The 144,179-nt window shown below is 32.4% G+C and overlaps 2 protein-coding genes and 1 long non-coding RNA gene across 7 annotated transcripts; 1 reads left to right on the top strand and 2 right to left on the bottom strand.

The window, feature by feature from the left end:
- The first annotated feature begins 1,896 nt into the window (after nt 1-1,896).
- LOC143064659 (protein fem-1 homolog C-like) lies at nt 1,897-20,676 on the top strand. The gene is made up of 5 exons (XM_076237641.1): nt 1,897-2,003; nt 6,390-6,487; nt 9,895-9,973; nt 10,978-11,115; nt 18,456-20,676. Exons 2-5 carry the CDS (start codon nt 6,390-6,392, stop codon nt 20,280-20,282), a joined length of 2,142 nt encoding a protein of 713 aa, XP_076093756.1. The 5' UTR covers nt 1,897-2,003; the 3' UTR covers nt 20,283-20,676.
- Nucleotides 20,677-36,168: 15,492 nt separating this feature from the next.
- Nucleotides 36,169-132,570, bottom strand: LOC143064657 (uncharacterized). 5 transcript variants are annotated; one of them, XM_076237636.1, is made up of 8 exons: nt 132,522-132,570; nt 129,100-129,211; nt 127,332-127,448; nt 106,784-106,897; nt 88,958-89,063; nt 82,043-82,128; nt 56,505-56,630; nt 36,169-49,763 (listed from the first exon to the last, which is right to left on the bottom strand). In XM_076237636.1, exon 8 carries the CDS (start codon nt 49,731-49,733, stop codon nt 44,970-44,972), a length of 4,764 nt encoding a protein of 1,587 aa, XP_076093751.1. In that variant the 5' UTR covers nt 49,734-49,763; nt 56,505-56,630; nt 82,043-82,128; nt 88,958-89,063; nt 106,784-106,897; nt 127,332-127,448; nt 129,100-129,211; nt 132,522-132,570; the 3' UTR covers nt 36,169-44,969. The 5 variants fall into 5 exon arrangements, with proteins under 5 accessions (XP_076093751.1, XP_076093752.1, XP_076093754.1 ...); XM_076237637.1 differs by having other exon boundaries at nt 132,388-132,523; XM_076237639.1 differs by lacking the exon at nt 56,505-56,630.
- Nucleotides 113,527-115,119, bottom strand: LOC143064654 (uncharacterized). The gene is made up of 2 exons (XR_012975299.1): nt 114,684-115,119; nt 113,527-114,237 (listed from the first exon to the last, which is right to left on the bottom strand). It is a non-coding gene; the product is annotated as an uncharacterized LOC143064654 (long non-coding RNA).
- Nucleotides 132,571-144,179: the final 11,609 nt, after the last annotated feature.

Here is a 144,179-nt window from a genome sequence, read left to right as displayed (position 1 = left end):
GGGGAATATATCTAACACTTAATAGACACGACCTACCTGAATGTTGTCTGTAATTTTAGATAAAAAAACCAGCTGAAAATAAACCAATTAGGAAACACACGCAACACTAAATTAATATGAACGTGATATTGCGTGCAGAAAATAAAATCAAACTTAAGCAAACAAAAGAAATATTAATAATTCTATCTATACTGTCTAACTTTTAACGTATCAAATACCATGTACGTATTTGACAGAGTGTCATTTAGAAAGCTTGATCACGTTCTTGTTTGTTTACAGCTAGGCTTTCAACATTGATTTCAATTGATTCAACGTTATGGTTAAACTATACATATATTTTTGTTTGTTTACTAAAAACTATGTTTCAGACAACGATTTAAAGACACGAACTTGAACACCTGGTCATTCAGTACTCTATGTTACACAATTTTACATTACGTTTTACTAGTACCAGTGGACTCAGCCTGGTTTTATTTATATTCACCATCTATATTTATGCATGTCAAAAACATCGACAATTATGAAGCCATCAGAGCTCTGACCATCATACCAAAGGGGCATTACTGCATGGTGTGTGATTCCTGTCCTCCATATTATGTTTCAAGATTTGGAGATACAAAAATTTCCTGCAATAGAAACATGTCCAAAATTGTACAATCCGTTATATATACTTTCTTGGTGTTCCTACTCTCGCTATAAACAAGGAGACGTGGATAGGCCCATATAGCAAATTATTATTAAGGCCAAAATTGGAAAACATAGTGCTGTATGAACTCGAACAGAGTTCTTATGGGTGACACTGATCGAACAACAAAGCTGGCGTCTGATGTTGACTATAACTGTTGTACCGATAAAGTCTGATGTAGTGAATTGAAAGAATAGAAATATTCTTTATATACACTTAACTTAATTTAGTTAGAGCATTGTTTTAAATAGGAATGATCTTAAAACAGAATGGATCGAAACTACAAACTTCAAACATTATAAACTGTTTTTTTGAACAGGAATAATGTGTTAAGTTAAATTTTAAAAAAAGTAGAACGTTCACATTTAGCACAATTCAGATGTGAAATCATGATTGCCTTTGGCTATAGAAACTGGACGTTATATATCGATGAAAGACCAACAGAAAATCTCGGTAAATTTTGCGTTGACGATGTGACCGAATCTGAGACTCAATTTTTATTGGACTGTTTATTCTATAGTGGATGGTATCCGCAACATTTGTTTGATGAGTTGGAACTGGAAAGTTCACAATCGGGAACCGAAATCATCTCTTTTGTTGTAAAGTTTTTGTTTTCAACTGACCCTCATTGTCAATTCAAGATATGAGGCAGACTTATACTGACTCAATTGTTGTTTCCTTTATCTCAAGTTAGATGTGATAGGTTCGTTCTACAAAGTCACAATGTTTTGAATTATTTAGTGAGAGAACATCATCTATAATCTATATAGCGGAAAGAAACAAAGTTAAAAGATACTGCTAACTTCTTTTTCTTTCTTCCAAAGATGTTCTTAGAACTTCTTATATGAAGTCAGACTCGATACAAACATGACTATAAATATCAGCAGATAACGCTCACCTGCAATTGGATTTTTCTAGGTCTGTTTGATTTCATATTGTAGGGTTAAAAAACGTATCTTTGTCGTCGTTTTTAACTATTTGCATAACAATAATATTCAGTTTGTTTTTATCAAGGTTTTGTGTACTGATAACATTATCAATATTTATAACTATTAAACAGTATTCAAAGATATAATTACGAATTTTGGTAACGTTTATTTAAACAGGTTAGTGACGCATCTGCAATATACTCCGACAGGAATGTACACAGTGTGAACTTTACCCTATATCATCACAGCCCTGGTGGTGCTCCAAATAATGCTGGAGAAATTTAACATTATATACATATACTGCTGCTGGTCTCTCTCCCCTGACCTTGATAAGTACCAAAATGCTGCATGTTTACAGTTTCTGATACAAAGCAGCAGCATTGTTTGAAGTATGATTTTACTACAGCGAAACATTAACCTATATCTGTTTCAACTTTTTGATCAACTTTTCTACTATGCAGCAACATAAAGTAGCGAATGGGGATAAATCATAGACACATAATACAATCTCTGACTGTAAACATTGGCCATGGTACAGCAAGGATTTGCTACTATACAAATCCTTGATATAAGCGTATTAGCCTGTTTACCTATTTATTTTGCTTATCTTAGTTCGGTGATAGTTTGTCATATACGAATTCCCGCGAAAATAAAGACCCAATCCGATTTCCTTTCAGTCATGAAATCGTCAAATCCATGGTGAATGGGAGGCAACTCATCTCATTATAGATACATGTATAGGTAAAACCATAGTGAACTATTTAAATGTACATTTGACAGAAGAATATAGATATACCTTAAATGAGTGACTGTCCCACAGACAAGGTGTCATTTGGGTTTGTAGAAAAGATAACAGCTTTTTTAACGGAAAAGGGTAAAAAGCATTATTATATTTGACACAACTTTTCTTAAGAGGTGTCCACTTATTTTTTACTAATAAAGAAGACAAAAGTCCATGAATATTACAATATTCATGGATAGGTTTTGACTATATAAATTGTTAACACAATATACCACATAGATGCTGAGTTGTTGGGGAAAAGTGTCTTCAAATAAAACAAATATGAAAAGAAAAAAAACCTCAAGCACAGCTTGAAGATGATTTGGAATGTTTATGGTGATACACAGCTTAGATTTGTGTTTTTCAAACTGTATTTATACACTTGTCCATTTATATGTTGATAGTTTTTATTAGTTTGTTAGTTCTTTTTCCATCACCGTGTATCATCGTACAGCGGATATAGGTACTAACCAAGCGGACGTGAGCGATTTTGATCTTACACGGTAACGAAAAATCTTCTTTTTGTTCACATAATATCAATGTGTACTTCAATCTAAACATGATTGCTGTTTTAAGAAATGATTTGGTCGTAGGTTGATGATTAGAGATGTCTCATTATTTTCCCAAAACAAGAGGGATTACTAAAAGCATGTGCAAATACTTGTAAAAAAGTTGGCTCTCGTCTCATCCGATATAATTCTATATTCATTGCAACTCTTTTTCTGATAGAAGGTCAATGTGTTTGTGTAATAAGTATAGCTGTTTCAATAATTGGCATTGAAATCTTTCATACATATGTTATTATTCGATATTTTCTCCCTAAAGACGCGTTGTGTACGGTGTTTAGCTGACCACGTAAATCCTTATGTACGGTGCATAGTTAAGTTGTTGTACACCGTACACAAAAACTTTATTTTCATACTCGTTTATTACCCAAACAGTTTCAGGAAATGAGTAATCACAGGTATGTTTATGATTGGTAACTATTACTGTTGTCCTGTATTAGGTTTCTTTCAGATAAAACATGTAAATGTCTCAACAACTGTATCGACATTGAAAGTGGGTGTTGACTTTCACAACTACTTGCGCATGAACAAGTTAATTGTTCTTATTTGAATATCAAAGTTGTTTTATGAATTGGAAAACATCGATGCCAAAATTATTTGGGAGCAGGAATTTCAAATGTTGAGAAATGTACATTGAATATTGATAAAGCAAAACAAAGATCTTCGTTACCTTGTAAGGTCAAAATCGATCATGCCCGCTTGGTTAGTACCTATATCCGGTGTACTGATGATACACGGTGTCCATAGGAGTTTGAATGTCCAATTAGTAGCTTCTGTCTCAGTGTTACACAGGTGTTCCTAGAACAGAGGAAATAACGTCAGCTGAGCATGTGCAAAAGCATATAGGACAGGGATCTGTAATGGTCTACAATTTGGATATTTTCTCAAAAATTGGTGTTTTCTGTGGAAAAAAGATGGTTTCAAAGACAAATGTAGAAATGAAAACACTACATTTATACATTATATCACAAATATTTCTGACTTTGTATGGTTTCAGAGGAGTTGCAACTCAATGAAATAAGTCTCTTGAACTCTGTTCCTTTAGCTGTATAGATGTGCCCTTTTGTACTAAAAAAGTGGTTTTTTTTACAAAAATAATAGTATTCATCACTTGAAATGTACCCCTTGTAAAAGGAATAGGCATTACATTGAAGGGTTACCCCTCATTTGCAGGGTTGTTCTCAACCTGTTACCTGTATATAATCTCCCCCAAAGCTGAACATGATGAGATGCAATGTATAGAATTATAGAAAATTTCATTTGAATCAATGCATATAGCATTCATAGAAGTTATATTTAGATTAATCTATTTAGTGGAGACATGTCTAGCATGTCTAGGAATATATTATTTTTGGAAGAAAAAAATATGTTGAAAACAACAATGACAGAGTAGGCTGGGTTGTAGGTTTGCTTTCATTGTATTTCAAGTAATCCTTTTATTTAGCTTCTTCCTCCTCAGAGCAATCAGTTCTTTGATATTCAATGTCCGATAAAAGCATATCAACTTTTAGAGGCAAAGTCGATAGGTTTTTAAACGTTTTCATTGACTTTAAAATATTACTCTGTTCATTTTATCAAAAGTTCCAGCCAAGAATTTCCATATTTCTGATGAATTAATGTTAATGAAGCTTCTTATTTATTTACTTATACATTTTGTAAATTGTCTAGCAACAAAATATTGACCAGGTTCCGGCCGTCCGTTCGTTCTGCTTCAGGTTAAAGTATTTTTGTCAGGGTAATTTTTGATGAAGTTGAAGTCCAATCAACTTAAAACTTAGTACACATGTTCCCTATGATATGATCTTTCTAATTTAATGCCAAATGAGAGTTTTTACTCCCATTTCACTGTGCATGGACTGTAGAATTTATGGAAAATTACCTCGTTAGCACTCTCATGGGTACAAGGCTTGCCAGATTTTTATGAAACTTATACTATAGATTAATATCAGCAGTGTCTTGGACAAGTTTTATTATGGTGGGTGATAGATTTAAAAAAAAAAAAGAGTTATGCCCTTGGAAATATCAAATTTATGGAAAATGGCTAGTAAAAAAAACATTTTGTCCCCATGCACACCCTTTTTATTTATAAATTGTATTAAAGAACAACAAAAAAATGTGTATATATTGCCTTTAACCTATAATAGTAGAGGGGCATTATGTTTTCTGGTCTGTGTGTTCATTCATCCGTCTGTCCCTCTTCGGGTTAAAGTTTTTGGCAAAGGTAGTTTTTGATGAAGTTGAGGTCCAATCGACTTGAAACTTAGTACACATGTTCCCTATGATATGATATTTCTGATTTAAATGCCAAATTAGATTTTGACCCCAATTTCACGTTCCACTGAACATAGAAAATGAAAGTGCAAATTTTAGGTTAAAGTTTTTGGTCAATATAAAAAAGAAGATGTGATATAATTGCCAATGAGACAACTCTCCACAAGAGACCAAAATGACACAGAAATTAACAACTATAGGTCAGCATATGGCCTTCATCAATGAGCAAAGCCCATATCGCATAGTCAGCTATAAAAGGCTCCGAAATGACAATTTTAAATAATTCAAACGAGTAAACGAACGGCCTTATTTATATAAAAAATGGACAAAAAACAAATATGGATGTGGCCAGGTACTTGAACATCCCAACAACAAAAAGACACTAGGTACAGATCTGAGAGTACTCGCAATTAACTGACAGCTTGTTCAAAGCCACTAACAACTAATAAAAAAATCATGCATATAGCTAGCTGTCAAAATCATGTTCTCCGATTTGACTCAAATTCTTATATTTGATTTATAACATATACTCAAACACATATCCAAATTAAAACAAGTCTGAAATAAACAGTTAACTTTGCATATACTCTAAAATAAAAATTTGAATTTTGTGTGTAATTTAGTCTAGACCCTATCTAATTAACTATTGAGATGATCTCCGAAAACTGCTGATGGTGATCATAACTCAATATTAACATACAAAAATGTAAACATCAATATAAATAGATAGTAGCCTAATGCAATTGGATTAATCTATGTCTGTTTGATTTCATGTGATAGGTTAACAAAATAAGTTAATTATCATTTTTACCTGTATTTTAATGAGTTTTTGTGGATCGAAGATTTACCTTTGTTTCACTTTCAATGTTGACATTCTGTTTCTTTTGATAAGACTTTTGTTTAAATGAATATTTTAATACATTTTTGAAGAAATTTGAAATATTGTTCCTATTTCATCTATTAGGGAGCTACCATTTGATTTTTGTATGCAGGAACAAAATTTCTTCATAGCCCCCAATAAAATTCAAATGGTAGATCCCTGAGGGAACTTGTGTAGTAAATGGTTATGACAATTTTACAGCATAGCTTTAGAAAGTAAAAGTTTGTAACATTAAGAGATTGGAATCTAATGTCATATTTGTTTTACTTATTTTCAGATGTATCAGGTGGTTGGTCTTGTGACTGCAGTAGAAAATGGAGTAGATGTAAGACAACAACCATTGTTCGATGATCAGAAAGAATATGCAGTTGGAGGGTTTGTTATTTGTACTACAGTATTTACTTTGAGTTAGAGATGTGTTCTATATACAACTAATGAGATGTGGTATGATTGCAAATGGGACAACTATCCAGAGACCAAACATTCACTTACGTGTTGGCACCTATATATAGATCACTGAACAGCCTTCAATAATAGTTGAAATAACCTAACATGTGAGAGTGATGTAACAGTATAACATAAGAAAACACTTTAAAAATCAGTTGAAAAAGGTTTAACTCATGAGAGGGATACAAATAGAAATACATCTGACAAAAGCACAGACAGGTCATGGACAGGTACTTATACATCCCCATAACAAAAAGACATGCTGAGCATACTTGCAGTTACTGACAGCTAGTTCAAAGCCAATATCAATTCATAAAAAGTTTCACGCATCTAAGACTAAAATATCAATACACTGTACAAGTCTATACAATGTGAACTATGTCTAACTTTGTACAAGCCTTTATGAATTGATAAGGGAAATACTTCTTACACTGTACAAGTCTTTACAACATGAAGTGGTGAGGGAAATACATCTTACAATGTACAAGTCTCTAAAGGTTAACCTGGAAAGGGGAATTCATCTAACAATGTGCAAGTCGCTACTTGAACTGGTGAGGGAAAATATTCAACACTTGACAAATCCCTTTAAAATGAACCGGTAAAGGCAATATATCTTACACTGAAAAGTCTTAAAACAGCATGAAGTGGTAAAGAAATATATCTTAAAATGCACAAGTCTATAAAAAATGAACTGGTAAGGAAAATACATCATGCAATGTACAAGTCTATCAAAAAATGAATTGGTAAGGGAAATACATGTTACGCTGTACAAAGTCTTTAAAGCATAACATGAAAAGGGGAATTTACCTAACAATGTCACTACTAGAACTGGTAAGGGAAAATATTCAACACTGGACAAATCTTTTAACATGAACTGGTGCAGGAAATACCCCCAACACTGTACAAGTCCCACAGTAAGACATAGTAAAGGAAAACATTTACTATGTTTTAAGTCTTCTTATGATGAAATGATAATTAAAATTTAAGTCTCTATAAAATGAACTGAATACATCTAACTGTGTACAAATCATGACAACATGAACTGGGATCAGGAATATATTTAGCATTGCATAAATCTGTTCAACATTAATTGATTTGGAATATACATCTTACACTGTACTAGTCTATGAAGGGAAATATATTTAACACTATACATCTGTTCAATATGAATTGGTTTAGGAAAAATAAATTATACTGTTCTAGTCTTGCCAACATTAACTATGAAGAGAATTATATTTAACACTACATCATGCAATCAAAAGGGAAATACATCTTACTCTGTATATGTGTCTATGATATGAACTGGTAATGGAAATACATATTACACTGTACAAGACCATAAATTATGAATTAGTAAGCGAAATACATCTTACTCTGTACAAGTTCATGGAACATGAGCTAGCATGGGTAACAGCATCCCTCCCCTTAAATCAGAGGAAATCCTTCATACAGAATCAAAGGACACGGCAAACATTTTAAATTCACAATTTCAAAAAGCTTTTTCATCAACAGAAGATGTAACAGAAAAAGAATTCAAAGACAAGTGTAAGATGACAGGAACTTATCCAACTATGCCTGAAATAAATATCACAGAAAATGGAGTAACCAAACTACTGAACAACTTAAACGTACACAAAGCTGCGGGACCAGATAATATAACACCTAGAATTTTGAAAGACTGTCCTCTGAGATATCACCCATCCTAACTCTGATATTTAAAGAGTAGTATAATACCGGGGAAGTACCACAAATATGAAGATCAGCAAATGTATGTCCATTTGTAAGAAAGGTAAAAAAATTGAAGCAGTGAATTATAGACTTGTGTCACTGATTTGCATTGCCTGGAAACTAATGGAACACATTGTCACTAGCAACATCATGGCTCAGGCTGACAAAAACAACATCTTAAATCCCTTACAACATGGTTTCTGTAAAGGACTGTCCTGCGACACCCAGCTAGTTGAATTCATAGATGACGTCTCCAAAAACCTTGATCAAGGTCAACAAACAGATTGTTTAATTATGCATTTCAGCAAAGCATTCGACAAAGTGTCCCACAGCCTACTAACACACAAACTTGACCATTATGGTATAAAAGGGAAGACCAACATTTGGATCCAAAATTTTCTTAGAGACCGGAAAAAAGCTGTAGTTGTAGAAGGAGAATAATCAGGATACATAGATGGAAAATCTGGGGTGCCACAAGGTTCAGTATGAGGCCCCAGCTTGTTCCTATATTATATCAACGACATGCCTAAAAACATCAAATCAACTGTAAGATTATTTGCAAATGACACCATTGCATATCTTACTATAACATCAGATGTCGATGGACTCCACCTTCAAGACGACCTTAATAAACTGGCATTATAGGAACAAACCTTGAAAATGAGTTTCCACCCTGAAAAATGTAATGTGCTTACCATCACTAAAAAGAGAGATCCAACCATAAACAAATATGTACTACATGGCCATTAACTTCAACATGTGACAGTAGCCAAATATCTAGGTGTTTCTATAACGTCAGATATGAAGTGGAGTGGACACATTACAACCATCTGCAAGAAAGCAAACAACACTATGATCTTCCTCAAAAGAAACCTGAATATTCGAAATCCAACATTAAAAGAAAGAGCATATAATGCACTAGTTCGGCCGATCGTGGAATATGCCTGTACAACTTGGGATCCCTATTTGAAGGAGGATATTCATCTGATTGAGATGGTTCAGCAAAGGGCTGCAAGACATGTTGAAAACAGATACCACAACACCTCATCTGTCACAGACGTGCTAGAAAAATTAGAATGGGCATCACTCCAAGAATGAAGGAAAAAAATCAAGATTAGTATTATTATACAAAACTGTAAATGGACTAGTCAAAGTAGATGCCTCTGATAGACTAATTAAACCAACAAGACTTAGTCGAAACATGCATAGCGGTTCCTTCCAAATACCATCGTGCAGCACAGATGCTCGGAGGGAATCATTCTATCTAAGGACTATACGAGACTGGAATGCCCTACCCACTAATTCTGTCATGACTGAGAGTCTTGAATCTTTCAAGTCTCAATTAACTGATCTATATCAATTTGTTTTTACTAGCACATTATTTTTCCTTGTAAATTAGTGTATGCGCAAATCGTAGTTTGACCAGACTTGGCAGAATAATCAGAAATGATGGCGGCCACCAAACGACAGAAGCAGAAACTGCATCTTACACTGTACAAATTGATACAACATGAGCTGTTAAAGAACATAAATAGAACACTGTACAAGTCTATACACCATGCAAGTTATATTTAGTTTATATATTATTAGCTTTTGAATATTTACAGATGTAATGATTGTTATATAAAGATAGAACATGCTGTTCCGAATGAATTGGCCAGAATATGCGTAGATGAAAAAGATAATGTGAGTAACTATTTTGAAATAATTCGACTGTGCATTGTTGTTTTATAACTGCAACTTTTGTGGTTATATCATTGATGTTGTTGTCTCACTCAATTGCTTTTCAAGGGACATAGAAATACCAGGCGTCCATCCATCGGTGTGTCCATCAGGTTTACATCAGCAATGTCTAAGACAAGTTCGAAAAATCAGTGCAGATTAATTATTTTTAAAAGAGTTATGCCCTTTGGAAATATAAATTATACTTTACACAGAAGGGAGGTTACATTTGTAGGATCTGTTCCTCAGTAACTATACAGGATGGGTCAACAATATTTACTTTCAAGACATTTATTTTTAGTAAATGCACATGGGAGAATTTATGAATTTATGCACAATAGATTGGAAATAATTTTAATGTGACTTTATGGCATATACTTGTACATAAACATGTGCACTCAATGAATTACATTTTTAAAATCAGTATCAGAGTTAACTTGAGCTCGAGAGTTTTTGTAAAACAAATATTATAATTTCACTCCTCTGACAACATACATCAATGGATGTTGTCAAGATGTTGTTCATGTTGATGTTGCGTGAAAAAGATTGAGATTCTGTATAAAACCATATAATTCCTTTCATATTTTAAAGTTTTACCATTAAAAAGTCCATTGTCAATATAATAGAGGAAAAACTAATCAAAGAATTAAAAGATCTAAAAATATACAACTTGTGATTGACAACTTCGCAAACTTTTTATGGGAGATTTTGGGATTTGGAATTTTTTAATGTAATAACCTAACACCTCAAAACAGTCATTCAAATAAGTTAAAAGGATATTTAGGTACATACATACTCATTCAAACAATATTGTAATAAATTAAAAACTTGTATTTTCTCTTTGGCTTAAAATCCAAGATGAATATTTTGAAAAGTTGGCAGACACAAACTGTTTTTTTGGTCACTTGTTTAACATTTTTCTATACTTTGATTATTGGAAGAAGTTTAAACTCTTCATTTTTTTGCAGATTTCTATTATTCCACTGTTATCTTCCCATCAACTTACAGTGAATTTTGAGACTGTGGATGGTCTTGTATCTTTAGAAGACAATGATATCTTTACTGTTGCTGGTCAAATGTTCAGAATAACAACCAAAGCTGGACTGGTAAGATTGTGAATGACTATTGTAGATCAAATTCTGTCAAAGAATTTCTTTTAATTTGATTGATGTAGTTTCTGGAATTTTTAAGGGCAGGTTAAATATAAGGTTTAAAAAAGAGTTATCAAAGAGTTTTTAATTTATATATACATGCAATAAAGAAAATATTTATCTATATAGGTTAATAATTTTGTATGACTATGAAGATGGCACTTTGATTATTAGATGATGAACAAGCTAGAAGAACACACGTCCATTACTTAGAATAGAAAATCTTGAAAATATACCAAATGTTGATGAAATTATACATTTATGTCCGAATCTAGCCATCAACTTTGATATAATTTTTTTTAACAAGCTAGTAACTAGAACCAGAAGAGGCGTATTGTACAAATTTTTATTGGTTTGGCATGAAATCTAATCCGTAGTCAGTGAAGCAACACATCCCGCCTTGCAAAGGTGTATTTTTCGGCAGGTGTTGCAGGGGCCATAAAAGACTACTGAAAATTTTGGGATAAATGGTGCAAAATCCTGCATTCTGGAGCCAGTTTCACATAAAAAAAAATTGACTTAAAGATTGATCATAAGTATATTGAACTGTTCATAACTTACAATTAATCATAGTTGTAAGTATTTTTGTGAAACCAACTCCTGACACATAAATTTCTATCCCTAAAACACTAATTTTATTAACAAGATTTTGACTTATGACACTTTTTTTTTAATCAAAATCTAAATGTAGAAAAAAGGCAACAATCCAACTGAATATTTTAGTTAAAATTAATACTTTCACATTGTGAGGGACACCTTGCTAGGTGTCTTGGCATGCTCCTCCTTGGAAATTTTTAGAAAAAAAAATGTGTGTTATACAAAATACCTGGAAATTAAGAAACTAATCTTAGACTATCAAATTTGCATATTAAGCTTAGTCAGGGGGTAAAATGAACTATGATCAGAACAATGGACAGATTATAAAAATTCCTTGTACATTTATTCAATGAATTGATTATTCTCATAGAATATTTTTTAGAACATAAATTAATAATATGAAAATGTTTTGTTTTATATATAAGTAAAATAATATTTTATCTATGCACACGTACAGAAAATTTTTGTTTACACATACGAAAGAATATCTCAAAAATGTTTGCTATCTCCCATTTAAAGTTATCAGTCCTTGCTCTCTCTTAAGGACCCATAACAACTCTACATGGGAAACTCTCTCTCAAGGACCCATAACAACTCTACATGGGAAACTCTCTCTCAAGGACCCATAACAACTCTACATGGGAAACTCTCTCTCAAGGACCGATAACAACTCTACATGGGAAACTCTCTCTCAAGGACCGATAACACCTCTACATGGGAAACTCTCTCTCAAGGACCGATAACAACTCTACATGGGAAACTCTCTCTCAAGGACCAATAACAACTCTACATGGGAAATTGAACGTTTTATGGAAAAGTATGAATGCCTACTCAAATCCAATCTATTAGAAAAATCGAATTATTACACAAGAGTGTCCACCATGCACTTGCACTGCACTATTATTAATATAGTAGAATAGAATGATATAAAAATGGATGAAAATTATATATACATGTAACTTTTATATACAAATATTAATTTTGTATATTACAACAAACCAGAGTAAACTGATTTGTATCACTAAGATATAATAGTTATTACGGTGAGGTTAAATTCCCTGTCGTTTATTTATCATCCACACACAAACTTGTCACAGATTTTTTTTTTATATCTGTTCATTATCCTCACTTTCAGGTACAGAGATATGATTTTTATGCCCCTGCCGTAGTGGAGGGGGCATTAAGTTTTACCCTTTTCCGTCTGTACATAAGTATTACGTCTGTCCGTACATCCCAAAATTGATTTCCGTTCTCTAACTTGAGTTTACTTCAACCAAATGATATGAAACATAGAAACAATGCTCATTACTACAAAACACAGATCAAGTTTGAATTTTGGTGGCATGACATAAACTGTTATAAAGGTTATGCCCCTTTATAAATGTTAAATTGCAAAGTTTTTAGTTTCCGTTCTTTAACTTATTAAAGTTTCCGCTACCAAAGTTATGAAACTTATACACAATGCTTATTACTGCAAAACACAGATAAAATTTGAATTTTGCTAGCGTCACTTTAAACGTTATAAAGTTATGGCCCTTTAAAATTGATAAATTGCAAAATTTTTAGTTTCTGTTCTTTAACTTAAGTTTTCCTCAACCAAATGTTTTGAAACTTATACACACTGCTTATTATCACAAAATACAGTTCAAATTTGAATTTTGGTAGTGTACCTAGAACAATTTTAGAGTTATGCCCCTTTATAAATGGAAAATTATAAAAAAATAGTTTCCGTTCTCTACCTTACGTTTGCCTCAACCAAATGCTGTGAAACTTATACAAATGTGTATTACCATAAAACAAAGATCAAGAGTGAATTTTGGTGGCATCACATTCACTGTTGTTGAGTCATACCCCTTTTCAAATGAACAAATGCTGAATTTTTTGTTTCCGTTCTTTAATTTAAACCTCAACCAGATGTTATAAAACTTATCCACAATGCTTATTATCACAAAATACAGATCAAGTTTGAATTTTGGTGGTGTCACTTCAACCGTTCCAGAGTTATGCTCCTTTACAAATGGAAAAAAAAAGGAATCTAGTGTGTGTTCTAAAAATAAAAATTGGTATAATTTTTAAAACTGATTTTAAAATTGGAGTTATCTTCTGTTGTCCATAATTGTAGTGGATTCAACTACAATTATGGACAAAGGAAGGAAACTCCAATTTAAATTTTTTTTTAACCAACTACAATTATGGACAAAGGAAGATAACTTCAATTTAAAACATTGAATTAACAATTACATCAACTTCAACCAATCCTTTATACAATGCAATGTGCACTGAAAAAATTGTAACGATCTTTACCCATCGATGCTTACAAGCACTTTGATTTATGTTCTTCAGTTATGTCCCTTTATAACCTTATATGATATTTTGTTTTCATTCTCTTAACTTAAGTTTGTCTCAACTAAATTTATTGAAATGTATATATGATGCTTTTTACCTCTTAACTCAGTTTAAGTTCAAGTTTTGGAAGCGTCCCTTTATTATGTTATATGCTAGCGGGGGCATCATCTGTGTCCTAGTGGACACATTCCACATTTATTTTTTTCTGAGACAAGTGCTTGTGACCATTCAAAAGAACTTGAGGTCATCTGATGTTTAGTACTTCAGTACTTTCATCTATACTATTAAACGAGAAGACCTCATTTTGTGTGTCGCTTCTCTTCCTTCCACAATAAATCAATCATCATGCCTCTGTGTCCTATAGGTAACATGCATAGTCGCATTTGTCATCCATTTTTATGATTATTCAGATTGAGTTATTTTGGGAGAAAAATGACAAAAAAGGAGTCCGGATACGATTCCGTCATCAGACTGACTTTTAGTCATAGATAAGACTTCCAGTTTGAAACATGCACAAATACAATCAATCGTATGATAGATTACAAAAAATGAAAAATAAATATAAAGCCAATCAGAGCGTTCTCCATATCATGGTGTTTAGTTCGCAAGAATCACAACTATTATACCTCCTTATAGAGGACAATTATTTTTCGCGTTTACCTACATGTAAACTACGATTATACTACTTTAATATATAGAGTCTGACTCTCTGTATTCTGTCTACTGTTTTCTTTGAAATGTTTACTATTTAAGGGGTCATATTAAAATAAGTAAAACATATGACACATTTACAACCAATCGTATGATAGATAACAAAAATGAAAAATAAATAAGCCGTTCAGAGCGTTGTCCATATCATGGTGTTAAGATAGCAAGAATCACAACATTTATACCTCCTTAGAGAGGACAATTATTTTTCGCGTTTATCTACATGTAAACTACGATTATACTACTTTAATATATAAAGACTCTCTGTATTCTGTCAGGGACTTTCTTTGTTAGTATAGAAAGTCCCTGATTCTGTCTACTGTTTTCTTTGAAATGTTTACTATTTAAGGGGTCATATTAAAATAAGTAAAACATGCTCAACTTCATCTAAAACTACCTCGACCAAAAACTTTAACCTGAAGCGGGACAGACGGACGGACCGACGACTGACTAGAAAACATAATGCTCATAAATGGGGCATAAAAAGTTATTGTTGAAAGGGAAAATAGTGATTTGGCAAAAATGAAAGTAAGCAAGAGATTAGAGGGAGGCAGGATCTTTTTCGGGGCATTGGGATCGGGTGTTTTTAAGCTCGGGATTTGGGGATTGATCCTCACGGGATCCGGGAATGTATTTTTCGATTTCAGGATTTCGGGATATGAATTTCTTTAAATTCTGCATCTCGGGATTTCGGGATCAGGACCCCTCCGACCACCCCTCAAATCAGCCTTTGTCGGTCTTAGTCATTTATTCAAGATTCATATCCTACCATTGGCATGTTAATAAGGCTCTCAAAAGAAAAAGCACTGATGGATTGTCCTTGAAGCATATTTTATTAGACTAATAATTGTCTATATTTAAGCAGTTACATTTATTTGATGTTTGAAACGGTGCAAATTTTTAATTTGATTTGACTTTTACCAAAAGAAGCATTGTAGCAAAGGAGAAGAATAATTGTGGTCTGAGGCCAGAAACATGAAAATAATTGAATTAAACAGAAAGGAAACAAATATCGGACTTTGTAAAAAGGGAGAGGGCTTTTGATACCTTTTATGAAATTCTCCATACATAATATCTTTTACAAAAAAATCATCCTACAACAGTTCACAAGCTGTATATGCCCGCGATTTTGCGGGTGTGTTCTAGTTATATTTAATTGTGAAAATAAATAATTAGTCCCTTAAGCTTGTTTTACTGAAAACGAAAAAACATGCTTCAACAGTCAGAAAAGTTTTCTTTATAATTTACCCAAAAAACAAATCCGAAACAAATCAAACTGGCCCCCACCAGATTATCAAATGGTCATCCCCTAAGGGGGTACACTCATTGTACAAGAATAATTTTCTAAATCTTTTCTGGTCTTTTTTGGAAAGAAGAGTTTCATTTTTTTGTCTCTCACTAGCTTGTTTAAAATTTTACATCTGCAGTGCAGCCATTTCAATTTTTTGCTGATAGTTTGAAATTCTTCAATATTCATTTTGTAAGGAATATGAAAAAGTGTTTGCCTTCAATGAAAAGGAACGATCATTAATGCTTCAGTGTACATGTTACCTCAATCAATTTGTATGCTGCAATGCAGGTCAAGGCCCTGGTATTGGTCTTATTTTTGTCAAGGGTGGACTTTAGGATAGTGATCCAGTGGCAGCAGGGGCATTACCTTACTACTAAAAAGCTAAATATTTTGGAAGGTATAATACCTGGACCCTTCTTACTCTGTATATAGATGCCTTAAGGATGTATTCTTCCGACATTTCAGTCTCGTTAAAATCTTGTGCTGGAATTATTCCCAAAACATGTGATACAAGTGGAAAATATCAATGAATTTCTGAAATGTTATAATCAAACTTAACTCTGTGAAAAAATTGTGTGAATACAATAAACAATTTTTGAGTAATTAATTTTTCAAATTTTTGTTGTTTCTTGGCTGTGCAGGATGTTTCCACAACGGAAATAAAGATAGAAAACTGCATAAATTTTGTATTTTTTCATCGTTTTGTGAAAACAGTACATATTATGACGTAATTGTGACGCCATCAGATAAAAATCTTTATGTTTTTCATTTATATTTCTTGACCTGATGCATTTCTAAACATTATGTGCCAATTTGAAATGGTTTTCAAACATTTTATTTTCTTGGGCAAAAACTAGACCTTAATGCCCCTACTCCTTTACAAAATTGACAGCAAATTTGACACAAAAAAGCATCAAAATATGATAAAACTTTTTTATATGAACACCTACCTATAGTTTTTATATGACGGCAAAAGTTTTTGCTGTCGTATATTGGTTATCACGTTGTCTGCGTCCTCGTCCGAAGACGGATGGTTTCCGGATAATAACTTTAGTATAAGTAAATAGAAATAAATAAAATTTTAACACAATGTTTATAACCACAAAAGGAAGTTTGAGATTGATTTTGGGGCTTATGGTCCCTAAGGTTTAGGAATAAGGGACCCAAAGGGGCCCATAACAAGCATTTATCTAGTGTCAAGACAATAAGTTGTGTATAAGTATTTCAATTGTTCTGAAATTGTACCACAATGTTTAATACCATAAGTAGAAGGTTGGGATATATTTTAAGGGTTATGGGGCAAACAGTCTAGGAATAAAGGGCCATAAAGGGGCCAAAAACAAGCATTTTTGTAGTTTCAAGACAATAAATTGGAGTTATCTTTCTTTGTCCAGAATGGTTGTTGAATCACCTAAAACCAATGCTTCATGAAATCTTCTTTGAAAATTGGAGTTATCTTTCTTTGTCCAGAATAATAGTTGAATCAACTTAAATCAATGCTATATACAATATACAATGCAATATTCACTTTTACAACCAACTGATAAATTAAAGCAATCTTTACCATTCAGTAATTACAAGCACTTTGATTACCATTCTAGGGTTATGCCCCTTTACAAGTGGAAAAATTAATGAATGTTTTCGTTTCTGTTCTCTTAACTTAAAGTCATATGAAACCTCAAATAAAAAAAAATATGCATATGTTTTTTTTAAAACTAAATGGATAGTTTCCTTTATACAACTTATGTACATATACTTTTTTCTGAGGAAAATTCTTTAATTTGTCCACATTTAGAAGAAGTTTACTTATTTTTAATTGCTTGCTGCCAGGAAGCAATTCGCCGACATATTTTCCTTATGCATAGTGACCTAAGCATGACCCTCCTCGTAAAAATCCGGTGATAGCAATACGCATGAATCTGTCATTAAAATAAACAATTACCTGATTGTATATGTTAAACACGTGCTAAATACCCATGCTTTTTGTTGATTATTTACTATAAGGTGACAATCGGTAAACTTCGGCTTCAAAACACGGCATTTAATGAGTAGCCATATTTGTTAAATCATAACAGACAGAGAGAAAAAAAATTGACGATTATACGATATATTTGCGTAAAAAATGATAAAATCGTGCACAGAGGACTTAGTTTATGATATATACATGCATTGGTTCAAGAATTGAATAAACATTATTTTTCACCAGTCACTCATTTTTTATGACTTTAAGTTTGTCTCAACTAAATTTAATGAAATGTGTATATAATGCTTATTACCTCTAAACTCAGTTTATGTTCAATTTTTTGCAGCTTCACTTTTTTTAAAACTTAATTAAAAGTTGTCTCTTTTCCAGGCCAGTGGAGACCCATCTGAGGAAGCATACATTGCACTGAAAAGTGTTATCAAAAATATATTCACCCAAAAGTATAAGCTGAAGGATGCCCTGGTTTGTTTCAAAGGAGCCTTCAAAAAATGTCAGGATGACCACAAAGAAAAACTGATGAAATTAACATTTGATGAAAAATCGTTACTGACCTTGGCCTGTACAGAAGGTGACCTTGAACTTATTACTTATCTTATAGGTGATTGTAACTGGGATGTAAATTATTGTGAAGGTATCCAGTATCCTCCTTTACATTCAGCCATTTTGAATAAACATGTGGATATTGTATCCTACTTACTTGCATTTGGTGCTGACACGAATCTCATCGATTCCATGGGTTACAAGCCCCTGAATTATGCCTACAGATGTACAGATACCAGAGCATTGGAATTTACAAAAATGTTAGTGTCAGATGGTGCAGACATAAATTGTACCACTATTGCTGGTAAAGGTCAAACACTAGAATGGGGACCAGTCAGTGAGAATAGAAAGATTAAGTTTAAAGATGAAGAAGTTATTGAGATAGTTGGGGATTCTGACAATCTATACATTGGACAAGATGAACATCCACTGATCTTCTGTGCATTGGTTGATGAGTTTGAGATATTCAGTTATTTTATTGAAAGGTCTGGAATTCCCAACGACATCTTATGTAATGCACTTGATGTATATGGTGCAACATTGGCACTCAATTCTAGATTTGAACAATCTTTAACTTTCTTTAGAGCAGCTACAGATATGAGATATGGGAATCCTGATAATCAGTTGGAAAAAGAAAATGTCAGGGAACAGAGACCGGTCTTTAATAATATGAGTGAGATGACGTGCCTTGAGGACTTTAACAATTTAGAGAATAACCCAAGTTCTATTCCTATGATGACTCAAGCAGTGTTAATTTATGAAAGGGTTCTACCTTCATATACTGAACAATATCTGGATGGATTGTTAACTCTAACAAACAAATGTGTTGATGAGGGCCATTATGAAATGGCAATAGGTCTCCATGTTGAATTACAGAGAGCATACTGTAATGCCGCTAAGGAAAGGATATCTGTTTTAAAATATGAAGATTGTGGAACTAGTATTGCAAACATGTTGACATTACTGAACAATCCCCGTTGGACACCATCATTTGAAGATAAAATGTTAGTTTGTGAGCAGTCATACCAAGCCATTTTGTCAAACACTCAATTTAATGAAACCTACAACCCTTTCACAGATAAGGTTATCTTTGCATGCTGCTTTGCATCAATGCGCTATATAATGAGATTTCTACAAGATCAAAACATTGAACACAAAATAGTTTTTTACCAGTTCGTGAAGAAATTAGTGAAGAGTGATTTTAGAGATGAAGATGGTAATTCTATGCTCAATAAAGCCTTAGAGCTTCAAGAATTTAGCTTTAGTGATGAATGTAGCGTGTTGAACAGTTTTGATAATTCTGACATCATAAAGTTATTGTTTCAGTATAATATAGATGTAAATAGCACTTCTTATGAAGGGAATACAGCTCTTCATTCTTATATGCATTTCATAAATAGATCAGAAATGAATGATGAAGATAGAGATATGATTAGACTGTTGGTGAAGCATGGCAGCCATCTTGATTCACAAAACAAGAAAGGAGAAACAGTTTTAGATCTGCTTCGTGTTGGAAATCATGATTTGTATGATTTAGAATTATTACCCTTGCAGTGTATGGCCGCTTCAGTGGTAGCAGAATATGATCTGTTGGTTGGGAATGAATACCCTGAGGCAATTGTTTCAATTGTCAAACAACATGAGATACCATCTTAGTTGATGGAGTAGTGAAATAAAAATTAACTGTTAGAGGTGTAATACCACCAAATTATAGTATCTGATTGTATATGAGTGGTGGGAAAAAATATTCCATTGAATTTGGCAGTTGTAAGAAATTAATCCTACATTTCATTGCAGTCAAAAATTACCAAGTCATAAACAAATATCTTGGGTGTTTCAAAGCACAATTATTTTTTCAATATATTATTTTAGAGACTTGAGGTTACATAGTTACTTAAGCTTGTACAGAAAAAAAGAAGGTGAAATTTGATAACCGGTAGTTAACCTCAAGTGAAGGTTATCTTCTAAATATGCAATGAAGTGTATTTTGAAATGTTTTCTGTACATGGTACATTTTTGTACTGGACATGATAAACTTTACTCATGCAAAGTATTTTTTAATTTCTTCTTTCGTTACAGCTATCCATCAACGTACTGATGTTTACTTTCCAGGGCATGCCTGGTTAATGTTTCCAAAAAAAATTGATATGAAAAAGACTTTTTTTTCTTTCTTTCAAAACATAGATTTACAAATTATTTCTTGTTTAATGTTGGTTTTTGGTCACATATTTTCGTACTTCAATTTTTACAAATTTTCTTTGTTTTTAGTAAATTCAATTTTTATTAAGTTTTTAATATTACATTATTTATTTTTATTTTTTATTTGAAACAAAGATAAATTTTCAAAAGGGCAAATTTAACAAATTTAGACTATTAGGGGAAAATCAATGGTGGTTGTAATACCGTATTACACCTTTTTTGACAGAAATACTCTAATTGTCAACAACATTTAAACACCATCCTAGTGGACAAATATCAACTGTTAGATTGGCAGAACTGCTCCATTGTCACATAAAATCAGATGCTATCTTAGTGGACATAGTACATGTATGCCCAAAATGTTGCTTTTTTACTTTTTCAATATTTTTGCAAAAGCAGCATCCTTACTTTTTCTCTGACAGGTTTTTTTCTAATATCTATTTGTGTTTGTGGTATTTATTTCAGTTGTTTTCATCATTTGTGGCTCTGAACACATAGAAAAGTGGATAAAAACATAAAAAGAGTGTAAAATGTGCTGTTTTAATAGTCTCAGTCTAACGGTCTGTATGAAGCAAGTAAAATGTGAAGTTCTATGCACTTTAAATTATATTCCTGTAAATAGATTGCACTGAATCTATATCAAAAGCACTTATTACTGGTTGTTTAACCTTGTCTGTTTCAGAGACTACCTTTATTTTCTTCTGTTGAATGGCTTGTGGTTAAAATATTGGCTTTTTCAGGCTGAAATTTCATGCAGGTTTTAAACAGTAAAGTGAATAAACTTTGCATCAAACCATACTGTCTACATATATAGTTGAAAGCAGGTCTTTTTACATCCAGGCTTCATATTTGATCATATCTCAGCAAGGATTTGAGCCAGAGGCGGATTTAGGGGGGGGGGTGGGGGCAGGGGGCCTGGGTCCCCCCTTTTCTGTAAAAATATTGGTTGATTATTTAGGGAATCACTGAAGCATAACTGGAGCAGGCCCCTTCTTAGGCAGTCAGTGGACCCCCACTTATGAAAAATTCTGTATCCGCCACTGTGAGCAAAAACAAGCATATTTCCATCTCCCATTTCATTTATATGCAATTTAATATGGAAATATGGGGAATGGCCTAAATTGACAACTTGTTATTTTAAGCTTGACATTGCTTAAGACCATGTCATACTCATGTGTTATGATATTTGAAAGTTGTATTTACATGAAAAGAACATTTATAATATGAAGAAGGTTTTGGTTTAACTTAACAACTTCAGAAAGTTGTTGTAAGTGGAAAATATTACATTTCATATAATTTGCCTCGATTCATTTGAATTTTAACCTCTATTTTTAGCACAGGCTCATATGCAATTAACCTTTGGTCAATTCTTTATAAGTCTGCTACATTTAGTATGTTATCTATTACTTTAAATAGGTAATATCTTATACATTGAGGCATTAAAAAGTGCAATTTGTTGTTTTTGGGGATTTTTGAAGCCAAAATTTGAAAGTTAAATTATTCTATTTCAACGTCACATTTTCTTATATATATCATATGGTTTTGAAACTTTGTTAACTGTCTCATGATACACTAAGCTTAAATCATGCCCACTTTTATTGGAATTGGTCAAGTTTTTGACCCCTAATAGGCCCAAGACCACAATTAATGATCCCGCTTTTCGTTGTCCACGAATATAGTTCCCTTTAATTATAGTGTATTTTTTCTTCATTTTTTTTCTTTCCCTTTCTCATACATTTCTATTTACAGAAGTTGTCAAAGTTTAAATTCAAAATTTGCTGAAATGTACCTCTTAGGCCCGAGACCACAATTAATTTCTCTATCAGTTTTTATACGACCGCAAAAATTTTAATTTCTGGTCGTATATTGCTATCACGTTGGCGTCGTCGTCGTCGTAGTCGTCATCATTGTCATCGTCGTCGTCGTCGTCGTCGTCGTCTGAATACTTTTAGTTTTCGCACTCTAGGGGCCAAAAAGAGCCCAAATAAGCATTTTCTTGGTTTTCGCACTATAACTTTAGTTTAAGTGAATAGAAATCTATGAAATTTTGACACAAGGTTTATGACCACAAAAGGAAGGTTGGGATTGATTTTGAGAGTTTTGGTTCCAACAGTTTAGGAATTAAGGGCCAAAAAAGGGCTCAAATAAGCATTATTCTTGGTTTTCGCACAATAACTTTAGTATAAGTAAATAGAAATCAATGAAATTTTAACACAAGGTTTATGACCACTAAAGGAAGGTTGGGATTGATTTTTGGAGTTGAGGTCACAACAGTTTATGAATTAGGGGCCAAAAAGGGGCCCAAATAAGCATTATTTTTGGTTTTTTCACCATAACTTTAGTATAAGTAAATAGAATTCTATGAAATTTAAACACAAGGTTTATGACCATAAAAGGAAGGTTGGGTTTGATTTTGGGAGTTTTGGTCCTAACAGTTTAGGAATTAGGGGCCCAAAGGGTCCAAAATTGAATTTTGTGTGATTTCATCAAAAATTGAATAATTGGGGTTCTTTGATATGACGAATCTAACTATGTATGTAGATTCTTAATTTTTGGTCCCGTTTTCAAATTGGTCTACATTAAGGTCCAAAGGGTCCAAAATTAAACTTAGTTTGATTTTGACAAAAATTGAATCCTTGGGGTTCTTTGATATGCTGAATCTAAAAATGTACTTAGATTTTTAATTATTGGCCTAGTTATCAAGTTGGTCCAAATTGGGGTCCAAAATTAAACTTTGTTTGATTTCATCAAAAATTGAATAAATGGGTTCTTTGATATGCCAAATCTAACTGTGTATGTAGATTCTTAATTTTTGGTCCAGTTTTCAAATTGGTCTACATTAAGGTCCAAAGGGTCCAAAATTAAACTAAGTTTGATTTTAACAAAAATTAAATTCTTGGGCTTATTTGATATGCTTTATCTAAATATGTACTTTGATTTTTGATTATGGGCCCAGTTTTCAAGTTGGTCCAAATCAGGATTCCATATCAAGTATTGTGCAATAGCAAGAAATTTTCAATTGCACAGTATTGCATAATAGCAAGAAATATCTAATTGCACAATATTGTGCAATAGCAATTAATTTTCAATTGGAGTTATCTTTCTTTGTATAGAATAGTAGTTGATAATATATGTTGGAAATTTGCCAGACATGACTATGATGTCATTTTCTATTTTTATTTGCCAATAACTTTAGTATAAGTAAATAGAAATCTATGAAATTTAAACACAAGGTTTATGACCATAAAAGGAAGGTTGGGTTTGATTTTGGGAGTTTTGGTCCTAACAGTTTAGGAATAAGGGGCCCAAAGGGTCCAAAATTGAATTTTGTGTGATTTCATCAAAAATTGAATAATTGGGGTTCTTTGATATGACGAATCTAACTATGTATGTAGATTCTTAATTTTTGGTCCCGTTTTCAAATTGGTCTACATTAAGGTCCAAAGGGTCCAAAATTAAACTTAGTTTGATTTTGACAAAAATTGAATCCTTGGGGTTCTTTGATATGCTGAATCTAAAAATGTACTTAGATTTTTAATTATTGGCCTAGTTATCAAGTTGGTCCAAATTGGGGTCCAAAATTAAACTTTGTTTGATTTCATCAAAAATTGAATAAATGGGTTCTTTGATATGCCAAATCTAACTGTGTATGTAGATTCTTAATTTTTGGTCCAGTTTTCAAATTGGTCTACATTAAGGTCCAAAGGGTCCAAAATTAAACTAAGTTTGATTTTAACAAAAATTAAATTCTTGGGCTTATTTGATATGCTTTATCTAAATATGTACTTTGATTTTTGATTATGGGCCCAGTTTTCAAGTTGGTCCAAATCAGGATTCCATATCAAGTATTGTGCAATAGCAAGAAATTTTCAATTGCACAGTATTGCATAATAGCAAGAAATATCTAATTGCACAATATTGTGCAATAGCAATTAATTTTCAATTGGAGTTATCTTTCTTTGTATAGAATAGTAGTTGATAATATATGTTGGAAATTTGCCAGACATGACTATGATGTCATTTTCTATTTTTATTTGCCAATAACTTTAGTATAAGTAAATAGAAATCTATGAAATTTAAACACAAGGTTTATGACCATAAAAGGAAGGTTGGGTTTGATTTTGGGAGTTTTGGTCCTAACAGTTTAGGAATAAGGGGCCCAAAGGGTCCAAAATTGAATTTTGTGTGATTTCATCAAAAATTGAATAATTGGGGTTCTTTGATATGACGAATCTAACTATGTATGTAGATTCTTAATTTTTGGTCCCGTTTTCAAATTGGTCTACATTAAGGTCCAAAGGGTCCAAAATTAAACTTAGTTTGATTTTGACAAAAATTGAATCCTTGGGGTTCTTTGATATGCTGAATCTAAAAATGTACTTAGATTTTTAATTATTGGCCTAGTTATCAAGTTGGTCCAAATTGGGGTCCAAAATTAAACTTTGTTTGATTTCATCAAAAATTGAATAAATGGGTTCTTTGATATGCCAAATCTAACTGTGTATGTAGATTCTTAATTTTTGGTCCAGTTTTCAAATTGGTCTACATTAAGGTCCAAAGGGTCCAAAATTAAACTAAGTTTGATTTTAACAAAAATTAAATTCTTGGGCTTATTTGATATGCTTTATCTAAATATGTACTTTGATTTTTGTCGAGCCTGCAACTTTTGTTGCAGAAAGCTCGACATAGGGATAGTGATCCGGCGGCGGCGGCGGCGGCGGCTACGGCGGCGGTGTTAGCTAACTTCTTAAAAGCTTTATATTTTAGAAGGTGGAAGAACTGGATGCTTCATACTTTGTATATAGATGCCTCATGTTACGAAGTTTCCGTCAGTCACATGTCCAATGTCCTTGACCTCATTTTCATGGTTCAGTGACCACTTGAAAAAAAAGTTCAAATTTTTTGTAATGTTGAATTCTCTCTTATTATAAGTAATAGGATAACTATATTTGATATGTGCGTACCTTGCAAGGTCCTCATGTCTGTCAGACAGTTTTCACTTGACCTCGACCTCATTTCATGGATCAGTGAATAAGGTTAAGTTTTGGTGGTCAAGTCCATATCTCAGATACTATAAGCAATAGGGCTAATATATTCGGTGTATGGAAGGACTGTAAGGTGTACATGTCCAACTGGCAGGTGTCATCTGACCTTGACCTCATTTTCATGGTTCAGTGGTTATAGTTAGATTTTTGTGTTTTGGTCTGTTATTCTCATACTATATGCAATAGGTCTACTATATTTGTTGCATGGAATGATTGTAAGGTGTACATGTCTAGCGGGCAGATGTCATGTGACCTTGACCTCATTTTCATGGTTCAGTGGTCAAAGTTAAGTTTTTGAGTTTTGGTCTTTTTATCTAATACTATATGCCATAGGTCAACTATATTTGGTGTATGGAAATATTTTATGATCTTTATGTCAGTCGCGCAGGTTTTATTTGACCGTGACCTCATTTTCACGGTTCATTGCACAGTGTTAAGTTTTTGTGTTTTGGTCTATTTTTCTTAAACAATAAGTAATAGGTCAACTATATATGTTGTATAGAAGCATTGTTAGCTGTACATGTCTGCCTGGCATGGTTCATCTGACCTTGACCTCATTTTCAAGGTTCATTGGTCTTTGTTTAGTTATCTTGGTTAATGTTAAGTTTATGGTACAGTTGTTATAAAGCTTAGCTTTATACTTAGGACTATCAACATAATATCAATGATTAGTATAGAAGGCGAGACATTTCAGCGTGTGCACTCTTGTTGATTATGGGCCCAGTTTTCAAGTTGGTCCAAATCAGGATTCCATATCAAGTATTGTGCAATAGCAAGAAATTTTCAATTGCACAGTATTGCATAATAGCAAGAAATATCTAATTGCACAATATTGTGCAATAGCAATTAATTTTCAATTGGAGTTATCTTTCTTTGTATAGAATAGTAGTTGATAATATATGTTGGAAATTTGCCAGACATGACTATGATGTCATTTTCTATTTTTATTTGCCAATAACTTTAGTATAAGTAAATAGAAATCTATGAAATTTAAACACAAGGTTTATGACCATAAAAGGAAGGTTGGGTTTGATTTTGGGAGTTTTGGTCCTAACAGTTTAGGAATAAGGGTCCAAAATTGAATTTTGTGTGATTTCATCAAAAATTGAATAATTGGGGTTCTTTGATATGACGAATCTAACTATGTATGTAGATTCTTAATTTTTGGTCCCGTTTTCAAATTGGTCTACATTAAGGTCCAAAGGGTCCCAAATTAAACTTAGTTTGATTTTGACAAAAATTGAATCCTTGGGGTTCTTTGATATGCTGAATCTAAAAATGTACTTAGATTTTTAATTATTGGCCTAGTTATCAAGTTGGTCCAAATTGGGGTCCAAAATTAAACTTTGTTTGATTTCATCAAAAATTGAATAAATGGGTTCTTTGATATGCCAAATCTAACTGTGTATGTAGATTCTTAATTTTTGGTCCAGTTTTCAAATTGGTCTACATTAAGGTCCAAAGGGTCCAAAATTAAACTAAGTTTGATTTTAACAAAAATTAAATTCTTGGGCTTATTTGATATGTTTTATCTAAATATGTACTTTGATTTTTGATTATGGGCCCAGTTTTCAAGTTGGTCCAAATCAGGATTCCATATCAAGTATTGTGCAATAGCAAGAAATTTTCAATTGCACAGTATTGCATAATAGCAAGAAATATCTAATTGCACAATATTGTGCAATAGCAATTAATTTTCAATTGGAGTTATCTTTCTTTGTATAGAATAGTAGTTGATAATATATGTTGGAAATTTGCCAGACATGACTATGATGTCATTTTCTATTTTTATTTGCCAATAACTTTATGTAAATAACTTCATTGGAAATTTGCCAATATAAAATGTTGCTGATGAAGCTTTTTTTCCTTATCTTATCTAAAATGTTTTTAGATAATGTATGTTGGACATTTGCCAGACATGACTATGATGTCATTTTCTATTTTTATTTGCCAATAACTTTATGTAAATAACTTCATTGGAAATTTGCCAATATAAAATGTTGCTGATGAAGTTTTTTTTATTGTTTTATACAATAAACAATGTATATTCACTTTTACTACCAACCAATCTTTACCATTCAGTGATAACAAGCACTTTATTTTACATTTTAATATTTTATGATGTATTTAAAAGAGTAGTTATTGTTGCAAACTCCATTAGAAATTTGAATTGATATCAGTTTTGGAAAAAGGGAAACGGGGATGTGAAAAAAAAGGGGGGGGGGGGGGGTTTAAATTTTTCTCATTTCAGATTTCATAAATAAAAAGAAAATTTCTTCAAACATTTTTTTGAGAGGATTAATATTCAACAGCATAGTGAATTGCTCAAAGGCAAAAAAAAAACTTTTAAGTTCATTAGACCACATTCATTCTGTGTCAGAACCTATGCTGTGTCAACTATTTAATTTTAGATTTAAAAAGTTTGAAGAAATCTTTAATTGATTTGTAAAATCTTGACATTTGTTTTGTGTAAAAAAAAACCATGTAATGTCAAAAATTTGATCACAATCCAAATTCAGAGCTGTATCACGCTTGAATGTTTTGTCCATACTTGCCCCAACTGTTCAGGGTTCGACCTCTGCGGTCGTATAAAGCTGCGCCCTGCGGAGCACCTGGTTTATAATGTTTTGTCGCATTGAAAAAAAATCCCCTATATTTTTTGTCTTTAAATATTTTGTGTGTGAAATGTACAGTACAAGTTCAAAAATGTATCCAATTTTCAGAAATTTTTGACCAATACACATCCATACCCCTATAGGCAAGTCAAGAGATGTTCTGAAAAGTTAATTTGTCATACTATATGAGAAGAAATTATTTCCACTTTTATTTGAACAAAACTTTGTAAAAAATCACTTTTCAGCTTATACACATCTAATGAAACAAATATGAACTGTTGGAAATGCTGCAAAACAATTGCTTCAATCTTCCAACAAAACGACACCACTTTAGATTATGATACAGTTATAGAGGAACTAGTGAAAAGGTTTTTAGTTTTTGTTTTATTTCATATTAATATTCCACAAAAGATTGTGGCAGTAAGTGGTGTAAAATAAGAATACATAAGGGTTTTAAATATTTGATTTTGAACCTTTTTTCTCTGTCAATAATAAAATATCAAAATAATACTTAAAAACACAGAAATTACTTTATACAATTGATAATTCTAAATCACTTAGAATTTACTGGTGAAATAGCTGTTGATATTGCAGAACAATTTTTAATGTAACATTATAACAAAAACTGAGCTAATCTGAATTTTAACTGAAATTCTGTATGACCTCAATTAAAAAAGTGCAAGTAACATTGAGTTTTACTAATGTCTGTATGGCCATATGTCCTGAAATTGATTCACTTTAAATAACTTATGTTAACCTCTCCAAACATATATGAAATTTGAAAATATGGGCTATCAAAGATATAAGAAGATATGGTATGATTTCCAAGACAACTGTCTACAAGAATTCAAATCATGTAGATTTAAGCAATTATAGATCACCTGACATCTTTCAACAAATAAGAAATAAAACTATACTGCATATGCATAGTCAGCTATTAAAGCACCAACGAGAAAATGTGAAACAATTCAAATGAGATAAAAATTATACTTCTAGGATACAAATCCTTGGTGTAACAGAACAGCATAATAAACGTTTCAAATGGCTCCACTCAGTAGATCAGTACAGAGCAAAAAAACAACCAACATAATGAATACAAAGCACCAATAAAAGAATACAATTACTGAAAGCTAGTTCAAAGCAAATAACAACTTATAAAATTAAAAACCAATTGTTCAGAGAACAATTGTAGGTCTTTCCACTAGAAAAGATCTTTTTTGATATTGAAATATTAAAAATCAGTTTAAAATGTTAGTTCCTATGGCTGTATGATGTATTTATATGAATTTAAAGCAAAGGTCAAAATCTAGAACGTCATATTAACCTATGACCTTGACCTCAATTTCAAGTTCACAAACCAAGGACCTTAAATCAAAAGACCCAAGGTCTTTAATATGTTTGGTTTATTAGTAATATCACTTTACGCGTAATTCTAAATGTAAGATGGGCAAAAACTCCTATTTATTGTCTGCGCACCCTTTCAATCAAAATATACAAGTAAGGACATGTCGCAACTAACAATTTATGAAAAATTATTTGTCGATATGTCATAAGGTATTTGAAAATAAATGAAAATAAGCCAAAATCAAAATTTAGAATATGACCTTGACCTTTGACCTTGACCTCATTTTTATTATTTTCGACCAAGGACCCCAAATCTAAAGACCCTATGTCTTTATCACTTATGGTTTACCATTTAGAAATGCATATCACTTAATTTAAGGGAAAAGGGGGGAATAACTCTCATATGGAGTCTCCGTAAAGCTTCGGTCCAAATGAATATCCTAATCCTGAAGATGTAACGAGCAATTTGGTAAAATAAATTTGTCGTAATCTTTAACGGTTGCGAAGGAGTAGTGGCCACAAGAAAAACAGTGTTTGGGGAGATAACTCTTACAACGTAAAGTATTTTGTTACACAGTTGTAAATTTTTAAAGCATATAAACTATACGATACCATCTTTCAAATATCTAAGCGACATCTTTTGAAACATCAATAATACGCAAGAAAAAAAATTAGGCGGAAGAAAAAAAAAAAAAAAAATAATAATAATAATAATAATCAGAACAAATTCAATAGGTCTTTCCACGGAAAGGTGGAAAGACCTAATAAATAAGTTATTTTAAAACATTAAGATTCAACAGCAAAACTGATCTGCAGCAGCAAGACATGAATCTGTCAACAAGGAAGAAATTGTCAGTTAACTTCTTATAGTTGTTGCTCTTGAATAATGATTTTTACACAATTTTGAGGTAAAGATTGCATGAAATTGGATCAAAATGTCTCAATCTTCAAGGGTGATCACTACTTTTGAGGTACACAAAATACAGTGAATTTATCCTACCCATGAACATTTCCAGAAATTTATCAATGAAATATAAGCTCAGATATTCAAGTTACAAAATGATGATATACTTGTCCAGAAAATTACATACATGTGCAAAGTGTAGGAATCTCATTGAAGATCTGATAAAAAAAATATCAATGATGTCATTGTTAAAGGAATCTAAGATTGGAGTTATCTTCCTTTGTCCATAATTGTAGTTTAATTGATTGCAATGCAATGTTTAATTTTACTTCCGACTGATAAATTAAAGCAATCTTTATCCTTCAGTGCCTACAAGCACTTTGATTTTTTAGATATGGGTGAAACAATGATAGATTGAGGCAATGTCAACAAAAAAAGGATCAGCAATTTAAACAACACAAATAGAGTCTACAATGTTAGAAACAGTCAATGATCAATGTAAATGAGGTCAAGGTCAGATGAACCCTGCCAGACATACATACACACCTTTAAATCACAACATACACAAAATATAGTTACCCTATTGCTTATATTGCCTAAAATTGAACCTTGGATCAAGGTTAGATGAACCCTGCCAGGCAACATGTACACCATGCAATCATTCAAATGCCAAATATAGTTTAAAAATTTCTTACAGAATCTGAAAAAAACCCAGACATAACTATGAAATCTTACCAGTGACAAATAAAACAAAAATTGAACATGAGTTCAAGGTCAGATGGACCCTACCAGACATGCCTGCACACCTTACAATCATTCCATACTCAATATATAGTTGACATATTGTATCCAATTAACAGTAAACCAGATGCTCTGCAGGGCGCAGCTTTATATGACTGCAGAGGTTGAACCCTGAACAATTGGGGCAAGTACGGACACAACATTCAAGCTGGATTCAGCTCTAAATTTGGATTGTAATTAAATAGTTGACACAGCATAGGTTTCTGACACAGAATGAATGTGGTCTAATGAACTTAAAAAATTTTTTTTTTGCCTTTGAGCAATTCATTATGCTGTTGAATATTAATCCTCTCAAAAAATGTTTGAAGAAATTTTCTTTTTATTTATGAAATCTGAAATTTTCAAAGAATATTTCATAAAAACTGTGCAATTGAAGATTTCTTGCTATTGTGCAATACTGTGCAATTGAAAATTTCTTGCTATTGTACAATACTCTGCAATTGAAGATTTCTTGCTATTGCGCAATACTGTGCAATTGAAAATTTCTTGCTATTGCACAATACTTAATATAATAATGTTGGACCCGATTTGGATCAACTTGAAAACTGGGCCAATAATCAAAAATCTAAGTACATGTTTAGATTCAGCATATCAAAGAACCCCAAGAATTCAATTTTTGTTAAAATCAAGCGAAGTTTAATTTTGGAACCTTTGAACCTTAATGTAGACCAATTTGAAAACAGGACCAAAAATTAAGAATCTGAATACACGGTTAGATTTGGCATATCAAAGAACCCCATTAATTTATTTTTTGATGAAATCAAACTAAGTTTAATTTTGGACCCTTTTGGCCCCTAATTCGTTGGGACCAAAACTCCCAAAATCAATCCAAACCTTCCTTTTGTGGTCATAAACCTTGTGTTAAAATTTCATAGATTTCTATAAACTAATACTAAAGTTATTTTGCAAAAACCGGGAAAAATGCTTATTTGGGACCAGTTTTTTGCCCCTAATTCCTAAACTGTTGGGACTTAAACTTGAACTCCCAAAATCAATCCCAACCTTCCTTTTGTGGTCATAGACCTTATGTTAAAATTTCATAGATTTCTGTTTACTTATACTAAAGTTGTTGTGCGAAAACCAAGAAAAATGCTTATTTGGGCCCTTTTTGGCCCCTAATTCCTAAACTGTTGGGACCAAAACACCCAAAATTAATCCCAACCTTCCTTCCTACTAAAGTTAGAGTGCGAAAACCAAATGTCTTCGGGCAACAACGATGACGGACAACGACGCCAATGTGATACCAATATATGACCAAAAAATTTTCAATTTTTGTGGTCGTATAAAAACATGAACTAACAAGAGGCTCTCAAGAGCCTGAATCGCTCACCTGGTAAACAAAGCCTTATTGAACATATTGAACCATGCCAGGCAAACATGTACAGCTAACAATTCTTCAATATTACAAATATATATGACTTACTGTTTATAAATAAAGAAAATGAGACCAAAACACAAACACTTAAAACTTAGCAATGGACTGTGAAAATGAGGTCAAGTTCAAATAAAACCTTCGTAACCAACATAGATCATAAAATATTTTCATACACCAAATATAGTTGACCTAATGCATAAAGTATTAAAAAAATAGACCAAAACTAAAAAAGTTAACTTTGACCACTGAATTATGAAAATGAGGTCAAGGTTAGATGACACCTGTCAGCTAGACATGTACACCTTACAATCATTCTATACACCAATTTTAGTAGACCTATTGCATATAGTATAAGAAAAACAGACCAAAACACAAAAACTTAACTATAACCACTGAACCATGAAAATGAGGTCAAGGTGAGATGACACCTGCCAGTTGGATATGATCATTTTTGCTGTTTACAGTTTATCTTTATCTATAATGATATTCAAGATAATGACCAAAAACTGCAAAATTTCCTTAAAATTACCAATTAAGTGGCAGCAACCCAACAATGGTTTGTTTGATTCGTCTGAAAATTTCAGGGCTGATAGATCTTGACCTAATGAACATTTTTACCCCATGTCAGATTTGCCCTAAATGCTTTCGTTTTTGAGATATAAGCCAAAAACTGCATTTGACCCCTATGTTCTATTTAAAGTAAGGGCGGCCATGTTTTTTGACGGATCAAAAATCGAAGCACACACTTTGTGCAGGATAATCTAAGGAACTATCATGCTAAGTTTCATCCAAATCCATTCAGTAGTTTCAGAGGAGAAGATTTTTTAAAGTTGGCAAATATGATGAACAAATTGTGAAAAATTGTCATTAAAGGACATTTACCCCTTAAGGGGTCAATTGACAATTTTGGTCATATTAACCTATTTGTAGATCTTACTTTGCTGATCATTTTTGCTGTTTACAGTTTATCTTTATCTATAATGATATTCAAGATAATGACCAAAAACTGCAAAATTTCCTTAAAATTACCAATTAAGTGGCAGCAACCCAACAATGGTTTGTTTGATTCGTCTGAAAATTTCAGGGCTGATAGATCTTGACCTTATGAACATTTTTACCCTATGTCAGATTTGCTCTAAATGCTTTCGTTTTTGAGATATAAGCCAAAAACTGCATTTGACCCCTATGTTCTATTTTAAGTAACGGCGGCCATGTTTTTTGACGGATCAAAAATCGAAGCACACACTTTGTGCAGGATAATCTAAGGAACAATCATTTTAAGTTTCATTCAAATCTATTCAGTAGTTTCAGAGGAGAAGATGTTTGAAAAATTGTTAACGACGACAGACGACGACGACAACGGACGCCAAGTGATGAGAAAAGCTCACATGGCCTTTTAGGCCAGGTGAGCTAAAAATTGGCCAATTAACAATGAAAATTAGGTTGAAGTCGCATTCAACCTGGTGATCCATGAATAAGGATGATGTCAGGTGAACCGCGTCTGACGGACATGAAGATCTTGTTAAGAAAAAATAGACCAAAACAGTATATTCCCTTCTCACAATAGGTGGGTATTATACTTTACAAACAAAAGCATTTTACCAAGCAGTTGACACTTAAACCCATGTACATGAGGTTGAGGATAATGGACATCTGACAGACAGGAACTTTGTAACATGAGGCATCTACATAAAAGGTAAGTAGCATCCCAGTCCTCTTCCTTAAGTTCAAGAGAATAAAGTTTTATTTAAATTTTTAGGTTACATCTATCACAGTCGCTACTACCAGCATTGGATAGTAATCCCTGTCGCATTCCTATGTCATCGCAAGCAAGATATAAAAAAGATTCTTAAGTTGATGACCATCATGTAATCTACATGTTTCTTTGAAGATAAGTCTGTCTTTTAAGATGGTTATATAATCTGATCTTTGTAAAATGATCTCTGAAATATATCAACAGAAAGAAAAAACTAAGATCAATCTGATCAACAGTCTTCATACTTAAACAAAATTGTCTTTCTATAAATGAATGTGTAGTTATACCTGTTGTAATTGTTACAATACAGGTTTTAAGATATTTTATGTAGTGTTCATTCTGTTGGTACACGTCACTGTGAACTGGGAAGGTTTTATGTGTTTTATATAATGGTCATCCTGTTTGTATGTGAACTGGGCAGGTTTTGTGTATTTATATAGTGGTCATCCTGTTGGTATGTGTAATGGGCAGGTTTTGTGTATTTATATAGTGGTCATCCTGTTGGTATGTGTAATGGGCAGGTTTGGTGTGTTTATATTGTGGTCATCCTGTTGGTATGTGAACTGAGCAGGTTTTGTGTATTTATATAGTGGTCATCCTGTTGGTATGTGTAATGGGCAGGTTTTATGTGTTTATATTGTGGTCATCCTGTTGGTATGTGAACTGGGCAGGTTTTGTGTATTTATATAGTGGTCATCCTGTTGGTATGTGTAATGGGCAGGTTTTATGTGTTTATATTGTGGTCATCCTGTTGGTATGTGTAATGGGCAGATTTTATGTGTTTATATTGTGGTCATCCTGTTGGTATGTGAACTGGGCAGGTTTTATGTGTTTTATATAGTTGCCATGCTGTTTGTATTAGAATGGAGCAGATTTTATGTGTTAATATAGTGGTCATCCTGTTGGTATGTGCAATGGGCAGGTTTTGTGTGTTTAATATAGTGGTCATCCTTTTGGTACATGAACTGGGCAGGTTTAAGGTGGTCATCCTGTTGGTATGTTAACTGGGCAGGTTTTATGTGTTTTATATAGTTGCCATGCTGTTTGTATTAGAATGGAGCATATTTTATGTGTTTATATAGTGGTCATCCTGTTGGTATGTGCAATGGGCAGGTTTTATGTGTTAAATATAGTGGTCATCCTTTTGGTACATGAACTGGGCAGGCTTTAGGTGTTTTGTATAGTGGTCATCTGTTGATATGTGAATTTTGAAGGTTCTTGGTGTTTCATATAGTGGTCAACTGGTCATCCTGCTTATAATTTGAAATAGGAAGGTTTTATGTGTTTTATATAGTGGTCATCTTGTTTATATGTAAATTTAGAAGGTTCTTGGTGTTTCATAGAGTGGTGATCCTGTTTCAACTTTTCTGGTCAGTTTGGTTGAAATTGTCTTAAATTTGTCAAAGATTGGTTGTTCCATTGGCAATCCTACCACATCTCCTTTAATATAGTCAAGGAATCATAACTAATGTACGTCCATGATAGTTTGTAACTAAACAAAACTTTTATAATATACAAACAATTTTATTGCATCAAATATCAATTGTCCAACAAGTCAACAGTTTGCCTTTGGCAAGCAAAACAACATACAACAATGTACAATAAAAATTGGCTTTAAGCACTCATAATCATGATTATGATAAATGTGATCATGATGGACGGTTGATCCTATATGAACTAGCATAAGGATCTATGATAAGCACTACTCTATGGATTTCAGAATAACTGTGTATGATTCATCTCAACATATACTTCAAAGCTTGTTAAACAAGCAAAAATAGATTTTTAGCTACTAATACTAAAATTAATTTCAAGAAAATGTTTCAATTATTGAAAATTAATTTGCATGGATGTTCTGCTAGGCAGAATCTGAGTAAATTAAATTTGACTAGTGGATAAACAGTTTCAAATACAAAAACACTCTGCATGTATCAATTCCAATTCGTAAATAAGTAAAACAAGTAATCATTGCATCAATGAAAATGATCTTACCAAGCAGAAGACAGAAAATGTTTTCTACTTTCTGTATTAATTTAACAGCATAAGTAGTGTACACTTATACGTGTACAAATCAAGTAAAAAAGGAGAACTGACTTGATCATGTTTTGAAGTACAAAATGTTTAACTGTTACAGTACTACGTGTAGCTATACCAGTCCAAAAGCATATTTACATGTTATATTAGGAAAAGTTCCAGTTGCTTTAATTCATTTATGAAGGATAACCCAATCACTGGGTAGACCTATGAGGATTGTCTCCCTTGCGGATAACCCAATCACTGGATAGACCTGTGAGGATTGTCTCCCTTGAAGACAACCCAATCACTGGATAGACCTATGAGGATTGTCTCTTCTTGAGACAAAACCATTGTTAAATTAGTGAAATATGTAATAAATTAAAAAAATATTATCTTAATCATCTCAAGAAAAAAGAGCAAATATAATTGACTTAAACAATAATTGAAGAAACAATCAAATCTTTGAATTGTAAGATTAAGCTGTTAAAAAGGCAGTTAAAAAATTAACCTACCAGCCAATGAGTACAGGAAAATAATTTGATAGCACTGAGTGCACTATTTACTCTAAAACCTAATTTGAGTATCTTCTTACTGATTTTTTTTTGTACAACCAAATTACAATAGTCTAACATAAAGAAACAATCTGCTTCAATGTTGTCTTGTCTAACAAGAATGAATAAATCTAAAACACACAACATCATAAAACCATCAAACATCCCAGTTTCTATTCTTCCAGTTTAAACAGTCATATATATGCCATTAATATCCTTTTGGTCCTAATATGAAGTAATGATTAAGCCCATAGATTAAAGTTACTTAAAATTATAATCAGAACTACTTTTTAAAGTTCTTCCACTTAAAACCAGATGCTCCGCAGGGCGCAGCTTTATACGACCGCAGAGGTTGAACCCTGAACGGTTGGGGCAAGTATGGACACAACATTCAAGCGGGATTCAGCTCTAAATTTGGATTGTGATTAAATAGTTGACACAGAATGAATGTGGTCTAATGAACTTAAAATATTTTTTTTGCCTTTGAGCAATTCACTATGCTGTTGAATATTAATCCTCTCAAAAAAATGTTTGAAGAAATTTTCTTTTTATTTATGAAATCTGAAATGAGAAAAATTTAACCCCCCACCCCCATTTGTTTTCACATCCCCCTTTCCCTGTTTCCAAAACTGATCTCAATTCAAATTTCTAATGGAGTTTGCAACAATAACTACTCATTTAAATACATCATAAAATATTAAAATGTAAAATAAAGTGCTTGTTATCACTAAATGGTAAAGATTGTTTTAATTTATCAGTTGGTAGAAAAAGTGAATATACATTGTATATTGTATAAAACAATGATTTAAGTTGATTCAACTACTATTCTGGACAAAGAAAGATAACTCCAATTGAAATATTAATTATATATCTGTATTGTATAAAACAAAGATTTAAGTTGATTCAACTACTATTCTGGACAAAGAAAGATAACTCCAATTGAAATTGCAATTAGATATTTCTTGCTATTGTGCAATACTGAGTAATTGAAAATATTTGCTATTGCACAATACTGTGCAATTGAAGATTTCTTGCTATTGCGCAATACTGTGCAATTGAAAATTTTTTGCTATTGCACAATACTGTGCAATTGAAGATTTCTTGCTATTGGTGAATACTGTGCAATTGAAAATTTCTTGCTATTGCACAAAACTTAATATAATAATTTTGGATCCTGATTTGAACCAACTTGAAAACTGGGCCCATAATCAAAAATCTAAGTACATGTTTAGATTCAGCATATCAAAAAAGCCCAAGAATTCAATTTTTGTTAAAATCAAACTTAATTTTGGACCCTTTGGACTTTAATGTAGACCAATTTGATAATGGGACCAAAAATTAAGTATCTACATACACAGTTAGATTTGGCATATCAAAGAACCCCAATTATTCAATTTTTGATGAAATCAAACAAAGTTTAATTTTGGACCCCGATTTGGTCCAACTTGAAAACTGGGCCAATAATAAAAAATCTGAGTACATTTTTAGATTCAGCATATCAAAGAACCCCAAGGATTCAATTTTTGTTAAAATCAAACTAAGTTTAATTTTGGACCCTTTGGACCTTAATGTAGACCACTTTGAAAATGGGACCAAAAATTAAGAATCTACATACACAGTTAGATTCGGCATATCAAAGAACCCCAATTATTCAATTTTTGATGAAATCAAACAAAGTTCAATTTTGGACCCTTTGGGCCCCTTATTCCTAAACTGTTGGGACCAAAACTCCCAAAATCAAACCCAATCTTCACTTTATGGTCATAAACCTTGTGTTTAAATTTCATAGATTTCTATTTACTTATACTAAAGTTATTGTGCAAAAACAAGAATAATGCTTATTTGGGCCCTTTTTTGGCCCCTTATTCCTAAACTGTAGGAACCAAAACTCCCAAAATCAATCCCAACCTTCCTTTTGTGGTCATAAACCTTGTGTCAAAATTTCATAGATTTCTATTCACTTAAACTAAAGTTATAGTGTGAAAACCAAGAAAATGCTTATTTGGGCCCTTTTTGGCCCCTAATTCCTAAAATGTTGGGACCAAAACTCCCAAAATCAATCCCAACCTTCCTTTTGTGGTCATAAACCTTGTGTTAAAATTTCATTGATTTCTATTCACTTTTACTAAAGTAAGAGTGCGAAAACTAAAAGTATTTGGACGACGACGACACCAACGTGATAGCAATATACGACGAAAAATTAAAATTTTTGCGGTCGTATAAAAATTACAAACATTGATTGGCCTAAAATACATTTACATTAAATGAAACACATACGGCCTAACCCAGTATTTAACAAATTGTTTCACCTCGTGCAAAAGATAAATAGTGCCATAATTTTCAAATTTGAATGTTATGTCATTGCTAAGGCAATATGAAATATAAAGTAAAGAGTAAAGAGGGCCTATATCAGTAACTCTGTAGTAATGTTTGGAACTTGCATGCACACTGTTCAGAATATCAAATCTTAAATAGGCTGTTATTGCCTAGTTCTTTGATAGTTTATACATAGAAAAATTCTATTTTAGAGTAGGATTAGCACTTACTAGTAGTTTTGTTAAATTTAAAGGTTAGCATGAATCATTTCACTTTACTTTACATTTTTCTGAGAAAGTTTGATACTTAAGCTTTACAGAATATGAGAAAAATCTTGAGTTCTCATTGGGTTCAAACCAACCAATGAGGCATAACCTTGTATCTCAGAAGATCTTTAGGGTTTAGAAATTTTGAACATGTTCTCTAAATCATCAATTAATATGGTATTATATGTGGAAATATGTAAATTTTTATTTTAATTGTGACTTTTCAGATTGCAAACTTAAAATTACAACAAAGAAGGTAATTTTGTTTGTTTTTCTTTGGCCTGTTTTGCAGGGCTAAGACAGGGTGAAAAATTGTACAGAAAATCCATAAAATTTAACCTAAAATAATAACACTAATTTTACATACAAATATTTTGATATACCTGAATTGAGCTATTTTACAAGTGATTTTCATCATGCCATTATAAAGTCACAACAATATACATGATTTGGATTTCAGAAACATTGCCTATATGCTCTGACCAAAATGATCATTTGTGAGAAAATGAAAACCGTAACATGACAAAACACTGTTACTGCCAATTTCTTGCAGTATAGCAAATTGTGATTTTAAGGGCTAAATGCATTCATGGACCTATTCCTTGACCAATCAGAATTAAAATTAATTCTAGCAGCAATGATATTTTGGCTGACCAAAGTATTTTTTTCCATAAAGAAACATCCATACATTATTTCTGCAAAGTTTGTATCAATTTAAAAAAGTTTTGATGGAGATGTTGAAAATAAAAAGTCACTAAATGGATGACATAACATTCTATATATACCTCAAAATAACCCTTTGGTTCATATGAGCTAATTACAAGTTATATAAATATATCTATAATCAATGAAATGAGCAATGCTTGTTAGCTTTATCTATTCAATAGCACCAAAAAAATGTACAATACCAAACTATAGTCTTTAAAGGAGCTTGTATTTCTCAGGAGAAATCTATGGTTAATGTCAGGGTCATCAAAGGCTTTTTACAAAATATTACATTCATTAAAAAAAACATGATCAAATTTCACTTCAACCATGTTGGCCCTTTAAATTCAAATAAATGCACAGAAACCCTTTTTAGAACCCCATTACAAATTTAAAGAAAAAAATTGCACGCAAGCAGCCTTTTCTTATCATATAATTGTGGATTTTTGTCCAGGAGTTTCATGATTTTTCTTTTCCTGTTTCTAATCTTTCTAAGAGGATAAAAATTTAGGCAAGGTGATATTTTCTCCATTTTTTTCTCTCTAAATCATTAACTAAGAAAAATAATCTCCTCCAAAAAATTTCCCACTTTACAGAACGTAAAATTAGTAAGTGTTTAGAAACCATCTGATTAATGAAATGCAAGAAGATAATTTTAACTATATATTGTATTGGAAAAAATGACAGTGGTTCCATAGTGCTTAATAAAACAGTATTAAAAAAAAAGCTATAGCAAAAACTTTTTACTCCGGCTTCTTTTAGCTCAGATATGAATATAGCAACAGCAGATACTACTAAAATGTGGTTTTAATCTTGTCTTTATTGTGTATGGTGAAATAGTAGTTAGAAAATATTTATAAATTGAGTTATCTTCCTTGGTCCATAATAGTAGTATTCTTCCACCTTACATGTAAATTGTTATCTGAACAAAATATGACCTGGTATAAATAACACACACATACTTGACATGGATAGGATCGTATTCATGTTCACCTCACTGCACTAAGTATGTTCAGTCTACTCCCAAAAAATTATTTTAGGAGGGTGGCTGAAATTAAGCTTAACAGTAAGTGACCAGGATTCAATTGAACTTTAATGCAACCTTTACCATAATATCCTTATTTAACTAAATACCAAGTAAGAACAACTGGGACACACCAGACTCTTCAAAAACTAGTTTCTACTTTTCATTACAAGCAAGCAACAATAACCAGGACACAAACTGGTTGGCAAGAAGTTAGTATAATGATCACTAGTCACGTGAACAAACTTTACTGTTCCAAAAAATTAATTGGTAGATAAAAATCCTACTTGGCATGTTGGTCTAGTATGACCTTAAAATGCTATTGATCTGAATATATATTTACAATATTCCACTCCAGACATTAACCATCAATTAAAACAAAGAAAAGATTTTTGAGTTAACTATTTGAAAACTAAAGTTTAAGCAATAATAATGCAAAAAATAGACCTGATAAAAAAGCCTTTGAGCAATGAATTTAATTGGGCAAACTGTATTTTGTTTTTTGCACTGCAAGTAACCTACATATGTATGTAAGACACATGTTTCACCTACATGAATATGTACATAGAGAAATAGGTAATTATTGATCTAGTTAAGGTTTATTTCCATATTTGATTAACTTAATGAACCTGACAACATGCACATATGTTTCATATCTTCAAACATTCCACAAAAAGAAATATTTCAGTTTGGAAACTGCAGGAGTTGGTCGGATAAAGTAATTAAGTATGCCCCATCAATGAAAGCTCAAATTGTTATACAATTTTTCACCATTCATTCTGTAAGAAATTAATCACCGTCTACATCCTTATAAAGTGCTTATCATTGGTATAAATATATTTATTCTATGAAATAACACCTCAACACTGTCTTCCAACAGCATTATTCAACAAGAATGTGTCCACAGTACACGGATGCCCCACTCGCACTATCATTTTCTATGTTTAAAGGACTGTGAAATTGGAATAAATTCTCTAATTTGGCATTAAAATTAGAATGATCTTATCAAAGGGAACATGTATACTAAGTTTCAAGTTGATTGGACTTCTACTTTATCAAAAACTACCTTGACCAAAAACTTTAACCTGAAATTTGCACTATCATTTTCTATGTTCAGTGAACCGTAAAATTGGGGTCAAAACTCTAATTTGGCATTTAAATTAGAAAGATCATATCATAGGGCACATGTATACTAAGTTTCAAGTTGATTGGACTTCAACTTCATCAAAAACTACCTTGACCAAAAACTTTAACCTGAAGCCAAAAACTTTAACCTGAAATTTGCACTATCATTTTCTATGTTCAGTGAACCGTAAAATTGGGGTCAAAACTCTAATTTGGCATTTAAATTAGAAAGATCATATCATAGGGCACATGTATACTAAGTTTCAAGTTGATTGGACTTCAACTTCATCAAAAACTACCTTGACCAAAAACTTTAACCTGAAGCCAAAAACTTTAACCTGAAATTTGCACTATCATTTTCTATGTTCAGTGAACCGTAAAATTGGGGTCAAAACTCTAATTTGGCATTTAAATTAGAAAGATCATATCATAGGGCACATGTATACTAAGTTTCAAGTTGATTGGACTTCAACTTCATCAAAAACTACCTTGACCAAAAACTTTAACCTGAAGCGGGACAGACGGACGGACGGACGGACGGACGAACGAACGGACGCACAGACCAGAAAACATAATGCCCCTCTACTATCGTAGGTGGGGCATAAAAAGGGGTGGAGAATTAAAACCTTTTTCAGGGACAATTTTATTTTTCGAAAAAAAATTCGTTTAATCCTACAACTTGCCAGTTTCTAATAAAGTTTTAAGGATTAACACAAACTTACCTACATAAAAGCTTCACATCAAATAATAAAAATCTTGAAATTAAAAAAAACAAAGCATAAAAGTATAAAATATACATGTAATTAGGAGCCACAGATAATAATTTAGTCCATGGCCTAAAATGTAGGCATAAAATTGAAGTTCTTTCACTTCAAATACATTTCCCAGAACTATGAAATAATCACAATTAGTATGAAGACATTAACAACTTTCAAACATAACAAATGGTACAGGCTAATCTAAACACTCATATTTTTCGTTGTACAAAATATCACCTTGAGTACATACATCTAATGTAAGCCTATGTACAAATTATGCATTGATTCATTCAAATAGATAACAGTACATGGTAAAAAATTATTGTTATGAAACACAACAAACTTTCACATTTAAAAAGACAATTGTTGATTTAATATGTTGTCCTGAATCTAATGCATTCTGTTGTTACTATCTAGAATTCTAGACAATATAAATTCAAATTTTTCTAATGTTATTTTTTAGCATCTCACATTTTGGATAGAAAATATAACATAACCGTTCTTTGAATTTTAAAATAAACATTGATTTATCTTCTAAATTAAACATGCACTGCATGTAAATTTTGAAATTTCTGTCTGCAATTATTATTGAGATTGTTGACAATGCCTGAATTGGCAAAAACGTGAGTTTTGATAATTATAATTTCAGTTCATTTTGCATATGAATAATGTTATCAAAATTTAAATGCATTTATAATTCTTTTGTAACATATCCAGATGCAATTTTCACAATAATACATACATCTAAAATTTCAGAATTTACAGTAGTTTTTGTTTATCAAAGTAAACATTAAGCACCAAAATATTATCTAAAATCTATATAAATCTGATTTCCTATTGGCACTTTAAATTAACAATCAACTGACTGAGGTACAACATGGACAACAGCAGTCTTAATTGAAATGAGCAAATGAACTTAATTCCAAAGATTCACTAATTTACCTTCAATTGTTAACTCCCTTCCAATATTTGACTTTCCTCTCAGAAATAAAACCGACAAGAGCCTGTAGCATTCATATTGTATCTCAGTGGCAGATCCAGAGGGTTGGAACCCCCATTTTTTTTTTTGAGGATCAATGCATTTGAATGGGGACCTATGGTTTGACCATTCCCCTGTATCTATATTAACAATAGACGACAGATGTCAAGTGATGGCAATAGCTTAACATTGGCTCTGTAGACAGAGCGAGTAAAAGAAATTTTAATATTCATAAAGTATTTTTTTATAATTTATCTTTGAAAAATTTCAATATGTTCAAGCTTTTCAATGTTAAGTTTGAAAAGAAATTCTTTTATTAAAATGTATATCTTTTTACAAATCAATTTTAAAACTGACCATTTGACCATATATTATAGGTCTTCAAAATTCTTAGAATCAATTATTAGAAGCCTTATGTATTGGATTCATTGGCCATTTTGAAATATATGTATAAAAATTGAGAAAAAAAGGTTGACAATATCTGATATTAAAATGTTTGCCATTTATATAACAAATGACTTCATTAACATGTATGACACAATAATTATCAATATCAAAACGTCTTCAATTCTTTGCTGGTTTTCTTCCAACTTGACTGCGAGTTACTCGGTCCCATACAAATGGCAATTGGTGCCTAGCTTCAGTCTTACCAGAACATTTACCTACTTTTGAATCATCCATACCATCCATATTTAAACAAGATATATTAGATTCTTGATCCGATTCTGATTTAGTATCTGGCTGTTCTGAATCACAGCTATTTGTTGACAATACACTAGGACTTCTTGTATTCCCAGGACTTTTATCCTTTCTAAATACTTTTGGTTCAATAACATCATTATTTAAACTTGTTATAAATTTTCGTTTTGAACCAAACTTTTTATGAAGGTAAAGAGTATCACTATCACTATCATCTATTTTCTGTGTCGCTGAATCACAACTGTTCTGGTGTGAAATCTCCATTTTAATATCCAAATTAGAATCTGATTCATTTGACTGTTTATCAGATTGTGATTGTACATTTGGAGTAAGAGGTCCCGTCTGGCTATCAACAACAGATAATGTTTTCTTTATCATGTCTGAACTGCTGTCAGGACTAGCTGTAATGACCATTGAGTCGGCTGCACTTTTAGTAACACTTGTTGAAGATATTATCTCCTCTTGTTTACTTTCAAATTGCCCTTTCTGAAAATCTCCAATAAGCCTTTTTTTCATAGAAACTTCATTTATATCCTTGGTTTCTATATGACTTTTTATATGATTTTGATATGCAGCTTCATCTAAAAACTTATCGCTGCATGTTAAACAAGAATAAATTGTTAATTCAGGATGTATTGAATTCATGTGCTCCTTTAAAAAGTCCGAGGAGGCAAACGGTATATTACATTCTTTACACACATTTGAGATGTCCCCCCTAGAATCATTCTTACTTTTGATATCTTCTCCAGAATTCATATTCTGTTGTTCAGAAGTAAAACTAGGATCAAATGGATTGTTTATTTTTGGATGTCCATGTTGTCTGCAGTGGCGCTTGTATGCACCAAAATCGTTCAATTGAAAAGTCTGCCCACATTCATGGCATTCAAGATATTTCCTGTTTCCCCCATCAGACTCCATTTTCTGGATATCACATGCACCATCTGACGACATATATTCCATGTTTTCTTCTTTTACAATAGCTACAGTTTCTGTATGACTTTGCTCTTCCTGATTGACTGGGACTCTCATGGTCTTAGTATGACTGAGAGCCCTGGGATTTTCAGCAACACTGATTTTGTTTTCATCCACAGAACTCGTAGACAAAGTATTTGGGTGCTGTGCAACCAATATGGCTTGTTGGTTTGGTGATGGTGAAAGCAAAGCAGTTTTTGCAGTTTTGGTTTCAGATATTGTTTGAACAATTGTATGCTCAGCTCGTGGTTCAAATCCATGTTGGTTTCTGAAATGTTTTCTGAATCCATATGGACTACCATAAGTTTGACCACATAAACGACAAATCAAATACAAGATATCTGTCGGGGAATGACTGCCAAGAATATTTTGTATTGGTTCATGCCTGGAAACATTTGGTCCTTTTTTCGGATCTTGCGGTAGATGAACTGACTGATTTATTGGACTTTGAACTTTAATGCAATTGTCAGCTGATATCATTTCATCATTTAGACTTGATGTCTGAGGTGACATAGTTACTTGTACACGAGAATTTGGTCTATATGTAGTACCATCATTTTGACCTTGTAAAGACTGTTGTACTGGCATCTGACTGTAACTACGACTACCCGTACCACATTCAGATGGTCTGAGCATGTTTCCTGTTCTGTTTTGAGCTTCATAATTAGGATATGCAACCTGAGTTTGTGAAGAGTATTGTGAACTAACAGCTTGTTTATGTGGATGAGAACCAGAGTTCTCCTCAAATACACCCTTCTCAAACTGTCCTTTAACAAGATACTCAAAACCAGAATAACATTTACTTGCTGGTCGAGTTACTGGGACTTCTTTCGGTTTAGTTTTGACTTTACATGTTAAGTCTAAGGGCTGCAAGTCTTGATCAACATTAGAATCTTCTCTATTTACTGAGAAGTCTAATGCATGCTCATGACGGGGCTGTCTATTTACTTTTTCTTCAGAACGACTTTGAATCCTTGGCGGTATTTCTACTGCTTCAGGCTGCCTATATTTAGTTTCTGGTCGAACTGCTGCATGTGGCGGAGTCTGAAATACAGTTCTATTAGGGTGAAATTCACGAACAGATGGAATTGGGGGAGATGATGGAAAAAGCTGTGGTGGTTTCTGGGATTGCTGTTTAAAGTAATGTTGGGGTGGCACTGGACCCAGAGCCATAGCAGATGAAACTGATGGATTTCTATTATGTCCTTCTACATTATACTGAGGAGATCGATGCATTGGACCTGCCATTCTAGGAGCTACCTGACTTATTTGAGCATTTCTCATTGGTGTGTCCACATAACCTGCACCATTATTTCTATTATTCATTGGAGAATAACCTGGATGCGTTTGTCTAACATGATGCATGTTTGATGTTGGTGGGTAAATTTGATTATGATCAGAATGTGTTGGATAATGTTGTGGTGATGGCATCATTACCCTTGGCATTTGCTGAGTACTCTCATTTGAATATGGAACGTGAGGCGATGGTGACATCTGTGGATGATTGGATGGATACGGCAGTTGTCGTGGTGAAGATTGTTGGTATGGTTGACCTGGAGACATTTGGTGCTTGGAATGAAGTTCATTTGAGTGAAAATTTTGTGAACCACTGACTACTGGTCGTGTCGAGAAATGTTGAGGATAGTTTCGATTCATATGTTGTTGAGCATTAGGTGAAATCTGCTGGTTGCCTGTCTGGTAATTTGTTCGACTATCAGGTGAATTGGTAAGATAGCCTGGAACAGCTTGTGGATAAGGCTGCTGAAATCCCCTATTACTTATTGGTTTCTGCGAAGTCTGTGGTCCATTGCTGTATCTTGAAGGTGGATATCCAGGAGAAACAGGATATCGTGCTGACTGGTAACCAGGGGATGGCACATTTTGTTTAGGTGATAAATTTGAAGGCATTACATGTTCTCTTGGTGAATGTCCATGCCATGAATTTGGACTATGATTGTAATATGGAGATACAGGTGATTGATCTAATGGTGATCTGGAATAACTTCCTCCTGGTGACATTGCACTTTTAAATGATCCACGACTATTTCCATCAAATGTATCTATTCTAGGGGGCTGAAGATAACGACTTTGATCTCTGTTGACATCAGGATATATATCCGACACTTTTATCAATTTAGGAGGACCCAAATGTTCTAAATCATAAGCCTCTAAAGATTTATGACATTTCATTTCTATACTTGCCTCTTGAGCACTAAAACTATGACTTCTGTCCCTGTAATGCCTTACAGGTTCACCTACTAAGCTTTGACTACGTTCCCTATGTATTGTCCGTAGATCATTTTCTTTATGTTGGAAACGTTCATCTGGTTGTTTAGATGGTGTTCGATCCTGTACTCTTACTTCTTCATTGTCCCTCTTTGAGGAATTTTGAAAACTCTTTTCTAGAACCTTTTCTATATGATCCTTTAAATAAACTACTTTACTTTTATTGATTGACATATCATCTGGTGGTTTTGACTCAGTTCTTGGTTTATCACTAGTGTCTTTGACCAATAGTTCATTTCGTATTTCATTTTTGATTGTATGAAGATGATTTCTGTTAGGAATTCTATTGTCAGGTATCTGTCTAACATTTTCTGACACCTGTTTACACCCATTGGAATTTGGACCAGAATCAACTGATTTAGTTTTTTGTAATGAATTATCTAAAACTTTTTCAATTAGAGTTTGAAATGTTGTTGTCTCACGATTCCCTTCCTTTTGTTTTGATACTCCTTGTGTATTTATTTCCATTTTCAAATTGTTTTGATTTTCTAAATTTTGCACCTGTTCAAGATTTCCAGTTTTACAGTTTTGTGACTGTACTAAATTTGTATTATTATCATGTACAATTTTGATGACTTCTTCACTTCTACTTGATAGTGAATGACTTGTACTACTATCAAATGTATCTCTATTTTCTTGTTTAATTAACTGTAATGATGTTTGATTGGAATCCACTACTGATTTATTTTTCCCTTCTATATCAGATTCATAATTTTTGGATGACAAACAACTCGTAATTAAATTGTCAATTCTATCCTTTAAAAATACAGTCTCTAAACTTTTAGGTTTATCCTTTGCATTATGTTTTGCAGTAATTTCTTTCAGTTTTTCGTTTGTCATTTCGGTGCAAGTGGCAGATTTCTTACCAGTAGCAGATATACTTTCCTTCTCTTTAGTAACTTTGACCTGGTCCTTTTCCAAACATGCACTCACATCTGTCTCTTGCTCTTGTTTAAGATTTTGAAAATTTGGCGATTGAGCATTTTCAGTAGACTTTCTAAATTCTGATGAAACACTCATACCTAGGTTTTTATTTTCCCTGAAATCAGCATGTGATTTTTCGAATAGATCATCATTAGGCTCTAGATGAGATTTTTTATAAACGTCATCTGTGAGCTCAGTACCAGTTATAGTATCAATTAGCTCAGTTTTATCCTTTTCCTTTTGTTCATTTGTTGTGCTTTGCTCAGAATTATTCACTTTCACTTTATTATCAAGTCCTACATCTGAATCTATAATAAACTTTTCATTACTTTTCTTCCCAGAATTCACTTTTGCCGAATCATTTTCTTCATCTGCTTCCTGTAGCATACGACTTATAATATTTTTGAATCCCTCATCCTGGTCATCAACTGACATCTGTTGTCCCATTAGGCTACAGAATGGTGTTGACCCAAACGTCTGAAACATATAAAAATAATCAATTTTCAAAATGTGTTGGCACTTTGGTCTTAAAAAAGAAACATCTGATCATTAATAGGTAACATATTTAACTGATGTAGAAACAGATGGAAATAATACATTTTTATTAGATACAATTAAGAGTCTCTTTTAGTGTTTTTATGTTGTATATTTTGCTTTAAATTGCTGATTTTTGAGTGGGACTGGATGGACTGACTACAGTATAGAAGTATGGTTATCTTGAATCTCCTTTACAGCAGGCAGTATATTTAAGTGGTGATGAGGTGTTGAGGTTGTGTCAGATGTAGTCACACATAGTCAGAAAGTTAATGTTGAATCTGAGGCACAGTATTTGGGGAGTGCCACATTGTTTCGATTGATTGCTTAACTTGTTCTCTACCCCAATATGTAACTATTCATATAGTGAACAATATTCTATCTATCATTTTCATTTCAATATTTGTACACTTTTTTACGTTCTATGCATTTGATTGCTTTGAAGTTGCTCATGTTGTTGATATTTCCTTCGCTGTCTGGTATTAACATACTCTCTATTTCATAGTCATAGTATATAACAATAAATTTCAATTTTGAAACCTCATTGTCCCTTTATCTTTTATTGAATGCAATGAGTACAGAAGACTATAGTTATTTAATTTCAACATTGTTTTAAACTAACTAATTACTTTAAAACTAAGTTTGCCTTTAACAAAATATGTTTACCCTTAACATTACTGTGTTTGTACATAACAAAACTATGTTTGCCTGTACACTGATAAAACATAACAAACAATGTTTGTCTGTACACTTCTAAAACAGAACAAACCAATGTGTGTTGCCTGTACACTTTTAAAACACAACAAAACCATGTTTGCCTATACACTGTTAAAACATAACAAAACCATGTTTGCCTGTACACTGTAAAGCGTATCAAAACCATGTTTGTCTGTATAGCGTAACAAAGCAATGTTTGCCTGTAACAAAACTATGTTTGTTCGTTACAACACTATGCTTGCCTTTAGGTAGATCATAAGTAAATGTTTTTTGAGACAGAATTTTCTTATAATTTGCCAAAAAGAAGATTTTACTATGCTTTTTTCAAAAATATAATAAAAAGTATGGGTCACTGTGCTATTTTTCAAGCTATAAGTCATTGAAAATTGCCTAAATTGGGTTAGTTTGTTCATGAAAAAAACACATAAGAGTGCATAAAAAAAATTCTATGCGATAGAATTTTGAAATAAATTGTGAGGAGATGGGTTTCATAATATGTTTTAAGAAAATAAAAAGAAAACATGGTGTCACCGAACTTGTTTTCTTGCCACAAGTAAAAATAAAAAATTTCCCTATTAGCCCAGTATAAATTTTGTACTAAAAGAGTTTTCTCCCCTTAAATGGCTTATTTGAAAAAAAATTCGTAAGGGTTCCACGGAACCCGGTGTCTCGCCTACTTTTTCTGTTAATCGCAGACTCAACAAAAATGAGGAAAAACATCAATAAAAATTTCCCTCACGATACTGTCTTTTGATTGAAAGAAGCTTCCAAGTTTGGTAAAAAAAATCCAGGATAGTTTATGAATCTAATAAATGTTTTATAAACTTTAACTGCAGACTGTATGTAATGTTAACTGGAAGAAAAACTAAGTCCATTTATAAGTAAAATACGGAAAAAGTGAATTTTTTTTTTTTACAAAATTTACTTCTGAATAATATCTTATGATCAGAAATAAGCTTTTGTCTAAGTTTGGTAGAAATCCAGGATAGTTTAAGAACATTATAAAAATTTTATAAACTTAAACCACAGAGTGAATGTTTTGTTTCTGGCAAAAAAACTAAGTCCATTTATAAGTAAACTACGGAAAAGTGGAAATTTATTTTTACAAAATTTTCTTCTTGATACTATCTTATGATCATAAACAAGCTTCTGTCCAAGTTTGGTACAAATCAAGGATAGTTTATGAAAGTTATTAAAATTTTAAAAACTTTAACCACAGAGTGAATGTAATGTTTCCTCGCAGAAAAACTAAGTCCATTTATAAGTAAAATACGGAAAAGTGGAAATTTATTTTCACAACATTTTCTTCTTGATACTATCTTATGATCATAAACAAGCTTCTATCCTAGTTTGGTACATATCAAGGATAGTTTATGAAAGTTATCAAAATTTTAAAAACTTTAACCACAGAGTGAATGTAATGTTTCCTCGCAGAAAAACTAAGTCCATTTATAAGTAAAATACGGAAAAAATGGAATTTTATTTTTACAAAATTTACTTCTGGATACTTTCTTATGATCATAAACAAGCTTCTGTCCAAGTTTGGTAGAAATTCAGTATAGTTTAAGAAAGTTATTAAAATTTCAAAAACTTTAACCACAGAGTGAATATTTGTGGACGCCGCCGCCGACGACGACGACGACGACGGAATGTAGGATCGCTTAGTCTCGCTTTTTCGACTAAAGTCGAAGGCTCGACAAAAATGATTTTAAAAACCAAAAAGGTTGATATTTGTTAAAATATCTTGAATAATACAATAAATCAACAAGTTTTCTTTAAATAAATAAACAGTCTAACCATTTAATTGCAAATCTGTTTCCAAATTTGCTGATTTGGGCAAATAACTAGACCGATTTTTTACTCTGATTGTACAATCCAAGATGGCAGTATACCATAAATCTACCTTAACATAATAACAACAACAATACTTATATTTTAAGGAGGAAACACGGTTAGCCATATTTGTTTGTTTGTATCAATTATGTTTGCCTGAATCAAAACTATGTTGAAGTTTTCTATAATTGTGATACAATTTTAAAATTAAAAGTAGTACACCACACTTTCAAAATACCATTGACAAAGAGCAGGCACGATTTTTTTTAATTTTTATTTATAATATAAAAGAAATGCACTATGAAATAACGGTGTTCTCAGACCAATTGACTATCAGTAATACTTCTTCACATGCATACTTAATTAGTAGACTTTCCATCAAATTTTTTAGACACATGTCAACTCTTTTATCAAACCCTGTTTTCACAACCTATTCATTTGATAAATCATTGATCTTACAAAAGCTTCTTTTTTATCAAATTAGACAATACTGGTTCATTTTGTCTGGTTTATCCTTATAAATTTACCATGAACTGTCTAGAAGACACAAAAGAGCATATTTTCAGAATCACAGTCTTCATTATTATTAAAATCAGTCGTTCTAAAATTATCTCTTATTGTTACCAATCTATTGTCTTGAGAAACTTTATAAAAGTAAAGACAGCCATTCTCAGTCAAAGAAATGATTTATATAACTACAGTCATGACAGTGATGTGAACCTTTTTAATATAATATAACATAAATTTCTTAGGAAATGATATCTGTAGGTGTGAAAGCACTTATAAATTTGATTTCACATATTTTTTCTTCATTCCCTCCTGTTATGGTCTTGGATTATTAGTTATAAAGTGTGCTAGTGACCTAATACAGTATATATGGGGTCAGTAAATGTGTTTTATGAATTTTTTTCAATCTTAATCATCAATTTCTTCGTCTGTTGGAACTTTCTGTTTTTTTTTCTCAGTACCGTTTGTTTTGTTTTTACAAAGGGACATAACACCATTACTAACCGTGTATGAAATAAGCCCCGCCCCCTTCTTACCTAATGTGGAATATAAAGGGACATAACTCCACTTCTAACTGTGTATGAGATAAGCCCCGCCTCCCTATTAACCTAATATCAAATATACACGGTTTGCACGCGGATGCTTTTGACCAATTATATTCCTGGAAATGTATAGGAGGTAAGATAAATAAAATTGTTGGGCTGAAAGTATACATTTCCTGGGGAAAGTGCTGCATAATTTTTTTTTAATAATTTTTCAGCCAATATTTTGTGACCCAATTTTATAGAAATAAAGGTATATTACTTTGCAGAAAAAATGTTTTTGTGTCTTTATTAAATTAAACAATCAGATGTCAGAATACAGAAAAAGATCTAATTTATTTTCTCTGAGTTGCTCATGTCAGAAAGTTCCTAATGTTAACCAGATGCTCCCAGCAGGACGCAGCTTTATACAACCGCAGATGTCGAACCCTGAACAGTTGAGGAGAGTATGGACACTATATTCAAGCTTGATACAGCAATGAATTTGGATTGTGATTAAATAGTTGACACAACATAGGTTTCTGACACAGAGTGAATGTGGTCTAAGAACTTAACATTTTTTTTTTTACTTTTGAGTAATACACTATGCTGTTTTAATTTCTGTAATCTGAAATGAGAAAAATTGTAACCCCCTTATTTTTGTTTCACCTACCCAATCCCTTATTTCCAAAATAATCTCAATTCAAATTTCTAATGGAGTTTGCAACAATAACTACTCATCAAAATAAGTCATACAATATTAAAATATAAAATGACATACAGTCATAGTTAAAATTAATACTAATTAATTGTAATTTCTAAAAATAAATTTACAGCTAATGATCTCAAGACAATCATAATTTCTTAATTATTATATGTATTTAAATCATAGTATTTGATGTTTCTAGAAACACTTTAAAATATTTCATACTAGAACTAGCAAAGAGTACCAACATAAAGAAACAAAGCTAAAGTAATTGCCAATTTACCAGGAAACCCTTGTTTTCCCCCTAATTCTGAAACAGATTGAGTCATAACTCCACAACTCCAATCCTAACCATCCTTTTGTGGTGTGGAATCTTGTGATACAATTTTAGGCAATTCTATACCTGTTCCACAAGTTATTGTCTGGACACTAGAAAAATGCTTATCTGGGTCCATTTTATACCCCTTATTCCTAATCCAAAGGGACCATAACCCCCAAAATCAATCCCAACCTTCCTTTTGTGGTTCAAACCTTGTGCTTAAATTTCAAAGATTTATATTTACTTATACTTTTCCAACTATGCTAAAACTATTAACATTTATTTCCAATTATACTTAAGTAAGTTATTGGCAAATTTCCAATGGAATTTATTATACTAAAGTTATTGGCAAATTTTCAATGGAGTTTATTAATACTGCAGTTATTGGCAAATTTCCAATACACATTTTTTAAAGCAGTGTAAAGCAGTTCAAACATTACTTTTGGATTACCTCCCTTACACTGCTTTCAAAATGTCTCAACTGTTCTTTAACCAGAAAAAATAACCCTTGTTTTTCCCCTTTTTTGCCCCGAATTCATATGTGGTTTGAGCCATAACCCCCCAAAGTCAATCCTAACCATCACTTGGTAGTATGGAATCTTTGTGGTATAGTTTCAGAAAGAGTCATACACTTTTACACAAGTTATTTTCTTGAAACTACAAAAGTGCTTGTTTTTGACTCTTTATTCCTAGACTGTTTTCCCCATAACCCTTAAAATAAATCCCAATCTTCTACTTATGGTATTTAACATTGTGGTACAATTTCAGAGCAATTGAAATACTTATACACAACTTATTTTCCTGAAACTAGATTAATGGTTGTTTTGGGCCCCTTATTCTTAAACCTTAGGGACCATAAACTCCAAAATCAATCCCGACCTTCCTTTTGTGGTTATAAACATTGTGTTCAAATTTTATTGATTTCTATTAACTTATACTTAGTTATAATCCGGAAACCATCTGTTTCGGATGAAGCTGACGACGACGACGACAACAACATGATACCAATATATGACCAAAATTTTTTTACTTTTTGCGGTTGTATAAAAACTAGCATGAATAAATAGTTCTTCTATTTCAAACAATATGGAAACTTTATCTGTATACCTTTTATCTTTTATTTCTACTAGGCTTTATAGTTGAAAGATAGAAATTAAACAGTAAAAAAATAAATATGAAAAACATTTGATTTAAAAAAAAAAAAACCAAACAATGTTTCAGGAGTTTTTACAAATCAAGGTTAATGGAAGTTCAATGTATATTTTTCTTTTTTTTATAAAATAATTTATCTTAAACAGGCTATTATCAAGGTGACACAAAAGAAACAAACAATAAACTCAATGTAAAGAATGATCATTTACTGACTGACGAAAAAGAATAATACATGTGTCAGATCGATATGAAAGAGCCCCACTCACAAAAAAGCTTGAAGCCGGTTTTAGGATTATTTACTCATAATTGTAGACTCGCATACCAAAAATCAGCTTAATATGTGAAAACCTTTAGAAAAAGTCCTTATAACTGTTATTGTCACAAAATATTCAAAGTTTAAAGCCCATTGCTCAACAAAAAACAGAAGAGCAGTACCAAACGTAAACTTGATTTACACACATCATACTCATGAAAATACTTAAAGTCAGCAAATTTTTCATTTGTAAAGGGGCATATCTCTAGAATGGTTAAAGTGATGCCATCAAAGTTCAAAACTGATCTGTTTTTTGTAGTAATAAGCATTGTGTATAAGTTTCATAACATTTGGTTGATGCAAACTAAAATTAGAGTCGAAACAAACTATGAGACGTTCAACTGAAAGCCCCCATAGCTGATATCTTCATGAGATTTTCATAGTCCAAAGTCAATTATGTCAGAAAATATCAGTAGAGCAGAACCAAATCTATCTGTTACTCATCATGGAAGACTCGCATACTAAAAATAAGCTCTACTTTTGAAGGTGTTTAGAAAAAAAGTCAGTTTAACTGTTCATCGTTGAATGCCTGAACGAAGGAATGACGAATAAGAATAAAACTATATGGCCTGGTTCTCAGGACCTTTGTGTTGCAGCCATATTAATTCATACATACCAAACAAATGACAAACTATTCCATTGAACTGCACGATAAATCAAAGTCTCATCTTTATTTCTATTTAGTACTTTATAAGGAGTACCAATGTTCATGACTTGATGTAAAGTTGTTAATTCTTGATGTCTAAAAAAGTAAAGAGAAAACAAACTGACAGCTAATAAAACAAAAGGTGAAATGATGTATAGTGTTTAAATCCCATAAAACTGTTATCAGACTAACTCATTAACTAACTAACACATCAACACAGTCTCAGGTCAAAAGTGGTAAACACCTTCAAAATTACACTATAAATTTAAAAAACATTTAAAAAAAGTCCTGAAATTAGTTCTTGTACAATTTAAAAGATTTGTTTTTTACAATTAAATACATAAATATGTGCAACTTCTTGAAATAGTTTTGAAATATTGTTTAAATTGAACTTTGTCATCTTTTAACAAGAAGTATATGGCATAATTTTCAAGGTGTGAAAAATGTGAGGAAAAATGTTTGTTAAAAATGAATGGCCCTGCTAGTCAGGTCTGTCAGTCCCGTTCAAGTGATACTTTTTGCGACATTAAAATTTATAATTTTAACCTCAGAAAATATTGTATCATTCTTAGGGGGAGAGGTTTGATTGGGCACAACACAACTATTTTGTACTTTTTATCCTTTGAACTCTTTTCACTCCATTTATTTATTTATTTATTGAACAAATTAATCATTAGTATTTTTCAACTCCATTAGATTTTTGCTAAGATGATCAATCTCAGTTACAGATGATTGGAATAATATAACACTAAAATGGGCTATTATGACCAGGGGCGGATCCAGCCATTTTAAAAAGGAGGGTTCCCAACCCAGAGTAAAGGGGGGGTTCCAACTATATGCATTGATCGGCCAAACAAAAGGGGGGTTCCAACCCCGGAAACCCCCCGACCCACCCTTTTGGATCGCCAATGATGTCAGTGCAAAAAGGTCAACTAATTTTTTTTTTTTTTTTTTTTTTTTTTTTTTTTTTTTTTTTTGGCACTGAAATGTTCACTAGTAACAGGATAAAGTGTTTGAAGTGGTGCCATTGAAACATTAATGAAACTATATATAATAAATATCTAGGTTTTAACATAAATGGACAAATCTGATGTACATATTTTGAAGTTTGGGACAGAAGTAAGCACAAGTGTCACAGCTAAACCGTAGCTGGTCAGATAAACTTATAACAAGCCTAGATTATTCCCACACAATCCTTCAACACTGCATTCTGTGTTTCCATACAGTCCTCATCAATATGAAAAATTATATTACTATTGATTATCAGTAGCGGATCAAGAACTTTTTGTAAGGGGGAGAAGGGGGGGGGGGGGCCCTCTCCAGTCACGCTTCAGTGATTCCCTATATAAGCAACCAAATTTTTCCCAAGAAAGGGGGCCCTGGATCCGCCTATGATTATGTTTAATATTGTCATGTAGAGAAGAGTGAAAATGTTACTAATGAAAAAAAATAGAACTGTGTGATGGTAAAGTCTTTAATAATGTAAAAAGGTTATATTATTGCTATGATTTATACACCGGAAATGGCACATTAAGGTGTCATTTAAAATTAATTACACTGTCTGAAAAGTTGAAACATAAATTTATCTAATTTTCTTTAATGTTTGAAAAATAAACATGTAGAAAACAATTTATGTAAATTATCACCTTTCTTTTGAAACAAATTAAATGAGGAATGTGTCTATGGGACACAGAAGATGCCCCCGCTTGCACATCAAGTAAAGTTATAAAGGGACATAACTGAAGAACGATATAAGAGACGCTACCCAAATGTGTGCTTCATCTGAGTTTTGTGGTAATAAGCATTCATTGTGTATAAGTGTCATAAGATTTGGTTGAAGCTAACTTAAGTTAGTGAACAGAAACAAAAATATCAGCAATTTTACCATTTAATTAGGCATAACTCTAGAACAAACCAAGTGCCACCAATATTCAAACTTGATCTGTGTTACATGGTAATATGCATTGTATATAAGTTTCATAACATTTAATTGAGGTGAACTAAAGTAAGAGAACAGAAACCAATTGTTGGACGGATATACAAGGGTAAAACTTAATGGCACCCTTCACTACAGCGGGGGCATAAAAATCATAATGTTTTCTTTCATCAAAATGGTAGTTCTTTTATGTCCTGGACAGTCTAATGTGCAAAAAAAAAACAGTTGAAACAATCTATATTTGTACAAAACAAATATTCTTGTACAAAAAGCAAACATTGTCTATCTTGGAAGTCCAGTAAAATTCCTTAATTGCCAATTATTTATCAATGGGTAATGAATGACCTAACTGCACTCTGTAAAAATAATTAATTAATAAATATAACATTGAACTTGAAAGAATCTATTTAAATACCTTTTTGTTTTACATATCAATCAATTTGAATTATCGTTCCAATCACAACTGAATTGGACAAATGGAGACAACTCTAGTTCACTGACTCATTGAGGATATTCAATGTATCTTTGTCATAATTTTCAATGCATTACTTTTACAGTGTATTTAAAGTAAACCTTACAAAAAGATTCCAAGAATTAACAAAAGTGTGTAAAAATTTCAAAAGGATTCCAGGAAGGAACCAAAGTGTGTAAACGTTACCAAAAAGTCCTGAAAGGTCACTTGATTTATTGAGACACATACAATTGACCCACACTTTCATATTTTATTTTATAAAATAATAAAACAGATATATTTCATATTTATTTTAGACTAGACACCATCTAAGTATCCACCGAGATGACATCTCAAAACTGCTGAAGGTCATATAGCCCATTATAAACATAAATAGAAACAGAAAGGAAGCACATGCAATTAGATTTTTCTAGGTCTGTTTGATCCATATCATCAGTTACAAATATAGGTCAATCCTCATTTCACCTATTCCATTTTTTCACCTTTATGGCATTTTACGACTCTCATTTAGGGTCAGAGTTTAGGCCCAAATCCCAGAGAGAAATATGCTTTTTTCCCCCAATTTTCAGCTCTAAAACTACCAATCTTATACATTGTCGTAAGGATTTTTTTGGTATCTGATCATGGTTTTTTATTTATCTTGAATCTTGTTTGCAATTCATGCAATTATTCCTTCTCAGAATGCAGGATTTTGCACTTAATTTTTCAAAATTTTCTTTGGGACATTTTCAAAAAACCCCACAGGCTAGTTGCACATGGTTGATGCTGTGTGCTTTTTGTATAAATGGACTAATGTATTTCTCCCAAATTTTTTTTTAGTCTATTATGACGAAATTGAACCAATCTTTTAAACTGTGAAATAGTATTTCTTTATTCTGATTTAACAAATGCTTAAAACCCCAAAAAGTTTCATAAGAAGCTAATGCCCCTTTAAACAGGCATGTTTACCTTGCAATGATTCCATACCACAATAGATGACATATTTAGCCTTAACTTTTGAACACCATGCACATACCTCATCTACATCAGTCAAGAGACTTAAGATATCACCAGTCCACTTACATGGCCATTTACCTGTACTTCACTACCTACACAACATGCATTTTTGTCTGGCTAATTGATGTATGTTTAACCTTTAATATACATGTCTAGCATTTTTCTTCATACAATATCTTGTTTTTCCATTCATTTTTTTTAAGGTAATTAATTACTAAATTAAATAAGTAGGTGATGTTAGGCTTGTGATGTTACAGATTCTTGTTAGAGACAATAGCCAATAAAATAGGTGGAAATTTCCAATTCAAATTAAAGTCAAGTTAACCTAGTTGTCCTTACATTTATTTATGTTAACATTAAAGCATACACCGACCATTACTCCTCTACAGCAAAATAACAAATCTTCACTATTTTTGTCAACGTAAACTACTTAATCTCCACTGATATGAAATGTGCTGAAGCTAACACCACCACACACCAAATATCATTGGTCTACCATTTGTGGTTTAACCCTCAAACTGATATAATCACAAACTTTTTTAACATTTAAACCAATTAAAAGTTTCAGGGTCAATAGACCATAACTTAGGGGACAGGACAAACAATCTCAATGGAAATGAATAGTGTAAGTGCTTTTGACAACAACAATACATATCCACTCAAAATTAGTTAAAAATGTTTAAAACTAAATTTTATTTAAATGAGCATTGAAAATTTAACTATGATAAAATAGAACAAATAAAGTGGAACCAATGTTCTGAATGGATAAGCCAGGAAATTCCATGTGAGAAATCTATAAAAAAATATATCAAACAGTAGAGAAATTTAGGTTCCTCAATTAGGTTGGTACATAATAGGGTGTTACTAAAAATCAGTATCATTGCTCATGGTAGCAAAGATTACAACCCATTTACAAAACATATAAAATGTAAATTTTGTTTGAATAAACAAGCATCCTACATCAATCTAAAACTTACTCCCACATTTGTGCTATGAAATACAAGAAGGTAAACCTCACCTTCCATTAAATGTAAAACTAACATCCTAGACAAGTTCAATAAAATCCTTATCCATCAGAATATGTAAATTGTACTTAAACTTTTTGTATTTTTTGGTCATAAAAGTTAAATATATCATCTTTAGCTTTGTAAATAATATTACAAGATAACAGTGACAAATATGATTACGCTCTAGTAAATAAAACATCAATAAAAAAGAAAAAAAAGAAATTAGAGTATGAATATTGCAAAACAGAGACCTAGAACTTAAATAAATAACAAGTTAGAACTGTGAACTAGTGCAACACAGAGACCCGGAACTTAAATAAATAACAAATTAGAAATGTGAGCAATTGCTCACTTATGATAAATCACATTTTAAGTCTTCCAAATATAAGACATAACTAGAGGCTCTCAAGAGCCTGTGTCACTCACCCTGGTCGAAGTGCATATTAAACAAAGGACACAGATGGACTCTATCTATAATAATATTCAAGATAATAACCAACTAGAGTCTCTCAAGAGCCTGTGTTGCTCACCTTGGTCTATGTGCACAGATAAATTCATGACAAAATTGTGTTTTGGTGATGGTGATGTGTTTGTAGATCTTACTTTACTAAACATTCTTGTTGCTACAATTACCTCTATCTATAATGAACTTGGCCCAGTAATTACAGTGGAAAATGTTTTGTAAAAATTTACAAAAATTTACAAAAATTGTTAAAAATTGACTATAAAGGGCAATAACTCCTTAAGGGGTCAATTGACAATTTTGATCATGTTAACTTATTTGTAGATCTAACTTTGCTGAACATTACTGCTGTTTACAGTTTATCTCTGTCTATAATAATATTCAAGATAATAACCAAATTCAGAAAAATTTCCTTAAAATTACTAATTCTGGGGCAGCAACCCAACAAAGGGTTGTTCGATTTGTCTGAAAATTTCAGGGCAGAAAGATCTTGACCTGATAAACAATTTAATCCCACATCAGATTTGCTCTCAATGCTTTGGTTTCAGAGCTACAAGTTAAAATCTACATTTTACCCCTATGTACTATTTTTAGCCATGCGGCCATCTTGGTTAGTTGGTCAGGTTATTGAACACATTTTAAAACTAGATACCCCAATAAATTGTGGCCAAGTTTGATTAAATTTGGCCCAGTAGTTTCAGAGGAGAAGATTTTTGTAAAAGTTAACGACGAGGGACGACGACAATGACGGACGCCAAGTGATGGGAAAAGCTCACTTGGCCCTTTGGGCCAGGTGAACTAAAAAATGAGACTGGAATTGAAGGTCCCTTGTCTTGTACAGCTTTTACAGAATTGGACTAGGATAAAAACCAATACCGATTCATGATTTATATCAAAAGGGTGATCATTATTACACTTGCTGATTTTGACCCCATATAAAATAAACTCTGTGACTTAGTATAAATCTTATTTTCATTTCATCACAGCTAATTTCCTATTACATGCAGGATAAGACTTTGGTTAGATTGCTTGCTTTGTTTGTTTATTGACAATTGTAATTGAGATAATTTTCAAGCAAATTTAAATATAATATATACTTGTTTAATAATGCCTGCCAATAATGTTTGCAATGTCAATCATAATTACAATGCTTGAGCTAACATTTATACATGTACAAACAAAGCATGCAAGCCATCCAAAGTTTTACTCTCTACATTTATTTAGAAATTAGCTGTTAAATGGAAATATTTAAAGCATTAACAGATATTTGAAAACTAAATAATGTGCACAGATTTTAAAAGTTACTGTTTCTAGTTGATCATCTTTGGAAGTATAAATGCTACAAATGTTATTTTTCTTTAGATAATCCGGTGAAGTTCAAGCAGATCTTAAAGATTAAAAAAAAATACTGAACCAGATGCTCCACAGGGCGCAGCTTTATACGACCGCAGAGATTGAACCCTGAACGGTTGGGGCAAGTATGGACACAACATTCAAGCTGGATTCAGCTCTAAATTTGGATTGTGATTAAATAGTTGACACAGCATAGGTTTCTGACACAGAATGAATGTGGTCTAATGAACTTAAAATACTTTTTTTTTCCTTTGAGCAATTCACTATGCTGTTGAATATTAATCCTCTCAAAAAAATGTTTGAAGAAATTTTCTTTCTATTTATGAAATCTGAAATGAGAAAAAATTAACCCCCACCCCCATTTTTTTCACATCCTCCTTTCCCTTTTTCCAAAACTGATCTCAATTCAAATTTCTAATGGAGTTTGCAACAATAACTACTCATTTAAATACATCATAAAATATTAAAATGTAAAATAAAGTGCTTGTTATCACTGAATGGTAAATATTGTTTTAATTTATCAGTTGTTAGTAAAAGTGAATATACATTGTATATTGTATAAAACAATGATTTAAGTTGATTCAACTCATATTCTGGACAAAGAAAGATAACTCCAATTGAAAATTTCTTGCTATTGCACAATATTGTGCAATTAGATATTTCTTGCTATAGTGCAATACTGTGCATTTGAAAATATTTGCTATTGCACAATACTGTGGAATTGAAGATTTCTTGCTATTGTGCAATACTGTGCAATTGAAAATTGCTTGCTATTGCACAATACTGTGCAATTGAAGATTTCTTGCTATTGCTGAATACTGTGCAATTGAAAATTTCTTGCTATTGCACAATACTTAATAAAATAATTTTGGATCCTGATTTGAACCAACTTGAAAACTGGGCCCATAATCAAAAATCTAAGTATATGTTTAGATTCAGCATATCAAAAAAGCCCAAGAATTCAATTTTTGTTAAAATCAAACTTAGTTTAATTTTGGACCCTTTGGACTTTAATGTAGACCAATTTGAAAACCGGACAAAAAATTAAGAATCTACATACACAGTTAGATTTGGCATATCAAAGAACCCCAATTATTCAATTTTTGATGAAATCAAACAAAGTTTTATTTTGGACCCCTATTTGGACCAACTTGAAAACTGGGCCAATAATCAAAAATCTAAGTACATTTTTAGATTCAGCATATCAAAGAACCCCAAGGATTCAATTTTTGATGAAATCAAACTAAGTTCAATTTTGGACCCTTTGGGCCCCTTATTCCTAAACTGTTGGGACCAAACCTCCCAAAATCAAACCCAACCTTCCTTTTATGGTCATAAACCTTATGTTTAAATTTCATAGATTTCTATTTACTTATACTAAAGTTATGGTGCGAAAACCAAGAATAATGCTTATTTGGGCCCCTTTTTGGCCCCTAATTCCTAAACTGTTGGGACCTCAACTCCCAAAATCAATCCCAACCTTCCTTTTGTGTTCATAAACCTTGTGTTTAAATTTCATTGATTTCTATTTACTTATACTAAAGTTATTGTACGAAAACCAAGAATAATGCTTATTTGGGCCCTTTTTTGGCCCCTAATTCCTAAACTGTTGGAACCAAAACTCCCAAAATCAATCCCAACCTTCCTTTTGTGGTCATAAACCTTGTGTCAAAATTTCATAGATTTCAATTTACTTAAACTAAAGTTATAGTGCGAAAACCAAGAAAATGCTTATTTGGGTCCTTTTTGGCCCCTAATTCCTAAAATGTTGGGACCAAAACTCCCAAAATCAATCCCAACCTTCCTTCTGTGGTCATAAACCTTGTGTTAAAATTTCATAGATTTCTATTCACTTTTACTAAAGTTAGAGTGCGAAAACTAAAAGTATTCGAACGACGACGACGACGCCAACGTGATAGCAATATACGACGAAAAATTAAAATTTTTGCGGTCGTATGAAAATCTATAATATTTACTATTTCCATAAACATCATAATGTATGAGGAATATTGTTCTTATTCAGATGATAATACATGAAGGTGGGTACTTGATATATTGATAAAAAAAGCTGAACAAAATATTAAAAAAAATCTCGACTGCACTTTACCTTACTCAGCAGGATCTAATAATTTCCATAAAAATCAACATGTATTTTTTTAATGCAATATGAATATATCAAATTTAAATTTAATTGATTTCATCCCACATGCAGTAAAAGGCTTAAATCAAATATAATGTGGTTAAATTTTAATGGCTTTCATAAAGAACTAAAAACACTCCTCAAGATTGTATTTCCAAATAAACCAGAATGAATAAATCAGGATCATATGTACTGGGAATTCCTTATTTTATTTTTCACGTTTACATTATCAATGCCAGGAATATTACATGGAAAGTCCAGGAAATTCTACCTCTATTCCTATTGGTTACATTACATAGACATGAGAACTTCTTAATTTATATATTGTTCAATTTTCATTATTGCTTATTCCAAAGATACTGCAAGCCAAGATCTTTTCAAACTTACAAACTTAATAGGTGTGATTCCTAAGTCTGATTCCTGTACATTATTTGAACACTGAAAACCGTGGATAATTAGCACTGCTGGCTATAACATGGAAGCCAGGTTTTTTAGAGGTAGGACGGTACCCAGAGAGAACCACAACCTTATGCAGGAAAACTTGGAGTCTTGTTAATTACATTTGGTAGTCACTAGTCACACACAAATGGAATAAAAGGAATGGGGAATATAAAAGATACTTTATGTTATCTTTGTTTCTTTGTTTTGGATGTACCTATATCTAGGTGGTAGTACTACACAGTTAACAGATATCAATTTCTTTCATCTCATTTTTTGGGTTCATTTTACCTCCACCCACAACCTCTTTCTCAAACTTTCACATCTTCATTTTTCCTTTCCACCTCCTCAGTACATTGAGAAAAGTTCTGTTGTACAAGTTTTCACCTGAATTAATTGCAATCATATGACAAATAAGAACTGAGTATTTGAAAACCCATCAAGACTGATATGTGTACAGGGTCGGAAAATTCATCACAGCAGTGTTATATATAAAAACTTTTATTGATTATATTAAAATGTAAGAATGGCAGATGTTTTTGTTTCCCCTGAATGTGTAAAGTGAAATAAAACGTATGAAACATTTAAGATATTTAGCATGGCTTGAGAAAGTCTTTAAAAGTAATAAATAAAATATCCTTGACTTCTCAGCTTAAATCAAACATGGAATTAATGCAAAAGTGATTTTTAGAAGGAAACATGTTACATTGTAGCATTCTACATGTCTCTATTTAAAATCATTGATTGATCCCCCCAAAAAAGGGGTGGGGGAGTTGGAGATGTGGTATGGTTGCAAAGAGACAACTATCCAACAATGCCCAGACAAATTTGACTTATTGTATATCTTGTTTAGGAGGAATTTTCCAAAAGAATAATTGGTGTTTTTGTTGACCTACCACTAGTAGTTCCCCATAAACTGACCTTATCACAAACTAATACATGTAAAAAAAATAAGAAAAATTTTCAAAGTCAATCGACCAAGACTGAGGGGGAAGGGCCAAACAATCTCCATGGAAATGAGATTTGCGATTGCTAATTGCATACCAAATATGATTGACCTACCACTTGTGTTTCACCATAAACTAGACCTAATCAATACATTGTTGTCGCTGCTGTTGCTGCCGAGACATACTATGCTACTGCATATCTATGTCTCACTTTTTGACACTGTCAAAGCAAGACAAAAATCCTTGATTTAGATGTTTTTATTCTATTATTGAATGTATTGCATGCATCAATTCAGACATATATAAAGTTTATTGTTGTCTGGTAATGAACAAGATTTTCCTAAGAATTTAATTTAAAGTCACTAACTGTCTGTCACATCATTACCATAAAATCTTTATGGATGGTAAAACAAGAGCTTTATGGGTCACTGAAACTGTAACAACAAACTATTTTTAATTATTTCATACTTCGTCAAAGTCAAGTATCCAAAACAAACCTGTGTGAAATCATAAGTGAATCTCCCCTGAAATCAAATCCTGTTTTCATGTAATGTCAAACCTGTCCTAAATATCACTAATATCATTAACTGCTTAGTAATGACATTAAAAAATGATACCCCAAAAGTCAAATATCTACAAATCAAGATGAATATATATATATCTCCATTATCAACCATTAAAACATAATTCTCTAACATACTGAATCAAATAAAACCCAAAACCCCTGGCCTTCAAAAGCCATCATTACAAACCAGAACTTAGGGGACGACCATTTGATATTCTGGGGGCGGGGGAGGCAGGAGGATTTGTTTTGGATCGGTTATTTATTTTTGTTAATCAAGAGGACAGATTATCTATTTTCTGCACTATTGAAGCAAGATTTCTTAAATCAAGGGACTGATTATTTATTTTACCCAACTATATTTATAATATTCAAAAACACTAGAACACACCCGTGATATCGCGGGTCCGTGACTGAATTAAAGTATATAACTATGCGCAAGCCTTATTTTAGTATTAGTACTGTCATCTGATAAAGTCATGCCGATTATAAGATACAGTTTTCTCTGCTTTCAAATCTTTCTGTTTGAACCCGTCGAACTGGAACTTATCAATTGTTGATAATATTAATTATTTGGAAAACAAAAGGTCCTGGAATGGAGTACTTTTTAATCAACAGCATTATCCTATATTAGTTATAAATAAAGTTGAATTCTTTGATTCGCTGTTTTACGTCATGCCCGCTAACAAATTGAAAACTGTACCTATACGCCTTATTTTAGTCCAGATTTTTAGTATTCGTATTGTTATCTTAGAAAGTCTAACTGATTAAAATACTACAATAGGTAACAATTTGACAATTAAGTAGTGTCAACCCTGTGATTATGACCCGTGTAATACTATATAGCATATTAATCCTGAATACACCGTTTGGTGGTGCGCCTGTCAGATGCGGAACGTACAGATAAGGTAGTCGGTAACAGGTGAATATACTATTGGTATCGGTATCGGACTCGATCCGGAACTTCTTAATTATTGGCAATATTAATTACGTGGAAAACAAAAGGGCCTGGAGTGGTGTAATTTTTAATCTACACCTTTGTACTATATTAGTTATATATAAAGTTGAATTTTTTGATTCGTCGTTTTTACGTGATGACGGCTGACAAATTGTACCTTGTAATTTTAGTATTATAGATTCGTATTGTTATCTTAGGAAGTTTAACTGATTAAAATACTACAATAGGTAACAATTTGTCAATTAAGTAGTGTCAACCCTGTGATTATGACCCGTGTAATACTATATAGCATATTAATCCTGAATACACCGTTTGGTGGTGGCTAGTCAGATGCGGAACGTACAGATAAGGTAATCGGTAACAGGTGAATATAGAATCATATTCAAAACAGTGTGGCTGTGGCCATTGATTGACGACCTAGATGATTCCATTGACTGGGACAGATTAGGTGAACGTTTGTCTGTAACGACCACTGCTCACTACTTACTTATTATAGAATTTAAACTGTGGGGTAACCAAAGTTCTTAACGTCTTCAATAATAAAATAATTCGAAAATTTAATCAGGAATAACCTTTATGTTTTGATTTATATTATTGATATAAATCATAACATCGTGTTATTCCTGATTAATTTTTCGAATTAACTTCATTTAGGTGTTGAGAACCTTTGGTGACCCCACAGTTTAAGTGTCTTTAACAAGTACATAGTGAGCAATGATCGTTACAGACAAACGTTCACATAATCTGTCCCAGTCAATGGGATAATTTAGGTCGTAAATCAATGGCCACAGCCACACTGTTTTGAATATGATTCTACTATTGGTATCGGTATCGGACTGGACCCGGAACTTCTTAATTATTGGCAATATTAATTACGTGGAAAACAAAAGGGCCTGGAGTGGTGTAATTTTTAATCTACACCTTTGTACTATATTAGTTATATATAAGTTGAATTCTTTGATTCGTCGTTTTTACGTGATGACGGCTGACAAATTGGACCTTGTAATTTTAGTATTATAGATACAATTCTTGAGTTATTTCTTTATTATAAATAATACATGTATGGTCAAATCATTATGTACCATTTAATCAGAATTAATCAACATCCTCTGCAGAAATGAATCTTGTATATTCCCAACTGCATATACATGTATAGCATACATACACAGCATTAAATTTTGGTTGTACCTCTTTTAAAAGTATTGGCAATCATGCTTTGCCGAGCGGAGCCAGGACAATTTTTTTTTTGAATGTTTTGGAACTGCTGAAGGCCCAAGAAGCTATAGAACAAATGATGAAAAATCATCCTTTCTAGATGTTCCCCAGACCCTTTCTTAATCTGAAAATGCAATTTCTGTTTAAATAATTTTTTGACAATATTTTGGTCTCAAAGCAAAATGTATAGATTCAGTGTAAGACTTACGTTTATAGTTACAACATCAGAATACCAATATGCATCATAAAGCAAATATGTAATTTACATATACATGTAGTTAAGTCTGTGGCTGCTGTCTTTTTTTAAACTCATGATCAAGTTAATAACAAAGTAACTAAATTACAAAATGAATGCAACACGAACAGAATACAGAAGGGGAATCAATGAACAAAAGACAAATAAGTAAGAAACATTCATCCTGAAAAATCAGGGGCTATGTCTGAGGGAGAACAGAACTTGCTTCTTGCAAGGCACTCACAGTGAACACAATTCGATATGGAGACAAGCATTCGGTTTTGAAATTTCCTACATGAGGCATTTGCCTCAATGTAGTTACAGCCCTGTTAGATAAAAGTGAGGTAAGTATTCCTGAAACAATATACCTCAAGTTAAATGAAACCAGTATTCAGGCATTTCAAGTATATTTAAATAATATTTATACTTTTATTATTAAAAGATTTTGGAAGTGTTTCCCGATTATTTTTTTTTGGAAAAAAGATGAATTTATGAAGAATCTGGTGCCATCTCATACTCTAGACCAGCTGAGTTATTTATTTTCAATACAATGCAAGTCAGGTAATTTATTTTCAAACTACCACAGAACAATTCATTTATTTTTGTGGATAACAAGGCAGAGTTATTTATTTTCAAAATCCTCCTGCCCTCTAGAATATCAAATGGTCATCTCTTACTGAATGAAATCAAACCCCACACCCTATTCAGTAGCCCTCATTATAAACCATAACATATTGAATCAAAGCAAACCCCACACCCCCAATCACTAGCTCCTGTCACAAATTAAAACATACTGTATAAAAGCAAACCCCATACCCCCTTCATAAGCCCTGGTTACAAACCATTACATACTGAATCAAATTGAACCCCACACCCCCATTCACTAGCCCTCATTATAAACCATACATACTAAACCAAATCAAACCTCACACCCCCATTCACTAGCCCTCATTATAAACCATACATACTGAACCAAATCAAACCCCACACCCCCATTCACTAGCCCTCATTATAAACCATAACATACATAATCAAATCAAACCCCACACCCCCATTCACTAGCCCTCATTATAAACCATACATACTAAACCAAATCAAACCCCTCACCCCCATTCACTAGCCCTCATTATAAACCATACATACTGAACCAAATCAAACCCCTCACCCTTTCACTAGCCCTCATTACAAACCATAACATACTGAATTAAATAAAACCCCACACCCCCTTCATTAGCCCTTGTTACAAACCCTAACATACTGAATTAAATAAAACCCCACACCCCCCTTCATTAGCCCTTGTTACAAACCATTAGTTCTGCCACTATACATTTCAGTCAAATGATAATAAAAAGCTTTTAAACTGTACAAATAACTGAAGGACTAAAAATATCGTGATCAAGCATGCCTGAAAAATAATGTATTAAAGCCTGGGTTTTCCCTATTTATGATCATGTTACGAGTGTGTACATTATGTAATCCATTGCTTTAAAGTGATTCTCTCTTTATATACATACATTTATATCTATATATACACACACACAAATCTAAATCAATTCTACTTAAGGTTATTTCTATCTGAAAAAAAACCTTCATTACCTTTTAAAGTATGGTTGATGGATAACATCCCATTGATGCTGATTGTGAGATAATCAATCTGATGCATCCGTCCATTATCATCACACAAAGAACAAGAGATGTTAACAAGAAGACAACATCCTTATGATTCTTAACACTTTAACATTGGATAATAATTACCTTGATTTCATTCACTTTTGTTGCACAGATCAATAAAGAAGAAAACAACCCTATATATATATATATATATATATATTTCATTCATAAAACTTGTGTCTAATCTTTCAAGACATTACTGGAAATTTAACAAAGATTATTTCAAATATAGACATAATTACAGAATCGCTAGCGTAGATTGACAATAATGTGCTTGAACTTCATTTAATAGTTCAGTTTTTAATGCTAGATTAAAGGTAAATGTGAGCTATTGTCTCAATTGTTGTTGGTCATTGTCATAAAATTATTAGATCAGAGCTATGTCAAGAACTGCAGGATGCCGAAAATGGAAAGTTCAGCAAGTGTTTAGCTGTTATGGAAAGTGAATACAGTTTTAAACTAGACACACAATCCCAGTTTCATTATGAGCTGGAAACAAACTTATTTAAATTGGATAGAACCCAAAACATCTAACTGACATGTATACCTTGCAAGGATCCCATGTACCAAATATAGACTATTCATAATATTTATCACTGATAAAATGTGAGAAATTCATGTGACAAAAAATCCTGTAGATTCATTAAAAAAGACATATTTTCAAGGCAACCAATTTTTCTGTATTGTGAAAAAAATGGTTTTATAGAGAATATCTAAATTAAAGGTTTGGCCAAAGTTTGCATATATATAAAATTTAATTTTTACTTCATTGAACATATAAAATCATGGTTTACTTGTACCCACGTAATCCATGCAGAATTTGCATCCCACAAATAAGTTTGATTCCTCAGTATACAATATTTCAAAGTAGTCACTGAACCATGAAAATGAGGTTATTGATCATTGACAACTTTGTAACATAAGTTTTCTGTATACAAGACATGAAACATCAAGTTTTTCTAACTTTAAAAATATAAAGGTTTATACAAATAGTTAATGCACTGGATAAGTATACCTATCTTTAGAATTTCCAAGTGAGACAAAATGTAACTGCTGGACTGTTTGGTTCCTTATATATCCCTATTAATTTACAAACAAATTAACATACAAGTGTTTTCCACGTAGCAATAACACTTCTATTTACAACACTTCTATCCCTGTAAGCTGTACCCCCTTAATTTACAATCATACCAGTGCTACTCATGTAACAATGACCCTGCTATCCCTGTAAGCTGTACTCCCTTAATTTACAAACATACTAGTGCTACCCATGTAGCAATGACCCTTCTATCCCTGTAAGCTGTACCCCTTAATTTACAAACATACTAGTGCTACCCATGTAGCAATGACCCTGCTATCCCTGTAAGCTGTACTCCCTTAATTTACAATCATACCAGTGCTACTCATGTAGCAATGACCCTCTATCCCTGTAAGTTGTACCCCCTTAATTTACAATCATACCAGTGCTACTCATGTAGCAATGACCCTGCTATCCCTGTAAGTTGTACCCCCTTAATTTACAATCATACCAGTGCTACTCATGTAGCGATGACCCTGCTATCCCTGTAAGCTGTATCCCCTTAATTTACAATCATACCAGTGCTACTCATGTAGCAATGACCCTGCTATCCCTGTAAGCTGTACCCCCTTAATTTACAAACAAACTAGTGCTACCCATGTAGCAATGACCCTTCTATCCCTGTAAGCTGTACCCCCTTAATTTACAAACATACTAGTGCTACCCATGTAGCAATGACCCTGCTATCCCTGTAAGTTTATCCCTGTAAGCTGTACCCCCTTAATTTACAAACATACTAGTGCTACCCATGTAGCAATGACCCTGCTATCCCTGTAAGCTGTACCCACTTAATTTACAAACCTACCAGTGCTACTCATGTAGCAATGACCCTTCTATCCCTGTAAGCTGTACCCCCTTAATTTACAAACATACCAGTGCTACCCATGTAGCAATGATCAACCTGTTTACAATTATACCAGTGCTACCCATTTAGCAATGACCCTTCTATCCCTGTAAGCTGTACCCACTTAATTTACAAACATACTAGTGTTACCCATGTAGCAATGACCCTTCTATCCCTGTAAGCTGTACCCACATAATTTACAAACATACCAGTGCTACTCATGTAGCAATGTCCCTTCTATCCCTGTAAGCTGTACCCCTTTATTTACAAACCTACCAGTGCTACTCATGTAGCAATGACCCTTCTATCTCTGTAAGCTGTACCCCCTTAATTTACAAACATACCAGTGCTACTCATGTAGCAATGATCAACCTGTTTACAACTATACTAGTGCTACCCATGTAGCAATGACCCTTCTATCCCTGTAAGCTGTACCCACTTAATTTACAAACATACTAGTGCTGCCCATGTAGCAATGACCCTTCTATCCCTGTAAGCTGTACCCGCTTAATTTACAAACATACTAGTGCTACCCATGTAGCAATGACCCTTCTATCCCTGTAAGTTGTACCCCCTTAATTTACAAACATACTAGTGCTACCCATGTAGCAATGACCCTTCTACCCCTGTAAGCTGTACCCCCTTAATTTACAAACATACTAGTGCTACCCATGTAGCAATGACCCTTCTATCCCCGTCAGCTGCACCCTCTTAATTTACAAAGATACTAGAGCTACCCATGTAGCAATGACCCTTCTATCCCCGTCAGCTGCACTCTCTTAATTTACAAACATACTAGTGCTACCCATGTAGCAATGACCCTTCTATCCCTGTAAGCTGTACCCCCTTTAATGTACAAACATACTAGTGCTACTCATGTAGCAATGACCTTTCTATTTTATAACCATCAGTACTGTCTCTAGTACTGTCAGAATCACCCTAAACAACCAACCATATCAGTACTGTGTCTAGCACTGATAACCCTTGAATAAACAGCCACACTGTTACTGCCTCTATTAGCAATGCTCCCCCTATATTTACAGCCACACTGTTACTCCCTCTATTAGGAATGCTTCCCCCCTTATATTTACCGGTTGATCAAGATGACATGTCATTCTGTTTGACCTAAGTCAACTAATCCTTTCTTATTTTGGTATCAATCCCCTCAATTATACTTTTCAATGGATCAAAATAACACCACTCAATAAACCAAAGCAGGCAATGTATTGATAAAATTTTCACTAGTATAAATGTTAAATAATCATTGTATTCATCTCCACATGAGAAAATTTGAGTGTATTTAAATTCTAATTTTAGCCCATTCAAGCGTTTACATCTTCAATAATAGGAATTTATTTTTGTGCATCGAATATCGCAGTCTTTCAACTCATTACACAACTGCCCTTGGACCTATTATATGCCATTGAAATTCTTCTACAAAAGATATATTCAAACTTGATCTCAGTCTATTCAATAGGATGAAACGCTACAAGGCTTTTAGTAATAAGATATTTAATAACATTACAAAAGAAGTCAAAAAGCAGGGGAAATATATCAATTAATGTCGGACAGGTACCCTATTTATTGTGAGGTTAAAAAAGGGGGACAGTAGTGTGTATAGTTGGTCTGCTGGGTGTTATCAAGAACATCTAGTTATAATTCCATTGAAGCTTCCTTTCAAATAAAGGAACAGCATTCATATGTGTCAGCCACACTGTGTAGTTGAGGGACATCTAATTTGCACTACAAGTGTTATGTAATGCAGTACAATTTATCTCTTCAATCAAACTTCTATGAATTATGCTTAATTCCCCAATAATAGGGCATAACAAACTTTACATATAACAATGATAGCAATTATTATTACAGGGCAATTTTCATACAATCAATTTTCCAAAAACTCATTTAAAATAATAATCTTGCATATCTATAGTATAAATATTTAAATGACATTGTTTCAAAGTGCTGCAATACCAAAATTCCATCACTGAGTACTGTCTGGACTGATTCAAAATATTAACAATTAATTAAGTCATATCTATCAAGAATAATAGAGTAACAATTCTTACGTCAATGATTATTTCAAAGGGCCATAACTCAATTTTTCTTTATTTGCACTAGTTATTGAACTATATATGAAAATTTATGTGTTACTATACATATAAATTTGATAAAAAAACCAACAAACATCAATAATTGAAGGGGGAGAGACAGCTTACAAAGAAATGATCAAATAATTTAAATTTCCAAAGGTCACCGCTTCTTATAAGTATATTTAAAATTAAGCTGTCGAGAGCAGATAAATATTGTATTACACCAGATTTTATGGTGGAATCTTTCTCTAATGATTTTCTAACAATATGCAGGTGAACTTTTCCTATGTTCTTTCTATGTAAAGTCATCAGACATGGTCGCCTGTTTTCATGCCATCACATAATGAAATTCAGAGGAAAGCAACAAAATTTTACGTCATAATCGGATTATAACCAATGAAGAACTAAGATCAAACAGCCCACACGTTGATTATTTTTTTTTATACAATGGGTGCAGAAAGGGATAAATTGACGAAGAATTAGAGAAATATTGTTTTGATGGACCATTACTATGAATTTGATAAAAATTTTATTTCATTTTGTGTAAATTTTGAACCTAACTGTTTATCAGCATTATAAATATAATGCACTTGACTTCTTCAGAAAAACAGAAGGAGCATATAATCCTCTTTCTAGGACAGCAGAATGTAATCCTCTCTCTAGGACAGGATTTTATAACTCTCTGGAGAGGAGCATATAATCCTCTCTATAGGACAGGATCATATAATCATTTTTCTCTATGACAGTAGCATATAATCCTCTCTCTAGGAGAGGAGCATATAATCCTCTCTCTAGGACAGGAGCTTATACATTTTTTTATAGGACAGGAGCAAATAATCCTCCCTCTAGGATAGCATCATATAATCCTCCCTCTAGGACAGGGGCATATAAATCTTTCTCTAGGTCAGGATCATGTAATCCTGTCTAGGACAGGAGCATATAATCCTCTCTCTAGAGCAGAAGCATATACTCCTCTCTCTCTAGCATAGCATATAATCCTCTCTCTCTATGACAGGAGCATGCAATCCTCTCTCTAGGATAGGAGCATGTAATCCTCTCTCTAGGATAGGAGCATGTAATCCTCTCTCTAAGACAGGATCATATAATCATCTCTCTAAGATAGGAGCATATAATCCTTTCTCTAAGACAGGAGCATAGAATCCTCTCTCTAGGACAGGATTTTCTCTCTATGACAGGAGCATATAATCCTCTTTCTCTAGGACAGGATCATGTAATCCACTCTCTGAGATAGGAACATATAATCCTCTTTCTCTAGGACAGGATCATGTAATCCTCTCTCTAGGACAGGAGCATATAATCCTCTCTCTCTCTCTAGGACATTATTTTATCACTCTCTAGGGCAGGAGCATATAATCCACTCTCTAGGACAGGAGCATATACTTTTTTTTCTACGATAGAAACATAGGATCCTATTACTAGGACAGACATGGTAATAACTTTAACTACCAGCCCCACTTTTTTATATGTATATTGCTTATTTTTACAAGTCGGCTCTATATAGTTTGTGTTGCTGTTGTATGGACTTTTTTAAATTTGTAATACTTGTTACTTCAGATTATCATAGTATTGTTTTTATTTTATATTCCATGTTTTTATTTTATATTCCAAAGCTAGTGGTATCTAGTAGTAATGGAGATTCTCATAGTACAAAAATTTAAATCATAAGTATTAAAAGCCATGAACTGGTATATCAAGTGGAAAAATATGTTAAAAAATAAGTTAAAAAAAAAATGGAAGAGATCAATGAAACTGAAAATCTGTATGTAGATGACTGCACCTTGTGTCCTGCAGACAGCTCAGTCATTTGCAGTTGTATAACAACCTGCTACATAATTAATGCTAACATGTTAAAGAATAAATGTCCAGCTGTTACTCATCAAAAATCATGCAAACTGTTAATTCAAAAATTATCATAAGGGAGTTTTATGAATGAGAATGAATTAGGCCCAAGAATAGTTATTTTGAAGTGCATTTCTTTTAGACAAAAAAAGAAAATCAAACCAGGTGCTCCGCAGGGCGCAGCTTTATACGACCGCAGAGGTCGAACCCTGAACAGTTGGGGCAAGTATGGACAAAACATTCAAGCGTGATACAGCTCTGAATTTGGATTGTGATCAAATTTTTGACATTACATGGTTTTTTTTTTACACAAAACAAATGTCAAGATTTTACAAATCAATTAAAGATTTCTTCTTCAAACTTTTTAAATCTAAAATTAAATAGTTGACACAGCATAGGTTTCTGACACAGAATGAATGTGGTCTAATGAACTTAAAAGTTTTTTTTTGCCTTTGAGCAATTCACTATGCTGTTGAATATTAATCCTCTCAAAAAAATGTTTGAAGAAATTTTCTTTTTATTTATGAAATCTGAAATGAGAAAAATTTAACCCCCCCCCCTTTTTTTTCACATCCCCGTTTCCCTTTCTCCAAAACTGATATCAATTCAAATTTCTAATGGAGTTTGCAACAATAACTACTCTTTTAAATACATCATAAAATATTAAAATGTAAAATAAAGTGCTTGTTATCACTGAATGGTAAAGATTGGTTGGTAGTAAAAGTGAATATACATTGTTTATTGTATAAAACAATAAAAAAAACTTCATCAGCAACATTTTATATTGGCAAATTTCCAATGAAGTTATTTACATAAAGTTATTGGCAAATAAAAATAGAAAATGACATCATAGTCATGTCTGGCAAATGTCCAATATATATAATCTAAAAACATTTTAGATAAGATAAGGAAAAAAAGCTTCATCAGCAACATTTTATATTGGCAAATTTCCAATGAAGTTATTTACATAAAGTTATTGGCATAAATAAAAATAGAAAATGACATCATAGTCATGTCTGGCAAATTTCCAACATATATTATCAACTACTATTCTATACAAAGAAAGATAACTCCAATTGAAAATTAATTGCTATTGCACAATATTGTGCAATTAGATATTTCTTGCTATTGTGCAATACTGTGCAATTGAAAATTTCTTGCTATTGTACAATACTTGATATGGAATCCTGATTTGGACCAACTTGAAAACTGGGCCCATAATCAAAAATCAAAGTACATATTTAGATAAAGCATATCAAATAAGCCCAAGAATTTAATTTTTGTTAAAATCAAACTTAGTTTAATTTTGGACCCTTTGGACCTTAATGTAGACCAATTTGAAAACTGGACAAAAAATTAAGAATCTACATACACAGTTAGATTTGGCATATCAAAGAACCCATTTATTCAATTTTTGATGAAATCAAACAAAGTTTAATTTTGGACCCCCATTTGGACCAACTTGAAAACTAGGCCAATAATTAAAAATCTAAGTACATTTTTAAATTCAGCATATCAAAGAACCCCAAGGATTCAATTTTTGTTAAAATCAAACTAAGTTTAATTTTAGACCCTTTGGACCTTAATGTAGACCAATTTGAAAACGGACCAAAAATTAGGAATCTACATACATAGTTAGATTCGGCATATCAAAGAACCCCAATTATTCAATTTTTGATGAAATCACACAAAGTTCAATTTTGGACCCTTTGGGCCCCTTATTCCTAAACTGTTGTGACCTCAACTCCAAAAATCAAACCCAACCTTCCTTTTATGGTCATAAACCTTGTATTTAAATTTCATAGATTTCTATTTACTTATACTAAAGTTATGGTGCGAAAACCAAGAATAATGCTTATTTGGGCCCTTTTTTGGCCCTTAATTCCTAAACTGTTGGAACCAAAACTCCCAAAATCAATCCCAACCTTCCTTTTGTGGTCATAAACCTTGTGTCAAAATTTCATAGATTTCTATTTACTTATACTAAAGTTATTGTGCGAAAACCAAGAATAATGCTTATTTGGGCCCTTTTTTGGCCCTTAATTCCTAAACTGTTGGAACCAAAACTCCCAAAATCAATCCCAACCTTCCTTTTGTGGTCATAAACCTTGTGTCAAAATTTCATAGATTTCTATTCACTTAAACTAAAGTTATAGTGCGAAAACCAAGAAAATGCATATTTGGGCCCTTTTTGGCCCCTAATTCCTAAAATGTTGGGACCAAAACTCCCAAAATCAATCCCAACCTTCCTTTTGTGGTCATAAACCTTGTGTTAAAATTTCATTGATTTCTATTCACTTTTACTAAAGTTAGAGTGCGTCGCGCCAACGTGATAGCAATATACGACGAAAAATTTTTCAAATTTTGCGGTCGTATAAAAAACTCACCTGCTTTATTTTTTATTTTTTTTACTGTACTACTGTACTACTTATTGGACAAATTATATCAAATTATAGAAAAGTCTATCGGCTCTATTTAAACTCAAAATATGGATAATTTCATGTTAAGGGGTGTAATTCAGTTTTATAGCTTCATCCATACTAATTTTGACATTTTCAAACTACACAAATCACTTCTTTACCAAAAAATGCATGACCAAATTTTCTTTTTACATGTAATTTCATCTCCCTACTTAATATTTTCGGCATAAATTTGGACGGTGTATGAAAAATTTTGTGAGTTATACACTGGCCACACCGAGTACTCTACTCATAGACAACATAAATCAAAGGATGATAACTGTGTCCCTGGACCTAATTTGACAGAAAGAATTGACTAATTTTAATCAAACTTGGCATGAACTAAGATTATGGAATTATAAGATAGTTAACCAAGTTTCATGGCAATAGAATATATATTAGAAACAATATGGTTATTCTTATATTTAAACTTTGGGTGTTTATTTCTTACTTTTAAATTGTACAATTTCATGTATCAAGATTTGGGCCTACAAAATTTTAATATTTCAAAAAATGTCTATCAAAATGCATTAATATATAATGTAGCATGTATTAAAAGCAGCTGAACACTCATTTGATGTATCAGATTTATAACAATTCTCCAAAAGTCAAAATTATGAGAGCCAGTGCCTGAAAACACAGATTTTTAACTGAGGAAGGCCTTATAAAAAGTTGTAATTTTGTCCACCAAAATAAAAATTGTTAAGTAATTTCCCTATAAATAATTCTTTTATATATATATATATATCTATGTACTTTAAATGGAAAGAAAAGTTACAAATAGTATTCCACATGAGTATAAAATGGCCCAAGGCCATGTCAGACTAAAATAATTTAGGGTCAATTTAGGCCATAACACATTATTACATTTAAAGATGCATAAAGAAGCTAGAGGAAAAAGAAATTTGGCTTACTGGTCATTTTAATGCTAAGGTGACATAATACAAGAAATCTGAGAGCAATAGGACTCTTGCATACAATTTTTTTGCTGACAGAAAATAAAAGGACAACTGTGTCCTTGGACCATGTGACTTGGAGAGTATTGGACCATGTGATTTGGTGAGTATTGTAGTAATAAGAACTCACAATATGATATCAGATACATATATCTGTAAACAAAATTTCCCCGAAAACCCAATAATTAATCTCATATATTTGACTGTTCTTCAAAAGTGGCATTAATAAAATTCGTGAAATATTTAGTGAATTTTAAATTATATACATCTGAAATAATACATTACTGTGGATTCATTTATTTTCGTGGATATCAATTTTCATGGATTGCTAAAAACTTGCATTTTCATGGAAATATGATTTCGTGGTTTTGGCAATCACTATTCACAAAGCTTGATAATATGTTATTCGTTGAACAGTTGAATTTGTGGTTCACCCAGTGTTCTCCCCAGGATTTTTGGATAGCGCTGTGGTAAGCGCGTAATTTTCGACAATTTTCAGTAACTTTGTTGCAGCGCGCGGTTTGTAATTGATTTGTTATGTGTTTTGTGTTTTTCTTATATTATGCTATTGATGTTTTCTTTTGTAATGATGTCCTCATCATGCTCATGGAAGTAACCCCTTTGTTTGTTAATGTTATTGTCTGGATATAGTATACAATGATATAGAAGAGTCTTTTTTTCTTCATTGTAAAATCATATAATCCTCATATTATCTGTGTATAAAACCCAAGGATAAGTCTTTGCCCATGATGCATCTATACCAGACTGCCTATGTGAAGATTTCTTAGCACTTACAAGTGATGTTGCAGAACATGTTATAAATTGTAGGACCAACAATAGTCATAGTCAGCTTCTGTGTTTGGTTTTGTAACCCACTGTAGAAGTGTACTGTTAACCTTACAATGTTTGATAGGAATTGAGTTTTCTATCCTAATGATTTCTCATTTTTCTAACCTTAACGTTTTATAATATTCAAATGGCTTCACCCAAGCTGGACATTAAGAAAGTGAATTTCTCAAGTCGTATCAGCTTGGGGTTTGTTTTTCTAATCATATGTCAATTGTTTTCAAATGGTAAAATTCATTACTGTAGAGTTGCTAACTAAACAATTATCAGTTTGAATAGTAATAATTAATACTTCATTTTCGGGGTTCGTATTGATAGTAAACCCGGCAAATTGTAAACAAACCCCTGTATTTGATCGTTTTTAAAATCAGTTTGTTCAAAGTTCGTAAAACAAGTTTGGGAGTGTCGTCGGGAAATGCGGTCAATTCATTTCATCTGATTTCATTCATATATGCCTCTATATATTCTTTTAATTAAAGAAATAGATGTCAATGTTGAAATCTTGGTTTATTTTTATCTTTCAAAGTCGCCATTTTGTAAAATTTATCAGACTGGTCCCGCAGAGTTACTTAATACAAACTTAATACAAAGGAAATGATTAATTCAGAAATAGTAAACCAGTCGATCATGTGATCCGAAGTGAAGAATAAGCAGGAAATTTGAAAAAAATACGAAAAAAATATAGCGATGCGCTTGCGTTGGATAGTGCTGCTGTTAGTGCAATAGACCAGCGGGAGATTGTGATAGCGCTGAAAAAACGCAGCGGTTAAACAGCCTGAGGAGAACACTGGGTTCACCTGTACCCACAAAACCCACAAAAATTGGTATTCGACGAATAATAATGAATCCACAGTAATACATTCTTTGGTTGTTTTCTTGCTTTGCTTCAATACTTCATTCTATTGTTTCCTTCTCATGTCCCTCAAACATTTTAAAATAATCACACCTCTTTAGTTATTTGTATGATATGACAATATACCTAAAATCTGGTTATTCCTGTGGACGCTGTGTCTGTACTCTGTGTCACAGGGTTAGTTGTAGTCAACATATCATTTCATCTGTCATCTAAAAATAGAAAGATAAGTTACACATCCATATTTGATACAGATGTTTTAGAGTTATATATGTACTGGAATAATTGATTCATCATCTATAAACATAGAGTATTATTATAAAACATCTATGAACTATTTGAACTAAGCTATTGACAAAATGAAGGTGAATAAAAAAAGTACAGGTTAAATCACTTGTCTGAAAACCAATATTAATTAATCAACTTGGAGGTGAATATACCTGCTACAATAATAGAAAGTAATTTTTTTTTCAGCTTCCCTATTGGACACTTAATTAGGACTTTTTTCTCATTGCTATTGGGCACATTTAAACCATAATAATAATAATAAACTGATAGATGTTGGGAATTATCAAAACTGTAATATTATACAATATGCAATTTTTTTGTGGACGCATTTGAATCCCTTTTGTTAAATTCAATCTATTAAAAATGTGTTCATGGGACACAAATGCCCTGTTTATAAATACTAGAACACACCCGCGAAATCGCGGGCATGTATAATACAGCTTGTGAACTGTTGTAGGATGATTTTTTGTAAAAAATATTAATAATAATTATGTATGGAGAATTTCATAAAAGGTATCAAAAGCCCTCTCCCTTTTTCCAAAGTCCGATATAAATTTTGTTTCCTTTCTGTTAAATTCAATGTTTTTCATGTTTCTGGCCGCAGGCCACAATTATTCTTCTCCTTTGCTATAATGCTTCTTTTGGTAAAAGTCAAATCAAATTAAAAGTTAGCACCGTTTCAAACATGAAATAAATGTAACTGCTTATATATTGACCATTATTAGTCTAATAAAATATGCTTCTAGGACAATCCATCAGTGCTTTTTCTTTTTAGAGCCTTATTAACATACCAATGGTAGGATATGAATCATGTATAAATGACTAAGACCAACTTAGGCTAATTTGAGGGGTGGTCGGAGGGGTCCTGATCCCGAAATCTCAGGCTTAAAATCGTGAAATCCCGATGCAGAATTTAAAGAAATTCATATCCCGAAATTCCGAAATCGAAAAATATATTCCCGGATTCGGTAAGGATCAATCCCCAAATCCAGATCTTAAAAACTCATGATCCGGACGCCCCGAAAAAGGTCCTGCCTCCCTCTAATCTCTTACTACCTTACTTTCATTTTTGCCAAATCACTATTTTCGCTTTCAACCATAAATTTTTATGCCTCATTTATGGGCATTATGTTTTCCATTCTGTTCATCCGTGCGTTCGTTCGTTCGGTTGTCTGTCCATCCGTACGTCCGTCTGTCAGTCCGTTCATCTGTCCGTCTGTCCTGCTTTAGGTTAAAGTTTTTGGTCAAGGTAGTTTTAGATGAGGTTGAGCATGTTTTACTTATTAATATATATGCAAGTGGTATGACCCCTTAAATAGTAAACATTTCAAAGAAAACAGTAGACAGAATCAGGGACTTTCTATACTAATATAGAAAGTCCCTGACAGAATACAGAGAGCCTCTATATATTAAAGTAGTATAATCGTAGTTTACATGTAGATAAACGCCAGAAATAATTCTCCTCTCTAAGGAGGTATAATAATTGTGGTTCTTGCAATCTAAAACACCATGATATGAAACGCGAAAAGTAATTCTCCTCTCTAAGGATTTATAATAGTTGTGATTCTTACGATCTAAACACTATGATATGGAGAACGCTCTGAATGGCTTATTTATTATTTCATTTTTGTTATCTATCATACCATTGGTTGTACTTGTGTCACATGTTTTACTTATTTTAATATTTTAATATATATGCAACTGGTATGACCCCTTAGATAGTAAACGTTAACATTTCAAAGAAAACAGTAGACAGAATACAGAGAGTCTCTATATATTGAAGTAGTATAATCGTAGTTTACATGTAGATAAACGCAAAAAATAATTGTCCTCTATAAGGAGGTATAATAGTTGTGGTTCTTGCGATCTAAACACCATGATATTGAGAACGCTCTGATTGGCTTATTTTTTTTCATTTTTGTTATCTATCATACGATTGGTTGCATTTGTGCATGTTTCAAACTGGAAGTCTTATCTATGACTAAAATTCAGTCTGATGACGGAATCATATCCGGACTCCTTTTTTGTCGTTTTTCTCCCAAAATAACTCAATCTGAATAATCATAAGAATGGATGACAAATGCGACTATGCATGTTACCTATAGGACACAGAGGCACGATGACTAATTTATTGTGGAAGGAAGAGAAGCGACACACAAAATGAGGTCTCCTCGTTTAATAGTATAGATGCAATAGTCAACGAACTCAATCAAACTTATTGACCTTTTTTTTGCCATTTGTTTCTGCATATTGGGTGTTTGAGTGCAAAAAACACTAAATGTAGCAATTTTTCATTTATAATGGCGCATAACATAAGAATGACGAAAGTGACACCACCCAAATTCAAAGTTGATCTGTGATATATGGTAATTAGCATTGTGTATAAGTTTCATAACATTTGGTAAACCAAACTAAAGTTAACAGAACGGCAACAAACTTTGGGATGTAAGTACGTACATACAGACGGACAATACACAAGCTGGAAGACAACAGCAACGAAGGACGGCTCTGATGTTGCTAAATGAAACAATGTTCCTACTCTTTGCAATGAAGGACGGCTCTGATGTTGCTATATAAAACAATGTTCCTACTCTTTTGTAATCAAAAGAATTGAAGTGATTTCTACAGTGGTATCATCTATTTTCAAAGATGAAATCAGATGAAATATAATTTAACAAGAAAACATAAGTTTTTGGGGTGATTATCTTGTGGTTTGGTTGCTGTCCCATTAATATTTCCCCCATATTTCCTTTTCTTTGTATACAAAACAATATCAACTGTTTATTCGTACACATATTTTTTTTGTGTCCCTTTCTTTGTTTGCCTTCATACCTTAAATTATAAAAGTTGTACTGATTTGCTGTTATATACATTAATCCTTTATGCATAATGGATTACAGAAAGGTCATGTATGTACTTTTATGTAATTGTTTTAAACAGGAAGTACAATGAACTTTCACTTAATGATATTCATCACTTAAAAATAAAATCATTAACCACATAATACTCTTTTCAGGCCATACAGTATTCAAAATTTTAAATATCAATAAATAAATCTTTGTAGATATTTTTCTGGACAGCAATCATTTTCATTGGTATTAAACAAGATCTCATTTGAATCATTGTTTTTATTACAGCAGTACAGTTTTATCAATAAAGGTTAAATTATACAAACACTAGTCTATTGTAGAATATCTTATATAGACTAGATGTTTTTTATTACTTAGTAGTGGATAAATTCCATCTCATGAAGATTTTTTTTTTTTTAATATTTGACTCATATCCACATTTTAGTTTAAAAGTTTAAATAACTATTGGTAAATTCTAACTTAACTGCTGTTAAGAAGGTCACCTAATTAAAGAGTGAACCAAAACATGACCTTACAAAAGGTCATTCACCTAATATATGTGGTTTCTTATATATAGACCATTAGAAAAAATCTTAACCACAGTTGTTCATGCATGAAATGATGTATGATGATTCCTTTACTTCAGAGTGGACATTAACACCATAATCGATGTATCAAATGACAAAAGATCTTCTCAAAATTATCATATTTTCTAATTTTAAAATGCATCTTATAAACAGTTCAAGCTGCTTTAATCCAAATATATATTCCGGTAAAATGTTTGCAAAGGATGGACAATACAGACCAAAAATCTATTCTCTCTCCACAACTTTGTTAAACAAAGGAATAACTAGTTTAACTAATCTAATTTATTCAGTACATAAGGTAATCAACGGATAAGATTGACTTTTCCTCAAAATAAGTTATAAGTTGCACTTTTGAGTACATAACAAATTAACTGGATTGTGCGGATCAACTTTCCAGAGTAAACGCATTGCAAATTCTTATCATATGATTTTCAGTTAGAAATGAACTAGATATCATTGAGATGGGAGCCATCTCTGTGGGCCCCGCTGTCAATAACGTGGGGTAAATAAGTTGTATGGATAATCTGATATGAAGCATTATTTGAAGTTATTACATAGTCTCATGTGTGATTTTGATCTAAGATTTTAAGTTAAAACTGATAAATATTCTCATCTTACTTTCATAGTATAATAGTGATATGACTTCATGATGTGAACTCATTGTTTACTACTCTAAGGTGACTTCTGGATATATGGATTGATGTTTGAACAATATGTTTAAAGGTGCTGCCCAATTGATATTTGTCACATATTTTTAGAATTATGCCTTCAATATATTATGACCCACCAAGTATAAAGTATGAAATATTAATGGTTCTCGAGAGGTAGAGCGGACACAATTTGTTAAGAACAACGAACGGATGGACAGACCGACAGACTGATCTTAGACCTAGGATGCATACATTATGACACATTCTCTTGTGTTGGTTAATATATATGTTAAGTTGAAAATGTTTGTCAGGTATAAAGTATGAAATAATACCAGCTGTCCTCTCAAAATATAATGTGGATCAAATTTGTTAGCGATGGACAGACCAACAGACAGACAGACCTTTGACCTAGGAAGTGGTACATACATCATGACACACCCTCTGGTGTTGGTTAAAATGGATGTCAAGTATAATATTTGAAATCATAACGGTTCTCAAGATATAGAGCGGACACAATCTTCACCACAGGACACAGGGTTGTCAACTGAAACCAAAGTTTTTTTGACGTTGACCTTTGACCTAGGAAGTTGTACATACATCATGACACGCCCTCTGGTGGTGGTTAAAATGTATGACAAGTATATACTTTGAAATCATAACGATTATCTAGATATGGAGCGGACACGATCTTCACCACAGGACACAGGATTGTCAACTCGAAACCAAAGTTTTTGACCTTGACCTTTGACCTAGGAAGTTGTACATACATCATGACACACCCTCTGGTGGTTGTTAAAATGGATGTCAAGTATAAACTTTGAAATCATAATGGTTATCTAGATATGGAGCGGACACGATCTTCACCACAGGACACGGGGTTGTCAACTGAAACCAAAGTTTTTGACCTTGACCTTTGACCTAGGAAGTTGTACATACAACATGACACACCCTCTGGTGTTGGTTAATAATCATGTTAAGTATTAAGTATGAAATAATAACGGTTCTCTAGATATGGAGCGGACACGAAAGTGTTATGGACGGACAGACGGACGGACAGACGGACGGACGGACAGACTGATCACTATAGGGCGACCCGCCGTCGGCGGGGCCCTAATAACTAATTTCAAAACAGTGATAATGTTTTATGATATTGTTTGGTTGCTGTCTCACTGACATAAATACAAAATCTCCTTTTTCCTACTGCTCCTATGATTTAACACGTAATAGATAAATCTGTTGTATATGTTGTACATCCACTTTATTTATCGTTCCACATTTTTATGTGTGTATAATTGATGAGATAATTGGACTTAAATGTTTATTATACTGACTGTAACGTCTGAAATCAAGTACAAATAGATCACAGAACTGACAACAAACGACAATATCAAACTTCCTTGAGAAACAAATGTCATCATTTATTATTTATAACATCGCAGAAATATACACCAGATTAAATTCTATGAAATATAATTCAATTTTTGCAAACTCATACATGTGAGTCAAAAAGATTGTCTTTAATAATGCCTTATAAGAGAACTGTGATAGGCTGATAAGAAACTTAATTTCTATATTTCAACAAGATAGATCTATCTGTTAACATGGTTAATAACATAAGGACATTTAAAAATACCTATAAAATATGTGACTTTATACCTAGGTAGGTACAAACCATTCATCTGTAATGTGTCATTACCTAAATTAGGTTTTTTCAAATTATAAAATCATAATATGTGTTTGAAAATGTGAAAATTTTGAGATAAAATATCAATTACAGTCGATTGCATTGAGTGTGTAGGTAAAGGTAATATCTTTGGTTAGCTTGCTTGCTAGCTAGCTGAACCATGAAGTCATAACAGTGACTTCATGGTTCAACTAGCAAACAAGCGAACCAAAGATATTACCTTTACTTACACACTCAATGCAATCTGCAGTAAGACAAAGTAACATGCATGTATAACCCCTCCACATTCTATCTGTCCCATGTCAGGAGCCTGTAATTACGTGATAGTCGTCTGTTGCTGTATGTCATAATTTTTGTTGATTGTTTTGTATATAAATCAGACAGCTTCTTTTTTCTCTAATTTGAAGTGTTTTACATTTGTTATGGCAGTGAGATTTATTACCTGTATTGCTCATTGTTCAATGCTTATAGTTGCTCACTGTTATGTCATTTGGTCTATGGTGTAAGGTTGCAATTATATGACATCTCCTTATTTTTATAATAATTTGAACATTTCTAAATGATGTTTTTTATGAGGTTCGATTGCCACTGATATAACTTATTTACCTTTTAGATCAAACGACAAGTTGCAGGTCATATTAATGTTATTTTGTTAAATGTTTCCGTATTTGGCAATTCACAAAATAAATATCTTTCACACACCAAATATGGCCTATAGTTGAAAAAAGGTTAGGCAGATGTCTAGTTTGAAGATATCGTTTGGAAAGTTGTACTTTTCTACGGTTTAAGGAACACCGGAATGCAGAGATTTATAACATTGGCAGTTTGGCACAAATAAATTTAATATTCATTATAATATATTTAAACTGCTGCCTTTATAGATGTATCTGGAGCTTTTGGTATATGTTAAAGGGTGTCAAAGTAAAGCCCTTTGCTTGTAATATTTACAGAATATTCTCCAAAATATGTATACTTAATTATACCTCTTCTTGAACCGATCCGAAACTGTTTTCAGGGAGGTTTCACAAACTGGTTGGTATCTAATTCTTGTTTTTCATCAAATATTAGTACGTGTTTGAAATTTTAATACTGAAAAAATAAAAAGTTATTATATTGCATTTCTGTCGTACAATTCAATTTGAATGTGTATTACATAACATTTAAAGGTTTCTAATTATTCTATTGAAAGTAAAAGGTTTATATAATCATGTCAGTTTAATAATTTAAGGTAAACACTCCCCCTTCATATTGGTAAACCTCTGACTGTGAGATATCATGTTATGACTTGCAGAAACTTAAGCTCTGAAAATCTTTTCAACAGTTGACTGATCGGCTAATCTAAAATACACAGTTTGATGCATTCATGACAAACACAGTATTAATTGTGAAAGAAAATTATGTTTCAAAGAGATGTTTGAAAAGATTGCTTTAGTGCTGATAGACCAATAGCACTCTTCTATGAATTATTTTTACCTATATACCTTTGTATAAAATGACATACATGTAACATTTGTCACTGCACATTAGTAACTTATTCAGATCATTAAATTGTAAGGAGATCCAGTTCATCCCTATTTGAACCTATTTTTTTCTATTCATATATCTCATCAAGCGAGATTTTTTTTAATATGAATACTCTATCAATACTATTCTAAGTTATTCACTGCATCAATAAACACTGTAAATTAAAACTTAAACTTAGGTCTAATTATTATTTTTTAAAAAACAGCATAGAATAAAAAGTGTAAGTTTACTTCCTGTTATGTAACCTATTGAATGAACCATTGTTAAAGGCTATGGATAGGTTACAGAATTACTAAGAAAAAAAGAAACATACTGTTCATTCCTTGTATGACTTTAGGACAAAGGCTATGCTGATGTGTTCAATCAACAGAACAGTTACATAGAGTACACATGTACTAAACATGTTCTGTTTCCTTGAGGAAGTGGAAAGAAATCTTTTACTTTTTAAATTTCTATATTTTTTTCTTGCAGTGTTTGTCTATAAACTTTCACAAAACGTTCATATGTACTAACTGAAACTTGTTTTGTTTCCTTGGATAAGTGGATAAAAAAATATTTTTAATGTCTTTCATTCTCTCATGACATCCCCTTACCATGAGGGGGCCGTAATTATGGCCGTACCTAAAACACCATTATTTGGCACCAATGGCACTCCATACATCTGAAGGTCAATGTAATGCCATTTATTTCGAAGTGTATGCATGTTTCCTCAATCTAACACTATTAATTGACATGTTTATCACTTTAAATGTTCATGTTGAGCTCAAATATGAACTTTGAAAATTGAAATCGGACAAAATTGGATTTTTTGGAGGGGTGGGCTTAACTTCAAGGTCTGAAACATGAAGTTATGAGGCCTGAAACTTTGACAAATAGTGTTAACCCAAAGGCATATAACTACTGATCGTGTAACTGACCACTGGTCTAATTTCTCATTTCCCCTAAGTCATTAAATGTAATACATCTACAATTATTTCTCTCTCCACTGTCAATCTAACCCCCTTTATCGTAGCCACCTGCTATGAGATGGAGCAACAATTCATACCCTTATAGGAACTCATCTGGTTCCGGTTGGTTGACGGAGTGTCCATGTCCATGGGGCTTGGTCCATCTATACCAAGTGTCGTCGACAGGGCCTGGAGCTAAATTTCCCTTTGCTGAGTACTTGACTCCCAAGGGCCAAATTATTTATATGTTTTATTAATAAAAAATAGAAATTAAATAACATTGTTGTCAGCAGCAAACTCATTGATATAATGTTTGGTTTACTAGATTCTCTGTTTCAATCTTAAAGGGATGTCTATGTCTGAAGGTCATGTAAATGTCAGTTTGTCAACACTTCAGGAGTATGTTAAGAAAAAAGTTACAAATACAGGGTATAAAGAACACCAGAGAACACCTAAACAAGAGATCTACACATACAGGGTATAAAAGAATCACCAAGAACACCTCTTGAAAAGAGGAGTTCTTAAAAGGTCACAGTTTACTGAATCATGAGAGACACCTAAACAAGAGGCAACTAGCTGAACAAGGTACATGAATCATATCAATAAACAACAGAAATAGATCACAGACTTAACAATGAATAAGTCATCATTTGATGCATCTGTCGTGTTGTCAATGTCATGGTTATTTCTGTTAAATTGGGATTTCAGTCGTTCTGTTATATCCCTGAGTCCCTGGAGTCATAGAATAAACTGTTTATTTTTAAAATATGCCTAGGCAACAACTACTCCCAGTTGCAGATCCAGTTAATTAAAGTAAAAAATCAAAGAAAAAATAACAACAGAATTTTAGTGCAAATGTTCAAATGGTGTACCCAGATCATTTTCATTCTGACCTAACAACGGTTGTGATTAATGTGTCAACTGGGGTCCACTCTACATGCAAACTACAGATGGATGTATCTATCAGAATCCCTCTGACTTCTAGGTCGAGAAAAGAACGTAACAACGTAAAAATTGATGCTTTATGCACATGGACCAAATTTGGGGCAAATTCCTGCCCACCCTTTTTACAGCTTGACATTTTGTTTTGACACAGTTTTATAGCTTGACATATAGTATTGAAACAGTTTTATAGCTTTACATTTGTATTGAAATGTTTTATAGCATGACATATTGAATTGAAAGTTTTATAGCTTTACATTTGTATTGAAATGTTTTATAGCTTGACATATTGGATTGAAACAGTTTTATAGCTTTACATTTGTATTGAAATGTTTTATAGCATGACATATTGAATTGAAACAGTTTTATAGCTTTACATTTGTATTGAAATGTTTTATAGCATGACATATTGAATTGAAACAGTTTTATAGCTTTACATTTGTATTGAAATGTTTTATAGCTTGACATATTGGATTGAAACAGTTTTATAGCTTTACATTTGTATTGAAACATTTTATAGCATGACATATTGAATTGAAACAGTTTTATAGCTTTACATTTGTATTGAAACATTTTATAGCATGACATATTGAATTGAAACAGTTTTATAGCTTTACATCTGTATTGAAACAGTTTTATAGCTTTACATTTGTATTGAAAGTTTTATAGCTTTACATTTGTATTGAAACAGTTTTATAGCTTTACATCTGTATTGAAACAGTTTTATAGCTTTACATTTGTATTGATATGTTTTATAGCTTGACATATTGGATTGAAACAGTTTTATATAGTATCGAAATAGTTTTATAGCTTGACATATTGAATTGAAAGTTTTATAGCTTGACATATTAAATTGAAACAGTTATTTAGCTTGACATATTGTATTGAAACAGTTGTGTATTGTTAAAGACTTTTTTGTTGACCTCATAGATACAATATTTTGTTATTGTTGTTAGATTGCTGTTTCACTAAAGGATAGCCTACATTTCTTTTTTTCCATACATTTGTTTAGTAAATTGCGTCCTTCTATATAACTTCATTAATATCGTGATTTTACAAAGTTGCTGACCAGTAGCTGGATATTGGATTTAAATTCTAGGTCACTGTGTGTACTCATTTTAATTCGGTTATGATGAATATACTTAACACCATTTAAGGACAATATCATGATTTAAAAATATCTAAATAAAAACTATCTTATTTTATAAATAATTCAATAGAGACTTGAATAATCCAAGTTAAGCTCTATCATGTCACATGAATACTAAAATCTCAGCTCAATTTTGTGTCTATACGTTGATGGGTTATTATGAACTGTTCAAAAGCTTTACTGAATAAATGATTAACAATTAATTCATAAAGGTTTAAGTAAAAAAGCTGTTAAAATGAGCTAAACATGTAATATTCTTTATAGACTTTTAGAAAAATGAACCTAAATGTTTTTATTTATTGATATTACTCCAAAGTAAACTCCAATTTGCAAACAAATCCGATGACATAACCTAATATATATATATATCTGTGTGTTTGTATAGCAAAGCTGATCTTTTACAAATGTTATAAACAATACAAAAGCTCTTCAATTTGTTAAGGAAAAATTCAATAAATCCTAGTTGGCATGAGAACAGAATGTATGGCTTTAACGTCATGAGATTTTCTAATTAAATTCCTGAATAAAAGTACATTGCCATGAAAAAAGTAGGCCACAAGTTTCCTGATGCTGTCTACACAATATCATATTCTTTAAAATTGCTTTGTTAGCTTTTTGTAAATATCTGCATTCATTCTATAAACACATGTCTACTGTTTTGTTATAGTTGTTCTTTTCCTTCAATCTATAACAGTCTTCTTGTATTGGCTCAACTGGCATATACAATGTATGACTAATGGTGAAAAATGACTAGCTTTCAAGAGCTCATTAATTAAACAAGAGGTTCCCAAGACCCTGAATCTTTCACCTGCCATTTTGATGTTCATTTTATTTGTTATTGCTATCAGCTAATGAGTTTACTATTATAAAAATAAAGAGATGTGGTATGATTGCCAATGAGAGAACTCTCCACCAGAGATCATATGAGTTGATATTGGCTTTGAACTAACTTTCAGTACCATAGGGTACTCCATGATAAGTACTTTGTGTCTTTTGTCTTCATATGAGTTGCTTTTTATGTGTCAATCCAATGAGTCAATCCATTTCCTGCTGAATTTTAAAACGTGTTTTCATGTTGTACAATTATACCACCACCCCTAGTTAGAGTGAGGACTGATCACTAAGAAACATGTTTGTGTTCCACTAAGTTTTTTTCATAAAATAGGCTAATGGTTTTCTTGAAATTGTTTCCGATTTTGTCATACCTCTTGACTTTACAGACATTACAGCATGGGTTTTGCTAATTGTTGAAAGCCCTATGGTGAACTACAGTTGGGTTGATCAACACCATATTGAATATGCTGGGCAGCTGTCTCATTGGCAATCTAACCACATCTCCTTATTTTTTTTATAAAAGTTGACAATTTCTTAATATTGAAAAATTTTATGCTGTTCACAAAACTTCTATTTCTGCTTAGCCAAGTACATCAATAAATTTTCACTTGTCAATTTTACACATACTCATTTAGAAATCATTAGATTCAGTTATACATGATAATCTAATAAAAAGCAACATCAATTTACAAGTCAAGATTTCTGCTCCGTTTTCTAAATACAATTCAAACATAAGGAAGTTTAAATCTGACACAACAGTTCAATAAGAAATTAAAATGGATTTACGACAGCAACAATACCAGCACTGTAAACATAAAATGTCCCTACAGGATGAAGTTAAAAAAGGATAAGTATAATTTTGCGATATTCAAATGATTATTTGAAAGTACATAAGGCTTCAATATTAATCAAACTTGGCAGATATTCAAATTTAATCACAGCAATTATTTAAACTTAGTTATCAAATAAGTGCAGATACAGTTAAAAAGAAATAACCCATGCAGCAGATATAGATATAGAAATTTCAAAAATAAGTAAGTATTCCTTAACTGCTTAAGGAAAGTAGTCAGACAAAAAATATTTCCTAAGTCAGGCTGTAGATCAATGGTTGTCCTTTATTGCTGTTTATTATTTTTGTTTCATTTATTGTTGTGTAAATAAATCTGTCAGTTAGTTATCTCTGTTTTATACATATATGCCTCTTATACCTTGCTTTGTTTTATGAATTTTGGTCATTGTTGAAGGCAGTAGTGACCGTAACTATACTTGTATTAGTCTTTGGTAGAAAGTTGTCTCATTGACAATCATACCACTACTTATTTTTATTTATCCTGCAATTGAGTGTCCTACTATACAGATACAGCCCTACAGATATCGCTATGCTGTATCTGTATACTATACAGATATCACTTTAAAGCTCCGCCCACTGCCGGACTGAGTATTGTTTGAACGTGTGTGACCTCAGAATGTGTATTGCAGTTGCATTCCAATGACGATGACAATTGTCGATTTCAAAACTTGAATGTCTATTACAAAATCAACCATGTCAATTTCAGTATGCATGTTTAGTGAATGTCAAGTCTGAAGCGTAGGACAACTCGTACACTTTTGTTTCAAATTTGACAATGTTTTGTTATTTGTTTTTACTGTTGAAATTAGTTGTTATGTTAAAATAGATAATTATTCATCTTGAGCGATGTTTTATTGTTGACCACTCTAGATTCTTTTTTGCGAACCCATCTTCAGCGTAATGTGTGATTTTGATATTACAATGCAGGCCTCAAGGGATTACAAATCGAAAATAAATGCTAAATATGTTAGTTTTTGTGTCTTTCAAAACACAACCAATATACAGCATTAATTGCAGGATAAAGACAATAACTGTTTAGTGTCTTTAAATATCAGCTGTATTTTTACTCGACTCGAAACAGGTGTAGTAGCTCCCTAAAAGCTCGCATACACCTGTTTCTTAGCCTCGTACAAATACAGCTGATATTTAAAGACACTAAACAGTTATTGTCTATATAAAGCACATACAACTTCTTAAAAATTAAGACATGAAATCAACTTCCTTATATTCAAATGATTTGATTTTTCTGTGTTTTATCACCACTTTTAAGCACCATATTTTTGGCTATATTGTTGCGGCCAGTTTCTGTTGGTGTAGGAAGCCAGAGTGCCTGGAGAAAACCACTGACATTCAATAGGAAAATTGACCATCTTAGTCAATTAAGATTGGAGTTGAGTGCACCCGCACGATATAGGCAACAATGAGTACATTTCCTGAGTTAAAGTTAATTGGCTTGTAAGAAATCTAATCCTAATGTTGGACAAATAATATATGCATCATAAGCTATGCCATAACAACACAGTTTGGAAGGTATTATTTATGTTATGGGACTAAGAATATGGATTTCTATTAAGACTTCAAATATTTTCATTTATTTTTATCAGTTTTCCTGCTGACATGCCAAAATAATTTCAACATGTAGTCACGGTAGTGTTGCTTTATTCATTCATAATAATACCATTCAGGAAATGCAAAAACAATCATTTTCTCAATGGAATTAATTTCTGAATTTAAAATTCATTAAATTTATCATGACAATTGGTGCACAAACTTTATGCTCTCATGTTGATATTTTCTGTTAAAACAAAACATCAACATAAGCAAGGTTAAAATGTTCATCTTATGTGAACTTGTTTTATCGTTTCTCACTCTCTCTCTCTCTCTTTTGAAAAACACAGAAAAAAACAAGTTCCAAACATGCATTTGACAGTCCTTTAAATTTATTATACATTTTCATATACTTCAAGAAAAGACCTTATCCAAGATATTCTTATTGCAGCCGTCCATCAAAAAAATAATTATGCAAAATTTGTTTTACATAAAATATGGTTTCAAGTTTTGTATAATTCCTGTGATGTTAACAGACTAAAACTAGATGCGTCAAAACGACATGAATGGCCCAATCTCAAAAATTTTAAAAATCTGCAATTTCAATAACACATGTGGACACAAACATGATGGTAGTCTCACATATAAATCAAAGAGCTGAATAGCTCTGAGGGGAAAGACAGCCCTTGTTTCTATTTCATTTTTTTGGGGTGGGGATATCTTTTGATAGTCTTCATATAAAGAATGAAAAAAAGAACAGCTAGAACATGTGGAAGGTTGACACTATTGGAATCAATTGTTGTTTAATGTAATTTCGTTTCTTTAGTTTAGGATTCAATTTAGACCAATGGAAGAGATCTGCATCTTCTAAATCTAAACATTCAATTAAAGTTGATAGTTAATTATCTAAAATTCAACTAGTTGAATTCTGTCAATTAACAACAACTACAATTTTTTTTGAAATCTTAATAGTGTACGACTGAACTGTAGGCTAGGGCCATTTTCCATTTTTTGTGACAGTACTCTTAAAATTTTTAATTTTTTTCTTAAGAAAGTTAGGACTGAAAAATCTATTCAGTTTTAAATTTCCATTGATAAAGTTCCCAGTTATATCTCTCATCACAGGGATACAGGTACTAATAAAAATAACAATATGATTGATTTTAACTGTGTGAAGCTTGTTTCCAAATCCTACATTTTGAAATATTTGTAAAATTTCATGAATAAATAGGTTTAAACTACAAAATGCAACATTTGTAATTTTTTTGTAACTAGCACAATGATTATGTTGGTACACCAAATTTAGTTTTAACGAAAGACTACTTATCATATACTTAATGTCACATTTTAAGTGTTTATTTTAGTGGATAATTAGCTCATAAATTGAGGTGCTCCTGAATTGGAGGAAGATTCTCAAAACAGAGTTTTACAGAAAAAATGGAAAAGATCGTTTCTCTCCCCGATCTCATGTAGCCCCTCGGACTTCCTGTTTACTTTGAAAGTTGTTGACCTACAAATTAAAGTATTGCATGTTGATGTTTAAATCATCAACAGCAAACATCATTATGTTTAAATTCAACAAATACTATTTTTCAATAAGTGCACAATCTTTGAGAATGATTTAAATAACCAGTGAAGGATATCCCTGCTTATGCGTAGTGTGGCATTCCAACAATGACGTCACTATAAAATATAATATAGGTTGGATATATTTAGAATATCTCGTCATACTGATTTTTCCGGATTGTAAAAGAAACGTAAATAGTGTAAAGGACAGCTCGATATACGATAATTTCGAGAGAAACAGAAGGGAAATGTGTAAAAAAGTGTTTAAAGTCAATTTATTCATTTGTGTCTCCCCATCTCATCATTCTTAGTAAGATTTGTTGGGGGTTTTCCACACTATAAAAACAAAATGAATGATGTGAGGGAATGTCACTCTGGTCAACCCCATTGGGGATTGACGGCTTGAAGCCGTCTTCCCCAAAAGTCAGCTCAAAATGTGGAGGTGTATAGAAAAAAAGTCTGAATAACTGTGGTTTTCAACAATTTTCAAAGTTATAAACCCTTAATTTTGGCATAAATTAACGAAACGGAACAAAACAAATTTTATCTGTGACTCATCATGAGTAACTCACATACCAAAATTCAGCCCAATATCTAAAGCGTTTTGAAAAAAAAGTCTGTATAACTGTGATTTTCAACAATTTATCAGTCCATAGCCCGTAATTTCGGCAAAAATTCGCCCCCGGGGAACAAAACTTTAAATTGATCTGCAACTCATCTTGGTTAACTCACATGCCAACCAGATGCTCTGTAGGGCGCAGCTTTATACGACCACAGAGGTTGAACCCTGAACGGTTGGGGCAAGTATGGATACAACATTCAAGCTGGATTCAGCTCTAAATTTGGATTGTGATTAATAAAATTGAGAATGGAAATGGGGAATGTGTCGAAGAGACAACAACCCCACCATAGAGCAGACAACAACAGAAGGTCACCAACAGATCTTCAATGCAACGAGAAATTCTCGCACCCGGAGGATTAAATAGTTGACACAGACCGCAGAGGTCGAACCCTAAACAGTTGGGGCAAGAATGGACAAAACATTCAAGCTTGATTCAGCTCTGAATTTGGATTGTGATCAAATTTTTGACATTATATGGGTTTTTTACACAAAAAAATGTCAAGATCTTACAAATCAATTAAAGATTTCTTCTTCAAACTTCTTTAAATTCAAAATTAAATAGTTGACACAGCATAGGTTTCTGACACAGAATGAATGTGGTCTAATTAACTTAAAAATTTTTTTTTGCCTTTAAGTAATTCACTATGCTGTTGAATATTTCAATATTAATCCTCTCAAAACAAGAATGTGTCCTCAGTACACGAATGCCCCACTCGCACTATCATTTTCTATGTTCAGTGGACCGTGAAATTGGGGTAAAATCTCTAATTTGGCATTAAAATTAGAAAGATCATATCATAGGGAACATGTGTACCAAGTTTGAAGTCGATTGGACTTCAACTGCATCAAAAACTACCTCGACCAAAAACTTTAACCTGAAGCGGGACAGACGGACGAACGGACGAACGAACGGACGGACGAACGAATGCACAGACCAGAAAACATAATGCCCCTCTACTATCGTAGGTGGGGCATAATAAAAATGTATGAAGAAATTTTCTTTTTATTTATGAAATCTGAAATGAGAAAAATTGAACCCCCCCCCAATTTTTTTTTCGCACCCCCCTTTCCCTTATTCCAAAACTGATCTCAATTCAAATTTCTAATGGAGTTTGCAACAATAACTACTCATTTAAATACAACATAAAATATTAAAATGTAAAAAAAGTGCTTGTTATCACTGAATGGTAAGGCCAGACTTTTTTTATTATCTGTTTAACGAGATCCGCCGACTCCACCTTTCCCGATTTAAGAATAAAAATAAAAGTAGTGCTTCTTACTTTTATTATTATTTTTCCCGCCGACTGTTACGAAATCTTCAGAAAAAAATAAAATGTGTTGTTCACGATACTCGCTTTCAGTCAATTTCGTTATCGGTAATATTTAATTTTTACCAAGTCAATGAAACAGCAATTTTCATTTAAAAGTAAAGAAATTCAAGGCATAAACGATATATTTTCTTCTAAAATATTTTTAAGCTGGTGGCATGCTTTTCATACTTGTTACACGAGAGCGTACATCAAATCATTCTAACTTTTGCAAAATCAGTTATTACTTCATCAGAACTTGATGAAATTAGCCTCAAGTAAACTTGTCATCCATGTATTGCATTAGAAACGTCATATTCCTTTCCAAATAGCGTATCAAACATCGTTTATTTTTGTAAATTTTTCTTCGTCCGACATTTAAATTTGTAGAACTACGGATCGGAATCGGGAATTCATCGGAAACGGACCCGCTATGACCGAAATCCGGATTCTTGCGATAATGACTACAGACGCATGAATGGCACTGCTGATAGACAAAAATTGATCCCAAAAGGGAAAATTACGCATTCCACACGCATTAACATACTTTTGGTTAGATCTTCTTGATTAATGTATATATTTCCATGTATAACATAGATGCCAACCCCTTTTGAGACAATCAGTAACAAACTATCAAATTTTCCGTATTTTTGAAAAGTTTTCAGTAATCATTCAAAAACTTGCATTTACCAATAAAAATTACTGACGAGTGGTTGCAAAATGATGTGCACTAAAATTTGTCGTTCAACATGTTGTCTGTAGTATGAATTCCATTCATTAATTGTTCAGATGTTCTGGACTCGTACATTTTCGTTTTGTCAAGGAGAAGTAGAGAAATGGGGAAAGCTACTTCATAAAATGCAAGTTTTCCTCTTCGGAAGTCAGTTAGTTCCCATCAATAGGTTGATAACTCCCGAGAAACCGGAAACATTACATTGTCGTTTTCTAAATACCGGACCAGGACGGAAAAGTAGTAATGATAAAAATCCGCGATTTACAAAATTGAACAGCGATGATTGGGAATCCGTAACTATTCGACTTTGACCGTAATAGCGTAGTTTGTATTGCAAAATCGGAAAAACTACGGAAAAATCGTAATGGTTGGCATCTATGTGTATAAGCATTGTTTCAATTTATAGGTTAAAGTTGCTTAACTCTGGGACTATTATACCAGAGACATATATACACATGTGTATATCTATGTCTCTGCATACACTAAGAGGTTCCTGACTGGGTGACTGGTATATACATATATAGTGTATATGCAGCGAGGTTGATATATTTGAGTGGTGCCATGGATCTATATTAGTGGAAATACAGAATCAAAACATATTTTTTATGTTTTTTATTAATAGAAAGGTTAACCAGAGACATATATAAACTATATGTATTTATATTTCTCTGGGATAATATACTGGTCTGTTCTCATTTCATTGTTCTTGTATTTTGATAAATTCTAAAAAAAAAAAAAAAAGTCACTTATAATGGTTTTATTTTTATTTTTAGTGTCGGTATCCGGTCGTTCCGGCCCCAAACCGATCCGGCCCCAAGTCAATCCGGCCCAAAGTCGATCCGGCCCAAGTCGATCCGGCCCACGTCGATCCGGCCCCAAGTCGATCCGGCCCCATAATAAAATATGAATAAACTATATTCACTATATGGACGAATTTGTCACAAATTTGAACAATATAAACGGAATTTGCAAAAAGTGTCGATGATGGATGACAACAGGTAAAGTGAAGTATTGGAGTACCAGTTAAAGAACTATTTTAAATCGATACGAAACTGAGTGGTATTGTGTCTGTGTGCAGCTCCAACATATTTTAAAATGTGAAGATATTTTCCATGTTGACTTGTGATAATGTATTTGCTGTTACAGCTTTTACATTAATGCTAGCAAGACAAATCTTTGTTTGGCTTGCTTGCTTTGTTTGTATCAATGTTTGCTCAAGCATGGCAATTAAGATAGGCGGGGTTTCAGCTTGTATACATCATACTTAAATTTTATTGGACGTTATGTTTGAGGTTAGGGACGACATCAAAAGTTCAATGTAGGATAAAAAACTTAATTCACATAGTTTTTTCACTGACCCCCCCACCCCCCCTCTTAACTTAATTTGGGAAAAATTGATTTACCAATAGGGATATATGTAAAAATCGATTTTAGATATACAAAACTTGCAGAATTTTAACCCCCCACCCCCAAACTATTTGATTTAAGTTTTTTATCCTACATCGATCTTTTGATGTCGTCCCTTAAGGACACTAAATTTTTTTTGACAGTCAATATTCGGTATAAATTGAAGATCATTGGACATTGGGGTCTACCACTACTAATATGTTTGTCCCGTATTCAGAGAAGGATTCCATTAACATATACCCATCACAGACTCGGAAACGTAAAATCTAAAATTTATAAAAATTGAAAGTGACCTATGTTAATAGATATAAACAATTCACCAAAATTCCTTGCTTTGTGAAAGCATTTTTGAGATATTATCAGAAAACTGAAAAAAAAAACACAAATTTTATTGAATAAAAACCCATTACCCAGAAACTTAAAATCTAAAATTTATTAAAAAAAAAAAAAAAAAAGGGAGCTCACGTCAATAGATATAAACAATTTCCCAAAGTTTAATGCAAATTGGTTAAAGAGTTTTTGAGTTAATGTCCGACATGTTGACAACAGACGGACAACAGTATACCATAATACGTTCGGTAAACGAGCTCGAGCGTATAAAGAATATTATAATATATTGAGTAGTAATTTAAACACATTCTAGATACATAAATTATTACTAAAAACATAGTCATAGAAAATGGAATGCATTACAAAGGATTATATCCGTAATAAGAAATACTGGTTGGTCAAAGACCGAATTATTTTAACTATTTGTTATATACGTTTTAATATAATTATACAATAATCTTGAAAACTTGTAATAAAAACATAATCAACCTAGTTGTTTTATACTCATCTAAACTGAAAATATTTTTCAAAGGCCTTTTTTAATTTTTTTTAACGTACAGTACACCTTTTACATTATAATAAAAATCATAAACATTTATGAATTACAATTAATATATCTCTATTCCTTATAAATATTTTTTTTATTGGGGCCGGATCGACTTTACATATGGGCCGGATCGACGTGGGGCCGGATCGACGTGGGACGGATCGACTTTGGCCGGATCGACGTGGGGCCGGATCGACCCGAAAGCTTAGTGTCGACTGGACCAATTTTTCACTTTTATTTTTTTTTTTATTTCGCCCCCTCGACCCTAATTTTTTACAAATTTTCTCGTTAAACAGATAAAATAAAAAGTCTGGCCTAAAGATTGTTTAAATTTATCAGTTGGTAGTAAAAGTGAATATACATTGCATAATGTATAAAACAATGATTTAAGTTGATTCAACTACTATTCTGGACAAAGAAAGATAACTCCAATTGAAAATTTCTTGCAATTGCACAATATTGTGCAATTAGATATTTCTTGCTATTGTGCAATACTGTGTAATTGAAAATACTTGCTATTGCACAATACTGTGCAATTGAAGATTTCTTGCTATTGTGCAATACTGTGCAATTGAAAATTTCTTGCTTTTGCACAATACTGTGCAATTGAAGATTTCTTGCTATTGCTGAATACTGTGCAATTGAAAATTTAATACTTAATATAATAATTTTGGATCCTGATTTGGACCAACTTGAAAACTGGGCCCATAATCAAAAATCTAAGTACATGTTTAGATTCAGCATATCAAAAAAGCCCAAGAATTCATTTTTTGTTAAAATCAAACTTAGTTTAATTTTGGACCCTTTGGACTTAATGTAGTAGACCAATTTGAAAATGGGACCAAAAATTAAGAATCTACATACACATTTAGATTTGGCATATCAAAGAACCCCAATTATTTAATTTTTGATGAAATCAAACAAAGTTTAATTTTGGACCCCGATTTGGTCCAACTTGAAAACTGGGCCAATAATAAAAAATCTAAGTACATTTTTAGATTCAGCATATCAAAGAACCCCAAGAATTCATTTTTTGTTAAAATCAAACTAAGTTTAATTTTGGACCCTTTGGACCTTAATGTAGACCAATTTGAAAACTGGAAAAAATTAAGAATCTACATACACAGTTAGATTCGGCATATCAAAGAACCCCAATTATTCATGAAAATGCTTATTTGGGCCCTTTTTGGCCCCTAATTCCTAAACTGTTGGGACCAAAACTCCCAAAATCAATCCCAACCTTCCTTGTGTGGTCATAAACCATTCTTCAAAATTTCATAGATTTCTATTTACTTATACTAAAGTTATAGTGCGAAAACCAAGAAAATGCTCATTTGGACCCTTTGGGCCCCTAATTTCTAAACTGTTGGGACCAAAACTCCCAAAATCAATCCCAACCTTCCTTTTATGGTCATAAACCTTGTTAAAATTTCATAGATTACTATTTACTTATACTAAGTTATAGTGCGAAAACTAAAAGTATTCGGACGACGACGATGATGACACAGACGACGACGCCAACGTGATACCAATATACGACCAAAAATTTTTAATTTTTGCGGTCGTATAAAAATCTAAGTCGTTTTTAGATTCAGCATATCAAGGAACCCCAAGGATTCAATTTTTGTTAAAATCAAACTAAGTTTAATTTTGGACCCTTTGGACCCCTTATTCCTAAACTGTTGGGACCAAAACTCCCAAAATTAATCCCAACCTTCCTTTTATGGTCATAAACCTTGTGTATTAATTTCATAGATTTCTATTTACTTATACTAAAGTTATGGTGCGAAAACTAAAAGTATTCGGACGACGACGATGATGACACAGACGACAACGCCAACGTGATACCAATATACAACCAAAAAATTTCAATTTTTGCGGTCGTATAAAAATCTAAGTCATTTTTAGATTCAGCATATCAAAGAACCCCAATTATTCAATTTTTGATGAAATCAAACAAAGTTTAATTTTGGACCCTTTGGGCCCCTTTTTCCTAAACTGTTCGGACCAAAACTCCCAAAATCAATCCCAACCTTCCTTGTGTGGTCATAAACCTTGTGTCAAAATTTCATAGATTTCTATTTACTTATACTAAAGTTATAGTGCGAAAACCAAGAAAATGCTTATTTGGGCCCTTTTTGGCCCCTAATTCCTAAACTGTTGGGACCAAAACTCCCAAAATCAATCCCAACCTTCCTTTTATGGTCATAAAACCTTGTGTTAAAATTTCATAGATTACTATTTACTTATACTAAAGTTAAAGTGCGAAAACCAAATGTCTTCGGACGACGACGACGCCAACGTGATACCAATATACGACCAAAAAATTTTCAATTTTTGCGGTCGTATAAAAAGGTAAGGTATTAACAATATGTATTCATAGAACACCATGACTGCTTACGATATCACATTGTCATGATCAGTGATATGCAAAATCGGGGAAAAACCCTTATAATGCAATAGCATATATTACAGAACATCTGTACTAAGTTAAAAGTTGATATTATAACAACTCCATGGTATACTGTTCTAATCAAATCAATATTGGCCATCTGGTGCAAAAAAATCAATCGTGACATTTGTCTTCCTATTTCTTGACCTGCATATCCCACAGATGCTGATGGGTGCAGTGTACTGTATGTATCCTATGGAGAAAGTGAACCCAACACATGAAACACAAAAGTGTTTAAGTCTGGGAAAACATTTGTCCGAGTATGGCAGTAGAAAAAAGACCATTTAAACAAAAAAACCTCACTTTCCTGTGTTTTTTTTTAACTTTTAGCCTCACTTGGACTGGCAAAACAGAAGATGTTTACAAGGTGTTTTTAAATTATAAATACTGTCAACTGCTATATTCCTGCAAATTTACAAAGTTATTGGGAGTTCCAGACTTCAGTACTGTGGCGGCCTAACACATTTCATACCTGTCAACCTGTGACGAAGAAAATTCAGGTCATGACCTGCATTGACGAATGAAATCTCAGGTCATAACGTGTACGAACTTTTTCGAGCTGAATTTCAGTAATTAGGGGACATTTCTTTTATAATTTAAATAAAAGTTTCCAAAACATGTTTACTTTATTAATCATTATTTCATTGCACTTTGACAAGCTTTTGATAACTTTGTGACACTTACTCCTCTTTTTTGGTTAATGTTATTATTGACATTTCTACATTGTTCTATGTGCATAATATTTCACCCTCAAGTTGTGACTGGCTTTTCTTTTAATTACTTTTACAAAGTTGTAACTAGCTAATCAGTTTTAGCTCATCTACTGTTCCATCTTCCTTTCGTAATTAGAGTATAGTAAAATAAAAGTTCAACAGTTAAAGGAAGTATAGATGAAAAAAATAATTTTCAACTTTATTTTTATAATTGTATCATGGTATGAATTAAATGAAAAGTTATATTTCAATATGTATTTAAATTCTATTTGTAGTAGACTTGATCTTTTTTTCCCAAAAAAACATAAATATAAGGAACAATTTTGAATGGTGACAAAAAAGGGGAAGTAACTCAGTTGAAAAATGTTTGTAAAATGTGACAATAGTGAAATTTATTTACGACCTAAAGCTAAGGTAATTGGTGTTAATTAACAGTGTGTTTGACACCAAAGCTGTCAAGTGAAGCCATGCACTTGATGGGTCACTTAATTTGCCAGTTTACACAGGTAGCTGAACTTCTGTTGATGGAAGAATTACGAATTTGCCGGTATTTGAAAGAAAAATCACTTATGAAAGCATTCTCTAGGCTTAGAAATCCAGGTGAAAACTGGTCATTTTTGGAATTCCCGGGTTGTTCAGTGACCTGGCGGGTGTCCCGGGTGATCCCTCAGAATTGTGAAAATCTCAGGTCACACCCGCAAAATACGAGTCAGTTGACAGGTATGACTTTTGCTCCTTTCATTGGACATTATTTCTTTTCAGCTAGATACCCTTATGATGATTGTGGCTGATAAGTTTGGTTAGTTTCAGAGGAAAAGATATTTATAAAAGATTACAATAATTGACAAATATTGTTAAAAATCAAAAATTGCTATAAAGCCATTAAAGGGCAATATCTTCTTTAGAGATCAATTGACCATTTTGGTTTTGCTGAGTTATTTGTAAATCTTACTTTGTTGAACAAATCTTAACCTGATGAACAGTTCTATCCCATGTCAAATTTGCTCTAAATGCCTTAGTTTTAGAGATATAAGCCAAAAACTGCATTTTAACTATATGTTCTATTTTGAGCCATGGCGGCAATCTTGGTGGGTTCAATTGATACATTGTTCAAACTAGATACCATAAGGGTAATTTAGGCAAAATTAGGTTTAATTTGGTCCAGTAGTTTCAGAGAAGATTTTTGTATAAGTTAACAAACTAAGACGATGGACGACAGATGCCAAGTTATGAAAAGCTCACTTGGCATTGTCAGTTTAATGTTTATGTTTTTTTGTGTTTGTTGATTTGCAAGTTGTGGACAAGATATGACAGCAAAACATATATCAATGACCCACCTGCACAATAACAAGGCTCCTTAGTTCAGCAAAAAGTAGGTCATCTGGAAGACATTACAAAGGTGAATGTTTCTGATCTTTTGAATTTTGGCACATCAAAACCTGTCTTTCAACCTACAAATATAGATATAACACAACTCATTATATCAGTATTAAACATGTATAAGATGGCAGCTGCACCAATTGTCAAATTAGATATCTCACTTTGACAGTCATACCTTTGGCCTAAATACAATAATATAAGTTTCCACTAAGCCTGGGGACCTTAAGTTATAGTGCTACTCAGATTTTTGAACAATCACTACTAAAGTCACACTATTTCCCCTGTTTGGCTGTTGGAACAAGTAAGAACTTATTTGTCTACCTACCAACACTATTTTGTTCACTGTGTTAGCATGATTAGTGGAAACACATGTATCTTTTTTTTTTATAGTTTGTTTTGTTACCTCAAAGAGTCATATATCTAAGTCATAATGAGGGAACACTACCTAGTACAGACTGTTGCCACTTAAAACAATTTAAAAATAAGCTCTTTGAACATTTGATTGAATACAGCAACGTTGAAAATTGAGTACTATATAAAGTGTTTACAAAGTTTATGTATTTCCTTGTTCGTAAGATAGATTGGAAGTGAAGATTATATCTGACAGTTGATTACCATACTAGTGTCATTGTGTCTTATATATGTACATGTATATATAGTTTAATGTCTAACCCTCTGTGCTAGATAAAATAAATTAAATGAAAAAAAAAATCAGTCTTATGCAACAAACCCAATTATACTATATCAAAATGTTTCCTAACAAAATAAAATCTTCTTGAATTTGAAACAAAAACACAATGTGCACACATGAAAACACATACATGAGAACATATTGCAAGCAGGCATCAGGTGTTACAGCATCTGTCTATTTAGAAAGTCATTAAATTGAATTGTTTATTCTGAAAACCAGGTTTTTTAAATTTGTTTATAACTGCTGATTTGTTTTTTTATTTCGAAGCAATTTTTTTCCAGGAAAATATAAGATACCCAGTGACAGTGAGTGATGCATACCAGATTATAACAAATAACAGACAGTACTACTGTCAAAAAGAAAAGACGAAAACATACATTTGGAACTAAGATTCATTATCCTTATTTTGCTAGCAACTGGATTTTTTTTAAGTCACATACCACAAAAGTCCAAGTCATCTACTACTAAAGGATATTAAACAAAGACCAATTAGAGAGCAGCTAATAATTTCAGATAAGAAATGATTAAAATACATTAAAAAAAGAAGAGATATAATAACCTCTTACCTGACTGTAAACCTCACATCATGTCAATACACTATAACTTCAGGGCATTTCAACGTGACATACAACCTAAACATACTGTACTATTACCAGTTTTGGATAACTTAATTTTTCAAATTGTAACATCTTCCAAGTTTACCTATGAGCTGAATGACTATAAGGACACCAAGGTACCAGGTCAAACATTTTGGAAGTTTACCTATGAGCAGAATGACTAAGGACACCAAGGTACCAGGTCAAACATTTTGGAAGTTTACCTATGAGCAGAATGACTATAAGGACACCAAGGTACCAGGTCAAACATTTGCAGAACTAATGGACAACACAGAGCCCTGTATTGAATATCACTTGGTAGACAAGCTTGGCACTGCCTTGCTACTTCCCAAGAGCAAAACTTAATTTTAAGATGTACATCGCTAAGTTAGCCAGGTACAACTTTTATGAATATCAAAAGTAGTTGAAGATTTGAGATATTGTTCGTTTATAGGAATTTATAGCCTTGTAAATGGAATACTCTGAACTTGCAAATACATTATTGTTTTTCATGATTATCTTATTATTTTTAAAAAAGAACAAAATGTTCCCAAAATGTTGCACTTATTTAATATTTTCAGGGGCATTTATAACTCTTTTAAAACCAGATACTCTGCAGGGCGCAGCTTTATACAACCGCAAAGGTCGAACCCTGAACAGTTGGGGCAAGTTTACACAACACATAAGCTTGATACAGCTCTGAATTTGGATTGTGATTAAATAGTTGACACAACATAGGTTACTGACACAGAATGAATGTGGTCTGAGAACTTAAACGTAAAAACTTAAAAATTTTAAATTGTACATTTACCTATTATGGTCCAATATCCAAAATCTAAATACATGGTTAGATTCAGCATACCATAGAACCCCAAGAATTCAATTTTTGATGAAATCAAATAATGTTCAATTTTAGACCCTTTACAGTGTTCTAGGATTCCCATTACCCGTTACCCGGGGTAAGTGGATTAGGACAACGGGTAAGTCATTTTTTAGCCTTTGTCACCCGGTGGTAAGTCAATTTTCAAGTTCGGGGAAGCCGAAAAACTCTTGAAATTTCCCGGTCCTCTTCAATTTTCCCATATCTGCTTTTTATTTTTATTAAATCACGAGAAAAAACTTTGATAAAAGATCGAAGATTTTGTCGATGTCTATCGGCGCTTTTATTCAAGCACTCGTTTACTAGGTGTAATCAAGCGCAAAAGAGACCACATTCTTCTCCTATCATTCTAAAAGTCGGTCACGGTGTCGGTAAAATCGGAAAATCCGGATTGATAACTGGTGCTTAAATCGGGACATAAACGATTTTTTTTCTTGTCATCGGAGGAAAATAAACTTACAGTTGCATTTATTATAGCTCTTAATAAATGACATAGTAATAACTATAACATATTTGTCAAATTTAGTAAGAAATCGGTTTTTTTAAATTTTGTACAAAATTCAATCGTATCCGAATTCAGCTTTGTTCAGACAAACTTCACAACATATTGGCGGATTTAACTTTTAGATGTGGGTAAGTAATTTTTTTATTGATCTTACCCGTGGTAAGTCAAGGTGCCAAAAAAATCCTAGAACACTGCTTTAGACCTCAATGTGGACCAATTTGATAACCAGGCCCAAATATTAAAAATCTAAATACATGGTTAGATTCAGCAGCATATTGAATAACCCCATATATTCAATTTTTGTTGAAATCAACCAAAGTTTAATTTTTGACCCTTTGGATCTTAATGTAGACCAATTTGAAAATGGGACGATACTGTGCAATTGAATATTTCTTGCTATTGCGCAAAACTGTGCAATTGAAAATTCTTGCTATTGCGCAATATTGTGCAATATTGTGCAATTAGATATTTCTTGCTATTGCACAATACTGTGAAATTGAAGATTTCTTGCTATTGCACAAATACTATGCAATTGAAGATTTTTTGCTATTGCACAATACCGTGCAATTGAAAATTTCTTGCTATTGCACAATGCTGTGCAATTGAAGATTTCTTGCTATTGCGGAATACTGTGCAATTGAAAATTTCTTGCTATTGCACAATACTCAATATAATAATTTTGGACCCCGATTTGGACCAACTTGAAAACTGGGCCCATAATCAACCAGGTGCTCCGCAGGGCGCAGCTTTATACGACCGCAGAGGTCGAACCCTGAACAGTTGGGGCAAGTATGGACAAAACATTCAAGCGTGATACAGCTCTGAATTTGGATTGTGATCAAATTTTTTACATTATATGGTTTTTTTTTATACAAAACAAATGTCAAGATTTTACAAATCAATTAAAGATTTCTTCTTCAAACTTATTTAAATCTAAAATTAAATAGTTGACACAGCATAGGTTTCTGACACAGAATGAATGTGGTCTAATGAACTTAAATTTTTTTTTTTTGTCTTTGAGCAATTCACTATGCTGTTGAATATTAATCCTCTCAAAAAAATGTTTCAAGAAATTTTCTTTTTATTTATGAAATCTGAAATGAGAAAAATTTAACCCCCCTCCCCCCATTTTTTTTTCACATCCCCCTTTCCCTATTTCCAAAACTGATAACAATTCAAATTTCTAATGGAGTTTGCAACAATAACTACTCTTAAATACATCATAAAATATTAAAATGTAAAATAAAGTGCTTGTTATCACTGAATGGTAAAGATTGGTTGGTAGTAAAAGTGAATATACATTGTATATTGTACAAAACAATGATTTAAGTTGATTCAACTACTATTCTGAACAAAGAAAGATAACTCCAATTGAAAATTTCTTGCTATTGCACAATATTGTGCAATTAGATATTTCTTGCTATTGCGCAATACTGTGCAATTGAAAATATTTGCTATTGCACAATACTGTGCAATTGAAGATTTCTTGCTATTGCGCAATACTGTGCAATTGAAAATTTCTTGCTATTGCACAATACTGTGCAATTGAAGATTTCTTGCTATTGCTGAATACTGTGCAATTGAAAATTTCTTGCTATTGCACAATACTTAATATAATAATTTTGGATCCTGATTTGAATCAACTTGAAAACTGGGTCCATAATCAAAAAGCTAAGTACATGTTTAGATTCAGCATATCAAAAAAGCCCAAGAATTCATTTTTTGTTAAAATCAAACTCAGTTTAATTTTGGACCCTTTGGACTTTAATGTAGACCAATTTGAAAACGGGACCAAAAATTAAGAATCTACATACACAGTTAGATTTGGCATATCAAAGAACCCCAATTATTCAATTTTTGATGAAATCAAACAAAGTTTAATTTTGGACCCCGATTTGGACCAACTTGAAAACTGGACCAATAATAAAAAATATAAGTACATTTTTATATTCAGCATATCAAAGAACCCCAAGGATTCAATTTTTGTTAAAATCAAACTAAGTTTAATTTTGGACCCTTTGGACCTTAATGTAGACCAATTTGAAGACGGGACCAAAAATTAAGAATCTACATACACAGTTAGATTCGGCATATCAAAGAACTCCAATTATTCAATTTTTGATGAAATCAAACAAAGTTCAATTTTGGACCCTTTGGGCCCCTTATTCCTAAACTGTTGGGACCAAAACTCCCAAAATCAAACCCAACCTTCCTTTTATGGTCATAAACCTTGTTTTTAAATTTCATAGATTTCTATTTACTTATACTAAAGTCAGTGGTCTCGTTAGCCCAAAATAGAAGGGTGCCGCGCCCTGGGTGCCCTAAGCCGCGCCATGTGTGCCCTCAGCCGCGCCCTTCTGCCCTGACGCCGTTTTCTGAATCAAAGCGCGAAAGCGCTGTAAAGGCAGTTAATTACAGGTTGTGTGTATTTCTAGTCCAGTTATATCATTATCTTCCATAGAACAGAGGTGGTTTGTAGTATTTAAGATTTAGAGTTCTCTTGTACCTAGTTCACCTATATCTATAGTCTACTGTTTACAGTATATTTTCTGTACCTCGCCATGAAATGCATTTTTAAGACATAAGAACTTTTCCTTTTTAATATAAATAAAACTATTTTTAATTATTGATTATATACACATATTCAATTACTCCTATCCTATGAAAAATAATTCACAAAGATTGACTAGTCTCCGTTCTGTGTGTATTGCTAAAACATCAAGTAACATAATGTTTAATGTACATAGTAACATGTCAACTCTTTTGAAGACAGAACTTTTTTAAAATTCTCCCTCCAAGCAAAATTATTTTTCAGTATAAACATGATAAAGTTATCTACCTGTATTAATGACCTAGAGACTCTCAAGAGCCTGTGTCACTCACCTTGGACGGTCTATGTGCATATTAAACAACGGACACATATAAAATGACAAAATTGTGTTTTTGATGATGGGGATGTGTTTGTAGATCTTTCTTTACTGAACATTCTTGGTGCTACAATTATCTCTATCTATAATAAACATGGCCCAGTATTTACAGTTGAAAATATTTTTTAAAAATTAACAAAAAATACAAAAATTTATGAAAATTGTTAAAAATTGACTAAAAAGGGCAATAACTCTTTAAGGGGTCAACTTAAAATTTTGGTCATATTGACTTATTTGTAGATCTTACTTTGCAGAACATTATTGCTGTTTACAGTTTATCTCTATCTATAATAATATTTAAGATAATAACCAAACTCTGCAAAATTTCCTTCAAATTACTAATTTGGGGGCAGCAATCCATCAACGGGTTGTCAGATTTGTCTGAAAATTCCTGGGCAGATAGATCTTCACTGAAGAGACAATTTCACCCTACATGCCCTATGTCAGATTTGCTCTAAATGCTTTGGTTTCAGAGTTATAAGCCAAAATCTACATTTAACCTGTATGTTCTATTTTTGGCCATAGTGGCCATCTCGGTTGGTTGACCGGGTCTAACCACACATTTTTTAAATTAGATACCGCAATGATGATTTTGGCTAAGTTTGGTTAAATTTGGCACAGTACTAAGTTTCAGAGAAGATTTTTTGTAAAAGTTTATGGACGACGAAACCAAGTGATGAGTCAGGTCAGGTGAGCTAAAAAGGAGTTTTTAATCAAGGTAACAATGACATCTGGTAGCCATAAAAGCTGTCTCATTAGCATTTTAACCACTTCCCATATTTGCTTTTAAGACAATAGAAGAAAATTATTCAATGCAAAAACAAAACTTACTTGTAAATATGAAATTCTCTTTACAGTATGAGTTTTTCTCATTGTTGGAGATTGTACAGTAGTACAGTCCTGTAACTGCTTATACCCATTTCTTATCCCCTTTAGTTTGATAAACTCACAGAATATCATATATTTACATTGTGCCACATCTCCTTATTTTTATATGCATTACAATAACATGAACAATTGTAATTCAAATCTATATATCAAAGCAAAATGAATTTCACTACTTTCATTCATGCATCCTTTGGAAAAATATAAGTTCTAAAATGACACAATATATGTTTATTTATATAAAAATAATATTTAGTTTTCGACTCTTAACAGGTATAAACAAGAATGTGTCCTCAGTACACGAATGCCCCACTCGCACTATCATTTTCCATGTTCAGTGGACCGTGACATTGGGGTAAAAACTCTAATTTGGCATTAAAATTAAAAAGATCATATCATAGGGAACATGTGTACCAAGTTTGAAGTCGATTGGACTTCAACTTCATCAAAAACTACCTTGACCAAAAACTTTAACCTGAAGAGGGACAGACAGACGGACGAACGGACGAACAGACGAACGGACGCACAGACCAGAAAACATAATGCCCCCCTACTATCGTAGGTGGGGCATAAAAATGCACAGCTGTGTCATGATTTGTGAAATCTGTGCTGAAAACATAGGCATTTATGGTGTTTGAGTAATTCCATCTGTGAAGCTCAACATTAGCTCGTCAGTTGGTGGTGGACAGTTATAAATCTTTCCTGCAGGATGAATGTACATCTGTTCAGGAAAACCAATTTCACAAATCAAAACTTTCCTCTCGATTTCTCCTACAATATTCATCCAGTTTAGTTCTTTTGGTTTAACGGGACACCGTCCTGATTTTTAATTTTGTAAACCATTCAGTCTCTTGCTTACAAATGGTGCATGAAAATAGGATGGGAATGCATGGCAGTAGACAAGTCTCTATAAAGTGGGTATGTGCCCTGAAAAAAGTTTTATAACATTAGCTTTTTTGAAACTTGTGAAAGACTTGTGCAACACACATACCTAAATAACTATAACATAGGTGGAGAGCATCATTCATGTCAATGTTTTGTTCCTGTTTACATTGTCATTGATATTTTTCAAGAAAGCCCGAGGCATACATGTAGCTCATGAATTCTTGTCATTACAACCGAAATTTACATAATTACTGCTAAAATAATTATCAGTATAATATATCTCTTGTAGAAAAACCATACAATTGTAGTATTAACCAAAAAATGTCAAACAGATGATATTGAATCGTAATCCCAAAAGTTATGACGTCTTGAATTCACCCCCCTTTTTATTCTAAAATGATAATTGCGGTTGCAAACAGACTTTGGTTTACTTGCATGGCGATTATATAAATAACAGTATATATTTCTTAAAGAAAATAAAGTTTTACCATGAATAGTTTCCTGAACGTAGTCGTTTTCAGTAAAATGTGCCTTGCAAACAACAGCTGATTGATATGGGTTCTATGATTGCATCGCACATGACAATCTACGTTTGAGCCATGGCGTTGATCCAACTTTTCCTTCTTATTAAGTCATTTAGAAATGCAAGTCCTCCTCTTAAATGACACTCAGGTACACACCAACAAGGACTAGGCATCGTTAATTGTGTGATTGTTTTGCAGTGCAAAAACGGAAGTTAAGGACGGAACTGACTGGTCTCACTAATAAGAGACAAGAAGAATTCTAGAGACAAACAGCGACAAGAAGTTTAATTTAGTGACGAAGCGACAATAACTAACAAGGGACAAGCGAATCGTAATTCTCTCACGAGGCTATTCTTATTTGATGTGATAGGGTGAAGCTAACCTATCAAATATGTCCCTATGAAAAAGAAGAATTTCACTGTTAGAAAGGAAATGATATTGCATGGTTTTGATTCAATAAATTCTTTAAAAGGAAATTGATTTTTTTTTGTTTTGATGGCCAATTTTTAGCGTGTGCATAAAATATATATTTTTTTATATCTAATAAAAACTAATCCCTTTCTTCTTAATAAAAACATATTTTTATCTATCAATGTACAGTAATATAAAAAATGTTTTATAACCGCCCCTATAATAAAAAATAATGCATGTTTTTTTTAATATCTATGGGGAATAAGTTGTTGCAATGACATTTTTTTTATTTATGTATAGTCGCTATATAGTCTTCTTGACGCTTCTTCTCGCTAAATTAATTATATTGTCGCTTCTATCGCTATTTTAATTTTATTGTCGCTTCTTATCACTTTTTGACGCTTCTTGTTTTTAATTAGTGGAACCCTATTCAGGAACGATAATTTCATATTTTACATAACTGAGACCGAAATAACTATAACGTCATACGGCTTCACGTACAGAAATACTTTAAATTGTATATTATGCAATATAATTCACGGTCAGTCGACTTTTAATTATAATATCATGTTATATCAACGATTGAAATGATTTTAAAATATCTTTAGATCGCAAATAGTACTCGAAATTGAACGGACCTCTTTCCACACGGAATTCGAATAATGATAGTTTGTAATCAGATTGACTGCTTATAATGCAAAAGACACATTAATAAACAGATTTTTAAAACGAACAATACACACTGATCGTTTCTTTATTTCCCAATGTAAATGAAAGGAACAAAAACCAATACATACCACAAAAAGTAGAGGAGAAATTTAAACATTTCCGGATCTATTTCTTGCAAAATGACCCCCAGCAAAGATTTGCGTAAGGAAAGATGAACCTCATGACTTGAAAGTCAGGCCTTAAAGCACTGCCTTTAAAAACCCTTGTGCCGTTTTGGTAAAATTGCCTTTTGTTTCATCGATTTCTTATCAGAAGTTAAATTACATATATGACACCTGGTGATTGCCCCCAGGTAACGAGGTTAATTATGTCATTGCAATCAATTATTGTGGATAAGACTTCAAAGGTGTTAATTACTAGGTAATTTAATTAAGACAATGTACCTTTTTGTTATAAATATGATGAATGTGTAGGCAAGTTCTTTTCGATCTCCAAGTCACAATGGAAGAGTGTATGAATGAAGACTTTCATGAATTTAGAATTGAATTGAAGTAATCAACTTTTGCCTTCACAGAAACATGGTCCATCTCAACTTGTGAGCGACAAGCAGACGTAAACATGTTGGAAATTAATTTTGGAGTTACTTCCCCTGAAAAAGCTTATTACAAAATTGTGCTCCTAAAATATAATTTAGCATTAAATATAGGAAAAAATAACCAATTGAATACAAAATTATATAAGAATGTTACCTTAAGGATACTAACTGTCTTTGAACATACAAAAAAAATATATTGCAATTTATTTTTGATAATCATACTTTTGGCAATCCATGTTTTATACATTCTCAATTAAGAAATACATGTATGTATAACTTAAATGTTAGAATGGTGTCAAGCTATCAACTTACTTCAGAAGAAGGAATTTACTTAAAAATTTAAACAGTAATGTTGATCTTATTAAACTATTTAAATACACTGTAAAACATTATATAACTTACCTGTATGAATATTTGTGTGATGCAAGATGTATGAGAAATGTTTTTGAGAAACACTTTTTAAAGAATAATATTCTGGTACAAGAAACCGAAGGCGTCATAACATTTAATTTCTAATTATTGTGCTGATTATATATGTGATTATACTTAAAAACATTGCCTTGTGATATTTTTGTGTAATATGTAATATATCTGTTGTATATATATGTTGAAGAATTGAATAAAGATCTGAAATGAGAAAAATTTAACCCCCCCCCCCCCCCATTTTTTTTTCACATCCCCTTTCCCTTTTTCCAAAACTGATCTCAATTCTAATTCCCAATGGAGTTTGCAACAATAACAACTCATTTAAATACATCATAAAATATTAAAATGTAAAATAAAGTGCTTGTTATCACTGAATGGTAAAGATTGTTTTAATTTATCAGTTGGTAGTAAAAGTGAATATACATTGTATATTGTATAAAACAATGATTTAAGTTGATTCAACTACTATTCTGGACAAAGAAAGATAACTCCAATTGAAAATTTCTTGCTATTGCACAATATTGTGCAATTAGATATTTCTTGCTATTGCGCAATACTGTGCAATTGAAAATATTTGCTATTGCACAATACTGTGCAATTGAAGATTTCTTGCTATTGCGCAATACTGTGCAATTGAAGATTTCTTGCTATTGCTGAATACTGTGCAATTGAAAACTTCTTGCTATTGCACAATACTTAATATAATAATTTTGGATCCTGATTTGAACCAACTTGAAAACTGGGCCCATAATAAAAAATCTAAGTATATGTTTAGATTCAGCATATCAAAAAAGCCCAAGAATTCAATTTTTGTTAAAATCAAACTTAGTTTAATTTTGGACCCTTGGGACTTTAATGTAGACCAATTTGAAAACGGGACCAAAAATTAAGAATCTACATACACAGTTAGATTTGGCATATCAAAGAACCCCAATTATTCAATTTTTGATGAAATCAAACAAAGTTTAATTTTGGACCCCGATTTGGACCAAAATGAAAACTGGGCCAATAATCAAAAATCTAAGTAGATTTTTAGATTCAGCATATCAAAGAACCCCAAGGATTCAATTTTTGTTAAAATCAAACTAAGTTTAATTTTGGACCCTTTGGACCTTAATGTAGACCAATTTGAAAACGGGACCAAAAATTAAGAATCTACATACACAGTTAGATTCGGCATATCAAAGAACCCCAATTATTCAATTTTTGATGAAATCAAACAAAGTTCAAATTTGGACCCTTTGGGCCCCTTATTCCTAAACTGTTGGGACCAAACCTCCCAAAATCAATCCCAACCTTCCTTTTGTGGTCATAAACCTTGTGTTAAAATTTCATAGATTTCTATTTACTTAAACTGAAGTTATAGTGCGAAAACCAAGAAAATGCTTATTTGGGCCCTTTTTGGCCCCTTATTCCTAAAATATTGGGACCAAAACTCCCAAAATCAATCCCAACCTTCCTTTTGTGGTCATAAACCTTGTGTTAAAATTTCATAGATTTCTATTTACTTAAACTAAAGTTATAGTGCGAAAACCAAGAAAATGCTTATTTGGGCCCTTTTTGGCCCCTTATTCCTAAAATATTGGGACCAAAACTCCCAAAATCAATCCCAACCTTCCTTTTGTGGTCATAAACCTTGTGTTAAAATTTCATAGATTTCTGTTCACTTTTACTAAAGTTAGAGTGCAAAAACTAAAAGTATTTGGACGACGACGACGACGCCAACATCATACCAATATACGACCAAAAAATTTTCAATTTTTGCGGTCGTATATAAATTTTAGAACATGTTTAGATTCAGCAGTGTTCCAGCTAGGCCGTTTTCAGAGGGCGTGGCGCCCGCCCTTTCCCAAATGCCGCCCTGTGCCCTTTTTACAGTTTCCAGAGCGCACTGTCTTTTTTAAAGATCGATTGTATATTATTTTGTTCGAATTGATATGATCTGTTATAATTACTAAATTTTACCTAGGGAAAAGTTTATGACTTTGTTTACGACACAAGCTAATCAACGATTACAGCTGGTGTCATAATCTGTTGTTGTAGGTAATTCGTTTAGCGGATGGGTCATTAATGATAATCAACATTAATTCATTCAAATAGAATCAGTCGGTCGGCAATTATCTTTGAAGAAACGTGCATACGACAACTTGGGCACATTTGCAATGTTTACCGTAGCGTAATGACAGAAAGTTTAAAACCACAAACAACTCGAGAAAGACATCGTTTTACTTGTTCTCCGTGAAATAAATAGCAAATCCAGACGTATTTGTCATTGACTGCCCTCATTTTTTATACGAAAATATCAAAATCGGATGCCATATTGTTTACATCTACGTACTGTTTATATTTATAATCCTCCAAAGAAGGAGCACACCCAAATAAAGAAAGATAACTCAATCTAATTTTTTCCTAGCATTGAGTAACCCACTTAACATATTCTAAAATATGTCTAAATACTTCTTGCTTAAGAATATATATGTTTAGCTATTTTGAGTTATGGGAAAAGTTAAAGAGGGTCTTAGTAGCAGTGTTGGAAGGGTGCCTTGGTCATCTTTTTTTTGTCCTCTTTATTTTTAATGCAAATTTTCACTGTTGCTATATCCTAATATTGGGCATTTACTGAGCACACAGCTGTTTTGTGCTGTATTGCCATTAAGCACAGCAGAACTAGAAAGGTGAAACTGGTAAAGTGTGTCAGAACATAGAAACAGAATGAAGCAGGACACCTTTCAAAACATGCTGCATATTAACCTAAACTGTTCCAAGCAATGATTTAAAAACTTGTGTGACAAGCTGCTTGACAAGTTTTTCAGCCTAAAAAGTAGAAAGAGAGAGTTCTATATGGGTTAATGATGTACAGTAGTTCTTGTATAACCAGTGAATTTAACAAATAAACACAATGTTTGATTATAATATCTTTATTAAAACATGCCCTTTTTCAGGGTTGGCACCCTGCCCTTTTGAAATCCTAGCTGGAACACTGTTCAGCATATCAAAGAACCCCAAGAATTCAATTTTTGTTAAAATCAAGCTAAGTTTAATTTTGGACCCTTTGAACCTTAATGTAGACCAATTTGAAAACAGGACCAACAAGAATGTGTCCCCAGTACACGGATGCCCCATCCGCACTATCATTTTCTATGTTCAGTGGACCATGAAAATGGGGTTAAATCTCTAATTTGGAATTAAAATTAGAAAGATCATATCATACAGAACATATATACTAAGTTTCAAGTTGATTAGACTTCAACTTCATCAAAAACTACCTCGACCAAAAACCTTAACCTGAAGCGGGACAGACGGACGGACGGACGCACAGACCAGAAAACATAATGCCCCTAAATGGGGCATAAAAATTAAGAATCTGAATACACGGTTAGATCTGGCATATCAAAGAACCCCAATAATTCATTTTTTGATGAAATCAAACAAAGTTTAATTTTGGACCCTTTTGGACCCTAATGCGTTGGGACCAAAACTCCCAAAATCAATCCAAACCTTCCTTTTGTGGTCATAAACCTTGTGTTAAAATTTCATAGAGTTCTATTAACTTATATACTAAAGTTATTGTGCAAAAACCAAGAAAAATGCTTATTTGGGACCTGTTTTTTGCCCCTAATTCCTAAACTGTTGGGACTAAAACTCCCAAAATCAATCCCAAGCTTCCTTTTGTGGTCATAGACCTTATGTTTAAATTTCATAGATTTCTGTCTACTTAAACTAAAGTTATTGTGCAAAAACCAAGAAAAATGCTTATTTGGGCCCTTTTTTGGCCCCTAATTCCTAAACTGTTGGGACCAAAATACCCATAATCAATCCCAACCTTCCTTATGGTCATAAACCTTGTGTTTAAATTTCATAGATTTCTTTTTACTTTTACTAAAGTTAGAGTGCAAAAACCAAATGTCTTCGGACGACGACGATGACGACGCCAACATAATACCAATATACTACCCAAAGAATTTTCAATTTTTGCAGTCGTATAAAAAATGTGATCGTCCACCTCCGAGACATTTCTGATACTAATCTATATTACAGATATCAACCTATTGTACAAGTTTTTTTTTAAAATCTGTCAAGAATTGTAACTCTGAGTGCGCTAAAGAGGTCATTTCCCATAAATTTAATATTGCCAAGGGGCATAACTTTAAAAAAAAAAAAAAAAAAGGCCATTGTCCACCACATAAAAGTTTTATAAAATCTGGCAAGAACTGTACCTATGAGAGTGCTAACGAGGCCATTTTCCCTAAATTTAATATGACTCTTTTACATAATTTCGATCCTTCGCCATGTACATCTTACAATCATAATATGCTTTAAACATAGTTGACATTTTGCATATATAGTAACTAAGAAACAAACTTAACCAGGAAAAGTTAAGATTGGCCAATGAACCATGAAAATGAGGTCATGGTCGGATGATAATTTCCAGAGTGAAATATACACCTTAAAATCAATCCATACACCAAATACAGTTATGCTATTTCTAATAGTATTACAAAAACAGACAAAACAACTTTTTAACATTGAGCAATGAACTGTAAAAATGAGGTCACAGTCAAGTAAAACATGCCAGACTGACATGTATATTGTAAAATATTTTCATACATCAAATGTAGTTGACCTTTTGCATACAGTATAATCAAAGTGATGGAAATCACTCATGAAAAGATTAGAAGAGTAGTTTGAAAAATTTCATATTAAGGTATGGTGGGGAAAATTGAACATTAATAAAGAACTATTGCTGAAAATTGCATTAACAGCAGGTCTTTAGAAGGAAAAGTGCTTTTCCAGTATGAGAATAAACTGAGCTCATTTAAATAATATGGGTCTCAAAATTTGCACAGTTTTATTTAAACTGCATGTTTCAAAAAACAAACAATTGCAAATCAAAAATTCTTCTAGTAAATGCTTCCAACTATCATTGTAAGACATAAAATCTAGACCAACAGCTAAGAACTTTAAAGTGTCAACAAAAATAATCTAAATATGTTGTTTTGGGCATTTTGTAAGTTGAAACATAGGTTATATGACATTGAAGATTAAAAGTTGTAGAGTGCCTTTTGATCAATTTTTAAAGTATTACTCAAAACAGGGCATTGAAAATGTACTTTTTCAACGTAAACAAATTCAAAAAAAAACTTATTTTATTAAAATTTGGATTCTTTCTTGATTGCAAGAATTATATATACAATTAAATATATATTCACTGATAATAAAAATTCAAATGACTAAAATAGAAATAATGATTGATGGGGAATAAATTAATAAACAATGGTTTGTTTTAATTAAAAGTTTTAAAATTTTAAAACTGTTTCAAGCCAATTCCTGATGATAAAAAAATAAGTGAACTAATCTAAATTGTTGATTAATTAGATGATTATTGGAAATTTATCAAGTAAATTATAGGCCTTACTTGAATAGCTTTTATATATTTCTTATTTTTTTTAAAGATCTTGTTAATCCATTGATCATTTATCTTTCAGACATAATTTACAGAATCACTTTATGTATTGTAGATCAAAAGTAATCATGGTAATAGGCAATAAATACATCTATCATCCTTATATATATCAAATATCTAATACATACATTTGTGTATTCAATTATGATGTCAAATATTTGTATATTGAAGTTGTATATTGAAGGTTCTAATTATTTAAGACTGAGGTTGATAAGTAATGTGGTCAATTTGATTGACAGTTTAGGAGGTGGGGCATTGTAATTAAAGGTCCACCTTGTCTCTGATTGTTTGGTGATAATGACAGTGGTCAATCATTATAGTATTGTATCAATACCAATTCCCTAATCAAAATGTTATAAAAAAAAAGCCTGCACATCAACGTATCTTAGTTACATACATTCTTGGATGAACTGCTCCAAAATTATACCAATTTTTTCAGTTAATATGTGTATTATGTGCACATACATGAGAACTATAGGGAACTATATTTCAGCGTGAATACATTTAGTAACAGTAGCTAACCTGTCGTGTTGTAAGGGAGGCCAGTGCCTTAGTAAAGATTTAGAACAAGTTCTAATCTTTCCAAAAACAACAAACCGAAACATAAAAACTTAACACTGAACCATAAAAATGAGGTCAAGGTCATATGACACCTGTCAGATTAACATGTTCACCTTCCAATCATAACATACACGAAATATAGTAGACCTATTACAAACAGTATTAGAAAAACAAACAAAAACACAAAAACTTAACTATAACCAATTAAACCATAAACATTTGGTTACCGCAAACTTATATACATATGCACATTCATGGATCTACAATCTGTTGATACCTGTATCGTGGCATATTTCTATCTGTATCAATCTGATGAGTAAGGTCTTTTTCAACTGATTTTTATAGTTCATTCTGATGTTGTGCTGTTACACCACTGTCCCGGGTTAGGAGAGGTTGGGATCCCTCTAAAATGTTTAACCCCACCACATTCTGTATGTATATCTATGTCCCAAGTCAGGAGCCTGTTATTCAGTTGTTCTCTTTTGATGCTGTGTTTCATATTTGCTTTTGTTCATTTTTGTTTTACATAAAATTGTCAGTTAGTTTTCTTTTTGAAGTTTGTACAGTGACCTATATTGTTAATTTCTGTGTCATTTGGTTAAGTGAAAAGTTGTCTCATTAGCAATCACACCACATCTTCTTTATAATATTGAGTTCGAAAGTGGAAACGAAAAATTCAGCAACTTTTCCATTTGTAAAGAGGCATAACTCTTAAAAAGTAATAGTGATCCCTTCCAAATCAAACTTGATCTGTGATATATGTGGTAATAAGCATTATTACATTTGGAAGAGGCAAACTTAATTAAAAGAACTGAAACCAATTTCAGGAAGTACATACAGACAGGAAAGGGTAAAACTAAATGCCCCTCTGCTGCAGTGGGGCATAAAAAAGTCTGTATAACTCCTTGTTGCAAAATCAGACGAAATGACAGAATGACAGACAAGGGTCAAACTATTTGACCAAAACTACTTTGTGTTGTTGCTATAAAAACACAAAATGACATCAAGTCTAATTTTAATGTCCTCTATCAGGCAGACGAGCATCCCATACTTTCTGTTAGTTTGTATTGATTTACTAGTATATTTAACAAGTAGTTATATCTATTTGTCCTGGAAATTTTAAAACAAGCCAGACAAGTTGTGTATGTTATTTCATCATTGCAGTTATACACCAAATTATATCAATTCATCATGACTACACAAAAAATCATCCTGAAAACTTAACCTGACCATGTTATTCTGAAATCGAGGTCAAGGACATGTAACGATGACTTGCCAATAAGGTGTCATCATGAACTTCCTCAATGTAAATTCTTAGGTAGAAAATTATTAATGATATTGAGATTATAACTTTTTGATAATCAGCAGGCAAAACAATAAAAGGTATTCAACAAAAGATTTGTATGTGTTGTTTCAATCATTTGATGCCTCTTATATTAGGAGAGTTGACACAGGTGTCCTTATTATAAATAATTTTGTTTATATCTGGAGTTAATACTTCATTTGAAAAACATGTAATACTAGGTCCTTTACCTCTTTCATAATCTGTCTTCCTGTTTATTTATTGCCTGAAGGGTTATGAACTATGTCTAAAAGATTCAATATCACCAAAAGCCATATTTCCAGGTAATTTTAACAATATAAGTGCTTATGTAATCTTCAGAAGGAATGAGTAGGGTCAAAAAGTTCTAATTATGACCCTAAAAATTAGACTGCATTTTCACATATAAAAGCTAATATTTATGATCAAATATCAAAATGAGTTAATACCCCCTCTGCTATATATATTTCTATTGTCTACTGTTGGTTTTACTGCAAGTTTAAAAACTTCTAAAGCATGATAGTTGACCAGTTAAACAGCAATTCTAATGTACATTTCATTCTGAAAAATCTTTTAAATTCATATGCAAGATGATTTAATGGTATTCAAATCAAAAATATAGCAAATGAGATGCACAATGATGTTATTTTACCAAGTTTTTTAAAATTTAAGTTGAATGACCCTTGAGGCCATTTTTTCAATTGTTGTGGATACAATAACCACCACTTCCCCTTGTTTCTGCAAGTCAGGGTTTATAATTTGACTTTACATTTGGAACCAGGTTTCCACTGACGGTTGCAATTTTCAAATTTTGCGTAATAAATAATAATAGTGGCAATCAAAAATCACGATTTCAAAAGAAATATAATTATTTGACTTCGTCTGTCTTGTTAATTTTGTTTCAGGTTGATCAGAATTTTCCCCTCATCAGACAATGCCTGGATTTCACCTCCAACTTTCATGTGTATTACACGCTAAATGAAATCATAAACTCTGCTGTAAAAGTCATAGTTTTCACGTATCATACTTGTAGTTCAGTTTTCACAATAAAGTTCATTTTCCAAGAAGACAAAATAAGGATAATAAAATGCTTCGCTAAGCGATGCCTGATACGACTGCAGAGGTCGAACCCTGAACAGTTGGGTCAAATTTGGACACAATATTTAAGCTTGATACTTTTCAATTTGGATTGTGATCAAATTTTTGACATAATATAGGTATAAATGTGGTCAAAGATCTTACAAATCTATTGCACAATTGAAGATTTCATCTTGAAACTTTTCAAAAATTTGAAATTGGAAAAATATTGAAACAAAAATATAAATCCCTTAAAAAAATTGTAAACAAAAAATCCCCCCCACTTATTGAAACCCCCCTTGGAGCAATAACCCCAGGACTCAATCCCAGCCTTTCCTTTGAAGTATGGAACCATGTATTAAAATTTCAGAGAGATCTATACACTTAAACATAAGTTATTGTGTGGAAACGAGAACCAGATGCTCAGCAGGGTGCAGCTTTATAAGACCGCAGAGGTCAAACCCTGAACAGTTAGGGCAAGTATGGACACAACATTCAAGCTTGATACTGCTCTGAATTTAGATTGTGATTAAATAGTTGACACAGCATAGGTTTCTGAGACAGAATGCATGTGGTCTAATGAACTTAAATAAATTTAATTTACCTATCATGGTCCAATATCCAAAAACTAAATAAATTTTGGATCTCAATGTAGACCAATTTGAAAACAGGACCCAAATTTAAAAATCTAAATACACGGTTAGATTCGGCATATCAAAAATTCTAAAGAATTCAATTTTTGATGAAATCAAACAATATTTAATTTTGGACCCTTTGGACCTCATGTGAACCAATTTAAAAACGGGTACCAAATTTCAAAAACTTAATACACTGTAAGATTCAGCACAGTTTAAAACCCCAAGAATTCAAGAATAAAACCCCATTGAAATTGGTCAAGAAATAAGCAATTTATACAAAGGATTAGAAAAGTATTGTTTTTGGCCCTTTTTTGGCCCCTAATTTCTAAACAGTTTGGGCCACAACCCCCAAAATCAATCCAAGCTTTACTTTATTGAAATGGGACCTTGTGGTACAATTTCAGAAAGATCCATACATTTACACACAAGTTATTGTCTCTAAAACTAGAAAAATAATTATTTTGACCCCTTTTGGACCCCTCGTTCCTAAACTGTTGGGACCAAAACCCCCAAAATCAATCCCAACCTTCCTTTAGTGGATATAAACCTTATGTTAAAATCTTTTTGATTTCTATTCACTTATACAAAAGTTATTATCTGGAAACATCCATCTTCGGACGACGACACATGATACCAATATACGACCAAAAAAATTGTTTGCAGTCAGAAAAAAATGCTTCTTTTGGCCCTTTTTTGGCCCCTAATACCTACATGTTTAGGGCAATTAACCCCAAACTCAATATCAGCCTTCCCTTTGTTATATGGAACATTGTGATACAATTTCAGAGAGATCCATATACTTACACAAAAGTTATTGTCTGGAAACTTAGAAAAATGCTGGTTTTTGGCTCCTTTTTGGCTTTTATTCCTAAACTGTTGGCCCCCATAACCCCTTAAATAAATCCCAACCTTCTACTTGTGTATTAAACATGGTGGTACAATTTCAGAGCAATCGAAATATTTATACACAAGTTATCATCCTGAAACTGGAAAAATGCTTGTTTTGGGCCCCTTTTTCCTAAACGATTGGGACCGTCATCCCCAAAATTAACCCCAACCTTCCTTTTGTGGTATTGAACCTTCTGAAAAAAAATTCATAAAGATCTATTCACTTTAACTAAAGTTATTGTCCGTAAACCAATGTGTCTTCGGACGACGACGACGACATCATACCATTATACGATCCCAAAATTTTTTTAGTGATCGTATAAAAAAACAAACAGTGCATAAGAATAAAAAAAAATAGAAATACTGACTTAAATTTAAGAAAATCAGTGAACATGTATAAAAATATGACTTTTTTCTTAAATTTAATTTCTTGTGTACATTTGGCTATTATTGTTATGTATCATTGTTGTGGCGATTGTTCTTTCTACAAATATATTGCTTTCTAAATTGTCACCGAAAAAGTTATGAATTATGTTCAATTGTCTTATTACATGTATCTTACATTTGACTTTTTTCAATCTTCATCTGCGCCCCTGGTGAAAGAACTCAAATCTGGAAGTCCATTTAATAACTTGTCACTGTTTGCGCAGTATAGCTATCCTCTTACTACCAATTGGATCTGAATATATGAATATAATTGAGCATGTAAAGGTTTCATTTTTTTTATGTGGAAAATAGCAGTACATTGTTCTTCAAATAATAATTCATTTAAATACAAGATTTAATTTACATTGGCTGCAAACTAGTTGATCAACAAAAATGACAAAAAAAGATAAACACCAAGTTAAAGTACTGAGCATCGGATGACCACAAGTTCTTGTAGATGGTAACAAACACTTGTGACAGAAAAAAAATCACACCTCTATACCTGAAACTGAAAGTGAGGTTAAGGTACAAAGAAAAAAAATTTCTGAGACAAGTTTGTGATGAATAATTAACAGGGAATTCATCCTCACAGTAATAACAGTGTAGTTATACAAATCAGTATACACTGGTTTGTTGTTATATATTATATTAATATTTGTATATATAAAAGTTACATGTATATATAATTTTTATCCATTTGTATATTATTCTAATTATAGTGCAGTGCCAGTGCATGGTGGACACTCTTCTGTAATATTTGATTTTTCTAATAGATTGGGTTTGAATAGGCATTCATATTTTCCCACATAACAAACTTGAAATATTCTTCTGTAGGCGATTACACAAGTTTACGGTATTCTTGGTTTGTTATTGATAATGATATATATACTGTGAAAGTACTTTTATTCGTGGGGTACCAATTTTCGTGGTTTTCGTGGTTGACTTTATCCACGAATTTAAGTGTCCAACGAAATAAAACAACCATTGTCCAAATCAAGACATGGAAAGATCCCATCGGTAGGTTTGACTAATGATCTAGAGAATAAATTGAATAACGCTAAATCTGAGAATACTTTAATAGCAGTCACAGAACTACAACCACATGCAGGATTATTCCCATTTAATCTTTAATAACATAAACTGTACAACTGTTGATCTTTTAATTCTCATAAAAAATATTTTTGATCTATGAAAGTCAGATTTCCGGTATTGATATGCTAGAACATTTAGAATGATAAAGTGTTCATTTTATATCCTCATAGTTCTCGTACATATGGGAAATAATAATTTCATGCTGGACTTGATTTTGATAAGAATTACTTGATAGTTCAAGATACGTTTATAGCATTTGTTTATATTACTGTTTTCTTTATATGACATGTTTATTGCCTATTTAACACCTTTGATGGTGTTTAATCTGTTGATCACTTTATCATGGGTTAATTAGTGTTGTCACTGCGATTTACACAGGTCAATGTTTACTTTGCAATTTCCTTCAATCCAGACTATTTGTAACCTTCGTTTCTAAAGACTTTAATTTTTCAATTATATTTTTTTTAGAAAACTAAAATCCACGAATTTAAAAACCCACGAACATGTAAATATTGCTCAAACCACGAAAATTAATACCCACGAATTAAAGTACTTTCACAGTATATTTCTTACGACAAAACATTTTCATATAATTTACCTTTGTTCTTTGAATATAAATATTTATTGATGAAATTAATATATATCAAGCCAAAAGGAATGTTATTTTGAGTTAGGTTATCATTCAAAAAGTTCAAAAAGTTATGTGGGTAGAAATGTCTGTTGCAAGAGCCAACAACACACAGGTATGGCCTCACAGGCATCCAATGTAAAAATAAAAAGTATAATGAAAAATAAATATTATGTAATTATACCTAGACAAGGGTTTGCTATCCGGTTGATCTAATGGTTGACAATTTTGTTATATACAAATGTGATTTGGTTAAAACTGTCTCTATCTTTATTTTTTGTATCCTTCACACCAATCTGAAAAGATACAAGAAATTATTATAAATATAGATTTTATGAATGAATCATACAATGTATAGTAATGTTTTAGGTTACAGTTTAAAATAAATAGGAATCATCTCATAATTATTCCTGGAAAAGAAAAAAAAAATTTGATGTATATTATATATTTCATCATCAATTTTTTTTTAATTTAAAATTGATATGATTGTTTTTTTGCTATTCTGTTAGGTCCCTTTTTGTCATAAAAGCACCTCAAGTATTTATACAACCTCTCGATCTGCTTTCAATTTTGTTTCCAGGATTTCAAATGAATGAAAATCCAGAAAAGCACTTTGTTGGTACATAATTTGTGCTTTTCACATATTCCTGCAATCTAATTAAAATCAAATCCTTGAATTCTCGTAATGACATGTTGCGCATATCAAGACGGAGGCAATTCAAGGAGCGATTTATTAGAATGGAATATAAGGATTTACTTTTAATAAGATTGCATATTCTGGTTCAACGTTTTCTAAACTGATAAAAAATTTCTTAGAATCTGTTTTTTTTTTTATGTGGTCAGTAACCAATCATACTATAATTTTAAGTTGATAAATGCCTAACACTATAGTTAAGGACGTACTTAGGTGATCTAAGGAAACAAAAAATAAATCAAGGATTCAAAATTGATACTATAAGCTGGAAAAGTATTAGTTAAGGATCAAAATAAGCTAGAAATATTGATAGGTCACGGAGCTCCTTTTTAGAGATATTCAATTTATGAAATATGGCGGGAAAAGTCTGACTCAGACTTTTACCTTACCGTAGAAAGACTTGTATAGTCTGCGGTTTTATTCTCCAAAATCATGAAAATTGGACCTTCCAGACTGGGTGCAGACTATAGAGTACAATAAGCAAGAAATAAGAGAAAAATTTCAATTTCCCTGGCAAGGTGGTTTGTTTACGTTCCACCATCTTTGTTATAGATATTGTAGAGGGCGCTCTTAACATTTTTCAAACTAATAATTTTAACTCATCCATATTAATAACTTATTTCTAATCAATATTAAATTAATACTGATAAATATAAAAACTAAACCTATCATTACAAATTTCTCGTTTCTTTTCAATGCATTGGTTGAAATAAACTGGTATCTGCTTGATTGAAACGATACAAACATAGTGCAAAAGACAACCGTAAACCAGCTTAGAATTTATTGTTCGTTCTGTTTTGGTGTTTCATACTGACTAATATGGTTTGTATTAGCTTAAGACACTTCAAACATTAATGTGATAGATATATCAAAGACTGTTTTACAAAAGGATGGAAATGTTTTATTTTCAAAGTCGTATTATAGTGATATCTGTTAAGTATGGTTTTCGACTCTAACCGGTTAATTTCTTTTACATATGTTTTTTAAATTTCCTGTTTAAAAAGACACAAGTTTCTAAATTGTTTTTAAGTGAATTAAACTTATTTTAACAATCATGAAGCGGTTTAGAATCATTTACAGCAGTTTCATCTTCTGTTAGATGATGGAAAACAGGTTTTTTCCAATAAAATACAGCAAACGACCGCACAGGATTTGAAATTACCGTAGTTTCATTAGACCTCTTCTAACAGTTACAAAAATTTTTTTTACCTAAAATTTCGTGGTGAGAAAGGGGAGCCTTACTAATGTATATTTGCATAGGTATTATTGAGTCTCAAATCAAAAGAAAGAAAATCAAGAATCATCTTAAATTTTGTCAAATGACATTTTATGAGCATTAAAGTCTTATGTTGAAAGATAAATATGTGTTATGGGGCAAAATATTTTACCTTGTATCGTATGGAAAAACTCCAAGGAGTCCAAACATTTGACACATATTATAAAATTGAGTCACCTAAGTACACCCTTAACTTTAAATTGAACATTGCATAGATTTCAGCACTATGAATTGGAGATACTAGATCAAGATATTAGTTCAATTACTGGACAAAGGCAGATAACTCCATTTTTTAATATGACTTTTATAATAATGAGTGCAAACTATTTATTTGTTTACATTTTACATTTATCCTAAGATGGTACTCAAAATAGAATCTTGAAATGCTTCTGATTAGATGATACAGGAATGAAATTACAAAATGCAAGCACCAGCAAAGAAAGAGAGAACAGTGAATATAATAGTTCAGGGAGATTCCGAGAATCATTAAGCTCTGAGGAATTCTAATCCTGTACCTAAATTTGTATACTTTAGGTTTAATTGTTTAGGTGCAATTGTGTGACATTACTGAGAAAAACTACAGTACCAACAATAAATGACTAAGTAAAAACAAGATATCACAAAGAGACCAGTTGAGTCAAACTAAATATTGACCTTTGAATCAGAATTTCACAAGGACCTAAGAGCTATGGTTCCGCAGCTACGTAAGTACAATATACTAAAAGACATTTCAGTATATTCGCCCAACTAAGAACTGGCTATACAGAACTCAACTACTACAAGAACAGAGTAGGCCAAACCAACGCCATAGAGTCGTGCAACTGTGGAGCACCTGAAATGCCTCACCATTTCCTTCTGGAGTGTCCCTGCTATGAGAACGAACGAGCAGATATGTTACACCAAATATCCAAAGAGGTAGGGGTCAGAAACCTGAATTTAGCTACTATGCTAACGAGACTGGACTGCGAGAACACAGAAGAGACAAAAGCCAAACTACAAACAGTGGCACATTACGTATATGGGCTGGTTAAGATTGGAATTGAGGAACAGCAGTATTAAATCTGCCTGTTCTGTCAATGTATGTAACCAGTATTAAATCTGCCTGTTCTGTCAATGTATACATTGACAGAACAGGCAGATTTAATAATGCTGTTCCTCAATCCCAATCTTAACCAGCCCATACCAACTAAAAGCACAGAGAAGAAAATATGTTGAGAAAAAACGCACCAGAAAGGAAAACTGCACATTGGGACACTTCGTACCAACAGGCCTTTAGATTGAGGAGTACGACTGACATCTCAGCCATAGGCAAAGGGTACAAAAGTAAAGTTTTCCTGGGAATAGGATTTGTTTTAATTAACCAGTTACCCAGATTCAGATTTGACGTTTTCTATGTCAATGAGGGAGCTTTCATAATTGAAAAGATACCCTCAACAGACGTCAATTATAATTATCTAGACTACCAGCAGTGGAAAAAATATAATTTTTACAAGGCTGTTTACATTTAAAATTTCATGACATTAAATAAATTTTGATCAAATTCATGTCTTTGAATGTCATCATTTCCTTGCATCATTGCTTTGTGGTTGGCATTCATCAATAGTGCCTAATAAGGTTGTCATTGTGTGAACATTACCTAGCAAATATTTTTTGTTTTGACGCCATTTACAGCGTGATTCCGAATAATTTGTTTCGAGAGTATATTTCAACTTCCGGGAATGTGGCTTAACTCGGCCCGGAGAAAAGTCGGACCGAGTTTATGAAGACAACTCGGGCAGTCAATGATTATATTGAGTCAACTCGGGCCGACTTACCACTTTTAACAACAACCCAGACAAAGATTTCACCGTTTGGACAAAATAAATGATTATAAATTATCAAATGTTTTATTTTACATGACAATATCATTTGCACCGGTTGCTAAATCTCATAAACATCATTGAATATTAATAAAAAAAAAAAAAAAAATTGAATGTGAATTCAAATTGTTACTTATCTTCATCAATTCATTGTAAAAAAAATTAATGGAAGCAGCCACATATAATACATCTGCATTATATGTCTCTGGTTGTATCAACAAAAGAGTGAGGGCCCTCATGGGGTTTTTGATTATGTGATTACTTGGCCGTTTTTTTAATGATTATTTGATTATTAAGCCAAATATTTCATGATTATTTGATTACCTAGGACTGTATTTTTAGTTTATGATTATTTGATTACTAAAGATAAGCAAATATTTAATGATTATGTGATTATATTGGCAAAAAAATGGTGATTATGTGATTACTAGGACCCCCCCCCCCCCCATGAGGGGCCTCAAGAGTCAAGATAGAATTTGTTATATTAATTTATTAGTTATTACTGTGACACTTAAAACCTTAATTATTTTATTTTCTTAGATACAAAGTTATTTACTTACCATTGCAAGTTCCGCATTTAACTTTAAAATAGACAAAAGAAAAAAATACTATAAACATTGTACAAAAATTGTCATTGTTTCTTAACTGGTTTGTGACCTTTTTCCTACATTGATCAAAATCTATGAATACATTTACCTCCCATTAGTGATTCTTACGGATCAAGGGGGCACTTCATATGAAGTAAAAACTCTAAAAAAATATGCATTCCCCAATATTGGCATGATACTTATAATGTTTTAAAGCGGTAGAATAACTTTCAACAAAAATAATAATTCAATATCAATTATTACCGCAACTGAAACTTTACAGCCAGTGTACTGATCCAGTTGCTGATATAAAATTGCATTTCGATTTAAAAACAAAATTAAAGGAATTCCGTTTAAACATATTTTGAAAAATGTGAACCCTTCCGTGCGTTTTAAGAAAGATTAAACTATCATTGTACCCAGCCCGAACTCTAACTATCAGAGTCGCATGATCTAACTTATTTATCAATTTCAGAAACAAACAATATAACCTTTTTTGTTAATGATTTAATATTTTGTAAATGTATGGTCCCTGCATGTACACTGAATTGTGCAGATGATTATACTCTAGTAAAATCTGGTAAATGTCTACACACTAACTTCAGACAGGGAAATTTCAAGCAAGTTATGTTGGATAAGAACAGTTTTTACACATGAAATTTTTTTATTTTTATGGTCTATATATATCTTTATCAGGAGAGTGATTCTTTTATGTGTCACTATTTATTTGAAATCAAATCTTATTTACATATTTCAGCTAGGACATATGAATAGTCTTAGTATAATAGTCTCAGATTTTTGATAGAAAATTATCAGGTCATTTTCAGTTATTGCCCTTTGACTACTAAGGTATTATAGCAGTGATAAAATTGCGAAAAGTATGATAAATGAGGCTCGATAAATAATAAAATTGATGTCTCTTAAAACCAGCCGTATTGAAACTATAGCCTTGAGGACATTTCACCCTTTTGAAAAGAGCATATATATATATTAATTAAGTAATATTGACGGTTATCATATGGAGGCTCATCTTACTGAACAGAGCATAGTAAAAAATGAACATTGACGGCTATCATAATATTGAGGCTGATATAAAGAGCAGCATTATATTTGATTTTTTTTTGTATTTATCAATTTGTTTTATGGTATGAGTTCACACATTGTAATGTATAGTTGAATTATTTTTATTTTTTCTAATAAAAACAAACTTTATATCCATCCAATTCTATATTTTTGTATAATTCTTCCATGCCCATGCTTTAAAATTAAATCGTTGCTTCTTACAATAATTTTCCCGCTTTTCTACATCAGTAAGAAGACAGGAAAAGAAAAGCAAATGTCTTAGTTCTAGAAGACTGATATCAGAAGGTAGAGGTGAAAAAACGGAGTCATAGTACAATATAAATATCCACGGTAGGTATAGTGTCCGGCTAGGATCGTGGTTTTTCGAGTGATTTGGTCCATTTTTTTCGAGTGTAGTTCGGGCTTTTTCGAGTGATAAAACATGCGATAAGTTCAATTAACGGATATTTCGTAATTATAACAGTTTTTAACATTACTACCCATCTTATATTGAATACTATATATGTTTTGATCAACAAAGAATCTCAATTTCCTTGTATTTATTTAATAAATCAGTGTTTGTTATTGTCCGGTTTTTTTCGAGAGCAACTGTGATTTCGTCCGGGTTTTTAGACAAATGGTCCGGGTTTTTTACAGAAAATTTGAAGGTATTCTAGGCTTTAAAAAATGATTTCTTTCTAGTTTATAACTGTAATTAAGTGAAGGACAATATCATATTTCCAATAAGTCATCAAACACATATCAAAATGAATCTTTTTTTCAATTTAATGCAAATATTCTGTTTGGAGAGCGTTATACAACTACTTTCCAGTGTTCATTTAGATATAACTTGATCCTTAACTAAACAGTGTCTAGAACATTATGCACGGGTCTCATATTCATTTTAACTTCATTTCATGCTACTTTTGATTTTACAGTTAATAATATTTCTTGTGGTGAACTCCAAAGATTAATAAAAGACACCTATTAATAAAAAAACATAAAAAAAAAGACACACACACTAAAATCCCTCCCATTTTTATTGCCATTGAACATAAAATGTGAATAAAATTTCAGATAAGATCAACAATGAAATGAATTATAGATCATTAGCCTAAATATGATCCTTTAGCAATGATAGACAAATACAAAATGTGTATATCATATGCTATCACCAGCAAGATTGTGCAGTGCATCAAACGACACCAGGAACAACATTTTAATGTCTTGATTAATATTTATATTTTCCACTTTTTAGACACTTTTCTCCTTATTACAAGGGAGTTATCATGGTGTTTAGTTGCTGTATACCAATTATTATATTTGTATAATCAGACTCCTCCTCACAATTGTAGCATTTAGTCATTTTCGGTTTCCATTTCTTAAACAATAGAATAAATAATACAAGATACAAGACAAATAGATCATAAAATATATCCTAAGATGTATACTCTTTTAAGAACATACATCTCATCTTATACAATATATGCATGTTCGTCTCAATTCGAATTGTCTATGCTTATGTTCTGGACCATATAAGTATTACAACACATTTAGAACCGGTCACGACCATATGCGTAGTTTCGTATGGTCAAACTGTACGCGTATGGTCGGACCATATGATAGATATAGGAAGATGTGGTGTATGTGCTGATGAGACAACTCTCCCTCAAAATAACAATTTATAAAGGTAAACCATTATAGGCCAATGTACGGCCTTCAACGCGGGGCCTTGACTCACACCGTACAACAATCTATGAAGGGCCCCTTAAACTAGTACAAAACAATTCAAACGGAAAAACTAACGTTTTAGGTGGGGTGGGGTGGGGTAGAAAAAAAAAAAAAAAAAAGATATAGTTATGTTATTTAGCGAAAAAAGTAATGAAGTGGCGAAAAACATATTGTTTTGGCGAAAGAGTGGCGAAAAAATAAGTGCCCAAGGGGAACCCCAATTTGGAACCATATAGGTATATCTTCTCATATATGTTATGATGGTATGATACTAAACCCCTAACGGGAAGAATTTTGCCTGATATTCACAGGATGAAGACGTAATCTTTCAATCAGTTTAATTGAAGTCTGGAGCTGGCATGTCAGTTAACTGCTAGTAGTCTGTTGTTATTTATGTATTATTTTAATTTTGTTTATTTTTTTGGTTTCATCTTCTGACATCAGACTCGAACTTCTCTTGAACTGAATTTTAATGTGCGTATTGTTTTGCTTTTACTTTTCTACATTGGCTAAAGGTATAGGGGGTGGGGTTGAGATCTCATAAACATGTTTAACCCCACCGCATTTTTGCTCCTGTTCCAAGTCAGGAGCCTCTGGCCTTTGTAAGTATATACTAGAACACACCCGTGATATCGCGGGTCCGTGACTGAATTAAAGTATATAACTATTCGCAAGCCTTATTTTAGTATTATTTTTTATCTGATAAAGTCATGCCGATAATAAGATACACAGTTTTCTCTGTTTTCAAATCTTTCTGTTTGAACCCGTCGAACTGGAACTTATCAATTATTGGTAATATTAATTATTTGGATAACAAAAGGTCCTGGAATGGAGTAATTTTTAATCAACAGCATTGTCCTATGTTAGTTATAAATAAAGTTGAATTATTTGATTCACTGTTTTATGTCATGCCCGCTAACAAATTGAAACCGGTTCCTATATATATACACCTTATTTTTAGTCCAGATTTTTAGTATTCGTATTGTTATCTTAGAAAGTCTTACTGATTAAAATACTACAATAGGTAACAATTTGACAATGATTGAATTTAGTAGTGTCAACCCTGTGATTATGATCCGTGTATATAGCATAATCCTAAATACACCGTTTGGTGGTGCACCTGCTAGAGGCGGAACGTACAGATAAGGTAATAGGTAACAGGTGAATATACTATTGGTATCGGTATCGGACTCGACCCGGAACTTCTTAATTATTGGCAATATTAATTACGTGGAAAACAAAAGGGCCTGGAGTGGTGTAATTTTTAATCTACACCTTTGTACTATATTAGTTATATATATAAGGCTGAATTCTTTGATTCGTCGTTTTAACGTGATGACGGCTGACAAATTGGACCTCGTAATTTTAGTATTATAGATATTTGTTTAGGGGCCAGCTGAAGGACGCCTCCGGGTGCTGGAATTTCTCGCTGCATTGAAGACCTGTTGGTGACCTTCTGCTGTTGTCTGTTCTATGGTCGGATTGTTGTCTCTTTGGGACATTCACCATTTCCATTCTCAATTTTATACATTAGAAACGATTCAATAAAACAGTAAACTTATCTATAACAATGACGTTTACAAGAAATGTATTTATTTTTAAGTTTAAAGGCTACCCAAAACAGCACGAGTTACAAGTTGAAACCCATTGTCTTTCAATTAATTGTCTAAGTTGGGTATATCTGTTTTCTCTCCGTCTCTAGTATCAATTATAAGACTCTTTATCATATCGATTTTTTTTTTGTCAGTTAGTAAAACAGTTGAACTCTTGTCAGTCAGGAACCTACTTCGTCAGAATTATCTCCCCATTACGCCAGTTTATTTTCACAATCGTAGAAATGGAAGCCATTGTAGGGATGACGCGCTACCAATTTTGCTCTTGGGAACCGATAAATTTATCCGCATTGCACCAGTACGATCCTTATATGTCAGTTGCATTTTATAAGAGAAATGTATCAACCCGCTAATGAGCATCAGTTAATGATCTTGTCTGCATTGATTCAACTCAAAACTATTGTCTGATCGGTTGTCAGGTGGAATTTTCGAAAATTGATAAACATTTAAAAAAATTCTAATTAAATATTTCGTGGAAGGGCAGACTAGATTTTGTTAGTGGTTGAAGACTATAAACCCTAGTTATCACACACAAAAAAATATAATTTTTCGAAGATATGCATTTTCATCATCCAACTTGAAAGACTGTCGTCAAGTACTTTTAGTAAAATAATAGCTATTCGAACACACCTACTCTGTTTTTGTGATTCATTAGATAGGTATTTTACTTGACCCATATATTTCATCTTTTAGTACTGTGATTTTTATAAATTATAAAGTCAACTTGTAGCTTTGATATATAAAAATGATAGAATCTGAAGCGAGACGGTGTATGAAATATTCTTGCTTTGTACGATATCAAGACAAAATATTCAACTCAAACACGCCCTAACATAAAAAGGTGCACTCGATTTTCTCTTTTCGATACTATTGTTACCCATTTTTTGGAATTTTTTCTTGAGTCACATAATAGAAGGGCAGACACGAAAATTACTGAACTAATAGATTGATATGTTTTCCGTCCGTGGTAATTTTTTTTAAAGAAATCGGAGGATATGCATTTTCTACATCCAACTTGAAAGATATCCATGTCGTCGACCTGATATCTAATTGTTCTGCTTAACTATGTCTAGATAAATTGAAAACTTATGCAAATGGTGTTTTTAAACTATAACACTTCGGTATTGAGAAGAAAATTGTAATTTTGTTTGTTTCTATTAACTTTTAAATTTTTTGTCACTATAGTAAATATTACAGTACACATTTATCGCCTTCTCTAACAAAGAGCTTCGATTCTTTTGTTCTATTTCAACCGGGTTTCCGACTGTTGTTTAATAGTTCATTAAGATATTTTTGGAAGTTATCTTCCAAGTCGACATTTTGCTGTTCAGTAATAATCACGGATATATACTGCACATACAATTTATAAGATTGAGAAAATGAATATAGTATATGCAAATGAACGATACTGGTTTCATGATAAAACGTTGATACACCATGTGCCTTGAAAGTTCTTAATTTAAGCCTTTATTTTATAGTTTTTAAACGTAAACACATAAGATTTTTAGCTATAAGAAATGTGTATAATCACTCGATAAAAAAAGGACACACTCGAAAAAGCCCGGACTGCTCTCAAAAAAACCCGGACATGAAAAACTAAATTTGCTCTCAAAATGTCGTTTTCAATGCAATAACAATAATTTTTGTAAAGTGTCTGTATATCTAAAGATACATAGAATCCATGTATGCATTTCAGTCGACATTTGCATTGGTATGTGTAAGAAAATGGCTTTATTCGGTACTTTGGAATAAAAGCATTTTAAGGCTAAATTTAACTTTTTAAACGAAAAGTAATGTCAGAATGATACTATCTTTATATCTCAAATGCTAACATATCATGTACAACCTTATTTATCAAACTGAAGCTTCTATATCACGTCTTGTTAGAAAAGAAGTCTGTTTGTTTACATTTTTTATCATATTCACTCGAAAAAAAAGTGGTCACACTCGAAAAAGCCCAATCAAATCACTCGAAAAACCACGATCCTAACCGGACACTATGCCTACCGTGAATATCCCACAAGGATAATGCATGCTCAAAATGCATGCTCGATGAAATCCGAGTTCTATATTTTAGTTATAATACTCTTAGAAAGTCGTTGGGAATAAATTATTTCAGAACTTATGCATGTTTGGCATATGTTAACCTTTAAATTGGCTCAAATGAAATAGTTTTAATTTGCGCAAATGAAACTGTTTTAATGTACAAATGAAATTCTGTTTTACCCAAATGCTTTAACATCGGTGTGGCTATGAATTACAAAAAAATCATATTAATGGAAAATGAGGGAATGTATTAATCAAACAATAGTTTCATTGCTGTTTTTTTTTTTTTTCAACTTGACTGGAAGGTCTTCAAATGTTAACAACGAAATGTAGAGAGTTTGTATCTTAGAGGTAACTAAAAACGTTTCCTAGCGTGAACTCCAACAGTAATTTAATCAATAAAATTGAGAATGAAAATGGGGAATGTGTCAAAGCGACAACAACCCGACCATAGAGCAAGACAACAGCCGAAGGCCACCAATGGGTCTTCAATGTAGCGAAAAACTCTCGCACCCGGAGTCGTCCTTCATCTGGTCCCTAAACAAATATGCATACTAGTTCAGTGATAATGGACGTCATACTAAACTCCGAATTATACACAAGAAACTAAAATAAAAAATCATACCAGACTAACAAAGGCCAGAGGCTCCTGTCTAGGGACAGGCGCAAAATTGCGGTTGGGTTAAACATGTTTTTTTGAGATCTCAACTCTCCCACTATACCTCTAGCCAATGTTGAAAAAAAAACAACGCACGACAATGCGCACAGTAGAATTCAGTTTAAGAGAAGTCGAGTCCGATGTCAGAATATGAAACAAAAGAAAATAAACAAAATGACAATAATACATAAATAACAACTGACTACTAGCAGTTACTGACATGCCAGCTCCAGACCTCAATTAAACTGATTGAAAGATTATGTCTTCATCATATGAATACCAGGCAAAAAAAAAAAGCATACATCAGTTATTTTTTGAAAAACGTTTAAAATTTAAGTTTTTGACGAATAAACTATCTAGCATCATGTGTTATATATATATATATATATATATATATATATATATATATATATATATATAGTTTTGATTTTACACCGTCAACTCCTTCACAAAAAAGTTGCCAGTGCTAACTTTTGAACCTGCGCAGAATATATATATTTATCATATACTTAGACTAAATAACATATGATTTTTACCGTATGATAATAGCATTAAATTAAAGTATTTTCCATATTTTTCGAATTGGTGCTTAGCGGGCTGATATGAAAAGTTTATCACATGCTTCGATTATTATCACATGCCTTTCCGTAACGTTATCACATGGCATTCCGGTGATACTCGGCAAATTCCGGAAAATACACCTCAATGCTACGTTTTCAGTGAAAACCATTACAAAGTAGTGTACAAAACAATTATTTGAATACTGGAAAGTATATTGTGTAAAATAATTAAATTTAATTAAAAAAAAAAAAAAAATATTAAATAAATGCATTTTTTAAGTTTTTCTGAAACATAATTTAGAAAGTTACTTTAAAAAAGTTGACTTTTCCAAACAATGTGCATTATGTATATTAATTGTTGGATTATTTTTTTGTCGATTCGTCTATATTAAAATCTGTGTTTTTTTTTCTCTGTTGAGGCATATGATGGAAAGATTTCATATTGAATGTATCAAATTTTGGGTCCGACGTCCGTGAACTTTTTACTCTTTCAACTTCTTTTCGGGAACCACGTAGAAGGATCATTATGTGAATCTGTTATTTTTCTCTACTGTTGAAGCATATGATAAAAAGAACATAACATGTCATTTTTCATATCGCATGTATTATCAGCCCTCGGTCAATATCAGCCCTCGAGCCATGCGGCTCTTGGGCTGATATTGAACCTAGGGCTGATAATACATGCGATATGAAAAATGCCATGTAATAATCTGATAATATATACATCACGTGGGTACTGGAATTGAAGGAAAACAACTTAGAATATAGAATGCAAAAGAAAACAGAACAAACAATAATAAACAGACTACAAAAGATTAAATTGATCTATCACTATTATAATCATGATAACAATGTTGTGGACATTTAAGAGGAAATGAGTAACGTTAAAGCCACGTTTATTTCATTGTTGTCAGCAGATTTATTGTAGGACTACACGTGCTTTGATATCATTTGAAAACGCATGAATAGACAAGTTGACGGTAAAATAAAGAGATTTCCCGAAATTAACTTTATTTCGTCTGGATTAAAGATTTCCGGACAGAAGTTAGATAGCTATTAATTATTCTAGTTAAACGCGATTAGTATAACGCTTTCTTCTAATAAAATGGTACATTCCCCTATAAAATTATTAAATACAATGTCAATGCTACTTGATTGACAGATTCTTTTACTAAAGATGTACAGATTTAAAAGAATTTACATGAGACACGTTCTTTGGTGTTCTACTTGTTTAAATGAAGACTTTCGTCCCATTTTTAGCATACGTTTCAACTGTAAGATAGACTTGGATCATTAGAAAACTCGTGTACACAATATAAAAGTGTCAGCATCAAGACAAAATGAGGTCACTTTGGTCTACTTTTCTTCCTTAATTGTGTTGGGAAATGAGTTAACAAATCAAAATTATCATATTTATAGAACTTCAAGTATTTACTTTGATTCACAACCATGCACTTGGTCGATACTACTGGTCAATCCCATAATTCTAAAGTAGTGAATATCTCCCCATAAGTCCATAATTCGCCAAGAGTAAATGTCTCGCCACTATAGGACTACTGTTGGTTCCCATCATCCGTCAGTAGTAAATATCTCGCCACTTGATCATACTCGTGTTCAGGGCCGTAACTACATTGAGGCAAATGCCTCATGTTAGAAATTTCAAAAAAAAAAAAAAAAATGAAACAAAAGATTGTCTTAATATCAAATTGTTTTCACGGAAAGTGTCTAACAAGAAGCAAGTTCTCTTCACTATCTGGTGTCGTCCCTGCATGTTTTTCGTGATCCATGTTTCTTTTTTACTTTTAGTTTTCAAAGTTGATGGTCTATTGTTTGAACTTCTGTGTCCCGGGTTTGTTTTTGCTCATTTATTGTCGTACTTTATGACAATATAGTCTGAGTGTTGATTTTCATTTGTGGTTTTGCAATGTTGCATGCCCACCGATGTCCAGATATTGTGCGAGAAAATGTTTTAAGAATATACAAGACACAGAAAAAAATGGTCGTTTCTGCATGGAGAATTGAATTTGATATCAAAGAATTCACAACTGGCTACTTTTGGTTGATAAAAATAGATAACTGACATGGTTTAAATGAAAGTAAGGTCACCAATTTTCCGGTATCAAATAATTTGACAAAAAGCAATAATGTATTGCCATATGACCATTTCCATTGATGGGTTAAACTTGCATTAAGTCATGTTCAGACCCTTTTACAGAAAATAAAGGAATATGGAGTAAATGTGCACGAAACCTTATCGCACACAAAGTCAATGCAAAAAAAATACTAATGATTAATCATTTGGTCAAAGTTGCTGGAGGGTCTTCAACAATAAAAGAATCATTTATACCGTAAAACAGGGTCATGTGTCCCTAGTGTCGACTTAAGCAGTACTAGTATTTAAAGCATAATACTGCACTGTCACTATATCTCAATCTAGTCATAAAAATATCACCAAAGTCTAATCACAATACAAGACTAAAACAGACAGACAGATCCAGTATTAATGATTATGAGAATTACGAATTTTGCTTTGTCCTACATATCTTTTAATGTTGACCATAAAACCTTAAGGTCTTAAAATACAATAAATCTATGTTTTTGCTTTCAGACCAGAATATTGTCGAAAAAAAGCTAAAAATTAATTGCAATTCAATGTCAGAAAGAGTCTGAGAAACGCTCAGAATGCACGATTTTGCGTTAGTTTTCTCAGAGCTTCTGGGGGCCTTGAGCGGCCCCCAGTCCCCTCGCCAAAATTTTTTCGCCTCACTCCGCTCGGCGATATATTTTGCCTCACTATTTGAAGAGGCTAGTTACGGCCCTGGTGTTAGTTCCCTTCATCTGTCAAAAGTACATTTCGATTAAATTCTGTTTATACTTTGAGATTTATACTGCAATATATATTTATTGTCAGTGTCCCTTTGTACACACATATATATATATATATATATACATAAACATCTTCTTCATATATGTGTTTTTGTTACATGAAGTATGCTCTTGTCTGAATAAATGGTAGCCTGGAATCCTGGCTCACTGCACGACAGTCGATGAAGTATTAGATTAGGTCAGGATTCGAGGTTAGTCAAATTGTTGTTACCCGTAGGCAAATATGGTGATTTTAGCTTTTTCAATTTTGACGGGTGCTATAGATATATACATAAGACACACAGATCTCAGA

This window comes from Mytilus galloprovincialis, chromosome 2 (genome assembly GCF_965363235.1).
Source record: "Mytilus galloprovincialis chromosome 2, xbMytGall1.hap1.1, whole genome shotgun sequence".
Taxonomy (NCBI): domain Eukaryota; kingdom Metazoa; phylum Mollusca; class Bivalvia; order Mytilida; family Mytilidae; genus Mytilus; species Mytilus galloprovincialis.
Note: the sequence above shows the minus strand (reverse complement) of the source record. Positions and strands in the feature narration are given on the sequence as shown.

Coding starts and splice junctions, on each gene's coding strand:
- LOC143064659 (XM_076237641.1), top strand. CDS start 6,390: ATGTATCAGGTGGTTGGTCTTGTGACTGCAGTAGAAAATGGAGTAGAT. Junction 6,488..9,894: donor AAAGAATATGCAGTTGGAGG/GTTTGTTATTTG, acceptor GAATATTTACAG/ATGTAATGATTGTTATATAA. Junction 9,974..10,977: donor GCGTAGATGAAAAAGATAAT/GTGAGTAACTAT, acceptor ATTTTTTTGCAG/ATTTCTATTATTCCACTGTT.
- LOC143064657 (XM_076237636.1), bottom strand. CDS start 49,733: ATGGGACAACAGATGTCAGTTGATGACCAGGATGAGGGATTCAAAAAT.